We start from the raw sequence: 144,179 nt of genomic DNA, 5'->3' as shown, positions 1-144,179 counted from the left end.
TTTGAACCATATCGTGGTATTGAGGATAGAGTGCATAGTAAATGTCCACGTTGGTTTCATATTGGCGGAAGTGCAAATCTTGTAGAATTCCCGTGACAAAGTCGTCACGGGGAAGGATGAAGGGGTTGGGATGGTTATACGGTTGATAAGGAAATGGGTAGGGAGGCACTTTGATCTTCTCATCTTGGGATTGTTGCTCTTGTTGTTGTTTTTAGGGATTTTGGTGTGGTGGTGCTTGTCTTGGTTGGGTTGGGTTTGGAGGGATGAGGTAGGATGGGATTGGGGACAAAGGTCCTCTTCTCGGGGAAATTCGTGGAAGGCCGGTCATCGGTAGATATATCGGATCACTTCCTTTCGTTAACCACTTGATCCGCTTATCAACCCCATCAAGGGTTATCCAGTGATGATGAATGAGAAGAAGATCTTCATTTATCCTCGTGTTTCCCGAAAGTGGAGCATACTCATTATTCTCATTGAATCTCGGATTGAAATGCTTCGCAAGCCTAGTAATGAGTCCTCCATTCACAATGTGTTTCATTCCGTCATCATCACCATTCCTAAACTTTGTCCATTTCTCGAGTAACACTAGCGGTGCATTGAAGTGGTACGCACTTCTTCCTTGAATATTGAGGTAGGATTCAATAAACACAAGGTCTAATTGGTTCACGATCGCCGGATCTCGGCGAGCAAAGAGGGTGCCCGAGAGAAACCGGTAAGTGACTCTTAAGATCAGATTTTGGATATGAAAAGCCAGACATTCCTTGTTGTGTATGAAGTCCCGGCCGGTCATGGCCCTTCACAAAGGTTCAACACTGTATTTCTTTGGCTTCGATGTTCGGGTAGGCGTAACATCGAGTCCAAGCACATTTGCGAATTCTACAAGGGTCATCATTCTTGGGACATTTTCCAACCTAAACTCTATGCATATTGTTTTGTTCAAGGTTGTAATCTTCAAAAAGCTAAAAAACTCAAGCACAAGAGATCGATAAGTTTGCTCATACATATGGAAAAGGGTGGAGAGACCAAATACTTCAAAGAGAGCTTCCACTTGGTGATAAATCCCAAGTTTCCTCAAGGTATCATGACATAAAAACTTAGTGGGAAGAATGTTCTTACTTAGAAGCCGATGGAAGACTAATCTTTGCACATCATTGACAAATTCCACATTTGAGAAGTCATCAAGCCTTGTAAGATCTATAATCTCTTCATGCTCCCTTCTTAATGTGTTGACATAGGAGGTAGAAGAACTTCCCCTCATCCTTGGTCTCCTCCTATTTCTAAAAGAGGATCTCCTTGGTGCCATTCCTTGATTATTGAGCTGGATTCTTTTGATTTGTGAAGAAATAAAGATGCTCCTTGTTGATTGAGTGTTGCCCTTGGAAACCCTAGAAAATTGGGGCTTTTTGATTTTTAGGGGTTAAAGAGTGATTTGGATATGCTTGGGAGTCATAAGGAGGTGGGTTTTATAATGCAAGTGGAAGGAAGGGTGATGTGTCACTAAATGTGTGGTGGGGTGTAATTTAATTAAGAAAAGACGGGTCAAATCACCACGGGAAGACGGGCGGATACGAGCAGAAGACGCTCGGATTCAGGCTTCTCGGGACGGGCGGATTCTGGGTAAGACGGTCGGATTCTGTCACAGCTAACTTTCCAAAAATATGATGCCACAAAGACGGGCGTCCCGAGTATAAGACGCTCGGATTCTTCAATAGCGGGACGGGCGTCTTCTGCTGAAGACGGGCGGATTCCTTTCCAGGGAAATTTCTTGAAATGCACAGGTAGAAGGACGGGGGTCTTTCTGCAAAACCGGCCGGATTCTTCAAGACGAGCGTCTTCCCTTCTGAGACGCTCGGATTCTCCTTCAGTCCCAAAATCTTCAAATTCTCAGCTTAGCAGGACGGACGAATTCTTCCCAGGACGCCCGGATTCCAGCAAGACGGCCGGATTCCGGGGAACACTCTCGTGTTCAAGCTGTGAATTCTTCCTTTGCCTTCCTTTCCTCTCATAGACGCTTCCCCACACTTGAAAATTGGTTCCTTCCTTTTTTTGAAAATTCGTTAGTGACCCTCCCTCACTTACTCTCATGAAAAGAGCTTATGCTTATTATTAAAATAAATGCAATAAAATAATAAATACAAGTTAGAGGGTTAGTATATTTACAAGTGGTGGTTTAGGGAGGACTCCACCAAACTCTCCCTTTGTTGGTTCTTTCAAAGATGAGAAGGTCCGAGGTAGGTGACCTCGACCTCTCCAATAAACGCTCCTTCATAGTATGGCTTCAATCTTTGACCATTGACTTTGAACTTGCTTCCATCTTCCGCCTTGAGTTCAAAATCTCCATATTTTCCAACTTCGGTTATCACGTAGGGACCCATCCATCTAGAGTTCAACTTTCCCGGAAAAAGTCGGTAGCGGGAATTAAATAGAAGGACTTTGTCCCCTTTGTGCAAGGCCTTTTGTCTAATTCTCTTGTCATGGAGTAATTTCGTTCTTTCTTTGTAAATCTTTGCATTCTCATAGGATTGTAGTCGGAATTCTTCCAACTCTTGAATTTGAATCATCCTTTTTTGCCCACTCAATTTGAGATCAATATTGAGCGCTCGGATTGCCCAAAAAGCTTTGTACTCCAATTCGATTGTCAAATGACATGTTTTTCCATAGACAAGCTTGTAAAGGGAGGCTCCTATGGGAGTCTTATAGGCCGTCCTATAAGCCCAAAGAGCATCATCAAGTTTTGTGCTCCAATCTTTCCGGGTCTTGTTCACAACTTTCTCAAGGATTTGTTTGATCTCTCTATTTGAAACTTCAACTTGACCGCTTGTTTAAGGATGATATCCCAAGCCGGTTCTATGTTGGACACCGTATTTGGTCAAAAGAGATGCAAGTTTCTTCTCATGGAAATGCGTTCCTCCATCACTTATGATTGCTCTAGGAACTCCAAATCTTGGGAAGATTATCTTCTTGAAGAGCTTGGTGACCGTTTTTGCATCATCATTTGGAGTGGCAATTGCCTCCACCCACTTTGAGACGTAGTCTACGGCCACAAGGATGTACTTAATCCCATTGGATGTCACAAAGGGACCTTGGTAATCGATCCCCCAAACATCGAAGATCTCCACCTCTAGAATGCCCCTTTGTGGCATTTCGTTCCTCCAAGAGATATTCCCCGTTCTTTGACAAGCATCGCAATGAATGATAAATTCTCTTGTGTCTTGAAACATTGTAGACCAATAGAAGCCCGATTGAAGAATTTTTGCAACGGTCCTCCTTGCTCCATGGTGCCCACCGTAGGGTGATGAGTGACATCCTTCCAAGATTCCTTGGACTTCCCATTGAGGGATGCATCTCCGGTAGAGCCCATCACTACACTCCTTGTAGAGGTTCGGGTCATCCCAAAAGTACCTCTTCACTTCGAATAGGAATCTCTTCCTTTGGTTGTGATTCAAATTTGGAGGGAGTACTTTTCCAACAATATAATTAGCATAATCGGCAAACCATGGGGTGATGTGCCTTTCGAGTTGTGTTTGAATGGCCATCAAAATATCGTCGGGAAATGAGTCATTGATCGGGGTTTCTCCATTTTCATCATGAAACCGGATCCTTGACAAATGATCCGCCACTACATTCTCGGCTCCTTTCTTGTCTCTTATTTCCAAGTCAAATTCTTGAAGAAGCAAAATCCATCTCAACAATCTTGGTTTTGCCTCCTTCTTTATCAAGAGGTGTCGGAGAGCACGGTGATCCGAAAATACAATCACTTTGGATCCAAGCAAGTAGGAACGGAATTTATCCAAAGCATAGACAATGGCAAGAAGCTCCTTCTCGGTGGTATCATAATTCACTTGGGAGGGGTCAAGAGTCCTGCTTATATAATAGATGGCATGAAGAGCTTTTCCTACCCGTTGGCCAAGAACCGCTCCAATGGCGTAGTTGCTAGCATCACACATAATCTCGAATGGTAGTTCCCAATTTGGAGGTTGGATGATCGGTGCCGAGATTAGTGCTTCCTTGATTCTATTAAAGGCTTCAACACACTCATCAGTGAATTGGAATTGGGCATATTTAAGCAAAAGTTGAGTGAGGGGTTTCGCTATTTTTGAAAAATCCTTTATGAAACGGCGATAAAAACCCGCGTGACCGAGAAAACTTCTCACCCCTCGAACGTTCACGGGAGGTGGGAGTTTCTCTATCACTCAACTTTAGCTTTATCGACCTCGATGCCCTTTTCCGAAATCAAATGACCCAAAACAATTCCTTCATTAACCATGAAGTGACACTTTTCCAAATTTAAAACAAGACTAACATCTTCACATTTTTGCAATACAAGAGAAAGATTATGCAAACATGAGTCAAAGTCCTTTCCATAAACACTAAAATCATCCATAAAAACTTTCATTATGGTCTCTAAGTAATCGGAGAAGACACTCATCATGCATCTTTGGAAAGTGGCGGGGGCATTACATAAACCAAAAGGCATCCTCCTATATGCAAAAGTACCATAGGGGCATGTGAAGGTGGTCTTATGTTGGTCATCCGGGTGTATAGGGATTTGGAAGAATCCCGAATACCCGTCAAGGTAACAAAAGAATTTGTTGGAGGCTAACCTCTCAAGCATTTGGTCAATGAATGGTAGGGGAAATGGTCCTTTCTTGTTGCGGAGTTTAATTTTCGATAGTCAATACACATACGCCAACCGGTGATCATTCTTGTGGGTATTAGTTCATTCTTTTCGTTTGTCACTACCGTGGTACCTCCTTTCTTGGGTACCACTTGGACGGGGCTAACCCACAAAGAGTCCGATATGGGATATATGATTCCCGCATCAAGTAATTTCATAACTTCTCCTTTGACAACTTCTTGCATGTGGGGGTTCAATCTTCTTTGAGGTTTGATGGTAGGTCTATGGTTTTCCTCTAGATGAATTCTATGCATGCAAAAGTTGGGACTTATCCCCTTAAGGTCATCTAGACTATAACCTATAGCCTTCTCATGTTGTTTCAACACATCAAGCAATTTTCCCAATTGGTTCTCATCAAGTCTATCATTAACAATCACGGGTTTTGTCTTTGATTCATCAAGGTAAGCATATTTTAAATTTGGGGGAAGGGGTTTTAAAGTAGGAGTTTGTACCTCACTTTCCTCCTTTGGAGTTTCATTGAGAATTTGCTCCATCTCCATTAGACATTCCATTCTCATAGCATATTCAACTTGTTCTTCATTCTCATCAACCTCATCATATTCAAATTCCATGATGGGTTCCTCTTGCTCTTGAGCTTGTAAAATATCTTCTAGGATGAATTGCTCATCTTCTATGGGTTGACATGCTTCCACAAAGATGTTATGCACTAATACGGATTGTGCATGAGTAAGTTCTTTGTTAGCTAGAGCGGCCTCAAAAAGATCCACCTCCAATTCCTAATATATATTTTTAGCCTCACTTGCTTCCAAGGCTTCCAATGCTTGCATGGGATCTTTGAAGAAAGGTATACTTAAGTGGTCCTCTACAAAACAATCTATAAGGTCCATCTTGCAAAATATCGAACAACTTGAAAACAATTAGAACAAACCTTGAGGAGTTTTAATTCCCCAAGGCAAATAAAGACACAACTAATAACAATATAAGAAAATCTAAATCAAGTTAACACCGTCCCCGGCAACGGCGCCATTTTTGACCGAACTACTAAATCTTTTCGGTAACTTGTCGTTAGGAGCACCTAGACCAAAACACAATTTATAGCTTTACAAACAACTCTACAATTAGTAAAGAGGCAAGTAAAAGTCGGATCCCAAGGGACGGGAATTGAGATGAGATTTCTATTGAAACTAGTGGTGTCTTAGGGGTGTCACAATTTGGGTTGATGTAGAAGGTCACTAAACTAAATAGCAATGAAAGTAAATAAGCAAGATGAATTCAAAGGGTTGTAAACAATTGATAAAAAGCACTAGGGTATCATGGGGTCATAGGGGATTCATGGGAATTGATCAAACAAACATGTTCTCAAATTATAAGCAAGCAATTATTGTTGTGATGGATTGAGTTGGGTTATATCTTACAATCCTAGGAAAGTTTGGGTCCCGGAGCCGAATCGATTAGATTGTACAACACCTACAAGTCAACTTAGTCTTCCCTACTCAACAACATGCATGGTCTAATGAGACTCGAGTTGGTTTATATCTTACAAGTCTCATTGAAAAGATAAGTGATGGGTAAAAAATGCAAGGATTCATAGGCTCGCATTTCATCAAACATAACATGTGCATGAGTTGAGATCAAAACAAGCAAGCAAATAAACCATGAAAGCATATTAATTTAAGCATGAATCATTCCCCATGTTGGTTTCCCCTAATTACCCATTAACCCTAGCTAGGTCACTACTCACTCATTATCATGTTGATCATGCTAGCAAGGTTGTCAATCATACCAACAAAATGAAACATGATGAATAAATGAAAGTAATTAACAATAATTAAAAAGGGATTAAGAGAATTATACCTACTAATGATTCCAATAATAAAACAAAGAATAAAAGAAGTACTTGATGCTTGATTGAGAGGTTGTCAATCTCCCAATAATAACCTAAATAATCTTCAATTACCCAAAATAAAGGATGAACAAAAGAGAGATTAAGGAAATAAAACTTGTATTAAAACTTGATTAATTGTTGATTACAAAACTAAAGAGAGATTTGATTGATATTAACTACTCTAAGAATTGATAAGAAGAACATGCTCTTCTAATTTAGACTAATGGGGTATTTATAGTGGAAATTAGGTGGATGCATTAAGGTTAACTAAGGGCTAAACTAGTAATTACACTTTTGAGATTTGAGCAGGGAGACGCCGGTATTTTTCGAAGGAAGGGCTTCTTTCTTTGAAGCTTGAAGAAATGGATTTGTGCTGGACTGGAATCTGTGCGTCTTAGGCACGGGACGGCCGGATTCAACGGTCTCTGCACGGGCGTCTTTGGGGGAAGACGCACGTCTTCTGGTAGCTACTGCCCGGGCGTCTTTGAAGGAAGACGCACGGATTGTCTTGCTGGGGACGGGCGGATTAAGGACAATCCGCACGGATTGCTCCTCAGTCTTGTTTCTTCTTCTTTTCTTCCCTTTTCTTCATAAAATCCTTGGGGATTTCCTTGGGGATGCAAGGATCTTTCCTCAACATTGCTCATCTACTATAATATGTACAAAGGCCTTCTAATCTTGTCTCTCCTTGATGCTTGGTCATTGAATTCAATCAATTTAGTCTCATTTTGCCATGAAAATGCAAGGTTTGCACTCCTTTCCTACCAAGGACACAAAACCTCAAAGAATATGCAAAACAAAGAACTAAAGACAATAAATGACCCAAATATGCACTAAAAAGCATGGGAACAAGGCCAATTCGGGGACTAAATATGCGCTAATTATGGCCACATCAGTAATAACCAAGAGGACACACATTAGACAGTAGAAAGGTTTCTTAGATTAAATCAACTTTCCTTAGATTAGATTAGGAGTAGATTAGAATAGATTATCCTTTAATCTTTCCACAAAATTACACATTAATCTTTCCTTAATTATTGTTCAATTTTATTATTGAGTAATTCAAGTTTATTATTGGGTAATTAGAAGATTATTTGGGTTTGTTGAGAAATTGACAACCTTCCTTCAATCATCAAGTACTTCTATTATTCTTTGCATTATTATTTTGGAATCTCCATAGGTATAATTCTCTTAATCCTTGTTTTAATTATTGTTAATCTTTCTTACTTGTTCATCATGTTTTGCCTTGTTAATATGATTGACAACCTTGTTATCATGTTAAACTTGATAATGATTGAGTAGTCTCTTAGCTACGATTAATGGGTAATTAGGGGAAACCAACATGGGGATTGATTCATGCTTAATCTAATATGTTTTCATAATTAATTTACTTGCTTGTTGTGATTTCAACCTGTGCACATGTTATGTTTGATGAAATGCTAAGCCTATGAATCCTTGCATTTCTAATCCATCACTTATCTTTTCAATGAGACTTGTAAAACAATAACCAACTCGAGTCTCATTAGACCATGCATATAGTTGAATAGGAAGGTCTAAGTCGACTTGTAGGTGTTGTACAATTTAATCGATTCGGCTCTGGGACCCAAACCTTCTTAGGGATTGGAAGATATACAATAACTCTATCCCATCACAATAATTAGTGCTTGCATAGAGAACATGTTTGTATGATCAACTCCCATGAATCCCCTATGAACCCATGATATCCTAGCACTTTTAGGTATTTGTTTACATCTTTCCTTTTGTTGCTTGTTTATTTCTTTTATTAGATTAGAATCATCAACCCATTACAATTGTGACAACCCCAAGCACAACCATAATTAGATTGAATAATTTGACTACCCCCCGTCCCATGGATTAACCTCGACTTAACCACTAACTAGTTGTTTGTTGAGAATTATAAATGTGTTTGATTAAGAGCCCCGACAATCTCACTCATCAAAAATGTACAAATATACAACAATTAAACAGCCGGCAAACTAGTCCCAACAACCCCTCAGCTCAGCCACTGTTGCCTCAAGGGCGGCGATCTCAGTGTCTCTTGTCTCAAGCTAACTCACGCTCCAAGTCACGCTCCCTCTACACAGAATAAAATGGAGCAACGTTTTACTTCGCTTTCCTTCACAAGGTTGGAAGTGGCAAAGATAAGAAATAAGAAACGGGTACGAAAGGTTCATACCTGCCTCCTAGAGCCACCAGCAAGGACCACGATGGCTATAGCTCGCAGCCGGTTGGCCATTCTCCACAGCTCCACGTGCCTGAACGGCGTCACCTGCATATAGAGAAGGTTCAAGCAAATGCATTCATATGTAATAAAGCATTAAAATACAAAAGACAGCCAAAGCTGGGGGCTTACCCTCCTCACGATGTGTTGCCACTCGTCTAAGCCAGAGTCGGTCACCGCCTCGCCGAAGTCGCGGATCTCCGAGATCGTCGTCATGCCCGTCGAGTCAGTGTACTCCAGCATCTCTGGAAAAGCTGGGGGGCTTATATGGGTAAAAATACCCTCTCTTTCTCATCATGACGTGGCAACTCGCAATTGGATAAAATAAAGGCACACGGATCAATGATAAGGCAGTAGGCTGCTAGACGCAAGGAAGAACAAAGGGGGATGAACCTAGACATTCAAGTGATACAAAGGCCACGTTTGAATTGAGTAACAAACAGCCAGCAGGAACGTTGAAATGGTCAGCAGGAACATTGCAGTGATCAGCAAAAGATTTGACAAAGTCAGCAACCACTTCCTATTTCATAGGGAATGGAGCGTATGGTTGAGCATAAGTAGGGAGCATGTGCGATAATTCAAAGGAGGGCTATAAAAGAGCAACAAACATCAGATTCAAGCCATTCATCATTAAATCCACTCGAAAAAATATCATTCACCACCTGCAACAATTAATATCATTAACACACTTAGAAATTTATACATCGTTCGTATCATCTGTACTTAGTTATTTGGAGATCGCTCCTGTACCTCCTGATCGTTCCAGCTAGGTTCACCCTTGAATACTATTACTACTAATGGATCATTGGTGGGATACCATTCCCCCCGCGGTTTTTCCCACATTTTGGGTTTCCCGCGTCACCATTTTGCTTATGTCGTTTGTCCCTCTTTCTTTTCGTTTGTTTCTCTTTCGTACTAGTTGTTTGCTTTCGTTCTCGCTATGCTCTTACTACCGATCTACTTAAGTCTTTAATATCGTATTTTAATTGGAATAGCCACATTGACTCATAAATTTTTAGTCGGTAAAATCTTACCAAAACAATTTGGCGCCCACCGTGGGGCATTGTGGTTAAATCTTGGTTAAAATACCTGTTTTCGATAACATCTCTATAGTTGGTAATGTCAGGATCCAATCAGAACGTATCAGATCCGATGAGTACATCAGCGTAAACTCCAGTAGTAGGGGCGACGCCAGCAACCTCCGGTGTTGTAACAACGGCGGTCCCTACCACCAGAGTGACTGCAGGCCAGGCTCAGCCCCAAGTATCAGTAAAGCCTCCTTACTCCCCCAAAATCACAGATCTGGGAGCAGGGAAGGCTGGCAAATCACCAGTTATTAATCTTGTTCTAAAGCCTAATAAGGATGGGAGTCTGCAGCGTCCAGGATCACCAGGACACCTGATAAGAGCCCGTCTCCCAAGAGCATCACAACCAGATCCGGTACAGCAGTTCCTCCAAGGGATGACATCCTTGCAGCAGGCGGTGATAGGGTTACAACGGGATAACCAGTCCTTGCAGGAGAAGATAGATGCAGTGTCACCCCTGGGAACGCCCTAGCAGATGGCAAGGTCAACACTCGACCAGGGGAATGCCAGGGAGTACTTAGGGAGGCTAATGCCGCAAAATCTAGTAACCAGGCTCGATATGGATATGCTGCCCCAGGGGTAACCACACCACCCGAACAAGTGTATCCAGCAGGAATGGTGGCCACCCAGAGTACGATCCAACCACCAGGGGTCCCACCACCACCAAGGAAGCCGCAAACGTACCCCATGGTACTCAATCCTGTGGGATTAGGAGCACTGACTCCATATCCCATATCAACAACCAGGAATACGCTAGTGGTACCAGGGAGCAATCCATGGGAACAGACAGCAGGAAACGCATATCCCGGGATGTGCTCTTATATGTCATATACTCCAGACAGTCAGTTCGGGCCTATTATGAACTCAACATCATTGCCTAGAAGCTACATGATACCTACTTACATGCCAGGAGGAACACCAAATCCATATGAGATCTACTTAGTACCCCACAACCAGGGTATGGGGATAGGAAGCCATGTAGAACAACAGTTGCAGGATATCAGGTCCTTACTCAGCAAGGTTCCAGGGTTACCACGTCCCATGGAGGTAGCAACCCCGGAGTGTTATGCGGATTCCCCCCTTCGTGGACAGCATTGCCCTTGTTAGCATGCCAAAGGGGTTCACCACACCAACAATGACGTTGTATGATGGAACAAAGGATCCGCTGGAGCACATTAACCAATACAAATAGAAAATAATGGTGGTTGCAGCAACAGGGCTTGAAAAGATGGCATGTATGTGCAAAGGATTCGATTCCACCTTGTCAGGAGCCGCACTCCAGTGGTTCGTTAACCTTCCCAACAAGTCTATTTCCAGCTTCGCGGGGTTAATGAACGTTTTCAATCAGCAGTTCGCAAGCAGTCGCAAGCCAGAAAAATTATCCAGTGATCTATACCGGATCGTCCAGTGGTTCGAGGAGTCCACCAGGGATTATCTTGCCATATTCAATATGGAAAAAATATCTATCCCTAGGTGCGACCATACAACGGCAGTCAACGCCTTCAGAAGGGGACTGCATCGTGACTCTGATTTGTACAAGGATCTCACCAAGCATCCATGTGCCACCTTTGAGGAAGTCAAACAAATGGCAGAGGCTACTTATCGCCTCGAGGAGGATAAGGATAGAATGGACATGTATGGAACAGAATCGTCCAGCAGAAAAATCACAACGGAGAAAATGAATGAAAGAGCTAAACCCTACAGCAAGAACACAGTGAACAAAGTCTCAGGATAAACAGAGAGCACCGAGGCTCCACCTAAGCTCAGCGAGTATGGGTTCACCACTGGACTTCCTGGGGTAAAGAAGGCAATCAGGGAGCTAGGGCAGAGGGCAAGGTGGCCCAAGAAACCTACTCCCAGGGAGAACGACAGAAGAGATGCCAACAAAAGGTGTGAATACCACAACGATATTGGCCACAATACAGAAGATTGTATAGTACTACGAAAGGAAATGAAGCACCTCTACAGTGTTGGATGCTTGGATCACCTGCTCCCCAAGGGGGCGAAATCTAGAAAGGTCAATACTGCTGACCAGGCCCAACCATCCCCACCCCCACCTTACTCAAAGGTAGTGAACGTCATCACGGGGGGGTCGAAGATATGTGATCTCACTTATTCAGCAGCAAAACGCCATGCAACCGAGACTAAAGGAGATAAACCAGAGTTCTCCCTCAGGGTCAGCAGACAAGATCTACCAGCAATCTCATTCGACGAGGCAGACATACTTGATGAGGCAGAACACCACCATGACGGCTTGATCATTACCCTTTCTATAGGGAATTGCCTTGTTAAAAATATATTGGTAGATACAAGAAGCTCTGTGAATCTGATAATGCTGGACACCTTGAAGAACATGGGATTCAGTGAGAAAGACCTGGTGAAGAAGGCTGTACCCTTAGTAGGTTTCAGCGGAGAAAACAAACAGTCCCTTGGAGAAATAGTGGTACCTACCTTTACAGGGGGTATGAACAAACAGGTACGGTACTTGGTCATTAATGGTCCGTCAACTTATAACGTGATACTTAGCAGGCCTTAGATCCATGAAATGAAAGCGGTACCATCAATGTACCATCAGAGCCTGAAGTTCCTTACAGTCTGCGGGGTACAGGAGATACGGGGAGATCAAAATGAAACTCGGGATTGCTACAAGAACGCTCTAAAACCCACCGCAGCTGGTCCAGCATAGCAATTACAGAAACTGTGCGTCCAGAGGGAGTATAGCGCATCTCCCCAGGAGGAACTCGACAAAGTAATCTGGGACCACAGTTTCCAGCAAGAACAGTGCTGGTGGGAGCTGATTGTGCAGGTAACATCCGTGAGCAGATAATTGAATTTCTACGTACTAACATAAATTGTTTCGCCTGGTCCCATAGCGACATGATTGGCGTAGATCCAAGTGTAATTATACACCGGTTAAACGTAGACCCCAGCTTTCCTCCAGTCCAGCAGAAAAGGCGGAAATGCGCTCCTGAAAGGAACGAGGTGATAAACCAAGTGGTAGACAACCTCCTGGCAGCAGGCAAGATCAGGGAAGTTAACTACGCAGAATGGCTCTTGAATGTTGTGGTTGTACCCAAGAAGAAGAACAAGTGCAGAGTATGTGTCGATTTCACAGATCTTAACAAAGCTTGCCCAAAAGACTCATTCCCTCTGCCGCACATTGATTCCATGGTAGACGCTACAACTGCGCGTGAGCTACTTACCTTCCTTGACTCATGGAGTGGGTACAACCAGATAAAAATAGACCCTAAGGATCAGGAGAAAACAGCCTTCAGATCTGACAGAGGCTTGTACTGCTACAATGTGATGCCCTTTGGCCTCAAGAATGCAGGTTCCACCTATCAGCGCCTGGTGAACAGAATGTTCAAGGAGGAGATAGGGAGAATAATGGAAGTCTACATTGACGATATGGTAGTCAAATCCGAGAAGGCAGAACAACATATGTCCCACCTGGAGAATACCTTCTCGATCCTCAGAAAATACCATATGAAGCTGAACCCCCTGAAATGCACTTTTGGAGTCTCCTCTGGAAAATTCCTGGGGTACTTGGTGACGCAAAGAAGGATAGAGGCCAGCACGGAGCAAATCAAAGCAGTACTTCAGTTAGAATCTCCTCAGAAGCCAAAGGACATACAGAGGCTCACAGGTCGGGTAGCAGCCATAAATCGGTTCATATCAAGGTCCTCAAACAGGTGTCGACTGTTCTATGACACCCTGAGGAAGAGCCAGGAGTTTGAGTGGACGTATGAGCATGAAAAGGCGTTTGAGGAGCTCAAGCAGTACATAAGCACCCCTCCTCTTCTCTCCAAGCCGAGCAGGAGAACCATTTGTGCTTGTATCTATCGATGAGGTGGTATGTAAGCTTTATCTTGTACGTACGAGAGCAAGAAGGTATGCAGAAACCAGTATACTATATAAACAAGTCTCTGTTACCTGCAGAGACCAGGTACACGTCTCTAGAAAAACTCGTTTTAGCACTTGTTACTGCTTCGTACAAATTGCGTCCCTATTTTGAGTCACATACAATTTCAGTCGTGACCAACTACCCCCTCAGAACCATAATGAGGAAACCCGAACTGTCATGGAGAATGGTTAAGTGGTCTGTCCACCTGAGTGGGTACGACCTGAAATTTGAACCCCGAACAGCCATAAAGTCCCAAGCCCTAGCCGACTTTGTGTCATACTTTAGTCCCACCCTTCAAGAACAAGCCGACAGTGAAATCTTGACCCTAAATGAGACTAAAGGGGAGCAGGTATGGGAGTTACATGTTTATGGGGCATCCAATACGAAGGGAGCAGGGGTTGGGCTGGTCCTGAAATCACCTCAGGGGGAATAGATAATACAGGCAGTACGGTGTGAGTTCAAAGCAACGAATAATGAAGCTGAATACGAGGCCCTAATCTTAGGACTCCAATTAGCCTTAGAATTGTTAATCAGCCGCATCAAGGTGTATAGTGACTCCAAACGGATCGTAAACCATGTGAATAACTTAATCAAGGCTAGTGATCCTAAAATGATAGCCTACTTGGAAGTGGCGAAGGAGCTCAAACTCCGCTTTGCCTCCTTCCACATCGAGCAGATACCAAGGGATCAGAATGTTGAAGCGGATGCTCTTGCCACCCTGGGAGCAGCCTTCACTCCAGGGGCAGTGGGTCATATACCATTCATACATGTCATGAAACCTGCCATACACCAGAATGAACAGCAGAACGCTAGTAAGGCTGCAACCAACTAGTGGACATACGAAGCAGAGATACTATGTAGTGCCACACCCCAGGAAGAGATTGATGATTGGCGTAAGCCTTACATTAGTTGGCTACGTGATGAGGTATTACCACCTGACCAGAAAGACACCAGAAGCTTCAAAATGAAATCCTCCAGATTCGTACTCATTGATGGTATCCTATTAAGGAAGTCCTTGGCAGGACCCTATCTGAGGTGCTTAAGCATACAGGAGGCACAGGCAGTAATGTTGATATCCACAGTGGTGATTGTAGAAATCACACAAAGGGTAGGAGCCTGTCCAACAAGACACTGAGGCAGGGCTACTTCTGGCCTACCATGAGTAAGGACGCCATAGATTACGTCAAGAAATGTGAAGAATGCCAAAGGCATGCTCATCTCAGCCACCAGCCAGCAGAACATATGCATCCGATCATCTCGCCTTGGCCTTTTATGAAATGGGGAATGGACATTGTGGGACCATTACCCCGTGCTTCTGGAAACAGGACGTACATGCTGGCAATGACGGACTACTTCTCTAAATGGATAGAGGCAGAAGCTTTTCCTCAGATCCTGGAGAAGCATGTGATATCTTTCATCAAGAGGAACATAGTCAGCAGATATGGCATCCCTTCATAAATCATATGTGACAACGGGTCACAATTTATATCCAACAGAACGGAAGACTATTGCGCCAGGTGGAACATCAAGCTGTTTAAGTCCACTCCTAGGAATCCGCAGTCCAACGGTCAGGCAGAATCCAGCAACAAGATAGTCATGAACAACCTGAAAAGAAGGCTGGAAGAGATAGGAGGCAACTGGGCAGATGAGCTCCCCTTCGTGCTATGGTCTGATAGAACTACTCCCAAAGTGGCAACAGGTCAAACACCATTCAGTCTGGTATATGGGGTTGAGGCAGTTATTCCCTCTGAGGTGCAAGTACAGACGCATCGATATGCCAATGCCACCGAAAAGAGGAACCAGATAGAAATGGCCAGCAGTCTGGATACCATTGATGAACTAATAAGGACCAGCGCCCAAATCAGGATGACAGCCTACAAGCAGACAGCTGCCAGGAGTTACAACAAAAATGTGAGGCTGAGAACGCTGCAGTTAGGGGACCTGGTACTCAGAAAGGTATTCCCACACACCAAGAATCAGAGTGCAGGCAAATTCGCCTACAACTGAGAAGGTCCCTACCGCATAGAAGGCATCGTGGGTAATGGGGCATACAAGTTGGAGACTATGGATGGGGAAGCTGTCCCTCGATCCTGGAACATCATTCACCTTAAAAAGTATTATGTCTGAGGTTCAAGGCGCAGGACCCAGAAGTTCCACCTCTAACAGGTACATCCCAGGACCCTTGAATCCTAGCATTTAGTACTCCGAAAACCTTAGAACATGAACTAACTCGCTAAAAGTGTCTTTGATTAAGCAGCTATCGGTTGAAGGGGAACAACCCAAGAACCCACTTGCTGGAGTCACAGCTCACTCTCTCAAGGTACATACGCAAAGAACTAATCATTTTGTTTCGTACCGCCTGACTGTACCACCTGCATTGGTCTAACAGTAACATCTCTTTTAACAGCAGGAACAACTAAGTCACCAGGCAAGGTCTTTCATTCAGTACGCACGTGCTAAGTCTCCTGAATTCAGCAGGTACTACTAAGGAAATGACAACTTACAACGTATCTTTCAAATCCTTTGAGTCAAAACCCTTTTTCTTATTTTCCCTTGGTGTCAACTTCAGCAGGTGTCACAAGGAGCAAAATGTGGAAGCAGCGTACTTAGTATTTCAAAAAGCCAAAATGAAACTCTATTTTAAGTTGTTGTAAAACCCTGGGGGAACACACTTTGTGCTCCCTAAACTATTTTGGATTTATGAAATTGCTTCCATTTTTAGGTTTATCATTGTTTTTGGATTGAATGTGGATATGGTAAGTTGAATATTAAGGCAATGTCCTAGTAGGCTAACTGATGAACAGGAACTAGAAAATTGTTCCTCCTGCAGGAAGTACCCAATGTGCGCGTGGTCGAAACAGAGGGATTCGAGCATCCTGATGGACAAAAAGCTCCCTGAACCACCATAGACACCTCAACAAGTACGAAGCCGGCACAAAAACAGAAAGAACAAAAAAATTCCTAGCAAAACAACAGAAGGAATAAATCGGGAATTTCATAAACACCCCTCAGCAGGGGGAACTTGAAAAGTAAGTATTTTTGCCCCTCCTACGAGGCAAAAAAACAAAAGAGTACTAAAAGGTGCCCAAAACTACCAGACACCAAGAGTTGGATTATCATGGGCCACCACATAGGGTGCCCAACAAAACATCAAGATAAAAAAAAAATTAAATTTAAATGCCTAAACTAGGCAGTAGCAGCAGAATTCGGGGCGGCATCGGCAGGAACATCTACAGGGGTGTTGGGCTCCACAATAGCCTCTCCCCCATATGGACCTTCCCCTCCCTAGGCAACAAGGACATCCTCCCTGACCTCCTCGACCGACGCGACAGTTGGTTGTTCAGTCCTAGCACTGGTCTCTCCTTCATCACCACCCAGCAAGTCGTTGATAAGGCTGCAGTCCGGCTTGACTGAATATGTAGCATTAAACAGTCGTTCCTCCTCAGCAAGGTCCATGTTGGAGTGTTCACCCACCTCAAACTCCTTGATGCATTTGATCTTTGTTTCCCAGGCGGAAACCAATGTAGAGTCCAAAAGCAGATGCTTCAACAACTCCACCTTCTTGTGAGCCTCTTCCATACGCCCCTCTGCCGCACTCCTCTCAGCATCCAGCTGCTTCTGGGCAGCCGCCTTCTCCTCAGCCAGCTTCTTTTGGGTCGTCACCCTCTCCCTCCTAGCCAGCGCCAGATCTGCCTCCACCTTCCCGAGGTTGATGTTGAGGTTGTTCACCTCCCTCATCAATCTGGCAACCTCCCTGCGCAGGAACAGGCGGTCCTGCAAAACCTGCAAGAAGAACAGTCAGCAGCACGAATAAAATAGACCAATGAAGCATAAAGGGAATTAAAAAAGTACCTGCAGGGCGCGTCCAGGAGCTTCATCTAGTACTATAGGAAAAGGGGTATTTCCCAGGGAATGGACAGCAGCAGGGAGCAGGAGTTGTTCCATGTGAGGCCAGAGAGGCACCCCACTGGAGCCATACCCCTTGGGAAGGCGGATTACAGTGGAAGTATTGGGCAGAGGGGGCTTAGGAGCCACTGCAGCCAGAGGAGCAATCTCAATAAGGTCAGGCGTATTAACCGGCTCCTTTTCAGCAGGGAGCGATGGCCTCTTCCTGGGAGAAGGACCTGAGGAGGCAGAAGCAACTTGCTTCCACTTTCTATCCAGCAGGGAGAGAGAGGAAACAGGAGTATTCCCTAGTACAGGAACACAGGTAAAACATAAACGCAAATGACCATATAGCAAGAACGAAAACCTATAAAAAACAAAGCTTTACCAGACGACATCTGGAACTCGTCAGCTGGGGGTTCTTGCTGACTGGTGGAGGTACCAACTTCCTCTTCTTCTTCCACTTCCACTTCCTCCTCTTCCTTCTCTTCTTCTCTCTCTTCTTCCTCCTCTTTCTCTCCTTCACCAATGTCAAGAGGTTCGGAGGTAGATGCACCAATAGAGGAAGAAAGTACACCAGGGTAAGAACGAGTTGCAACAGGAAGAGCAAATAAACTGCTAATCACGCTGTGATCTCTTGAGGGAACTGGCTGCTTCAAACCTGCAGTAGTACACCAGTAAGAACATTAAGATAAAACAAAAATGACAGACACCCAGAAACTAAAATTACCTTTAGAGGCCCCCCACTTGTCAAATAAGTACTCGGGGATGGGGGTAAGAGAGTCAATCTTAACAAAGATGAAGTTTGTATTCCAGCCTTCATCCCTCACTTTGGGAGGAAGGACCACACCAGGGTTGCTAGTGTCACAGGACCTCAAGGTGATGAGCCCGGCAACAAAGGGCATGAAAGTATAGAGCAGTGCGAGGTCACCCAGACCGATCCCCAGAGCGTACGTGATCCTCAGCAAGGATGTAGAGCGAAACCAGAATGCGCCATGCATGAGGCGCAAGCTGGCAGATCGCCAACCTGTAGTGACACAAGATCCTTTGCACCAAAGAAGAGAAGCAACTCCCAGCATCCATCGAGCAAGAACAGAACCTGGCAGTTCCTTGGGGGTAATTGTATGGGTAAAAATACCCTCTCATTCTCATCATGACGTGGCAACTCGCAATTGGATAAAATAAAGGCACACGGATCAATGACAAGGCAGCAGGCTGCTAGACGCAAGGAAGAACAAAGGGGGATGAACCTAGACATTCAAGTGATACAAAGGCCACGTTTGAATTTAGTGACAAACAGCCAGCAAGAACGTTGAAATGGTCAGCAAGAACATTGCAGTGATCAGCAAAATCTTTGACAAAGTCAGCAACCACTTCCTATTTCGTAGGGAGTGGAGCGTATGGTTGAGCATAAGTAGAGAGCATGTGCGATAATTCAAAGGAGGGCTATAAAAGAGCAACAAACATCAGATTCAAGGCATTCATCATTGACTCCACTCAAAGAAATATCATTCACCACCTACAACAATTAATATCATTAACACACTTAGAAATTTATACATCGTTCGTATCATTTGTACTTAGTCATTTGGAGATTACTGCTATACCTCCTGATCGTTCTAGCTAGGTTCAACCTCGAATACTATTACTATTAGTGGATCATTGGTGGGATACCATTCCCCCCGCGGTTTTTCCCACATTTTGGGTTTCCCGCGTCACCATTTTGCTTGTGTCGTTTGTCCCTCTTTCTTTTCGTTTGTTTCTCTTTCGTACTAGTTGTTTGCTTTCGTTATCGCTATGCTCTTACAACCGATCTACTTAAGTCTTTAATATCGTATTTTAATTGGAATAGCCGCATTAACTCACAAATCCTCAGTCGGTAAAATCTTACCAAAACAGGCCTCGATGCCCTCTACCTCGATCTCCTGCAAAGCTCAAATGATTCGTTATTTTGATGATCATTCATCATTTATCGATTTTATCAAAGACAAATAATAAGTATATGTGCCTACCACGATCAGCTAGTACGCCAACCTCTGACGAACAAACTCCGCGTACTCCTCGCCAGGAATAAGGAGAGCATCCCCACTCGCACGGGCCAGTTTCGTCGTCCTCTCGGCCTCCGAAGGCTCCCTAAACATCGTCCTTGGAGGATCGATGGGAACCATGAAAGCGTCGCGGGAGCTCTGTCGAGCCAAACGCTCGCCCAAGTACCACACAGGCCACATGGGCGTCGTCAACAGAAACCGACTCGAACTCTGAGGACGAATAACCTCAGCCACGAAATCAGGAGCTCCAGTATAGCCCTCCCAAGGCCTAGGCTTCCACTAAAGTAAGAGAATGGGGTTATCCCTACGATCACCTCTAAGCAAAGAAAAAGAAATAAAATGAAATCAAGATACTTACACTGTCTAAGCTGAGGGCGTTCACGCCCCTCCGGCAAATGTCGTAGGAAGACCGCTGACTCTTCCGATGGCACACGATCCAGTCCCTGATGCAAAACTGGGAAAGTAGGAGTACACCCACGCCTGAAGACAAATGATAGTGATTACATCTCATTCTCTACCAAAATTGTTATGGGCAAAATTCACATTTTCATATCGTTACACGTGGCAAGCAACGAGTGGACAATCAAGGCTTGAGAGGATCAATGTCGTGGATAAATCTGGGCCGTGGGATGAGGAAAGCACACATGGGATGTTAAAACAAGCGCAGTCAAAGAGGTTAAGGGTCAACTCACCTACTTCCTATTTTTGGGCGACTGGACCTAGAAGTCAGGAAACAAATTCTAGAGGAGCCTGATTCTGGAAGAGCAAGCTTGATTCTGGAAGAGCCTCATTCCGGAGGATCCTGACTCTAGAGGAGCCTGATTCTAGAGTGACTCGACTCTAGAGGAGCCCGATTCGGAGGAGCCCGATTCTAGAGTGACTCGACTCAGAGGAGCCCGATTCTAGAGGAGCCTGGTTCCAGAGGAGCCTGATTCTAGAGTGACTCGACTCTAGAGAAGCCTAATTCTGGAGGAGCCTGACTCCGGAGGAGCCTGACTCCGGAGGAGCCTGACTCCGGAGGAGCCTGAGCAAACAACACTCTAGAGGAAGCAGCAATATTAGAGGAATAAAGATTAGCAATAAATGGAGGAATTAATGGAAGATTTGGTCAAAGACTGGTAGACATTGAATGGGCCATTAGTTGAGCATTTAGTGGGGCATTTAAGAGGAAAGAGGAAATGGTCAAAGGAGTTAATGGTCAGCTTATTTGACTCCTGAAAATCAGGTAACTGTCCCTGGAAGCTCGGAAACGGACGCGGAGGAGCCTGCATGAGAAACCCTAAAAATAACAACTATAAAAGGAAGAGCAAATTGAGTCAAGGGAGAGATATCATCTCATTCCATAGTGAAGAAAACATCTTAAAAATACAACGACATCTCCATCATCAATATTACTCATCTAAGAATTACACAACAACACTCTTGAATCCAGAAAATACACTCAGGCTCCAGCAGCAGTTCCAGCAGAAACTCCGGCAGAGGCTCCAGCTTAAACTCCGACAGAGGATCCAGCAGGAAGCACTACTACAAATTTAGGCAACTACAACGCCCCTTTAACAACGATTATTCACGAAAATCACAATAGACGTTGTAGAATGTATGGCGCGAATTTTACTAAAATAAATTACAACGGGTATGGTTATAAAAACCGTTGTTATTAGTTTTAACAACGGGTCACACATGCAAAACCGTTGTTAATAATTTGGCGCAAAATTGGCGCAAAGTTAGTGAAAAGTAATCACAACGGTTACTTTTGAAACCCGTTGTTAAAACATATTTGACAACGGGTATTTTTTACAACCGTTGTTAAAACATATTTCACAACGGTTGTTGTTTAATAACCGTTGTCAATACCTTCCATACTGTATAAACCACACAAACAGAAGTCTGCTGCAGCCACAAAACACAACCCTTAATACACAAACACAAACACAGCAGACAAACAAACACAAAACACACACTCTCTTTCTCTCTTTCTCACTTTCTCATCGTCGCTTCTTCTCGCGTCATCCTTTGTTGATTTCATCGTCTATTACGTTCGTATTTATCGGGTAAATCTCGCCGTCCTTTGTTTTCATCGTCATTATTTTCTTTTTCTATTTATTTCTTTTGCATATATGTGTTTTTATCGACCATTATGTTATTTGTTTAAGTATTGTTCGCATAATTAGTTACTAAAACAATGAAGAAGCAAGATGAAGAAGTAAGATAAACATAATTAATATATATATATATATATTTATAAATACATAAATTAAAAAAAAAAATTACATATGTAAAAATGCAATTCTTATATTTTCATGGAGGATCTTATTGTGCTCTATCGTATCCATCCTCTCCTCCTTGGCTATTTGGAGGTTCCGTTCAGCAGTTGCTATATCGTCATATAGCCGCAATCGCTTTCTTTGCTCCGTCAAGCCATCTTCTTTGGCGTGCTTGATGCGGTTCGAGCTTCCACAAGGTAGCTCTGAAACTTTCCTCAATATGGAGGAACCGGCGGATGAAGTTGTTGTTGTTCTCGATCATGGTAAGAGTCTTTAGGATGAAATCATTCATTTTGTTAGAGTTTTTTGAGTTTGATTTGAAAGATTAAGTAGAGTTTGTTTTAACAGTTAGAGTTTGGAGATGAATATATGAGATAATAATGGAAATGTTAGTTGAGATATGCAATGTATTTATACTAAGCAATGTGTGTGGGTTGAGTTAATTGCTTTTTAATTAATAAATATGTTAGGAAGTTGTGCCATAATCATCATCATATATCTCTCAATAATGCTCCTTCAAATCCGTTTACTAACCCTTCTAATTCCATATTATCCGTTCATATGTACAGTGATGTCAGTAATAATGCATGCATCGGAATTCTAACAGGCCGTAATTATGCATGCATCTAGTAATATTTAATTTAATTTTTTTTTAATTTTTTAAGAACAAACAACAACGGTTATTTTATAACACCCCGTTGTCTTTAGTTATAACAACGGTTTTGTATATTAAAACCCGTTGTTATAACTTTCCCCCCAAAATTGTGTCACACTTTCCACAACGGGTTTTTATACATAAAACCGTTGTTAATAGTTTTAACAACGGTTTCCTTAAGTAAGCCAACCGTTGTTAAAACCTTCTACAACGGACGCATTAACAACGTCCGCTTTTTTATATAACAACGGTTTTTGACCGTTGTTATAGCCTGTATCTGTAGTAGTGAAGCATTCCTAAAGAGCCTTATTTCCTAGCCTTTATCTTGTACTTCCATTAACATATCTCCTAAAGAATTATAGTGCATACTTGGTGGGATTCCGACTCCCCCCGCGGTTGTTCCCACACCGGGTTTTCCGCGTCACCAAAAACTCTTTGCGTCGATCTTTCTTTCATTGCCTTTTACTTTAGTTTGCATCGTGAGTCCTTGATTCGCTCGTAGTTATAGACGGTCACTTTGACTCACTAATCTAAACAACTAATCGGTAAATTTTTACCAAAACAATTTGGCGCCCACCGTGGGGCATAGTGATCATTCTCTATAACCTAATTTCGCAAGCGCAATTTTATTCATTGCCATGTCTGGAGCCAGTTCGAATCCGTCCAGCACCCAGGGAGCACCCCCTCAACCTTCTAGTGGAAGGCCTCTTCCAGCATCCACGGGGTCAGTCACTGCGTCACTAGCAGCCAGCCAGATGGTCCCTGTCAGCGTGTCTCCCAAAGCCATGCCACCACCTTTCAAGCCACCGCAGGTACCTAAAGCATCAGCAGCACCCAGTGTGATGGAGTCTAGTAGGGAGAGCGGTCCCAGCAGGAGTGAAGTCCTTACTAGGACCCAGATCCAGGAGGCAGCATCAGGAGGAATTCCCAAGAAATCAGGAGCCTCGCCACCAGATCCAATGCGAGTGGTGCTAGAAGGAATGGATACCCTGCACCGGGCCATTGAAAGCTTGAGAAAGGACAATCAGGATCTCAGAAACCAGATCGCAATGGTGGCTCAGGCTAGGCCAGCATCTGCTCCACTACCTCCACCTTCTGAGGCCCCCGTTTCAGCCACCAATGGAGGAATTTCCCGGCAGATCCCATCAGAGCTGATCACCATATTGGATCTTGAAGGAATACCACCCAGAGGAGCCGTCGAGCCCAGTGGATTAGGATTCCTGTCTTTTGATCGACCACTCGGCTTGCAGCCAACCCCAGGTAGTACTTTATCTAACAGCCTGCCAGGGACTAACTTGCAATCTTTTGCAGGAACCTCCGTCCAGCAGGTGGCAGGATGGAATCCAGGATCCAGCACCGGTATCATGAACCCAGCAAGCGGATATTTCTCTGGAGGAGCCTGGGTCGGAGGAACCTCTTCTCAGCAGGCACCGGAATGGCAACCAGGAACCATCGTCCATGCAACACCCTTGGCAAGTCAGCCAGGCAGTCAATTCCCGGGAGGAGCCTGGCTGGGAGGTACCTCTGTTGGCTCTTTTCCGCCTGTCTCTAACCCTCTTGCAGGAACAGGCAGCTTGCTGGAACAGCAGTACCAGGAATTGAGGGACCTGATGTACAGGATTCCGGGTGTAGCACGACCCCTGGAGAAGGTAACACGAGACAGCTACGCAGACTCCCCTTTCGTGGATGACATAGCCCTTGTCGGTGTCCCAAAAGGATGTGTGCCGCCAGCCATGACACTTTACGACGGAACCACGGATCCTCTTGACCATATCAACCACTACAAGCAAAAGATGATGGTGATCACCGCGACAGGCTCCTTGAAAGAAGCCTGTATGTGTAAAGGGTTTGGATCCACCCTGTCCGGAGCAGCCTTGCAATGGTTCGTCAGCCTGCCCAACAGGAGCATAACCTGCTTCGCCGACTTAGTCAACGCCTTCCACCAGCAGTTTGCCAGCAGCCGCAGACCAGAAAAACAAACCAGCGACCTGTATCGGATAGTGCAGGGACCTGAGGAGGCTACCAGAGATTTTCTGAATAGGTTCAACAGAGAGAAGGTGGCAATCCCTCGGTGCGACACAGCCACAGCCATAGAAGCTTTCCGCCAAGGGCTCCACCAAGGCTCAGACTTGTATAAAGATCTGACCAAGTACCCATGCACTACCTTCGAGGAGGTGCAGACGAAAGCAATTGCAGTTATGAGGCTGGAAGAAGACTCAGGGCCCAGGAGAGCTACCTATGGTGATGACCATACATCTAGGTAGCTGAGGTGGAAGTTAGTGCAGTAGTGGTACGACAGCAGGAAGAAGTTCAACATACATTATACTATGTCAGTAAGTCTCTGGTACCTGCAGAGACCAGGGTACCAGGAGGGGACCTAATCGTCCAAGCTTGAAGAGTCCCTGAAAGTCAAGCACCTGAAACCAGACAGATCCCCGGTTGCGGACCAGAATCTGGGGCCAAACACTCTCATTACCCTGGGGGCAACATCCAAGCCAGGACCAGTATTTCTACAGATCCAATAGACAATCATGCTAGCTGGAAGATCCATCAGACGACTCTGCTTCCAGAATAACATTCAGAGAGAACAATTTCTGGAGGATCAACAAGGAGGTGAGGTATTCAGTGGTTGGTTGTTCGTTATCTTACATTGTGATCCTTGGCAGGGTAGAGATCCGTGGTCTGGGGGCAGTGCATATAGTTGAACCATCAATGAGTTCGAACAGCCTGAGGATCCAGGAGATATGCAGCAACCAGAATGCTGAAACACCAAATTCTCACAGATAAAATGAAATAACTGGAAGGAAAAACTTGCAAACAATAGCTACAAGAATAAGGGCATTCTGCAACCTACTTGGAACATAACTAGTTATTGCTCATCAAGAGAAATGTGATCAGGAGCCAGGCTGTTTTGCATGCCCTCCACAGCAAAGCTGAGCAAGACATGCAGGGGGCAAGAGCCTCCCCAACAATTCGCCAGCATACTGCATATTTTGGTACATAGTCTACCAGATGCAACTCCGCCAGACTGAGGTTTCAGGCTTTATCGCCAGCACCCTCAATTTTTAAGACGACATATGTTGGTACACAGTCTACCAGATACAACTCTACCAGTGAAGCGTGGGCCTATGGTTGAGTACCCACAGATCGGACGAACGAGGCTCCTGTAGTACTCATCACCCACGCAAGCGGGGCCCCTCTGAACAGAGTAGGCAATTGAATCCTAGAGCCTCCAATCAACGAAGGCCGGCAACAAAACAATGAAAAAAGGTGCACGCACGATAAAACAAAAGTACGCCAGAATACGGCAGAATACAAAACAAAAGTAAGCCAGAAACGGCAGAATAAAAAACAAACGATAGAACACTCGCGACATTATAACACATGTCAAACACACGCTCAAACGTGATCATTCTCACGACACATTGATAGACATTGCATTCACAGCATATAAAGGTCATAACGTGTCTAGCCACCGTATAGAGTGGATCATGCATTAGTATATCGTCGCATACACCTATATTGTATCACTGACATTTTTCAGGTACCAGCTGCATAATAATTGCAGGAGCAAGTTCTGCTCGAGGTTCTCACCACCAGAATTACCCCTGACACTCAGAGGCAGAACGGTAAAGTCAGGAGGAGGCTGGTCCCAGCTGGACCCTGTATCCACCAGTTCCATCCGCTGGACCCAACGTCGATCAGCATCCTTCAGTATCTACTAGCTCGACCCAACATCCACAAGCTTTCATGAGCATGACCTAGCGTCCATCAGCATCCACCGGCTGGAATCCATAGGTCGATATCTACGAAGCATCTACTTGCTGCTACTTCCAGAGTAGGAGAACCGTAGAGAGCCTGGAGTAAAAATCTCGAGTAAAAGTCTGGGTACAGAGAAGGGGTTCAGAACTAAGCCCGATGTATCCAGCAGGCAACTATTTGTTCTAAGAAAATGACGACCACATCCAGAACCTGAAAGACTAATTTCCCTCCTCATCTTGAGGCTGAGGAGGAAAATTGGGGGCAATTGTTATGGGCAAAATTCACATTTTCATATCGTTACACGTGGCAAGCAACGAGTGGACAATCAAGGCTTGAGAGGATCAATGTCGTGGATAAATCTGGGCCGTGGGATGAGGAAAGCACACATGGGATGTTAAAACAAGCGCAGTCAAAGAGGTTAAGGGTCAACTCACCTACTTCCTATTTTTGGGCGACTGGACCTAGAAGTCAGGAAACAAATTCTAGAGGAGCCTGATTCTGGAAGAGCAAGCTTGATTCTGGAAGAGCCTCATTCCGGAGGATCCTGACTCTAGAGGAGCCTGATTCTAGAGTGACTCGACTCTAGAGGAGCCTGATTCCAGAGGAGCCTGATTCTAGAGTGACTCGACTCTAGAGGAGCCTGATTCTAGAGGAGCCTGGTTCCAGAGGAGCCTGATTCTAGAGTGACTCGACTCTAGAGAAGCCTAATTCTGGAGGAGCCTGACTCCGGAGGAGCCTGACTCCGGAGGAGCCTGACTCCGGAGGAGCCTGACTCCGGAGGAGCCTGAGCAAACAACACTCTAGAGGAAGCAGCAATATTAGAGGAATAAAGATTAGCAATAAATGGAGGAATTAATGGAAGATTTGGTCAAAGACTGGTAGACATTGAATGGGCCATTAGTTGAGCATTTAGTGGGGCATTTAAGAGGAAAGAGGAAATGGTCAAAGGAGTTAATGGTCAGCTTATTTGACTCCTGAAAATCAGGTAACTGTCCCTGGAAGCTCGGAAACGGACGCGGAGGAGCCTGCATGAGAAACCCTAAAAATAACAACTATAAAAGGGAGAGCAAATTGAGTCAAGGGAGAGATATCATCTCATTCCATAGTGAAGAAAACATCTTAAAAATACAACGACATCTCCATCATCAATATTACTCATCTAAGAATTACACAACAACACTCTTGAATCCAGAAAATACACTCAGGCTCCAGCAGCAGTTCCAGCAGAAACTCCGGCAGAGGCTCCAGCTTAAACTCCGACAGAGGATCCAGCAGGAAGCATTCCTAAAGAGCCTTATTTCCTAGCCTTTATCTTGTACTTCCATTAACATATCTCCTAAAGAATTATAGTGCATACTTGGTGGGATTCCGACTCCCCCCGCGGTTGTTCCCACACCGGGTTTTCCGCGTCACCAAAAACTCTTTGCGTCGATCTTTCTTTCATTGCCTTTTACTTTAGTTTGCATCGTGAGTCCTTGATTCGCTCGTAGTTATAGACGGTCACTTTGACTCACTAATCTAAACAACTAATCGGTAAATTTTTACCAAAACAAAAATCATCTTTCATATTTTCAAAAAATAATAATATAGAAGATTAAAAATGACAAAATGATCTTTCACAGTTGCAAGAAAGGTTCATACCTCCAACAGAAGTCCAGGGCCGACTACGGACGAACCATGGCCCCCATGTAGCGTGTGTGGACCGCAAAGCTAGAAGTAACCCAGTCCCAATGACCTAGGCTACTCAAGTCAGCAAGAAACGGAAGAAGCTTCATCGACAGCCTCTCCCCCTTGTCTCTGAGGTAAATCGAAGACAAAAACCACCACAGCCACAAGCAAGCCCGCTGCTCAGCAGTACAAGGAGGTGGAGGCACCATGCGCCCATCCATCCTCACCGTCGCCGGAACCCTGCCGCCGAAGTAGTCTCTCACGTAGGAACTCAGCACCAAACCAGAAACCTAGGCCGCACTCGTAGCCAGGTTCTATCCGATCTGACTCCTTGTCTCGGCCAAGTCTACTCTTATGGCTGTAACACCCCGGCCCAAACCGGGTCGGGAGCGGTTACTTATGATAGCTCACCAGGCTGTGTACATGGCCCACAAATCAACACGGGTCCTTTACAGCGCATTTTGTCCTCACTCATGCGCATCCCGGAAACCTTCCCAGGAGGTCACCCATCCTAAGACTACTCCCAGTCAAGCACGCTTAACTTTGGAGTTCTTTCGCATGGATGACCATAAAAGAAAGTGCACTTTGTTGATATGAGTAGTACTTTCAATCCCTTTAAGCACTAGTCATTTAAGTCTACTCTTATGGCCGTCGACGGCCACACCACCGACTCCTCTCCACACGGCAGACCCGAGATCATGCCGTAGTCCTCCAAGATGACCCTGATCTCTCCAAAAGGCATATGGAAAGTCGAGGTCGTGTCCCAGAACCGATCAAGAAAGGCTCAAATCAGGCAAAGGTTAGCCCGAATCTTCCTTTCCTTGATCTCTCTCCAAGCCCGCACCAGGTCACCGAAAGCTCTCTGCTCGATGATGGCCTGCTCCTCCTTCGTCAGTCTCCCGAAGGCATCCATCATCGTTGTGTAGACGGAAAAGGACCTTATGTTCCCGGCCTCCTGTGTCAATCCAAAAGAAAGTTTTTCTTAAGCATAGCAAATGACAAGGAATGAATGAACTAAGAAACGATAAGAAGTGAACAAATAAGAAAACGAATAAAGAAATGACAAGTGGAAGGCTCACCATACTCCTTGCCATCCTGTACAACAAGTGGCTCTCCGATGCCCAAATAAGATATCTACCATCCCATTTCTCGGACCACTCAAGCGCTTCTGCGAGCTGGTGGCCGCCTCGTCTTAAGTTGGCCCTCTGTGGGGCCTCTTCCTCCTCCTCCTCCTTTAAGTCCTCCTCCATCACCTGAACGGTAGAAGGCTGAAGCTCAATGTCAGTCTCCATGAACTCTCTCCCCGACGTAGAAGGAATATCCTCTGCAATCAAAGCAAATAAAGCAATATTAGAAATTTTTTTAAGCATTTTCGAGCATTTCAAGCATGAAAAGCGGCGTTTCTGGCCATCTTTGGCCAGGCTTTCCAAAGTCCAACCACTCGTGTGGTAGTATGGGTCAACAATAGCCTAAGTTCGAGCCTAGTTGCGGGTTGAGCCGAACATTCGGTAGCATTTCGCTGCAATGTCAACTATGCAATATAAAAGTGTCCCGGAAGAGCCGTCACAAATAAAAAATACGGCATGATAGCAAGTTTACCCATTACTCAAGGGTTCTAGAACACCAAGTTTCATCAAAAATGGGCTAGTGTAGGGCCATTTTCGAGCAGTTTTACAGTTTAGAAGAGAAACCGTCACATTTCGTCCTCAAATCCTTAATACTCGACGAAAATTCGAAAGGGATATATGGCTGTGTTACTAACATTGCCAATTACTCGTTTCTAATGTCAATTTCATGAGGCAAATCCATTTGAGACAAAAGCCCCAAATTTTCGAAATGTAAGGGAATAAAAACCCTAATTTTTGACCTAAAATCAAGCTCAAATGCGAATTAAAGCAAGTGCAAGACACATACCTTGATTAGTCATGAATTATAGCGAGATTTTATCAAGTTCTTGACGGGATTTTGTTGGGTTTTGATGAGAAAATGAAATATTATGTTTTTGAAATGAAAATGAAACACGACTTAAAGTCGGGTTTTTACCCAGACAGGGACGAGCTTGGAAAAAGATGCAGTACTAGCTGCGCCTCTTCCAAAGGTCGCAGCTCTTGCTGCACCTTTTCCTCAACAGGCTTCCTCAGAATTTGTTGAAATTCGTTATAAGTTCGTTATTTGTAGGCCCAGGCTTTGCTGCGCCTCTTCCTCAACATATGGCTCCGTTTTGGCGTTCACTTCGTCCAGATCAGCATTTTCTTCAACGGACTACAGAAAACCATGACATTTATTTCCTTCAATGCTGCTGATGGTGCATCGTTCTCGATACATTTTATTTCCTTCAACGCTGCTGATGGTGCATCGTTGTCTACATTTTATCTCCTTCAACGCTGCTGATGGTGCATCGTTGTCGATACATTTTATTTCCTTCAACGCTGCTGATGGTGCATCATTGTCGATATTTTATTTCTCTTCAGCGACGCCGATGGCGCGCCGTCGTTGATCCAGCGTATGATTCAACCTCGACAGAGTCATCGAAATGTTCCCCATCGTGAGTTCGTTGCCGCTCATAGCCCACGTATTTCTCGAAGACCGAGTTTTATTGAGAACAGACACAAGCAGATTTCCCAGGTATGATTTCTTTTTATGGCTAGCGAGCTTCCTTACGTAGTCTAATGGACTTTAAACGATCCTCCGCGATAGTCGACAGACTCGAAAATGTTCCCGGCGACAGGTCCTTGGCTCAGACCCCTAGGGGCGCCTCGCTTCGCCATAGTCATCAGGTTGTAATCATCGATTGACCTGATGGCTATACTTTGACTTTCGCCTTGTCCAAGCCTCAATCAAAGTGGGGGTTCTGTAGATACCTCATTTCTGCACCTCCCGCCAACCACCCAGTGATGATTGGGCCGCATGTTTGATACGCGAAATGATTTTATAACAATTCATAAGTTTATCGACAAGTGATAGCTCAAACACCCGAGTCAACCTCATGGTCGTCATCTACGCACCGATACGGTCGTTTTGACAGTAATTAGAGTTCATTTGGAGTCCGGGTTAAAAACCGCTTCATTTTCTAAGAAACCGTTTAAATGCCGAGTCGGAATGTTCCAGAATGTTCTAGAATTCTCTGGATATTTATTCCTAATTTAATTTAGGGTTTTTTGTCGAAAAGTACTTTATATTTAGGGGTATTTGTAAAAATACTACCTTATATTATTATTTTTGTTTTAGACTACCTTTGTTTTCTCATTTTTTGGTCAAAAACTACCTATGCCGAAAGTATGGTACGATTTGGTTGGTTTAGTGACATTAACCTATCTTACATGACTTTGTTAACATCAAACAACAATGATCAACTGCGTCCAAACCACAATTTAACTTCAGATAAGCAAAATTTATGTATTTCACATTTCAATAATAACTACAAACATCTATTAAAGTTAAGTGTAAGTACATCATAACTTCCCAAAATCGGGCCTAAGTAAGATTACAACTTAAAAGAGTCATGTGAGATAGGTTAAAACCGGAAAACAGACCAAATATGTCTAGACTTTTACCGTAGGTAGTTATTGACCAAAAATAAAGAAAACAAAGGTAGTTGAAAACAAAAAAAAATAATATAAGATACTATTTTTACAAATGCCCCAAAATATAAGGTAGTTTTTGACAAAAAAAAAACCCTTTAATTTAATAATTTTAAGGAAATATCTTCCGTATATTGTGTTTCACGGAATAAGGAAGTGTATAACTACCAAAATTTCCTAAAAAATGCGGAAATCTTTCTTGCTGAGGAGGAAATCTCTGGGGAAAAGACGCAACAGGTGTTGCGCCTCTTCCAAGAGTCGCAGTGGCTGTTGCGCCTCTTCCAAGAGTATTTCCGTTAATTGTTTCCGTATCCGTGTCATTCCTAAACTCCTTCGTGTGTTTAGTATAAAAAGAGACCTTCGGTCTCCATATTTGGCACGCGAGTGTCCGCCCTTCTCTTCTCTCTTTGCATTCTAGACCACGCTTTTGCTTTCGACGCCTACGTGCTTGATCAATTGACCATGTAAGCTCAGATCATTCTGAGTCCCAGTCACGTTGCATAGACCAACCAATTTGACCAACTCCACCTTAATCAATCTTTTAAATCCTTTAACAAAGACACTTTCCACGCATATTTGAGTCGAGCAATCACTAAACGATTACTTTAGTCAATCTCGTTTCGTCAAACATGTACGTCTGAGGGTGTAAATCCTATTTTATTTTATTGTACTTTTATTTTGTATCACGAATGTAAGGTTTATATCAAAAGCACGTTCAAAACCGTCTTAAAAACCATCTTTTAAAACCGTATTTACAAAACAACAAAGATCTGACGTCGAGAAGAAACGCAGCAGCAGCTGCGCCTCTTCCTGAGGCTGTCGCTGCTCCTGCTCTTCTTCTTCTTCCTCGATCTTCTGCAATCTTTCCGTTTTTTTCTAATTTCTTTCTTTTGTTCGTTGCAATGTATATATTTCATGTTTTAATTAATCCTTTAAAATTATAACGTTTAATTCCGACTTAAATCCCTTATAAATAATATTTGCGGGTTTTCGTCGTCTAATTCAAACCCGGATTTTAGAGGCTCGATTTGTTCATATCAAGCCTCTGGAATTCCTCTTTCGTATATAATTTTATATGTTTGATTTCAATTTATTGATCCAATTTCGTTTTCAAGTTCAAGCTTATTCCTATTAAATCCGACACGAGTTTGTCATGATTATGTAAACCGCTGTAAATTATCATCTTTAATTCGTTTTATAACGGTTCCAGATGCATGTAATTTGTTAAATCACTTCCACTTGAGTTTTAATATCAATAATCGACCTCAAATTACCAGTGAATATTAACAATCCGCGGTTCTGACTTCACAGCCAGAGTCCAGCTCAAGAATAGACGCGGGAAGTGTTGCGCCTCTTCCAGAAGACACAGCAGATGTTGCACCTCTTCCAGAGGACGCAGCAGATGCTGCGCATATTCTGAGTTGGCTTATGTCCCTGAAATATTTCTCGCTTTGACGTAGCTCCTAATTACGTAGTAAATTGATTATTAATCGTATTATCACTCCTAATCAGGCGTAATTTTCATACTTTTATTTCTTTCTTTCCTTTTTCTTCTTCAAATTTCGTTTTGAGCATGCTTTTGACGTAGATTAAATAAGCTTTGTAATCATTGTGATTTTTTAAATTTTAATTATTGTATTTCATTATTCATTATTATTTATGTATGATTTATATGGCATTCACATGTAATTAATCTAACTTCCTACTTAGACCCAATTAATTTCTAAATTGTTTGTTCACCGACATAGTCTAATCTCACATGCTAGGTTTGATCTATGTTTGTTGCTTTGCATGCATTACATCGACGACATATCAAATATGAATAACTTCCCTAATCATTAGTAGAGGCCGCTATCGAGGCGGGCGGGATTAGGTGTTCGAATTAAAGAGCTTCCTAATACGTACCCTCACCGCTTACTCCAGTTATCTCTGGACATCCGTCTCCATTGGCATCTTCGAGAGTCATTCTAGACATAGAATACTAAGGGTAACGAGTTCTTAGTGTTCATGTCATTACTTTGTGTCTTGACATGGCACGAGGTAATCGAACGGTTTCCAATTTTTCCACAATAAATTGGTGGCGACTCCACAAATGCAGGCTTATTCAACCTTTCACCGGTTTCAATGCCTCACCAATCGGTAACGGCCCATGACGTGCTTTGGCAAGCCAAGGTTCCGTGGGAGAACTGTCGCCGCCTCAAAACCAACGCGCGGGTGGCCCATGTCCATAGAAACCTGTAGCTATAGCATAACAACGGGTACCAAAAACCGTTACTGATGTTAATTTAGTAACGGTTTTCGAAACACCGTTTTCTTAAACTGGTAACGGTTATCTAACAACCGTTGATAAGGGTGATTCTATAACGAGTTTTTGGAAACCGTTAAAACGATTTTTATAACGGTTTGGTAAAAAACCGTTCACATTATAATAACAACGGTTTTCGAGGGAAACCGTTTTTCTTATTAGCGCAGTCTAGGTTTCCGCCAATATTTTGAAAACGGTAATCTAAGTGTCGCTATTATATGCATTAAACTGTTGTGATACGCTCGTTATTGATGGCCAAATTTGGCGTAGTGCTACAACTACTGCTCTTGATTTTAGGGGTGGTCAAACCTAAGGGCTGACCCGATCCGCTCAGACCCAACCTGCCCCTCGAGTCGTTCTTTTCCTGGCCCGTGACCGGGGCAGCCCGACTCATAAAAAACTAAGGTCGGGCCCGGGTCGAGCAACTTTTACCCAGCTTGCCCTCCACTCGCCCTCAAGCCGAACACCCCCGCCCCCCTCAACCCGCCGCTTGACTCTACCCCCGGTCGGTTTCGGATCCGGCCCGTCTCACTCCTACCTGGGGCTGTGTCCGGGTTCAGCTAGCTACCCAGGCCTGGCCCGCCCCGAGTCAGCCCGGGTGCATGTTTGGTCAGCCCTATTTGGTTTATACTTTTATGGACTTGAGAAGGGACAATATTTATTTTTTGGTTAAGAGATGCTAATTTGGATTTTGCGAAGACATTCCATTAACAGCTTAACATGGAAGCATTAGTAGCAAGTGAGACCCATATATTCTGCCGAGATGTTAGAAGCTCATAACTCATGATGAAGGATCCGAAGTCGCGTTTACTATTAATACATACTCCCTCCTATTCTAAATAACTGTCCCATTTGCCATTTTCGTCTATTCACATAACTGTCCCATTTACCATATTTGGACATGATTTTTTACTTTCCTACCCTTAGCTCTTTTCTTTATTTACTACCCCAACCACCCATAACCCATCATATTCAATACTTTTCATTATTTAACTCATATATTCTTACCCCTATACAATAATTTTCATTATTTTAACTATATTCCTTAATTTTCGTGCCATTGTCCAAATGGGACACTTATTCAGAATAGGAGGGAGTAGTACGTACTACTTGTCCGGAGTTAATAAACAATAACGATGCACCGGCAAACTTATTCAACATCTTGAGATTTTTTTTTGGCGAATATCTTGAGAAATTAAATTAATGGGGCAGCTTGGCAATCTCATATAATTTAGAAGCAATAAGTCTTGCTTTAAACGGTTTGAATAAGACGATCAAATGTCACCATTTTTTAATAGAATGTAATAATTTTATGACAAAATGTTATACTGTAACTAAAATTGTCACTTTTTACCCTGTAAATGATGGTAACATTTTATGAGAGAATAGTAACATTTTATAGTAAAACGGCTATATTTAGCCTGTCTTATTTTAGATGGGTTTTTAGAAGTGTCGGAAACTGTTGGGTTTTGGGATAATTTAGGTGAGAAAGTGGAGAGAAATATGCTTGTTTAACCGTAACCCTTGCTACCACATACTCTACTTCAGCCATAGATTGAGGCACAACACCTTGTTTCTTAGACATCCATGAGAACATCCCGGAACCAAGTGTGAAAACATAGCCAGAAGTGCTTTTCATGTCGTATTAGGATAGTAGGCCCATTAGGGTTTAGTAGTGACGGCTACGTCTGTCTCTAGGGTTTTAGTAGTGCTTAGGGTTTCTTGTAAGGTATTATAAATACCGATCATTCTAATGATATCAATAACACAACAACCATTTATCAATACAATTGCTTATGCAATTCTCTTCATCCTATAATCTTATCATGGTATCAGAGCCTCTTTCCTAAGAGGACTCTTAAGATCGTTTCCGCTATCTTTCCGGTGGGCGAAAATTCATGGCGCCCACCGGTGGGATTTTTCAATCAAAAACAAAAATTCCAATATTCTTTTCCAAATATTGAAAGATAAAAAAAAAAAAAAAAAAAAATAGAGTAGCAAGTTGTGCGTGAGAAAGCATGGACCAAGTTAGATCTTATGGATGTTTTTTGACGAGAAGTTTGACAATAATTGAGTCTCTCGTAAATGCTCATTCTTTTTCTTTGACATTTTAGTTAATGATCTTTAAATTCGTACAAGGTGGTACCTAAATTGATTTATGTGGAGTTCGAAAAGCTTAACGTTCTCCAGATCTTAAAATTAACGGATAATTTTCCGTTTTATTGATATTTGTCAGGTTCGATTAGAGTTCCTGCAAATTAACTCATACTTTCGACAAGTCCGAAAAAATTAACGTTCTTGTTCGAGAAATTTTCTAGCGAGTCTTATACTTGTTTATCTTACCAACCAACCTTGCGGAGATGAAGTGAATTAATGAAGATTGAAGAAGACGAAGTTTGAAGATTTCATTTTTTTTTATGTTCCTTTTCCTTGTATTTCTCCAATCGTAAAGTTCGTACTATGTACCGCCTTTACGATTGCGGGAGGGTATTAAGATAGTAGGCCCATTAGGGTTTAGTAGTGACGGCTACGTCTGTCTCTAGGGTTTTAGTAGTGCTTAGGATTTCTTGTAAGGTATTATAAATACCGATCATTCTAATGATATCAATAACACAACAACCATTTATCAATACAATTGCTTATGCAATTCTCTTCATCTTATAATCTTATCATGTCGTCAACTGAACCAGCCCAATCACTATTAGAATAGGGTATCAATTTTGGGTCAAACATAACTCCATTTGAAGTTCCCCTTAGATATCTCAGGACTCTTTTTGCAGAATGGTTCTTGTGTTAGAGGAGTAATCCAACTAAAAAGTCAGATTATCTTAAAAAAGAAGAGTAATTGAGAAGTAATTAGCTTAACAATTATGTTAAGCAAAGAACACAAATAATTGACAAATAATTAACCATATAAGAATGACAATACTGTGAGAATGTAAGAGCTAAACGTGTAAGTGATGGAGCGAGATCCAAAGTCCCAGATTGGATCTTTCGTAGTTTGGCACATATATATATATATATATATATATATATATATATATATATATATATATATATATATATACTCCCTCCTATTCTAGATAAACCTCCTATTATTCATGGGAGGTAATTAGAATTAAGGAGAGGATTAAAATAAGGTAAAGTATTGTAGTGGGGTTTGGTAATTGGAGAGAGGGAAGGTATTGTGGGGTAATATTGTAGGTGAGGTGATTAAAATAAGTATTGTTGTGGGGTAAGTTGATTAAAATAAGTATTGTTGTGGGGTGAGGTGGGGTATTGTTGTGGGGTAAGGTGATTAAAATAAGTATAAAACTTTACTAAATAAGGAAATAGGGAAGGTATTGTGAATAGATGAAAAAGGAAAGAGGGAAGTTTATGTAGAATAGGAGGGAGTATATATATATATATAAAGAGGTAAGGAAGCCATAGAGAGAAGAATGTAACACGAAGCGTGAGTGACTGAGAAAATGTAGTTTTACGAAATTACGGCTTTGACTCTCAAGGGAAGTCACCCGATCAGAAACTTGTGCATGGTGAGTCCCAAAGGTTACGTTCGATTCGAGGAACGTGATGTCCATTCCGCAACTGCTAACTTGGCTGCTGAAGCTGCTCATCCAGATCCTAGAAAGGGAATACATATTCGTTGTTTGTACAATAACAAGTTTCTTGTCAGGTATTTGCTCTTCCTTATTATCCTTATTCATTTATCAGTTAGTTAAATAACACTCCTTTATTTGACTTTGCCTTCTCACCAAAATTGTCAAATAACCCGGTCATTTGTTGTCTTTTTTCCCTTATTGGGTGTCTTAGTCAATTGTTGTGCTTTCTATTTTAAGAATGAACTTGATGAAAAATTTGACCATTCACAATCAATTTGTTCCACTTGTCATATTTAGTAATTGACCCCTTTCTCTTTCCTTGGTCTGTGTGCCAAAACCAAAGGACAACAATTGACCGGGATGGAGGGAGTACTTAATTGGAGACTATGACAACCGTGTTTTTTGTCACCAGTGTTTTTTTTTTTTTAATTTAAGATCCGCCGCTTGTTGGTGATGCTCTAAAATTTTCTAGAACCAGTTAGTGTAACACAATTCATTTGAAATCAATGAAACAGAGATGGATCAACGGAGTTGATAACAGCATCCAGCAAAGAGAAAGTGGAAGACCAGATGAAAGAAATTTGCACCTTGTTCAGATACACGGTGACCGGCAACAACACAATGAAGCTCATACACGTTCAAACAGGAAGAACAGTGTCGATTGAGGGACCAGAGGAGCCACTAATTGGGTACTATCTGTGTGTGAAGCCGAGTGGTAGCGAAGCCATACTCGAAGTTGAAGCTCTGACAATCGATGTGAATAGGATCATAAAGCTTCCTAAATACGTGGTGTTCAAGGGAGACAACGGCAAGTATTTGCGTTCATCCGAAACCCAATTCCAAGTTGAGGTTTTGGGGCAGGACCGCCACGACAAAGAGGCATGGTTTGAGACATTCCCGACAAGCAACGGGGATGTTCGGCTGAAATCTGTGCGGGCGGGTAAGTTTTTAAGGCGACGAGCTGGAGATAATGGGATTGTGGCAGACACAGATGATCCCACCTCGTACGACTCTGATACCGTGTTTGAGATAGCAAAGTTGAGTAGTGGCAGCGTGGCCCTCAGGAATAGAGGAAATGACCGGTACTTCCAGCGAATGCCGGACCTCAAAGATTGCCTGTCAGCCAATGCAGACAGTGGGATTAAGCTTGCGGAAATGCTTGTGGAGGAGCCGGTAACAGATCGAAAAGTTGAAATTCAGTACCGGCTCCAGGACGCTAGGATATACGACACCAAACCCGTAACTTGGACTTCAGCAGAAGTACGCAACCCTACTAAGGAAGAAAATTACTTCACCTTGGAGACTAAGTACACGGAATCCTTTACTTGGTCATGGCACGTTTCTGGTTCGATAACCACCAATGTCAGCGTCAAACTCTCGGCTGGCATACCTTTCATTACCAAAGCCGAATCAACAGTCGAGGTAGGTGCCACCGTGGAGAGCGGTTACGAGGAGACCAGGAATAATACTAAAGAGCACATGGCTAGTATCACAGTGAAGATACCGGCAGGTGAAAAACGAGCAGCACGGATGCTGTCAATGCAGGCCAAATGTGATGTTCCTTATACGTCGGTCCAGATAGATACCCTCGCTAATAACACACAGGTTGTGACTCGTCTTCAAGACGGTGTTTTTCATGGTCTCAATGGTTACCAATTTGTTCTTGAAGTTTTTGATCCTGAAGGGGATCCTGCTGTCGCCATCGTCACCAAACCATGGAGGCCTATTACATTGCCTCCCATTGTACAAGGTATGTATTTCACTTCGCTTAAGTATTACTCTGTACTCCGTTCTAAGCCTACTATCAATACTTCTTTAGTACCCCTTTTATTTAGAATCCGGACTATTATTTTAATATACTCCGTAATAAAGGAATAAATTGGCGAATCTGCATATAAAAGCATAACACTAACACATTAGGCTCATAAACTCTTATTCTTTCGGGTAATCTGTACACTAATAATAGTAGATGTTCATTTATAAGTAAATAAATTATACGGAGTAGATGTTTAAGGTCCGAACCATACTCGTTGCCTGTCGCTTATGCTCCGTTCTAGATATCTGTCAGTTGTAGCTTATACTCCGTACTAGTTATACAGAGTATGTACTACTAGTATTGTGTACTTATTTGTTTTCATCACCTAATCTCTTCTACTCATTGCCAGCATAAGTACAAGGTTCAAGCTAAAGCGTAACACAAGATGCTACATTCAGCCACCTCATATTTTTACAATGTGTAGTAATCTTTATAGCAGAAATGTATCTCCAAGAAATAAGGGAAAACATTTTTTTATTGTTCTTTATGAATTGTTTTTCGAATTGTTTTAACTTTCCACTCTTAAGGATTGGTATTTACACCTTATGCCTTCCCATATTTTAACTGTTTCTTTAGCTGAATAATGTTAAATTAACGGGAGTATTCTTTTTGTTACTCCTATATGATATTCTCATCGAATCATCGTTTATGATTGCGTATTGCAACGGCAAGTTAACACAGGACTATCTCATAGTTGAATATGAAGGGATTACAGAAACATTGTAAAATAACACAAACTATTTATATAAATTAGCCTAATAAATACGGAGTATAAAAGATTACGATAAATCACCAATATTATGAAAATGATTTGAAACAATGGGTAACTATATAAATTAGTCTAATAAATTCGGAGTATAAAAGATTACGGCAAATCACCAATATTATGAAAATGACTTGAAACGATGGGTTACCCTCGACATTCAGAGGCTACTCAAATAGGAGTACATAAAAAGTGCTCTTAAAATTTAAGCAAAGTACTCTTATACCTGTTTGAACAGTGTGAACATAAGAAGGATTAGTGGTAAGGTCAATGTATTAACCAAAGCTAGTTAGTAGCCGGATAACTAACTATATATATAGTTCACAATTGTAACAAATACTCACTTGATTAATGCACAATTATTTCATTACAACTAATTATGTCTCTCTCAAATAACTAATACTCTCTCTCTATAACAGAATTCTGTTACACTAAGCTTCTTTACATCACCATTAATGGAGATTATATGTTCTTCACATGGTATCCGTCGCTTGAGGTTCATGATCCTGTGATATTCTTCTTCTATTACGCTTCCGCTCATAGATTCTCTGGATCCTTCCTCCATTTTTGGCGTGATCTTTCTTGCTTCTACTTCAATTGTTTACGTTTTTCTTTTTTCATTGAATCATTTAGATATCGTTCTCTCTGTTTCTTGCAACAATGCCTGATGATATAAGTGTTACGTCTGTTCCTGATGCTATTGAGATTTTAGATGATCCCTTGTATATCTCTAATTCAGATCAGCCTACACTAAAGTTAGTAGATACAAAGTTTAATGGTACTCACTTTCTGCAGTGGAAACATGAGATTTATCAGGCTTTAGTTGCTAAAAACAAAGAAGGATTCATAGATAGATCTTTCAGAGTTCTTGATAAGAAGGATAAAAAGTATAATCGTTGGATTCGTTGTGATCTATTGGTTAAGAAATGGATTACAATCTCTATGGAGTCACATTCTCACAGATTGCAGAAACTGTGCAGTATGCGTCTAGTGCGAAGGAACTGTGAGGAGAGATGCTTGAAAGATATGGTCAGACTAATGGTTTAGAAATTTATGAATCCAAAAAGGATTTAGGTCAAATCTCTCAGGATAATTCTGCACTAATTGAGTATTACAATAAGCTTAAAGAAGCCTGGGAGAATCTTGATGCACTTGACCCCATACCTTACTGCATATGTGGAGCAATGGAGCTTGCACTTGTCAAATGCTTAAAAGAGTCTTAGATAGGGAGACTAACTCTAAGCTCATTCAATTCTTGATGGGCCTAAACAATGCTTTTGAGGCAGTTAGGACAATTGTGTTATCCATGGAACCTTTTCCTGCATTGTCCAAAGCTTTAGGTTTGTTACAAAAGATAGAGAGGCAGAGGAAGATATCTGAGTCCACAGCTGTACATCCTGAGTCTAGTGCTTATGCTTCTGCTAAGTCTTCTGATGTACAATAGACTAATTGGAAGAGGCAGAAGCTTGACACCAATGCTGTTAAGCCACAGAAATTTTGTACTCATTGTCAAAAAGGAGGTCATAATCTAGATGAATGCTTTAATTTCAAAACTTGTGATCGATCACTAAATCACTGCTTAATTTCTAGTTTTCCTCCCATCCCCAACTATTTTACTTTATTGAAAGCGTAGGGGACCAACTATAATGGCCCATATATGGAATTTATCTAAGAATAAGAGGATAATAGTTGATTGGAATAGATATTGGCAGCCAATGGAGGCCGGAGGGTGAACGATCTCAGCTAGCTCATTTCATTGGTACAATGGCTCGGAACCCTGCCTTATGCTCTTCTAACTTTGTTAATTTTTAGAAGAAGGTTAAACAAATAATTTCTAATGTCAATAAGGAACTTGCTACTTAGTCTTCCCCTTCATAAAATGTCTAGTACCATGATCAGCATACATTAGTCACATTAGTGCTTAAGCTTTAAAACGGGGTGGATAAAATAGAGGAATATTGAAAGAGAACATTGTTAATTGTGCGCATAGTATTTAATATAAAGTGTACTATAATTACATCATATTAGTTGTTGCGTCTTAATTTGGTCACTATGCACATGGCATCTCACTGCCCTGTGAACAAGGCTTTGTTGTGTAATTTTGAGCACATCCATGTCATCTTCTTCTAAGCAATAAACATAAAGTAATTGAGGGATGTCTAAATGAACAAGGTTGTTTAGTGTAAATCTTTTGTAGGCGAGGATCACTAATATCTGTTAATTATACAGAAAAAATCGTAGTTCAAGGCGGTGTTGGAGTATGTGTCCTCAACAATAGTGCGATCACATGTTTAAATCTCATATTAAGAATACGTAAGGGATGATTCATTTATATAGTCAACTGATCAACATTAATCAGTAATGATCAGCTAACTAGAGTTAGACGTTACTGTCGTTTAACGGTGGTGATCAGTTGATCCCTTAAGGTCACACCTAAAGGACAATTCCCTTAATAGACAAATTGATTAATTGTATGACGATACAACTTAATCAATTCCTTAAAATTTAACAATTCAATTGTGAGAGAGAATATTTATATCTTATTGTAATTGGATTAAATAAGATTTATTTTAGTAATTGAAATACTTTATTACTAAAATTGATTATTGTTTGTGAAACAATTGAGATAAGAATGAATGGTTAATTATAATTACAATATGTTGTGAATTATAATTATATGACCCATTTTATTTATGTGATCAAGTATCACTAGTCAATTTGTTATATGTAATTTAATTAATGTATGTAATGATATTTATTTGATAAGTATGCATTAAATTATTTAAAAACATGTAACATACTACATGTGACATATTGTGTGACAAATGACAAATTGACAAAATAAAATGGTAGTCCATTTTATGTAAGTGGACCGAAATGGAAGGAGTTGTGGTGGATTGTGGTTGATTTATTTTATGAGATAAAATAGATGTAATCATACCTACTCTACATATTTTTACACAACCTACATTTTGATAAGAGTAAAAGGAAAAGCAAGATGCCCTCCTTGGCCTCTAGCTACCTGGCCACACTCCTCTTTTAAGAGGAGTTTTTGTTCTTATTTTACTCTATTATCATTCACTTGCATGCATTATTCATTCATGCTTCATTTTCTCTCATTTCTCTCAAAATCTCTCTAAACTTGTTTTAGAAATAAGAAATTGTTCATCATAAATTATAAATCACAATATAAGATTACTAGTGTAGTAATAAGTATATTATTAGAATTATTTTAAGGGTACTACTATATTAATCTAGTTAATTAATATACTAGTTTAAGGGATTAGTCTTGGGTGCAATCAAAGGAGGATCTCTACATTGGGATTTTGGAGGATCATCCAACACATTATAGCTCAAGAACAAATAAGGAAAGTGACCTTATTTGTACCCTTATTTTCGAGCCACTCAACAATGTAAGGGACATTGTTTTTCCTTATTAATCTCTTATTTTGTTATGCATGCACTAGATCTAAAGAACACATATTAAGAAGTTAATTAGTTCACTATTAGAAGAGTCTAATAATAGGTATATGAACCTGAAAATTGGTATCATAGCATAGGATGTTGCATGCATAATCGGTTATTGTTTTTCCGCGTTAAAATGTTAACATATAAAACTAATAATTTGTGATTTATTAGATAAATCACGAAATATTGATGCATGTTATATATTATGGTCTTAAAATGTTTTTATGTCATTTTTATGATTTATGGTATTTTATTGCTCATTTTAATGATTTTTAGTGATTTTAATTACATTTTTATGAGTAAAATGAACTTTTAGTCACTAAAAATAGTTAAACTTCACTAATAGCCGTGAGTTTTTAGTATGACCTCACATGAATATTTTATGTATTGTATGTAAAATTTCGTATTAATGTGATTAATATTTCATGATTTATGATTTTTATGTGATAAAAATGGTATAAATGGAGGTTAAATGACTAAAAATGGTTAGACTTAGTTTCTGATCTTGAAATTTTTATATGACCTCACATGCATATTTTACTTATTGTATGTAAAATTTCATATTAATGAGATTAATATTGCATGATTTATGATTTTTATGAGATAAAAATGGATTAAAAGGAGGTAAAATGGTTAAATATAGTTAAATTTCGAAATGGGACATGATATTTTAGTATGTTGTCACATTCATGATTTACACACTGTATGTAAATTTTGAGATAAAATGGTTTCATTTAGCATGATTTATGAATTTTTAGTGTAAACAAATGACATAAATAGTGACTATTTTAGCATAAATAGCTAAAACGAATTACATGGCATGAGAAAATTATTTTAAGTTTCATAAATATCCCACTTATTATATCTAAAGTTTTAAAATTTATTGGATTATTGTTTGTATACTTTAGATGTTTTATTTGATAAAACCGATAAATTACAACTATATTTTTCTCGAAATTAATTCGATATTTTTAACCATAATTTTTGACATTATGAGTGTCATGGAATTATTTCAAAATGTTCAAAAATTTAAAATTCAAATTTTGAAATTATTTTAATTTAATTTGGATTTATTTCATAAATGTTATGATTTTATGGTCAAATATGAGCATAAAATTAAATCAAGTTGAATTATTGTCAAAAATTGAGTGATGACTAATTTTTGAGTCCTAAGAGTGTTAGGATGATTAACTTGAGCTTAAATTTGATTTGTGATTTTAATAAGTTATTATCACGCATTTCCATAAAATCAGGTTATATGATCGATATAAGTTAAATAGGGCGATTTGGCACATAATTTAGCATGATAGACACATATTATAATGCTGCATATTTCAATTGTTGAATGTCTTTTTATTTATATAATTTTGAATTATGTAATTTTATCTTAGTATGGCCTTGGTTTTAATCGATATTACCCGTAATGAAAGGGAATATTGATTCGGTTGTAATTTAATGTGATCTCGCATCACTTTTATTTTTACTAGTTTTTCATATTACAAATGTATAATAGGAATAGCATTGTATTTTTATTATTATTTGTAATCATGGAGTTTCTTCAAGCCGGTGCCATTCGGAAAGGCGTTCCGACAAAGACGGTGTTCTTGAGGCGCGTGCCACTTGAAGATTCAAGGGACCAAAGGAGTTGGTTTCCGAATATGTAATAGATTATTTGATTTTCTATTTTAGGAAGGTCATACTAGGAATTTATTATTATTGTTTTGCATTTATTTTAATATGTTACATGCATTGCCAAATCGCCATAACAACACATGCATTTCATATCGAGTCATCGACCGTGTCAATTATAATTACCGAAGTTCACCGCTTTAGTTCACTTAAAACGTGATAGATAATAAATTGACAAGACCTCTCACTAAATAATAATTGAGAATTAGCCTTACCAAATATTAGAAACCATGAGTCCCAATTTCATAAGGAAGTAGGCTCGGCTCACCGGGGTGCTAAACTTGTTACGTTGGGTAAGTGGGTAATAAAATGTTATTACATCGAAATTTGGATTGAGATCAACGGAAATATTCGTGACCGTAGTCGCATGTGTTCCGAGCTAAAGATAAATATTAAAGTAATTTTTATCGACCGAGAGTTCTAGAAGTAGTATCGATTAAAGAGTTAATTCACCGAGTTATATTGATAAGGGATGAATCGGCTCACCGTGCCCGAATTGATATGAATTTGGATCTCGGGATCATTTATAATAGTTGGGTAGAGGTCACTATATAAATGCTTAAAATTTGTTTAAAATGTTTACAAGTATTATTAAAACGATAGATGTTAATTATTTCCTTCATTTCCGTTTTTGTAGTTATTTATACGCAGTGGATTCATCTAATACTCTTACACCAATCACCATTAATTCATGGCTCCAATCATTCGATGCAAAGTGCTCCGAGTATGACAATGATATGATTAGAGAATTACGCTTTGGCATTGGTCAGGATGGAAATCTTTGCTACTTTACCACTTCCACATCTCCCACTCCCACATTAATGCCCACCACTTTGGTAAGAAAATCTTGCGAAGAAATTCTCACTAATCCCAAGGCATCCTTGTTTGTAGAAACAAGGAGAAATATTAAATTCAGTGGGAGTTCAAGCAAGAATGTTCTTGCAACTGAAAGGAGTAATGGTATTATTAAAGGAAAGGCAAAGATGGGTAAGAAACCCAAACCTGATAATGAATTAGAAATGGATAGTGAGACTACCACAACCAAAACCAAAAAGGGTGTCCAATCTTACGAAGAATGTCATTATTGTAATGTCATGGGCCATTGGAAACGAAATTGCCCCAAGTATTTGGGAGATATCAAAGATGGACTTGTCATTCCAGTTAGGGTTAAGGAGTGTGGAAGCACTTAGCAAGGGCAACATGGATCTCCAATTCGCAAATGGAACTAGAGTAGCCGCCATTTCAAAGGGAACCCTTGTGATTGCCTTAGCTAAGTGATTTTAATTGCATCTACATAATGGTGATTATGTACCTACTTTGTCTAAAATATTATTTCCATTTCTATGTTAGACATGGAAGAATTTTCTTTCGCCATCAAAAACAATCGTTGTATTTTGTTTGAAAATTGACATGGCTGGGAGCCAAGTCACTTCTCTTAATGATATTCATATTTTAGACACTTCCAACTCAACGTAAGATATCTATGACATACAAACCAAAAGACTCATAACTAATGATCCAAATGATTTGTACATTTGGCTTTTTCGATTAGGTCACATAAATGAGAAACGCATTAAAGGCTAGTGTCGACTAGATTTAATGGACCATTTAATTTACAATCATATGGTATATGTGAATCTTGTCTCCTTCGCAAAATGATTCGTACTCCCTTTAGTGGTAAGGGGACACGAGCAAGTGATTTGTTTAGACTAATACTTGCCGATGTATGTGTTCCAATGAGCATCACCGCAAGGGGAATTTATGACTACTTCGTCACTTTACCGATGATTCAAGTAGATATTGGTATGTTTACTTAATCAAATATAAAGTGAAGCATTTGAGAAATTTAAAGAATTTCTAAATGACGAAAAGAACCAATTGAACAAAGTAATAAAGCATTGTGATCCGATCGTAGTGGCAAAGATCTATTGTAATGAATTTGATATGGATTATGACCTTGTGTCACTACCCATAAGATCAAACTAATATGCGTCGGTTTGAGTTATCGAACTCAATTTTGGGAATTTTCAATCCAAAACGGACACCTTATTAAAAACGAATGCTCCACCAGGAGATACCTAAAATAGAGAGTCTATTTAACAAATGACATGGATCAGACTCGCATATGACATGAATCAAGCTGCCATGATAGAGCTGGTCTTTTATGTGCTAACACGTCAGTCTAGACAAACTTTCAATTACTTCACCATATATGTTTGTAACTCACAAAGCTATCTCTTAAGAAGATAGATGTATTTCTAAGAGATAGAGTGGGAGTAGATTAGATCGTCAGTCACAAACATGACTTATAGTTATTGTGTTACTTTTTGAAAATAATGGAACTATAATCTATAATGATAGAGTGGGAGTATAGCACACATGTCTTATTGTTAATATATTGCTTTTCGAAAGTAATGGTATTATGACCTTGTCCCTAATCGACCTTGTTGCATACGAGCCATAGCATTACAATCCAAAAATTGCTACTCAAGAGTAGATTTACGTTAAGGCGATGGTCTCTTTAAAAGTAAATAGAGCTTTAGAGTACCTAAGTACATATATTGACATGAAGATGTTAATCAAGATAAATTATGTTAGGAATTGCCGCATTTCATTTTAATGAAGAATGGCAAATGATATTAAAAATTCGCTTTTCTAAAATGGGAATTTAGAGAAGGATGTGTTTGGAACACAAAACCTTAGATAAAGATCTAAGAATCCTAACGTATTATGCGTAGCTTTCTTAAGTGATCCTAGAATGGTCTTAAGCAAGCATCAAAGGATTATATTTTTCGTTCATGTGATAATTGAGAATGGTTTCATTCACATGATTGAAGAATCATAATTATACATGAAGTTAAGTGGGAACAAGAATTATTTTTCCATGTCTTATATGTTGATAACATATTACTTATTAAGAATAATGTACCAATGCTCTCTTCTGTGAAAGAGTGATTGGGAGACTAGGAAAAGGTGCGATGTATTCTAGAATTCTGAATCTATGTGAGAGAATATTGGCATAGAGTTGAGAGTCTTATGATGATAAGATCTTTCATATCTGTTTATCATCAACAAGGTTGAGTAGATTATTCATGTTGATGAAAGTGGAATTGCTATGATGGAGTCATAGTCATTCACTGAACCTATTAAGTTGTCGATCACATGAAATCGTTTGCTAATGTTTTCGCCATTAGAACGATCATGTATGCCAACAGACGCATATGCCATGATGTAGCATATGCTTAGAGCATAATAAGTCAATAACAAGTTAATTTCAATGATGGGCTTGTGAAAGCCTTAAAGAACATCTTTGAGATTCTTGAGAAGAATTAAGGATTCGTTCATTTGTTTGGATGATAAACTACGTTGTGTGTTGAAGGGTTGCACAAACTTTAGTTTCCAAACCAATTAGGATTTGTTGAAATCCTATGCTGATTTTATTGACTTAAGAGTAAGAGACTAGAAAAGTGTTTTAGTTTCGTACTTTGCAAATTTTACAAAAGGAATCTAAGTAAATTGTGATTAAATGGTCAACGTAGGGAATAAGAGTAGATTCCTCTACCAAAGACTTTATCACAAGTTATGTGATAACAGTGGGAGCATCTTTCAAGTTAAAGAGCCCAAGTCTGGTAAGAAGACTTGACATATACTTAGATAAATTCATGTTATTAGAAATAACATTGAAAAGAAGGAAATAGCAATTAATAAAGTTGGAATATATGGATATATAGTATATCCACTTGCCAAGCTTTTATTGCATTTCAACTAGTGTAAAAGGTACACTAAAGATTATAAGATATGAAGTGGTAATAGTGTATTGACTATTCATATATGATAATCGCATTATCGTTTGAGTTTCTTTAAACTCACCCTTTACTTTGTTATATCCAAATGGGTTGTAGAGACAAATTGAACCCTATTAAAGTGAACTGGATTGACATAGTATTCGCCCCTAGTTACTTAGAAGAGGTGACGTCTCGAAGTGACTAGAGTGTGATGCGATTGATGGCAAGTTCAAGTGCCATAGAGTCATATGGGATGACTAGTCGATCACATAGGCAAACTGTATGGGACACTCTGTCGGGCAGTGACCGCTTATAGAGTTCTGGTAATTCATAAAGCCTGGTCGTGGCAAGAGCTGCTATAGTATTCTTATGAGTCAATTCTTTTGACTAGAGACTATTCGCCCAAGTTGTCACAAACTTCTGATTGACTTTGATTTATGCTCTACGACTGTCCTAACTGAGGTTAAATGAGTATATTTTGGGTTATGATAAAATGTGGCTAAACAAAGGGAATAGTGCGATAGAAATTGTCCACCCCCTTGTCAGGGTTATTTGAAATCTCGAGGCCACTCGAGGAGTAGTGAACTGGAAATGCGTGGCCACGCTCGAAAAGTATCTATGGTAGATAATTCCGGTCAGACACTTACACTCCAAGATCGAGGAAACCACTCAAGATATGATCAAATGCAAGTACGACCTGCGAGACACCTTGCATTAAGTGGGAGATTGTAATAGGACAAGAGAATTGGTGACGCACACTTGTCTCTGACAAGTGGGAGATTGTTGGAGTATGTGTCCTCAACAATAGTGCGATCACATGTTTAAATCTCATATTAAGAATACGTAAGGGATGATTCATTTATATAGTCAATTGATCAACATTAATTAGTAATGATCAGCTAACTAGAGTTAGACGTTACTGACGTTTAACAGTGGTGATCAGTTGATCTCTTAAGGTCACACTAATGTGACTCATATTTGCGCACATTTAGTCCCCTAATTGAACCTATTTTGCATACTATTATATCATTTCATGACCATTTTATCCGTCAATTCCTTCCTATTTCGTTTTTCTATTGCATTGTGTATGTTTTATAGGAAAGGAGATAATAAGGCGGAAATTCTCGTCTCTCGTGCATATTTGGAAGATTTTTGATGATATTAGATGAACTAGTATGAAGAGGAAGGCAAGAATGATGACCAAGGATGTAGGAATAAAGAGTATATAGAAAGATCATAGGCTTAAGAGCAAGGATGGCGAGAAAGAAGTCATTCTAAGAAGAAATTGCTCGGAACTAAACCAAGGGTTACCCCTTTGGCTCTGAAAGTATGCTAGATGAAACGGCATCAAAAAATCAAGTGATCTAGGCTTTTGAATCACTCCAATAGGAGTTCGGATGAGAAATGACGTCCGTTTTACAATCTGAGCTCAAACAGAGAAGCTGTCCTCCAATCCGCTCGTCCCGAGACTCAAGACGCTCGTCCCCTGAGACAAGACGCTCGTCCCCCCCTCCAGGACGCTCAAATTGAAGCCTTGTGATCCGAGCGTCCCGAGCACAAGACGTTCGTCTTGAGGCCTTGTGATCCGATCGTCCCGAGACCAATCCGCTCGGATTCCTTTCCAGTGCCAACCGTCCATACTCCCTAGGCGCTCGGAACGCGCATAATTTCTGGAGACCACCAAAACGGAGACTAGCATCTCTTTTCGAGAGGAGTACTTCCTCAACTTTTCACTTAGCATTGTTAATTACTAAACTACCCATGCTTAACCTAATGATGAACTACTATATATACCCATTTGTAATAATCAAGAGAACCATGCTCTCTTAACCAAGCTTTCTTAGTAGGAAGTTCTCTTAGATTAGATTAGGAGTAGATTAGAATAGATTATCCTTTAATCTTTCCACAAAATTACACATTAATCTTTCCTTAATTATTGTCCAAGTTTATTATTCAAGTTTATTATTGGATAATTGAAGATTATTGAGTTATTATTGGAGAATTGACAACTCTTCATCAATTAATCAAGTTTTCTTCTATTATTCTTTGCTTTATTATTTGGATCATCTTAAGTTGGTACAATTCCTTTACTCTTTACTCTTTATTGTTTATTTCCTTAAACTCTTATCATGCTTATACTTGTTGTAATGATTGACACCATTAATGACATGTTCCCCATGATAATGAGTGAGTAGTTACTAAACTAGGATTAGTAGGTAATTAGGGAAAATAAATATGAGACTAATCATGCTTAATCTAATACTCCCTCCAATTTTCTTATATCTTCCCTCTTTCCTTTTTCACACAAGTTTGATTATCTTCCCTCTTTCCTTTTTTGGTAAGTTTCATTTATTTTTTATTAATTTCTCTCTCCTAAAAAATCAACAACTCTCATTACTTTATCTATTCTTTATTCATCATTCATTCTTTATTATTTTCTCTCACCTATAAATTTCACAACTTACAATAATTTATTCTACTTTATTCCTTCTTTCTTCCCCTTTCTTAATTTTTGTGCCCAAAAGAAAGGGGAAGATATAAGAAACTTGGAGGGAGTATGTTTTCACAATTAAATTGCTTGCTTGTTGTGATGTCAACCTATGCATATGTTACGTTTGATGAAATGCTAAGCCTATGAATCCTTGCATTTTTACCGTCTCTTATCTACTCAACTTGACTTGTAAGATAAAAACCAACTCGAGTCTTGTTAGACCATGCATAGAAGTGATTAGGAGGAAAGTAAGTCGACTTGTAGGTATTGTACAATCTAATCGATTCGGCTCCGGGACCCAACTCTTTCTAAGAACCGTAAGATATAAACCAACTCGATTCCTCTACAACATTAATTGCTTGAAACTTTGCAAACATGTTTGTATGATCAATACCATGAATCCCCTATGACCCCATGATATCCTAGTACTCTTTAATACTTGTTTACACCTTTATTTACTTTATTACTTTCATTAGTTTAGAACACAACTACAAACCCAAATCAATAGTGACACTGACACAAATTAAGATAGATAGACTTAGAACCCAAAGCACACCGTCCCATGGATCGACCTCGACTTAACTACTAACTAGTTGTTTGTTGAGATTATAAATGTGTTTGATTGGGAGACCCGACGACATCACCCATATAAATGGCGTCATTGCCGGGGACGGTGTTATGTGATTAAGTTCTTACTTGTTTGTCTATTTTTGTTGTGCTTTAACCTTGAGGAACTTGTTCCTCAAGGTTCGTTCTTACCGTTTTTGTGTAGTTTTCTTGGTTGTAGTTGTTTCCTTGTCTTAGCTATGATGTCCCAAGACTTGACACATGGAGTTTGTGGTGGATCTTTTGAGTATGACTATGGGTATGGGGAGTTTGAGGAGCAAGTCAACACAAACCTACCTTACTATTCATATAATGAAAATCCTAACTACTACCCCAAATTTTCCCACCAAAATCACCACATCCAATATCCACTTCATAATGAATTTCAATTGCCACAATACAACCACTCTCACACCCACCCACAACATGAATATGATCCAAACTTTGACATTCAAAATGTGGTTCTCCAAATGATGGGAGACCAAGAAAACTTCTTCAAACAAGTGCTAGAGGAAGCCAAAATAGAAACAATGTTCTCTAAAGCATTGTTACCTATGGTGAGGAGTTGGCAATTCGAATTGCCCAAATGGAGGCAACCCAAGAAACCACCCAACCAACCACTCCCCACCAATCCTTGAGCATTGACCATGAATGTGAGTTTGAAGGAGTAACCTTTGATGTGGAAGATGAGAAGTGGGAAGAGCCAATCTCCTTGAGCTCTTGTGAGTATGAAAGTGTTGTGTTTGATGAGTAAGATTTGAGGTTGAGTAGGCCAAATACTCTTAACCTATGTGAGTATGAGGGTGTGTCTTTCGATGTGAATATTAAGAAGGTGTTGGAGAAAGAGTTAATGAGGAGAAGTAAAGCCCTTATTTATGATTCATATGGAGAAAGCGATGATGATGCATCTATGGAAGGAGATGATGAAGGAAAGATGGACTCAAATGATGAATGGAGTTATGGGATTAGCTTTCTTGAGGAACCCATCCTTGAGAAGTTTGAAGATTGCTTCGATGAAAAGGAGGAATGCCTTCATGAGAACCTTTTCGCACCCACTATGGAGCCCATGATAGTTGTAGATGACATTATGGACCTTCTCACGAAAGTCAAATCGTCATACAAGAATTACTTAGTGGGGAAGCTCAAATACAAGGCTAAGAAGGAGTATACATGTGGAAATTTGGCATCCACTATCCCAACTCCTAAGACATCCCATCATCAATGCCATGAAAGTTCGCCTTCTATCCTTGGAGAATTGACTAGTCCAAGCATTTGCGTCATCAACTTTGGAAGAAATAGGAGCAACCGGAAAATCCCCCATGACAAGAATCTCAAGTTTGCTAGTTTCATGAGCCGGGAAGGCCATCATCACAAAGCAAAAGAGAAGGGGAAGGAAATCAAAGGGAGATCCCTTATGGATTTGCCATTTGAATGAGTTTGGTGGAGTCCTCCCTCAAACCACTATTTGTAAGATACTCTTTCCTTTGACTTTGCATTACATTTACACTTGCATTTAATTATATACATATACATTTAGCTTGCATTTGTATTATATTTCATTTTGCATTTACATTAGCTAGTTCATATAGTATATCAGCATTGTAATATATCTCACATGATTCATGTAGATAGTTGCATATAGACTAGAATTCATGTATAGTCACTAATGACCAATCCTATTCTTTTGTACACTAGAAATAGCGTTTAAATCGGTTTGGAGAGGTTTGATCATAGGTGACCATAGTTTAATAGAAATCATGCATCATATAGCATAGTTTATATTGCATTCATTTGTTATATATGTCATTTCGAATTGCATTTAGTTAGAGCATGCATTCATTCATATCATATCATTTCATTTGTACTTTATTTAAAAAAAATCAAAAATCCATAAACATGTATTTCCTTTTTATTCCTACTCCTACATGTACATTGAGGACAATGTCCAAAATAAAGTGGGGGATTGGAATTTATATTCCAAAAATGCATAAAAATTGAAAAATTTCGAAAAATCACAAAAATATGTCTTTTAATTTCATAAAAACAAAACCCATAAAAATTTTGAAAAATTGAAAAATCCAAAAACATGTTCATTTCCTTTATAGTGTAGTCTTGTATATATTGTTTGTATATATTGTTTTTGTTCATTCTTTTTCACATTGATCGACTACGCCACACCCGAGACATGAGGATCATGAAGACCGCATGGTATGATCTTTCCAATCTCCTTTTTTCTCTTTATGTTAATGACTATGTGGCTTTATTTTGATTGATGCGGTATAAACAATGTGAAATTAGGATTGCATTTAGTTTATTTGGCATACTAGTTGGTAGAAGCATATGAGTTAGGTTGTATATATGTTAGCTGCATCTTAGCATATAGTTGCATTTAGGAAAAATTTTGTGAAAACATCTATTTGGGAAACTTGACAAGTGTATATAGGCCCTTGTAGATACTTTTTCTTCTTAAGACTTTGCTTGTTAGAATACTTGTAAAACACCCTAGGATGTGTCATGCTAGTATCCTTTGACCCATCGATTAAGGCATAGTCAAGAGTATCTTGTGGTGTGATAACTCCTTGGCTACCGTTTATTCCAAGGCGACCCTTAAAACCATGCAACCACCATCCATGTTCTACCACAATTTTGTCATCAAAAAGGGAATGGGCACAAAAATTGTTCACAATTTGAGAAATGAAGTGAAAAGTCAAAAAGTTTGCAAATTGCATCAAAAGAAAAGAGGAGCAAAAATAGACTCATATGCTTCAAATATAAGTACCCTCACTACAAATGGGGTAGCTTTGAAAATGTTCAAAAGAAAATGTAAAAAGTTGAAAGTTGTCAAGTATTGAAATGCCAAACATCAAAAGAAATGGCAAAAAGAAAGTGTTCTCAAATGTCAAATGCCAGAAATTGGGGGGAATAACAACAACAAAAGCAAACTCCCAAATGAAACTCAAATTCTATTGATCCCTTTTCCATCATATCCACTTTTGTGCATGGTAGAGAGGGGACGATCATTCTTCTTGTCTATGCAAGAAGGGGAATTCCGCGATCCTCCAGTGTTTCTACCACCATAGGGAGCCTACTCTTGACGAAAACATTTAACGATTGAGGATAAAGGTACCCTAGCTTGACACAACTTGGAGGTGATTTATTGTTATCTTTATAGGCTTAGTAGTTTGAATAAATTGTATCTATGATGGAGTGTGTACCCTTGAATTGCTTTCTCTTTAGATAATTTCCGCCACTTAGATGAGGAAAGTGGCTATTCTTTTGTAGATGCATCCATTACTTGATTTTGTGTGCTTTAATGCTTGGATGTATCGCCATTTTGGCAAGCCCCACCTTGCCTTGCAAGAAGGCATCCTACCTCATGGTTGTCTTGTTGTGAGTTGAAGGGGCGGAGTGAGACCCGCTAATTGTCTCATACCGGTTATATTATTAGGATAGTTTAAATAAAGGTCTAGTTTTAGTCACCTCTTTACTCGGGACGAGTAAAGGTTCAGTTTGGGGATATTTGATGTGACTCATATTTTCACACATTTTGTCCCCTAATTGAACCTATTTTGCATACTATTATAGCATTTCATGACCATTTTATCCGTCAATTCCTTCCTATTTCGTTTTCCTATTGCATTGTGTATGTTTTATAGGAAAGGAGATAATAAGGCGGAAATTCCCGTCTCTCGTGCATATTTTGAAGCTTTTTGATGATATTGGATGGACTAGTATGAAGAGGAAGACAAGAATGATGACCAAGGATGTAGGAATAAAGAGTATATAGAAAGATCATAGGCTTAAGAGCAAGGATGACGAGAAGAAAGTCATTGCAAGAAGAAATTGCTCGGAACCAAACCAAGGGTTGCTCCTTTGGCTCTGAAAGTATTCTAGATGAAACGGTGTCGAAAAATCAAGTGATCTAGGCTTTTGAATCACTCCAATAGGAGTCAGGATGAGAAAATGACGTCCGTTTTACAATCCGAGCTCAAACAGAGAAGCTGTCCGCCAATCCGCTCGCCCCGAGACTCAAGACGCTCGTCCCCTGAGACAAGACGCTCATCCCCCCCTCCAGGATGCTCAACTTGAAGCCTTGTGATCCGAGCGTGCCGAGCACAAGACGCTCGTCTTGAAGCCTTGTGATCCGAGCGTCCCGAGACCAATCCGCTTAGATTCCTTTCCAGTGCCAACCGTCCCTACTGCCTAGACGCTCGGGACGCGCATATTTTCTGGAGACCACAAAAACGGAGACTAGCATCTCTTTTCAAGAGGAGTACTTCCTCAACTTTTCACTTAGCATTGTTAATTACTAATCTACCCTTGCTTAACCTAATGATGAACTACTATATATACCCCATTTGTAATAATCAAGAGAACCATGCTCACTTAACCAAGCTCTCTTAGTAGGAAGTTCTCTTAGATTAGATTAGGAGTAGATTAGAATAGATTATCCTTTAATCTTTCCACAAAATTACACATTAATCTTTCCTTAATTATTGTTCAAGTTTATTAAACATTTTATTATTGAGTAATTGAAGATTATTGGGTTATTATTGGAGAATTGACAACTCTTCATCAATCAATCAAGTTTTCTTCTATTATTCTTTGCTTTATTATTTGGATCGTCTTAAGTTGGTACAATTCCTTTACTCTTTACTCTTTATTGTTTATTTCCTTAAACTCTTATCATGCTTATACTTGTTGTAATGATTGACACCATTAATGACATGTTCCCCATGATAATGAGTGAGTAGTTACTAAACTAGGATTAGTGGGTAATTAGGGGAAACAAATATGGGACTAATTATGCTTAATCTAATATGTTTTCACAATTAATTTGCTTGCTTGTTGTGATGTCAACCTATGCATATGTTATGTTTGATGAAATGCTAAGCCTATGAATCCTTGCATTTTTACCATCTCTTATCTACTCAACTTGACTTGTAAGATATAAACCAACTCGAGTCTTGTTAGACCATGCATAGAAGTGATTAGGAGGAAAGTAAGTCGACTTGTAGGTGTTGTACAATCTAATCGATTCGGCTCCGGGACCCAACTCTTCCTAAGGACCGTAAGATATAAACCAACTCGGTTCCTCTACAACATTAATTGCTTGCAACTTTGTAAACATGTTTGTATGATCAATACCATGAATCCCCTATGACCCCATGATATCCTAGTACTCTTTAATACTTGTTTACACCTTTATTTACTTTGTTGCTTTCATTAGTTTAGAACACAACTACAAACCCAAATCAATTGTGACACTGGCACAAATTAAGATAGATAGACTTAGAACTCAAAGCACACCGTCCCATGGATCGACCTCAAATTAACCACTAACTAGTTGTTGTTGAGAATTATAAATGTGTTTGATTGGGAGACCCGACGACATCACCCATCACACACCTAAAGGACAATTCCCTTAATAGACAAATTGATTAATTGTATGACGATACAAGTTAATCAATTCCTTAAAATTGAACAATTCAATTGTGAGAGAGAATATTTATATCTTATTGTAATTGGATTAAATAAGATTTATTTTAGTAATTGAAATACTTTATTACGAAAATTGATTATTGTTTGTGAAACAATTGAGATAAGAATGAATGGTTAATTATAATTACAATATGTTTTGACTTTTAATTATATGACCCATCTTATTTATGTGATCAAGTATCACTAGTCAATTTGTTATATGTAATTTAATTAATGTATATAATGATATTTATTTGATAAGTATGCATTAAATTAATTAATAACATGTAACATACTACATGTGACATATTGTGTGACAAATGATAAATTGACAAAATAAAATGGTAGTCCATTTTATGTAAGTGGACCGAAATGGAGGGAGTTGTGGTGGATTGTGGTTGATTTATTTTATGAGATAAAATAGATGTAATCATAACTACTCTACCTATTCTTACACAATCTACATTTTGATAAGAGTAAAAGGAAAAGCAAGATGACCTCCTTGTCCTCTAGCTACCCGGCCACACTCCTCTTTTAAGAGGAGTTTTGGTTCTTATTTTACTCTATTATCATTCACTTGCATTCATTATTCATTCATGCTTCATTTTCTCTCATTTCTCTCAAAATCTCTCTAAACTTGTTTTAGAAATAAGAAATTGTTCATCATAAATTCTAAATCACAATATAAGATTACTAGTGTAGTAATAAGTATATTATTATAATTATTTTAAGGGTACTACTATATTAATCTAGTTAATTAATATACTAGTTTAAGGGATTAGTCTTGGGTGCAATCAAAGGAGGATCTCTACATTGGGATTTTGGAGGATCATCCAACACATTATAGCTCAAGAACAAATAAGGAAGGTGACCTTATTTGTGCCCTTATTTTCGAGCCACTCAACAATGTAAGGGACATTGTTTTTCCTTATTAATCTCTTATTTTGTTATGCATGCACTAGATTTAAAGAACACAAATTAACAAGTTAATTAGTTCACTATTAGAAGAGTCTAATAATAGGTATATGAACCTGACAGGCGGAGCTTATCTGTTAATTATATTGTTGTTGTGGTTGTTGTTGTTGTTGTTGTTGTTGTTGTTGTTGTTGTTGTTGTTGTTGTTGGTTCAAATAACTTATAGTTATCTTGTAATTTGTTGGCATTTATCTTGGCATTTACCAGCATATCCATTAAATGCCACTATGACTTTTAGCGACACTGCATAAGGCGGCATTTAATCAAATGTTGCTATTACTTTACGCGGCATTTACATATGCCACTAGAGTTCAAATTAAACGCCACTAAAGATGTACTCTGTAGTAGTGTGATCACTGTGAAAAGACAGGTCATGTGATTACTAACTGTTTCATTAGAACAAGGCTCAGAACAATACATATTCCAGGGGCAGAGGCAGGCACACTAATAGCAGGAAAAGGTCTAATGTCTATCACATAAGGACAAACATGTTGATACTTTGCCTGTTGTAGATAATTCACTTGAGGTTTCAGGTCCTGGATCAGTTGCTCCCACTCCTAAGACTCAGGTGCCAGGCATGGATCAAGCTATAATGGATGGCATAGTCCAGAATGTTATGCAGCAAGTGTTCAAGGCATATTCAGACCATGCTTCTGCAGCTGCTTCTTCTTTTGTTAACTTTTCAGGTATAGACTTGTATTCACAAGCCTTCACTGTAGCACAAACTTATGTCGGATATCATGGATAGTTGACACAGGAGCTTCTGACCATATGACCTCTAATGAGGGTATTATGTACAATATAAGGCTCTTGTAGAAGCCACTTATGATAGGTCTACCAGATGGTACTATTAAGGTGGTGCATAAAATGGGTGATATCAGTCTTACTCCCACTATTCATTTGAAGAATGTTTTAGTAGTACCAGATTTTAAGAAAAATCTATTATTGGTTAGCAAGTCGATACAGTTTACTCCTATGATTGACCTATTTACTTCCTACTATTGTACATTCCAGGACCTTTCCAGTAAGGTGCCTTTGGGATTAGCTGAAACGAAAGGAGGATTGTACTAGTTTACCCCTCTGGTGAAGAATAAAGAGCAGGATGGACAACTGCCAGCATCTGTTATGCAGAATGTTTCAAACATTAGGGAATTAGCAATAGACAAACCCCAAATGAGGTTTGTCTAATACCGCATCACTCAACACACAAACCTCTCTAACAACAAACCTCAATACAACAATAGACAAACCTCTTAAATATAGATAAACCTCATAAAAGTATTCTACATGGGGTCCACTATCACTCACAACCAAAAACACAAACTTGTATACAAAATTGTAACCATTCTCGTCTATGAACCTCAACCCCCATTCCCAACAATAGAGAGGTTTGTCAACAAACCTCTAAAAAGTACACAAACCTTTATTGACAAACCTCTATTGTTGATCCCCTTAGAGAATTTCCTTTTTCAGCATCTGATGTTTGTAATAAAGAATGTAATGTGGAATTGTTACATTCCAGGCTAGGCCATAGTTCTTTTGACAAATTGAGGCATGTAATGAATTTTTATGAGAATAAGAAGTTCAATTGTGAGACTTGTGCTTTGTCTAAATTGCATATTTTACCCTTCTAAAGGAGCAATTCTTATGCCAAGTCATTATTTGAGTTAGTTCATTTGGACTTATGGGGACCCTCTAGGACACCTTCCATTTTAGGTGCAAAGTATTTTTTGACCATCTTGGATGATCATTCAAGGTCACTTGGGTTTATTTGTTCCAGAATAAGTACCAAGTACCATATTTACAGAAAACTTTCCTCATTTATGTTGCGACTCTATTTGGTACAAAGGTTAAAACCTTCAGAAATGATCCTGGGACAGAATTCTTCCAGAAGACTTGTCTTCATCTTTTCCAGCAGAGAGGAAACCTCCATCAAATGAGCATTGTAGGAAGACCACAATAGAATGGTCGTGTGGAAAGGAAGCACATGCATTTGATTGAAACAGCAAGAACATTAAGGTTACATGCTAACTTACCTATTAAGTTCTGGGGAGATAGTGTTCTTACCGCCACTAATCTCATTAACAAGAAGCCCACTCTTATCTTAGGGTGGAAAACTCCCTTTGAAGTGTTATCTGGTAAGCAACCAGATTATGAAGACTTTTTGAGTGCCTTTGATATGCACCAGTGCCTAATACTCCTTCAGGAAAAGACAAGTTTTCAGTTAAAGGGGGGAAGTGTGACTTCATTGGCTATCCTTATGGTCAAAAGGGATACAAGTTATATGACTTAGACTCACATGTTGTATTTGCAGCCAGCGATGTCTTATTTCAGGAATCTATATTTCCTTTTAAACAAAATTCCCTCCACAATGGTAACTCAGAAGATGATACTTTAGTAGATATCTTTCATAGAGATTATGAGGAGCCTTTATTGGTTTCTGAACACCATAAAGATGATTCTGCAGTCAATGATCCACATGTTCAACATGGGAATCACAATGTTACTCCAGATGCCAATGCTTTAAGGTCCACTACACCTGTTGATCAAACAATTACAACTGATACAGCTGTTGTCCCTAACACAATAGAGAATTCAAATCCCTCTATCAGAAGAACTGTCACCAGAAGTAGTCAAAATCAGCAACTAGCTGGTATTAGACAATCTACAAAACCTGGGCAATTATCTTCTAGATTGCAGGATTTTCAATTACCTAATATACCAGGGAGTAAGGACATACACAAGTCTAATGCTGTCTATAGCTATGTTTGAACATCTAGTGGATTTTTCTGCTGAATATATTAGATCCCTAGCCAATGTTATTGCAGAAGTTGAGCCAGCTACCTATGCTCAGGCTCAGACTGATAAGAGGTGGATAGATGCTACGGCTAAGGAGGTACAGGCTCTAGAGGATAATCATACATGGGAGTTAACCAACTTACCTGCAAGGCATAAACCTATTGGGTCCAGATGGGTATGCAAGATAAAAGCATAGAGCAGATGGAACAGTTGAGATGTTTAGATCTAGATTGATTGCCAAGGGCTATACTCAGGTTAAATATAAAGACTATACTCATATTTTTTTATCCTGTTGCTAAATTTGCCACAGTGAGAATCTTACTTGCAGTAGCAGCAGCTAAGGATTGGCCACTGTTTTAGTTAGACATAAATAATGCCTTTTTACATGGCTTTATAGATGAGGAGGTGTATATGTTACCACCTGAACGTTATGAAAAGGCTAAACCGGGACAAGTTTGTAAGTTGAAAAGGTCTTTATATGGACTAAAACCAGCATCTAGGCAATGGAATATTGAATTGACCAGATTCTTACAGAAACAAGACTTTATTCAGTCAAAAAAAGATTACTCCCTCTTTACAAGGTTCAATCCAGTCACAAAAAAGTTTACAGTTATAACACCCCTGCACACTAAGATGCCTTACCAAGTACCATCTCAGTGTATGAAGGTATCACCATCTCAGTTGCCCGAGGTAGTAGATCAAACCAGCAATGAAAGAACGTTTATTAAGTAAACTTTAAGTCTTTACAACGGTGAACAAGAGACGGGATATAACAAGTCTAGCTATCAATACTACTAAGCTTGAGCGTCAAGGACTTCTACTTTTGGTAGCGTGGTGACTCGAACCCCTTCCAAGCCCGTAAGGACATGACTAAGTGCGCGGGATCAGGATGTACCATCCACATGGACCCTCTCACCCTCCAAGCATACGACCCATCCTCCAAAGTCCTAAGCCATCTATTGGTAGACCAATACTTGGCATTCATAATAGGTACGGTCTCAAACAACCCATCCCTCGATGGTGGTGGAGCCTCAAAGTCAGTCAGTCGCTGGGTTAAACGAGTCACTATGGCCCCACATGAAATGTGGCAGTTCGGAGACCGCGCCATAAGCTCTAAACTGGAGCACACAACCCTGGGAGCACTATAGTAGAAAGGCTTCCCCCGATGGAGGTTAAAATAAGACATCAACAACATGACCTCATGAGAGTTCAGCTTACTCACATAGTCTCTCGCGTACAGAAGGTAGGTTATCATCCTAAGAAACATCCGGAGAGATACATGCTGTACATCATTAATCAGCATGGCACTAGCACTAGGAGCAGGTCGGCTAGTCAAGTAAGGTAGGTAAGGAGGTGCCCCACTGTTCTTTGCTACATCACTAAGGTATCCCTCCTCCTCCGCCTCTAGGCCCATAGATGGCCGGCAAACTCATCAAGGTTCAACTCATGATCCTCATTCATGAGGCGAAAAGAAACAGTTTTTCCTCTCACATCATACACGAAGGAGCTTAAGAACTCCAAGGTCGGGGGGTAGGACTTCTTTCGTAGGTGGTAAAGGCCTTCCATGCCCAAGATCTCAAAGATATGCACTATATCCGCCTTAACCCCCAGAGTCTCCAAGATGTCAGGGTTCACACACCGGGTAGGTTTCATGGTCCGACTCATCAAAGCTACAAAGGCATTACGTTGTTTGAAATCACAAAAGATTACCAATGGATATTCTTCCATCGGAGGAACGACGGGTTCATGGCTAGATTGACCCGTCTCCAATTGAACATTGGCACGAGCCCGCTTCTTGGCTGGGGCTTTTGCTTTCGGCATGCTGCAAAAAGATAAATTTTTAAAAAGGATATTTCTAAAAAATTTTGCCATAGCGCGGCCTGTTTTTCAATTCATACACTTTTAAGACGAAGTTTTAAAGCGGATTTTTCTTGCAAAACACAAAGCATACTATCAAAGAGGAGCATTTTTATCGCCAAATAATCCTTTAAAGGGTATCCTACAACAATCTAAAGAACCAAAATCCAATTTAGGGCAAAACCCTGGAAAAGTTTTATAACATGGAAGAAGCGAATTTTAATCATGAAATCGTTTTTGTGAAAGCTGCTTATGAACAATTAAACCCAAAATATCAAAAGAGAAACACCATATTCAGATTGTACAAGCTAGGGATTCGAAATTTGAGCAAGTTCTACCATATATTGATAACAAATTGAAGAAATTGATTAAAGACTTTACCTTGATTGAAGGTTTGAGCAAATAAGAGTGAAAATCCCCAAGCAATTACCAACACAATCACCCAAGAGTTTTGAAAGAGAAGGAGTTTGAAGTTTTATTGAGTGGAAGAATGAGATGGGAGGCGGAAATGAGAAGAAAGAAGAAGTTATCGAGTATCGGGTTTACTCGGCCGAGTATGGCCTACTCGGTCGAGTATTTGGCCTACTCGGTCTAGTATCCACAGATCAGTAGCACGTCTAATCTGACATTCCGGGTACTCGGTCAAGTGCCTTCCTACTCAGTCGAGTGCGACCTACTCAGTTGAGTATAGACATTACTCGGCCGAGTTCAACAGAACAGAAACGGAGTTTTAGATTTTTCAAAAGTCTCCTGCAAAACAAATAACGACGTTCGGAGTCCCATACAATGGAGCTCGTCATCGTTAGACCCTAATTCTATCACATCAAAGCGCCCACACTCATATCCGTCAGTAAATCATTTACGAGTAATACATATTTCCTACACAAAACCGTAGTAAGCAATTCACATCACGACTAAAGCACCCAACCAACTTAAATACACCACAGACAAGACCGAGCTACGAACTTACATCAATACACCTCATTATGCATCCTTACACACATACCGCACTTCATTATTCTTATGTAAATCACGTACCACACCAATCATACACGAAGCCTATCATGTTTAAATGTGAGATTTTCTGGTCACACATATTACCACACTAGTTACTAAAAACAAGTGCATACGACACACACACACACTTAACACAAAACATTCCTATCATCTACCCTTCCACGTGGCTGGCTTAAGCATGATTGGGGCCAGGGTTTTGGGATGAGGGCGCCTTCTCACCCAAAACCGACTAAAGGGGCTCCCAACATACACACACCAGGTTCATTTTAATTTGACACCATATGTTCATTTGATTCATTGGTTCAGGTTCCAAAATCATCGGCTCTGATACCACTTTGTAACACCCCCGCACACCAAGTGTTGGAATATGTGTCCTCCGGCAATAATGCGATCACAAATGTTGATCATGATGATCACATGTTTAAGTCTCATTTTAAAGAATACAATTGGGAAGTAATATTTTACTGTCAACTGGTCCACACATATCGGTAATGATTGGCTGACTAGAGTTTGACATTACTGTCGTGCGACGGTGGTGATCAGTTGATCCCCTAGGTCATACCTAAAGGGCACCACTCTTAATTGATCAATTAATTGATCGTATAACGTAACGAGTCAATTAAATTATTTAAAATTGACGGACGATTTTGGAAGTAATATTTACGTGTCTCATTGAAATTGATTAAATGAGATACGGTCTAAGTAATCGAATTGTTTCATTACTCAGATGAAATTATTGTTTAAGGAAACAATTGAAATTGAATGAATTATCATAAATACAAGTTATTATGATTTATAAATTGGTAAAATATTTTGGTACAGGTAATTATGAATTGCTAAGTCGATTTTTGTATATGACGTATTTTTATTAATACGTTGATTTTTAATATGTTAAAAATACATAACAATTTTATGTGACATGTGACATGTGACAAATTGACAAAAATAAAATGGATTCCATTTTATCCATATGTACCGAAATTAAGGGAGGATTTAGGATAATATTATGTTTATTATGTGAGTGGTAAGCATAATGATTACCCTAATTGACTAGCCATGCAAACCTAGTGATCATTGTGAAGAACAACTAGTGCATGCATTGGCTCCCTCTTCTCCCCTCTTCCACCCGGTTTTTGAGAAGAAAAACCACTTTGGTTTTTCTTCTTATTTCACCCATTATACACTACAAATGGAATTAGTGTATAATTTATTCATTCATCTAAAATTTGGTTTTTAGAAAGATAAAAACTCTTCCTTCTCTTCCTTCTCTCTAACCAAAATAATAGAGAGTTCCATAATATTTTTGGGTCAATTTTTCCACTAAATTAATATTATTCTAGTATACATAATATTAATTTGATTAAGAGTTTGCTTTGGGTATTATACTTTGGGAGGGATCCTATACTTGGATCCTAGTTCATCCATTGAGGAAAGCACAAGAACAAGAGAGAAGGAGATCTCTCTTGTGCCCAAATAAACCGAAATACCAATGTAAGATAGAGATTTCTTCCTTAAATTGATTATAATTTGCATGCATAAGATCATCAATTAATTTTATAATTAAATTAACATAAAACATATATGAATATGTTGAGTATATAGATTTACTTTTCCTTCAATCGGTATCAGAGAGCCATGGTTGTTTGCATGCAAATCGGTTAAAAGTTTTTCCGAGTTATACGATTAACATATAAAACTTGTTTAATTTGTGTTATTATGATATATCATGAAAATAATTATGCATGTTAAAGTTTCTGGTCCTAAAATGTTTTTAGGATATTTTGGTTAATTTATGGATTTTTATTGTTCATATTATATAATAATGGCATTAAAATATGATTTTATGAATAAAATGTCATTTTCGGACTAAAATTATCTAAACTTCGAATTTTTCAGTGATTTTTGGATATGTTATCAAATATATTATTTTGAGATGACCTGTAAATTTTCATAATTTTTGGACTTCTTATGCTCAAAAAATGGATTTTTCATTATTAAAATCGGATTTAGATGAAAAAAAATAGGTTAATATGAGATAAATTTCGAATCTGGTCATAGAAATTTAGTATGTTGTCACATAAAATTTTAAAAGATGTGTGTAAAATAATAGACTATATTGAAGTCTTTATGCATGATTTATGATTTTTTGAAGAAAAATAGCATAAATAGTGACTTAATTAGTGAAATATTAATAAAACATACTCCATGATTAAGGAAAAACGTCACATGTTGCATTTTATTATATTTTTCAGATCTAAAATTGAAAAGTTGATGAATATAATTTTTCTCATGTTTTTATGATTATTTTTTGTTAAAACCGATAAACCGAAACATTGTTTTTCCGGATAAATTTCGAAATTTTTAACCTAAGTTTTTTGAACATTATAAGTGTCATGGTATTTTTCCAGAATGTTCATGAGTTTAACTTTCAAATTTTGTATTTATTTGAAATTTTTGTGATTTATTTGAAGTTTATAGCATTTTATTGTAATTTTAAGTCCATTAATGAACAAATTTTAGAAATATGAGTTAATTATGGTCAAATAATTAGTGAAGACTAAATTTTGAGTCCTAAGAGGTTAGGGTAATTAACTTATGCATAAATATGAATTTATGTAATTTTTGTGATTATAAAATGTTGAATCACGCAAATCCGTAAAAACCGTGTAATATACGATATTGGCTACTTAAAGGCGATTTAGCATAAAATTGGGCATGTTCATACATATTATAATGCTGCATTTTAATTATGATTGTCATAATTTTTATTTTATGTAATTTTGAATTATGTAATTTTACTTAGTATGGCCTTAGTTTTTAATTGGTATTACCCGAAATGTATGGGATTATCGATTCGGTTGTAATTTATTGTGATCTCGTATCACCGTTTTGTAATTTAATAGATTTATTTTATTTTAGTTACAAATGTATAATAGGAAATTATGTAATTTGTTATGTAATTTTATTTATTTCGGAGTTCCCAAAGACGGATTTCTTCAAGATGGCGATACATAGAGACGGTGTTACCTCGAGATGTGTGCCACAACCGAAGTTCAAGGGACCAATGGAGTTGGTTTCCGAATATGTAATAGTTAAATAGTTTTTCTATTTTAGGAAGGCCATACTAGGATTTATTTTTATGCTTTGCATTTTATTTATATGTCGCATGCATCGCTAAATCGCCATAACTAAAACATGCATCATCTTTCATCGAGTTTATCGACCGTGTCAATTAAAATTATCGTAGTTCACCGCATTAGTTCACTTAAAATGTGATAGATAATGAATTGATATGACCTCTCGCTAAAATAATTAATTGAGACTTAGCCTTACCAAGTAGTAGAAACCATGAAAACCTATTTCGCGAGGGAGTGCACTCGGCCCTACCGGGGTACAAACCTTGTTACGTAGGGGAAGTGGGTGATGAATGTTTATCCACCGAGTTCATGTTAATGAGGGTTTCATCGGCCATACCGTGCCCAAGTTGATGTGGATTTGGATCATGGACACATTTATTCGAAATTTGGATTGAGCTCAACGGAAGTATTCGTGACCGTAGTCGCATGTGTTACGGGCTATAGATAATTACTAGAGTAATTTTATCGACCAAGAGTTCTAAAAGTAGAATCGATTAAACGTTAATCCACCGAGTTATATTGATAAAGGATGAATCGGCCCTACCGTGCCTAAGTCGATATGAATTTGGGTCTTGGAATCATTTATCTAAGTTGGGTAGAGGTCACTAGATAAATGCAATAAAACTTGTTTAAATTAGTTTTCACGAGTATTATTATTAAAACGACATTTGTTTTACTCCTTCTATTTTGTTTTGTAGACCACTTCATTTTCTCATAACAAATGGCTACACCAAACCCAAACGCCACGCCTCTTGCTAATTCGTCATGGCTCCGATCCTTTATGGATCGATGTAAACTTGAAAAGAATGGGTCAAATTTCTCCGATTGGGATGCCCAACTCAAATTAGCCGCCCAAGGTGACGACAAGCTTCGTTACCTCACCGAGGCCTCTCCACCCGAACCTACTACTAGGTCGACCGCCGCCACTAGGGAAGCATATGAGGCTTACCATAAAGAGTCCGCCGCAATGAAAAATGTGTTGATCTTTGCGATGGAGGCGGATCTCCAAAGGAGAGCCTTTAAAATGGGCACCGCTAATGAGATTTACTCCAAGCTTGTGACAATGTTTTCATAAACTCCGCGGATCGTCCAATATGAGGCGGCCGCGGCATTCTTTGATCTCGACTTCAAAGAGGGCCAAAAGGTTAGCCCTCATGTGCTCAAACTTATGGAGCTAGTCGAGACCTTGAAAATTCAAAAGGTTGAAATCCCCAAAGAACTCATTGTAGATAGGATTCTACACTCCTTGTCCAAAGTCAAAGCGTATGTTCAATTTCGCGTGAATTTTAACATGCAAGACAAGGATGTGTCTCTTGAAGAATTGCACAAGTTACTTGTGCAAGCCGAAAGGGACATGGGGTTAAATGTGAACCAACCTAAGGATGTGCTTAATATTAGCACCAAAAGCAAGAGGAAGTTCAAGAAGAATGGGAGGAAGGGTAAGAAACAAGCTCCCACTTTCACCAAAGCTAAGACTTATGAAGCTAGCACTTCAAAAATCAAGAAGGGTCCTCTTGATAAATGCCATTATTGTAATGGTGTTGGACATTGGAAAAGAAATTGTTCCAAATACCTTGGTGATATTAAGGCTGGAAAGTTTACTCCAGTAGGTAAATGACTATTCTTTCTTTTATGTTTCTAATTCAACTATGGTATTGTGATACAAAGTTGTGATAATGTATCTCCCTTTTTATTGTAAATAGGGCCTCCACCAAGCAAAGACAAGGGAAAAGAAAAGCAAGCTTGAGAAACCATCAAGAAGCTAGAAATAGCTTTCATGGAGCTTCGCTTTTTATTGTCTTATTTTAATTATGTTTTGGATTTTAGAACCTTTAAGTTTCCGTGTTCGACATGGAAAGGTATTTTGGATAATTGGTTGTATTTTGGATAATGATGGTTTGGTTTGCAACCCAAGTCACCCGTTTTATCATTTTATCCTTGTTCTAAAATTCGTATTTACATGCTTGCTCTTAGAAACATATGATTATTCACTTAAAGTGATCTAATAGACAACTATAATGATGGGATTCATTATACGTCCACATGCTTAAGGCTTGTGTATGATCATTTATAAAGTAATATTGAGTCTATGAACTCTCTTAAAGGAATGTCAATCACCAAGTACACTTCAAAATCTAAAACTATTAGTCAACCTATGAGATAGTTCTCCTTATACTTCAAAATCATTATTTGTGTCTCATATGCTATCTTTGAATCTCTAGTGTATTTATTCTAAAGATAGAGTGTGAGAAAAATGAAGACACAACACACACCAAGATAAATTTGTGTACTTGTGTAAATGAGATCTACGCAAGAGAGAATGATTTGAATGAAGGTATATCTATTTATATAGTATACCCAATAGATGAGATCTATGGTCTCAAATAGTTCTATATGACTAAAGAGACCAAGTGAAGTAATCATAAGAGTATGTTCTCAAGATAACTACACGAGGAGACCAAAAGAAAGTTTTGAAACAAGAATGACTAATGTAAAGTCTTAATTGACTAGTTTATGATAAATTAAGACCAATAGTTTCAACTTTACTTAAGAGCCTAAATGAATCAAAGTAACATCCTAGTAAAAAACGAGATTTTTGACTAGAGGTTGCAAGGATTGATATACCGATATCCTCATATTGCTAAGTTAAAGTCATTACTTAACCACATTATGAAAATGAATTGGTTAAACCTCCTTCTGAAAGGGATATTTTGAAGGACGTATATTAGATATTATTTATATTTAATAAATGACATTGTCACGCATCATTATGACATGAATGTGTTAGAGATCAAAAATCTCTTATCCATAAAGTTAAAAATGAGACCACTTCAAAATAGGTATTTTGAAAGGATATGATGGGAACATATATGGTTTTATCTCAAACAAAAGCAATATAATGTCTCAATTGAGTAGTCAATTGCGAATCAAGTGGGAGTTAGAAATTATCATGTGAAGACATGGAATCTAGTGGGAGTAATCATCTTATATAAGTTTATAACTCATCTCTCATTGAAGAATGACGAGCTAATACCTTCCTTCACAGAGGAAGATTTGAGTTTTCAATTCTGGATGAAAATAGACCATGATGAATCCAACTACATCATGAGATGTTGGATAAGTATTGTAAGATACACATCGAATCAACGAGATACGTAGGTTATTCATTTAAATGAAAATGGAATTGCCATTAGCAGTCATGGTCGTTACTTGAACCTAAATATAGTTGATAACATGATTAAAAGTTACTAATGTTTCTGCCATTAGAATAATCATGCACATGTCCAATTATGAATCATATACATAAGAGCATGATGAATCATTGGTAAGCCATAGTAGAAACGTCATGAATTCTCGAGAAGAATTCGATGAGCGATTTCGGTGTTTGAGAATAATACTGTTATGTGTCAAGAGGTTGCACATATTATAGAAAATCCGAACACACGTAAAGATTTATGAAAATCCTAAACTTTTCAAGCCAAAAGGAGAAATAGGAAGTTTGGAAAGATACTTAGTTGAATAAGAAGTTGCTCAAAACTAATCTTTCCTAATATGCTAGGACTTGTGAGAAGTGCTAGGCTAATCATCTTGACAAATTGTTGCAAGACTCTACAAAACATATACCTAGTGCATTGTGTGTGGATGGAGTACTTGATCAGTACAAGTTATATCATTCACCACAAATTCGTTCGTTATGTGATAATCGATAAGGAGGTTCTTTCAAGATAAAGAACCGAAACCAAGGTCGGGAACCTTGATGTGTACTTGGTAAGGTTTATGCTATGAGTGATAACATGAATGTAAAGGATAATGCGATTAAGAAGTTTGAACACATGGACACGTAACATGTTAAACTTCTATTGCAATCAACAAGTGTTTACACAATTACGATATGCATCACAAGGGTGTAATATGGTATTGACTACCCGAGTGTGATGTCGACATTTGTCGTTTGAGTTTTTATTAACTCACCTTATACCTTGTTACATCCAACGGGTTGTAGAGACAATTGAACCCCATTTAAGTGAACACGGATTAGCATTGTATTTGCCCATAGTTACTTACATGAGGTGACGTCTCGAAGTGACTAGAGTGTGATGTGATTGATGGCAAGTTCAAGTGCCATAAAGTCATATGAGAATGACTAGTCGATCACATAGGCGGACTGTTAGGAACATTTTGTCGGGCCTTATGACCGCTTATAGAGTTCTGGCAAATTTATATAGCCTGGTCGTGGCGAGAGCTGCTATAGTATTCAAATGAGTCGATTCTTTTGACTAAAGACTATTCGCTTAAGATGGCACAGTTTCAGATTAACTTTGATTTATGTTACTACGACCTTCGTAAATGGGGTCAAATGGGCATATTTTGGGTTATGATGGATGTGGCTAGTTGAAGGGAATGAGTGCGATAGGAATTGTCTACCCCTAGTCAGGGTTATAACAATATCTCAGGGCCACTCGAGGAGTAATGAACTGGAAATGCGTGGCCACGCTCGGAATGTATCCATGGTGGATAAATCCGGTCAATCAGTTATTCTCCAGATCGAGGAAACCACTCTCGATATGATCACTTGCAAGTACGACCTGAAAGACACCTTGCATTGAGTGGGAGATAGTAATAGGACAAGAGAATTGGTGACGCACACTTGTCGAGGACAAGTGGGAGATTGTTGGAATATGTGTCCTCCGACAATAATGCGATCACAACTGTTGATCATGATGATCACATGTTTAAGTCTCATTTTAAAGAATACAATTGGGAAGTAATATTTTACTGTCAACTGGTCCACACATATCGGTAATGATTGGCTGACTAGAGTTTGAGTTTGACATTCTTGTCGTGTGCGACGGTGGTGATCAGTTGATCCCCTAGGTCATACCTAAAGGGCAACACTCTTAATTGATCAATTAATTGATCGTATAACGTTACGAGTCAATTAAATTATTTAAAATTGACGGACGATTTTGGAAGTAATATTTACGTGTCTCATTAAAATTGATTAAATGAGATATGGTCTAAGTAATCGAATTGTTTCATTACTCAGATGAAATTATTGTTTAAGGAAACAATTGAAATTGAATGAATTATCATAAATACAAGTTATTATGATTTATAAATTGGTAAAATATTTTGGTACAGGTAATTATGAATTGCTAAGTTGATTTTTGTATATGACGTATTTTTATTAATACGTTGATTTTTAATATGTTAAAAATACATAACAATTTTATGTGACATGTGACATGTGACAAATTGCCAAAAATAAAATGGATTCCATTTTATCCATATGTACCGAAATTAAGGGAGGATTTAGGATAATATTATGTTTATTATGTGAGTGGTAAGCATAATGATTACCCTAATTGACTAGCCATGCAAACCTAGTGATCATTGTGAAGAACAACTAGTGCATGCATTGGCTCCCTCTTCTCCCCTCTTCCACCCGGTTTTTGAGAAGAAAAACCACTTTGGTTTTTCTTCTTATTTCACCCATTATACACTACAAATGGAATTAGTGTATAATTTATTCATTCATCTAAAATTTGGTTTTTAGAAAGATAAAAACTCTTCCTTCTCTTCCTTCTCTCTAACCGAAATAATAGAGAGTTCCATAATATTTTTGGGTCAATTTTTCCACTAAATTAATATTATTCTAGTATACATAATATTAATTTGATTAAGAGTTTGCTTTGGGTATTATACTTTGGGAGGGATCCTATACTTGGATTCTAGTTCATCCATTTAGGAAAGCACAAGAACAAGAGAGAAGGAGATCTCTCTTGTGCCCAAATAAACCGAAATACCAATGTAAGATAGAGATTTCTTCCTTAAATTGTTTATAGTTTGCATGCATAAGATCATCAAATAATTTGATGATTAAATTAACATAAAACATATATGAATATGTTGATTATATAGATTTACTTTTCCTTCACCAAGATGCCTTACCAAGGACCATCCCAGTGTATGAAGGTGTCACCATCTCGGTTGCTCGAGGGAGTAGATCAAAACAGCAATGAAAGAACATTTATTAAGTAAACTTTAAGTCTTTACAACGGTGAACAAGAGACGGGATATAACAAGGCTAGCTATCAATACTACTAAGCTTGAGCGTCAAGGATTTCTACTTCGGTAGCGTGGTTACTCGAACCCCTTCCAAGCCCGTAAGCACATGACTAACTGAACCTGACAAGACAACTGCTCACCATCCCTGAATGGATCACTACAGTTTTATAAAGCAACAACAACGGGGTCAGTTACTACATAACAAAATAAGACAAGTACGAAAGATAAACACTGATCATCAGCCAACTCCAACTCCCAATCACAAAAAACAGCGGTGGGGGACCAAAGCCACACCCACCATGGTCCCGCTCATCAACGAGCAATAATCCATGTCCGTTAATGTGCACATCCACTTCCGTGACGGGTTCCACGGAGGGAGAACTAGGGTGTGAAGCCACTCTCGCAAGTGACTCCACCACAATCATCATAATACTGAAACCAATATCACACCATCTCCAACACCAACACCATCACCATCACCAACACTGACACCATCGATGATCACAATATCAATCACACAACAATTACCACATAAGCCTTAATTCAATTAAACAGTAAAACTGAGTTGGAAACCCTACCTTATCGTCAAGCCATGAAAATGCATTCAACAAACAGCCAAGAAAGACTCTGAGATGCATCCTAGTGATGTGAACTGACGACGACAGCGACGATATCCTTTCTAGCATCCTCATATGTAACTCAATCCCCTTCCATGGACAATGTCCAGGCTAGATGAGAGTGTAGGGGTAGGGTGGGTGATAGGTGAGAGAGAGAGATATATTAGGGTTAGAGAGAAATGGAACCGTCGGAAATGAAATAGAATTCACGAACTCAAGTTTTATAATTACGTGTCCGAGCGGCTATACTCGGTCAAGTACTCTCATACTCGGCCGAGTAAGCCCTCCTCGGTCGAGTGTTACCACCACTCGGCCGAGTAGTCCATACTAGATCTAATAATAACTACATAAGTCTCTTATCCTCCCGCTTATCCCCCTTCTAAGGCCGACCGTGGTCAAGAGGTCGGTCAAAGGGTCCTTAAACAGGGCGGGTATTACAACAGTAGCCTTGGTGTATGTTGATGATGTGCTCCTCACTGGGGAGTCTATAAAAGAAATTATAGACTTAAAGGGAAAGTTAAATGATGCTTTTACAATAAAGGATCTAGGATCTATAAGGTACTTCCTTGGTTTGGAAATAGCCAGGAATGACACGGGACTGCTTATCATTCAGAGGAAATTTACATTAGACATTCTAAAAGATATGCATATGGAAGATTATTTGCCAGCAGAGTTCCCAATGCCCAGGGGTTTGAAGCTCTATGTTGATTCAGGAGAAATTCTAGAGAATCCTGAACAATATAGAAGATTGGTAGGCAGATTATTATATCTCAACATGACAAGACCTGACATTATCTATTCCACACAGCATCTCAGTCAATTTCTGCAGCAGCCTCGAGTACCACACATGAAGGCAGCAACTCATGTTGTGAGGTATTTAAAGAATATAGTCAATACTGGTCTATTTTACCCAGCAGGAACCTCTCTGAACATCAATGCCTATAGTGATTCTGACTGGGCTCAGTGTGCTTTCTCTGGGAAGTCCCTCAGTGGTTATTTCATTTTTCTAGGAGAATCTCTAATTTCCTGGAAAACAAAAAAGCAGAAGACGGTTAGTAAGAGTTCAGCAGAAGCAGAATATCGTTGTATGTCTTTCACAACATCAGAAATGGTATGGGTTAGCAATCTCTTATCAGACTTGCAGATTCAGATATCCAAACTCATACCCTTATACTGTGATAATACAGCAGCTAAGCATATTGCACATAATCCAGTGTTTCATGAAAGGATAAAACACTTCGACATAGACTGTCATTATCTGAGGGACGCAGGAAGGTTTCTTAGATACGCAACACCTCAGATCAGGGATGCAATTAGCTGACATTATGGCTAGAGCCTTAGGGGCTCAACAACACAATTTTCTTACTGCCAAGCTTGGACTCAGGCATAACAAGATGAGTCAAGCTTGAGGAGGGTATGTGAACATAAGAAGGATTAGTGGTAAGGTCAATGTATTGACCAAAGGTAGTTAGTAGTCGGATAACTAACTATATATATACTTCACAATTGTAACAGAATACTCACTTGATTAATACACAATTATTTCATTACAACTAATTCTTTTTGTCTCTAATAACTAATACTCTCTCTCTCTCTCTCTCTCTCTCTCTCTCTCTCTCTCTCTAATAGAATTCTATTACACTAAGCTTCGTTACATCACCATTAATGGAGATTATATGTTCTTCACAAATAGTGTAACAATCTGAATAATTTCGATGAGGTTAAGAGACCACGTTTATCACCCGAGGGGATTTCAGATCACATTAGCGAGGTTAAGGAAGTATCAACGATTGAAGGCACCTTTTTGGATCAGCCTAGTGAGGTCAATTCTATCCCCATGCCATGTCAAAGCCAGTTTGTTTTCTCAGCTTTCTCAACCGTGAAGATGCATTCAAAGCATAGTATGTAGCCGATTCGGGGAGAATAATTTTAGTCGGCCCATGCTCGCGAGTTCAAGCTAACTTAAAGGGTAAGTCGATGTTGATGGTTAGAGGTTCATTCGTTTTTTTGTAGTTTACTGGAGATCTAGAGATGGTCGCGCGTTCTAAGACAAAAGAGGCGTGCTCACTCCAATCAATCAATACATATATATAAAGTAGAAACTTTTCAAGCGATATTAGAGAGTCCAACTTTTTTAGAAATCCTAATAAGTATAGATCTAGCTTTTTTCTCTTAATAATTTATAAGAAAATTATCCTGTAGATCTAATAATTTACGAGAAAATAATACTAATAGAAGTAAATCTAATAACTTATGAGAAAAATAATACTAATAGCAGTGGATCTAACAATTTATCGATTATTCTTTACTAAAATAATAATAGAAAAATAACTTCATAAGGAATAGAAATATTTATAAAGAAAAAAAATCATATAATAAATGTATAGAAGTGTTAAAATTATATATTTTATAAACATACCATTAATCTTTGTGAGAAAAAAAATAGATCCTAATTTCTTACAAATATAAAATATTGTCAAGAATCTAAATTGTTCGATTTTAACTACTTAGTGAAACTCGTGTAGTAACAAAGATAATTTTATTTAAAAACTTTTTTGAATATTTAAAAGATTTACAAGAGATTCGAGTTGTTAATTATAACCAAACCCATAGTAACATGTCATAATAGGAAAAAGAAGTAAAGAGTAACATTTACTTAGCAATTGGCAGAGAAAAACTTCTACAATGACAATATTAGAAATAAACAACTTCAACGATGACATGAAAGTTTTAACTACGACTTTCTATAACGTATCAAATGTGTATGATTGGATTACCAATAATATTCACATAAGATTAAAAAAAATTTGAGCTGCCATCTACAAATATTAAATAATAAGTGCCATACCGATTTTGTCAAATGAGCCAAAAAAATAAATACAAATGAACAAAGTCAAGAATTACGATTTTATGCGGGACTAATAATCTAAGAACCATCTAACTATGAATTTATCAATGTACGATAAATATATAGAAAATTTGTGAGAACTATATATAATCTATTATTATATCACCGAATTTTTTCTTCAAACTGGTTTCAAATTTGTATCAAATCTATAATAGATGTTAAAAATGTATTGAACTGCCAAATATAAAAAATTATGCGGTTACATCGATTTTTACTTTCTGAATTCCAACTCATCTATTTGTTTTTAAGCATTTAATTATTTACCGCGGTTTGCGTATGGCTGGTTATTAGACTTATTACTTTGTCATGTACTGATTGTATATTTAAAAGTGCAATAGTTTTTACAGTACCTTTTCATAGTTTTTTTTTGGGAAAATTTCCATTTTGGTCTTGAGGTTTGAATTAATTCCACTTGATTGCCCTGAGGTTTGCACAATTACACTTTGGTGTCCCGAGGTTTGAACTATTTCCCACTTTGATAACCTAAGTTTTGAATAAAATTTTATTTTGGTGACCTAAAACATTTAATAGTCTACATTTTATCTTAATTACATTTTCAGTAAAATAAAGTGCAAAATTGAATATTAAACTGCATACAAAATAGTATAATCAAAATAATATTGCAAAAAAAAAAATGTCTTTATGTTCAAAATATTTTTTTAGTACTTCCTCCATTCATCTTTTATCTTCTCATTTCAATAAAATACTCCCCACATGTATTAGAGAAATGGGAAGATAAAAAATGAACGGAGGAGTATAAAATACTAAGAATGTTATGTATAGGTCACTAAAGTGGGAAGTAGTCAAAACCTCGATGCACCAAAGTAGAATTATGCAAACCTCGGGGCACTAAAATGAAATTAGGCTAAACCTCAGGGCAACAAAGTGGAAATAGTCCCTTTTTTGTTAATGGTTAACTATGAGGTATACCATATGAGTTTAGTTGAATATAAAGTACTCCTTAGGGCTTGATTGGGATGGGAGTAATTATTAAGGGAGTATTGGGAACCAAAATAAGAAAAAATGGAAGGAGATTGGTGGTTAGTGGTGGATGTGGAGTGTGGAAATAGGAGGTGAGGGAGGAATTATTACCTCCACAAGGAGGTAATGCATTACCTTGGGGGGGGGGGGGGCGGGGGTAGCAATTGCTCCCTTAATGGAGGGATTTTACACTATATTTCCTCATTTCTAGCCATTTCTACCTCCAACCCTCATCCATTCCCTCCACTTTTTAGTTCATTTTAGCTCTATTACTCCCTTAATAATCACTCTCATTCCAAGCAAGCCCTTAGTGTAATAAATTAGGTCAAACTCATATATATTGGTTAAGAAGTGAAGCGATTGTACATATATATTTAGTAATTTGAAGTCATTTTCTTAAAATTGAAACTCTTTTCTGAAAATTTGTTCATTTTGTTATTATAAATAAAGAGTAGAATAAAAAAAATTAAGATAATGAGACTTAATTTTTTTAATATATAACATTTCAAATAAACAAAAATGAGTTATAATTTTAATATAATTAATCTAAAACTAATCGATTAAGAGTAGTATATATCCTAATATTCTACTCCATCCAATTCACACAAAACTCCTGATTTGTTTTTTGGAGGTCAAACTTTGAAAAGTTTGACCGTTAATTCACTCAAAAATATATCTCACAACTAAAAAATTAGATTTTGTATTATATATTTCACATGAAGTTCATAGGGAACAATCAGTCTTAATGGTACATAGTCAAAAACATTTTTTTATTGTTTAGAGATCTAACAAAAATCCTTCAAACAAGTTACATATATAATTGAGATACATGTTGTTTTGCGTATCACCATTCAATATTTACCCTGTCGTATGCTTACAAAATAGAATATTGGTAGATGTTGTAAGTTAATCTAATTTTTGAATCTTATAAAACCAGTCTTAGTTATCACGTTTATGGAATTAAACCACATTTTTGGGAATGACGTTTTAAATTAACTAAAATCGATGGTGCATACGACAATAAAAATAGGTAATTACATAATACAAATGTGTCTTCGGATGTTATACAAATGATATAATTAATATCAAAAAAAGGTAGCTTTTATGTTAAAGGTACCGATGATCCATTAACAATCAACTAAATCAACCCAAAAATTTTATGTGTTTCGATTTTCAACATAGTTAGACTTTTTTTATCAACTTAGTTGACTTCTACTACCAAACCATGATAATGTAAACTAATATTTGAATTCTTAGAACATTCAACATGCATATTGTTAAAGATGGGCCTAATGCATTCTATGTAATAGAATCACATATATTTTTGTACCGTTGTTTAGAGACTATTAATTTTATTGGAACTCGGTATATATGGATTTGATTTTACGAGAAGTATATAAAGAGCAAAACACTCTCTTAATGTAGATAAGTTAAACTAATTAAGCTATAGCAGATCCAACATTTTCTCTAAGCACACTAAATATAGATAATTATGATACATGTTGCTTTAGGTAACACCATTTAGTTTTACGTAGTTGTTATAGGTTAAAATAATTTGCAAAAATCATAAGGGTCTGTCTCAATCATTTGGTGAGCTGCACTATGTTTATGGAGATAACTATTGCTTTAATTAAAACCAGTGAAACCTGTAACAATAATGGAAAAATTAATTACATACTCTTACTATGTTACTTGATGTTTCACAACTGAAATGATAACTACTAAGGCCCTATTTGGTAAATAGCGGATTAATATTAGCAGAAGCAGATTTAGAAAGCAGATTTGACTAGCATAATGATTTAGCGGGTTTGACTAGCAGATTTATTTAGCATAATTGTTTTAGAGGTGTTTGGTAATTGACAGTTTTAGATTAGCAAATTGTTTAGATTCTTTGTAAAATCTCAAATAAGGAAGGTTAATATTTTTTAAATATATATTTATTAAATATATAAAAGGAAGGTTAATATTTTTTAAGGGGGTAAATAAGACAATATTTTTTCTTTCTAATCCGCTAACCTAATATGCTAGTAGGAGCAGCATATTGCAAAATAGCATATTGGACCCCAATATGCTATTTCAATATGTCATTAACCAAACGCTCTAAATAGCATATTTGTAAGTCAAACATGCTAAACCTCTTCAATATGCTGAAATTTGGTCAATATGCCATTTACCAAACAGGGCCTAAATGACAAAACTTTTATGCTAAAAGCACTAATAGTTCATTGATGATTAACTACACTAACCACGAACTTTTATGTATCAATGATTTAAACATAATTGATCTTCTTTTATTAACTATATATAGAATATATTTATACAAACGGTCCTAATAAGAGCCTCGTGCATCGCACGGGCTTTTCAACTAGTTTGAGTACTATAATTCTATAACAATCCCGTGATTAAAAAGTGTCGTCTTTGTGTTCTTGTTGAGTTTGTTTGTAAAATTAGTTATGTTAGTTGTTTATTTACTAGTTTAGGGGGTTCTACTGTTCAGTATGTGTATTGTAACTAGTATTGGTGCCCAACTCTGCCCGGGCTACTACTATTTAGCATTAAAATTTATTTTAATTAAATAAAACTACTTTAAAGTTGCATAACTCATACACTTATCATTAATATATTTTTCATGACATATCTTAAAATTACGATGAAATAAATTATGAGACAAATTCACTACTCCCGTTATTAATATTTTACTTCAATCGTTTGGTTAGCTAAATGTTCATATATATTTTCTTCTCTTGTTAGTATTGTTACTTTTATTACATTCGTTATTACTACTGTTACTTTCACTACTCCCACTGTAAATATCGCTACTTTCACTACAGCCGCATTAATATTGATAATTTCAATACTCTCGTTGTTACTTCTATTACTTTCACTACTCCCGCTCGCTGCTAATATTGTTACTTTGACTATTCAAGTGAGTGATTACTATCATATTACTATATTTAGTGTTACTACAATTTTTTTCACTACTAACAGAATTATTTTTACTATGTAGGCATACAATTTTAAGAGGCTTTATATATATATATATATATATATATATATATATATATATATATATATATATATATATATATATATATATATATATATATATATATATTACATATATGCATGCATAAAATCAAATCGGAATGATTATGGAATATTATATTTTTGGAAATCTAACTTGATTTATTTACCTTTTAATAGTTTCCAAAATATAACATACTTATACTGTAGTTGTGTATGTTAAATAACTAACATCTTTATACTAATCAATACCTTAAGTGGGCATGTTTATTTTAAGAAAAATCTCCATATTCTTATCTTTTCTAAATTTATACTTATGCCAAAACTATCAAATATTTACATTGAATTCTCTTGGTCAAGTCCATCACACGGTATTATGATTAAAAACTATATAGTATAATTAATTTGTATAAATTTATTTAATTACATTAAAATCTTTTGGTTTCTAGATTAATATAGAGTATTGATGGGTTAGTATGGAATTAAATATTATGCATTTTCATTTTTTTTTTTAAATGAAAGTTCATGTTGTCAAAAAAAAACAACATTGAAAAATGAAATATGGCATTTGTTTCCATGTATGTTCCGACTTCCGAAGTACAATTTCGTAGGACCGTCTTGCTCTGGTACTAAACGTGTTATAAAATCGAATCTGAGGGAATACAGACAAAAGCACCAGTGGTCTAGTGGGAGAATAGTACCCTGCCACGGTACAGACCCGGGTTCGATTCCCGGCTGGTGCATTCATTGATTTTTTATTTGTTTTGACAACAACACTCGATTGCTTGGTACAAATGTACAATTGTATAAAGTGGAATAATTTATCTTAAATCTCCAAATATAATTTTTTTGTTTTCTTTATCCAAGTAATTAGAGTTATGAAAGGTTCCCTCCTATTCTAAATAAACTTTTAGAAAGAAGATGATGAAGAGGATAATAAAACAAATCCACATTTAATATTCATAAACTTAATTAATTGATATACAAAATAAAATAAAAAACTAAATTAAACTACTTAGAGCGATTTTTAGGGGGGCATTCTCTTCCATGAGAATGATCCTCTCCTCCTTTGCTATTTGGAGGTCTCGTAAATCAGATGCAATATCTGCATACAGCTGCTCCAACTCCGGCACCCAGCCACGAAGGGTGGCCTCCTTGACTTTTATAATTCATTTTTCGTCTATTTACAATAATTTCTCTATTTCTATTTTTGGTAGGTATTTGTGTGGTTCAAGTTTAATTGTATGGTGCAGTGGTGTGTTTGTGTGGTCCAAATTTAATAAGTCATATGAGAAATATAAATATAATAATGTCATGTGGAAAATATTACTCCCTTCTATTCGAAATAATCTTTCATATTCAACATTGGCACAAAATTGAAGGATTTAATTAAAATAGGGAGTTGTTAAATCCCGCACATGATTTTACTAAATCTCGCACTAATTTCCCGTCTTTCCCGACTTTACCCCTCTCATTTCCACCACACTAACCCTAAACTAATTTAGAATAGAGAGAAAGGAAAACACCACTGTGTGACGGCTAAAAGTAGGGACATGGACCAACGGCAACGACGCGGGCCCACTGCCCACCAGCGATAACGTGGGCGCACAGAACACAGGCGACAACTCGACCGTAGACCACTAGTTCGACGCGGTAACGACTATAGTTGGGCCCACATACCTTAAGCAGCTGTTCGACCATTGGTTCGATGCGCTGACGACTATAGCGTGGGCTCAAGGATATGATACGACGGTGACGAGTGTAGTTGGGCCCAAAGATCACGGCGATAACTCGGCCGTAGACTACCGGTTCGACACGCAGTTGCTGAAAATGGGGGAGGGAAGTTGGGTAAATGCGCGGCCATGCGGGGAATGGGGAGGGTGATGCAGTCAATGACTTGATGGTCGATGGCGCCGGGATGGAATGGGGTTGAGGTGAGGGGCGGTCAGGGTGGTGGTTGGTGAGGGAGGGGGGTCGGGGGAAGATGCTGTTAGTTTTAGGTGTTTTATTAGTTTTTTAATTTTTTTTTTTTTGTTAGAGGAAGGGTAGGAAAGGACTAAATTGACAAATTGTGTAGGATATAGTAAAAGCTTGTGTAGGATTTAGCAATTACGTTAAAATAAGCATAAAGTATTGTTGTGGAGTAATGCGATTAGAGAGAGGGAGTACTCTACACACAATAAAAAAAAATTTTGACAAGGTTACACACAATACATATCCATCAAAATATGAGTCTTTTCCCAAACTAACATTTATCTCAAAATATTCACCAAAATAACCATTGTAAAATTATATTTTCCAAAATAACCATTCTTATATGCTTTGACCAAACTAAACCACATAGTTAATTAAGGAGAAATGATAAATACAATCCAATGAGTTGTATTTAAGCATCTAATGCCTTTCTAAATTTAGTATTAATTTAGAAATTAAGGAATAAATTACACATAAATCAATACAATTAATGCATGTATTAAGTATTTATTTCCTTTTATAGTTCCTTAAATACAACCCATTGGGTTGTATTTATCATTTTCCTTAAAGGGATCTCATTGGGTTGTATTTATCATTTTCCTTTTATAGCTCCGCCACAAGCATTTCATAGGTTTTGTCTACCATATATGGTTAGCAATTTTCAAACTAAATTTAAATATGTGCACTTGAAAATAGCTATACATCTAGCTGCTTTGGAAAATCAAGTATGCAAGTTTAATAAGTTTATGAAGGCCATTGGATCCATTAATCAGAAAGCCAACGAGTGGTGGGAATTAGAGCTGATCAAAAGCGGGCTTGGGCTAGACATGGGTTGGGCCCAGTTGCTAAAAAAGTGTCCGGCAGGTCTTATTTTTTAGCCCGAGCCCGGTAAGCGGGTCAGTTTCCACTGTCCGTACCTGCCCACTTCAAAGAGCGGGCCGACCCGCGGGCGTGATTTAAATCAAATACAAAAATTAGTGTTTCGATTAAAACACGAGTTTTTTATTGCTACATCCCACTAAAACTTACTAATTGTCTTTAAAAACTTACCCTTAAGAAAGTATAGGAATTTTCAAAAGATAAGTTTACTAGATTTTGGAACAAACACAAGTTTGACAATATTCTACTACAAACATCAAAAGTTCGTTTTTGCCTTAGTATTTCCTCGGCATTGTTAGCGGTTACGTACACTCCTGTGTAAATACTTGAAAGGTACTATCTTTATACGACAATCCCGTTATCATGTTTATTCTCGGAGAATGTTTATACGACAAGTGTAAATACCGACAATCTCCCATTTATACGTAAGGAATAAGTATTCATTTGCGCTACCTAATTGGTTTAGAGTGTACAAATTGTAAATGAAATGAGAAGAGAACGTCGGAGGATTGAGGGTTTGAGGATTTTTATGTGGTTACTTTTAATAGCGGGCCGCCCATCGACAATTTTGTTTAGTCCAAGCCAGTCCATTTATTCTAGCGAGCCTAGTTTTCTTGTCCATTACCCGTTTAATTTTTGATTTTTCTTATCCAAGCTTGCTATTTTAGCGGGCCGGACGGTCTGGGTCAAATGGGCCGACCCGCACTTGATCAGCTCTAGTGAGAATGTACCACTCGAGAGTTGGGCTCTTTGTCATAATGGGGGTAAGCGATATGGGATTACTACTACAAATTCGTCAGAGTCTTTCAATAATGTTTTAAAAGGTGCTCGAAGTTTGCCTATTACGGCGCTTGTCCAACTAACTTTTTATCGATTGAATAAGTATTTTGATGAAAAACGGAGATCTTGTGAAAGAATGCGGAGGTGGATATCGGAACATTGGTTTTGAACCACTCTTAAAACAATGGTATAAACTTTCATCTTTAGAAAGTATAGTAAAATAAAGAATAGATAGAAGGTTTTTGTGAGAATTTTCTGTGTGTTTTCATTCATCGTATGATCTCCTATATATACAAATAAGTTATGCTATGAATAAGGAATGGCAGCTAACCAATTCCTGGAAATAAGGCCTAAAACAAGATAGTTATGATATGCTAAATATTTACGAGATATGCTAAATATTATGCTAATATTTACAACTGGCATAATATCCAAGATATTATGCTAACACCCCCCCCCCCCCCCTATCAAGTTGGAGCATGGGGGTTAGCAATGCCCAACTTGCCCAACGATCGGTGAAACTGAGAATGCCCGAGAGCTTTGGTGAGAATATCCGTGAGCTGGGTTTTAGTAGTGACATAGGACGGTGCGATGGTCTTCCGGATAATCTCATCACGCACAAAATGACAGTCAATTTCGATATGTTTCGTGCGTTCATGAAATACGGGATTGTTAGAAATATGAATAGCCGCCTGATTATCACAGTGAAGCGTTACAGCGGAAGGATGATCAAAACCCAAACTTCGAAGCAAGCCTTTTAACCAAAGAATTTCACAAGTTGCGGAAGCCATGGCACGATACTCAGATTCGGCAGAGGAACGAGAGACAGTGGCTTGCTTCTTTGTTTTCCAAGAAATCGGAGAACCGCCAAGAAAGACGAAATATGCGGACACAGAACGACGAGTAATGGGACAACTATCATAATCAGCATCACAATAGGCTTCGAGAATCATAGGCGTGTCAGCCCGTAACAAAATGCCCTGCCCCGGATTTCCTTTGAGATACCGAACCACACGGATAACTGCGTCCCAATGTGTTTGAGACGAAGCTTGCATAAATTGGGAAAGAATATGAACATCATAGGTAATCTCGGGACGAGTAAGAGTGAGATAAATAAGCTTGCCAACTAAGCGATGATACTTCGTTGGTTCAGAAAATAATGGTTCCACTTGTAAAGCAAGCTCATGTTTCTCTTCCATGGGGACGGGAGCGGGCTTGGAGCCAAGAAGGCCTGTTTCCGTCAATAAATCAAGGGTATATTTACATTGGCACAAAAAAATACCGCTGGAATTACGAGCCACCTTAAGACCCAAAAAATATTTCAGTTTTCTCAAGTCCTTCATACGAAAACATTGGCTTAAATAACTTTTAAAATGTTGAATAGCAACACCATTATTCCCAGCAATAACCAAGTCGTCAACATAAACCAGAATATTAATAACAATATCATCCTTGCGATAAACAAACAAAGAATGATCACAAGGACTATGCGAAAAACCATAATCACATAAAGTGGTGGCAAGTTTAGCATACCAACATCGCGGTGATTGTCAAAGGCCATAGAGAGACTTATGAAGATGGCACACTTTTCCTTGCAAACCATGACCGAACCCAAGTGGGAGTCCCATGTACACTTCCTCCTCCAAATCACCGTGAAGAAAGGCGTTCTGAACGTCCATCTGATGTAATTCCCAATTATTTATGGCTGCAATCGTAAGAAATGTGCGAACCGTTACCATTTTTACTGTTGGGGCAAAAGTTTCGGCAAAATCAATGCCTTCTCGTTGATGATTTCCAAACACGACAAGTCGTGCTTTATATCGCTCAATTGTCCCATCCGACTTTCGCTTTATTTTATAAACCCACATACATCCAATGGCGGTTTTATGCGACGGCAAATCCACAATGGACCAAGTATTATTAGCTTCTAATGCAGCAATTTCCTCCTCCATGGCTTGTTTCCATTTCGGATCACGAATAGCTTCTTTAAAGGAAGTAGGTTCTGTGCCATTAGAAATAGCTGCAATAAAAGTTTGATGGGAAATCGAAAAATTCTTACAAGAAATATAATTAGCAATGGGATACGGAGTACCTGTGACGTGCTTGGCAGTGGGTGATGGGCTTGACGACGGGTTTGACGGAACCATAGTTGTGTTAATGTTTTTATTCAGCTTATCCCAGCTTATAAAATCTTTATGACGGGAATTTACAAATTTCGCCCTTTTCCCTTTACCCATTTCGTCTCTGTCATTAGCACCAGAGGTATCCGCGACGGAGTTATCATCAGTATCCGTGGAAACATTACCATCACCATCTAAATTAGAAGGAATGATATTAGTGTCAACAAATTGATCTGGCTGTTCACTTGAAGACGAACCCGACTGTTTAGTTGAAGATGAGCCAGTGGCTGAGGAATGATCGTGTTCAGTCGCCAATGTGTCAGGCTCCCCCCCTGCTGCGGACCCTGCTGTTGATTTGGTGCAGCCTCATCCTCAACCCGTGGGCAACCAATCCCTTCCCCCGTGTTAGTAGAAGAAACAACACCAGGCCCCCCTTCGGCAGCAAACGATGGGCCACCATCCGGCTCTACAGAGGGATCATCGAGACCAAGGTCCGGGTTAAACTCAGGGGACGCAAAGGGAAATTGATTTTCTATAAAGTGAACATCTCGGGATTGAAAATAATCACCCGTCTCAAGATCATATAGATGCCAACCCTTTTTACCAAAGGGATACCCGAGAAAAATACAACGGCGACTTCGGGAATCAAATTTATCACGAGCATAAATATTTTTAGCATAACATAAACAACCGAAAACACGAATTAAATTCATGTCAGGGAGTTTGCCAAATAACAATTCATAGGGAGTCTTATGATGCAAAATTCGAGAAGGAGTTCGATTGATCAAATGAGCGGCTGTTAAAACACATTCTCCCCAAAAATCAATTGGCAAAGAACTTTGAAAACGTAGGGCACGAGCAACATTCAAAATATGCCTATGTTTTCTTTCGACCCGGGCATTTTGTTGGAGTGTTTTAACCATGGAAGTTTGAAAAATAATATCATGCTCTCGAAAATAAGGAATAAGCCCCCGAAACTCCGTCCCATTATCACTCCGGACAATTTTCACATGACCATTAAATTGACGGGCAATTAACGAAAAAAAATTACGCATAAGGGTAGGTACTTCGTCTTTGGTTTTCATTAGATAAACCCAAACACAGCGCGAGAAATCATCCACAATAGAAAGAAAAACCGGGAATCACAAGCACGATTAGGATGATACGGTCCCCAAACGTCACAATGAATTAAATCAAACAAACAATCAGCCTTATTATCACTCAACGGAAAAGGAGTACGAGTTTGTTTGGCTCGAAAACAAATATCACAATGCGAAAAATCAGAATGCAAACTTAAAGAAGGAATGTGCTTCATGACCCGAGATGAAGGATGTCCCAATCGTTGATGCCAAAACTCATCTGTGTCTTGCCCGGAAACAACATTAACACGAGTAGGTTCCGTCATGGTCAGTAGAAAAGCCCATTCAAAAGATCACCCACTCCAATCGTCGTCAAGGCATGGTCCTGTATCAAACAATTAGACTTAGTAAATTGCACACTTAAGTCTTGCGTGGACAATAGCTGAGAAACAGAGAGGAGGTTGCACGTAAAAGACGGAACCAATAACACATTATAAAGAAATAATTTGTCATTTAGCTGAATGGTTCCAGCTTGCGTGGCTGAAACACTCGCACCAGTTGGTAAGCCAATAGTTATAGGAGCGATATTGACACGGGATGTAAACAAATTTTCATCATAACAAACATGTGTAGAAGCACCCGTATCAATTATCCAAGTGGAAGAGGGCTTACCAGTCAAACGAACCATATTAGTAACAACTGTGGGTTCACCGAAAATTGCATTTGCTTTGGCACTAGAGGTTGAAGAAGACGACTCCCCTGTTTTGGGAACATGTCGAGGATGACCTACTGGAAATTCGTGTTTCTTCCAGCAGCGACTAACGGTGTGACCGTCCTTATTGCAGTGCGTGCACTTGAATCGAGGACGATAAGCACCCTCGGTTTTAGCCTGCTGTCCCTTGCCGCCACCAGTCACCGCACACGCCGTAGAGGAAACAGAGTCCGCACGAGCCTGGGCAATGGCACGAACATCTTCCTCTTGAGCAAGCCGAGAATATACAACATGTATATCCGGTAAAGGGGGAGATCTGAGTATGCTTGAACGGACAGTGGCATATACCGGATCAAGACCCATAAGAAAACCACGTACTTGCTCTACCTCCCTGCGTTTACGAATAATTCCTTGCAAATCGCAACTTGAGCAACATTCACAATTGGGCAGAACATCATACTCATTGATGTCATCCCATAACAATTTAACTCTACCAAAATAATCCATCAAGGACTCACCGAGCTTTTGCTTGCAATCGGTAAGATCGCCTTGAAGTTGATAAATTTTGATGTCATTGGCCACATAGAAACGCTTGCGAATATCCTCCCAAAGATCAAAAGCGGTTTCACGGTATGAAATTGACGAACGAACACTAGATTCTATGGTATTAAAAATCCACGCTATAATCGTGTAATTGACAGACACCCAATCCTCACATTCTTTTGGATTGGAAGGCTTGTCTTGAGAGTGCCATCAATGAATCCAAGCTTTCGCTTGGCCCCCAACGCGACGCGAAAACCCTTTGCCCATTCCGCATAAGTTTTCAGTCCGGTGAGTTGAACATGAGTTATGCGTGCCCCCGTACCATCCTGGTTCGAGAGAGCATAGACGGGGTTGACAGTGTGATCATTACTACTCCTTTCACTACCAATTGACTTATCGTCAACCATTGTGAAAGATCAACAAAAGAGAAAAAAAAATCGCAAGAACAACCTTGCTCACGATACTATATAGTAAAATAAAGAATAGATAGAAGGTTTTTGTGAGAATTTTCTGTGGGTTTTCATTCATCGTATGATCTCCTATATATACAAATATGTTATGCTATGAATAAGGAATGGCAGCTAACCAATTTCTGGAAATAAGGCCTAAAACAAGATAGTTACGATATGCTAAATATTTACGAGATATACGAGATATGCTAAATATTATGCTAATATTTACAACTGCCATAATATCCAAGATATTATGCTAACAGAAAGTGTTTATACGCCGAGATTTTGTCCTATACCGGATAACCGTTATTGGGATTTATATCATGGCAATGAACTAGTTCCAAACCCCAATATGAAAAGAGTGAAAGCCGGCAGAACTCAATGTACTAGTCTAAAGACGAGATGGATATCAAAGATAAGGGCATGGCTAATAGATGGTCAACTTGCAAAGAAGCGGCGCATAACACTAGAACAGCAGAACTTGTAAAGTTGCGAAAAAGAGAAAAGCAGAAATCTTGCAAAATGAAGGTAGTCGGTTATGGACGATCTTCAGTTTAGCTGTGTACACATTAATTACAAGGAAGATTTTTTTTTTCATCTAATAAAAGCTGGTTATTTGTTTCCTCAACTAAACAATATTTTTTCATTGTATATTTCATGGAAATTACGCAATAATTTTGATTATTTTTGTAAGACTAAAGCTTCAAAATACTTATTTATAATTGATTCAAGTTGGCTATTGATTTTCAAGTATTTTTAAGTATGTGTATATTACTTAAATAGACTTCGCTATATGCTTGTAAATACCTATACTACAAGGACAAAAATTAAAAGATCGTCTCTGATGCCTAGGTGTTCATCATAATGAGTTTAGAGATAATAATCTCTCATGGATTAATGGTTGAATCACGTCAATCCTACCATAGTTTTCTTGACAAGTAATTTGGAACTCGGTTTAGCATATTATTAAATCAAACGAACTGAACCAAATCATTATTTAAGAAATGCTTTAAACCAGCCATTGTTATTATAATGTTCATATTTTTATTTTTGGTAAATTTATTAAGGACATTGTCATTGTAAAAAAAATGACGATTTGACTATTTTGGCGAATAGTTTGAGATAAATGGCTATTTTGACAAAAACTCTTCAAACTATATTGTCATCATATTCATTGATTTTAAAGTTTTAATCACTAGATTCGCCCTCGCAGGCTAAAACGAATAATATACTCCCTTTGTCCCGGTCATTTGTTGTCATTTTTTATATTTGGGTGTCTCAATAATTGTTGTACTTTCTATTTCAAGAATAAACTTGATGAGTAATTTAATCATTCACACCCAATTTCTTTCACTTGTCATTTAGGCCCTGTTCTTTTGGACTGAAATTGTCTGAACTGAACTGAACTGAACTAAACTGAACTTAATGGAGCCGAACTGAACTGAACTTAATGGAGCTGAACTGAACTGAACTGATAATAAAAAGTTTATATTATTAATATTAATAATAATAATAATAATAATAATAATAATAATAATAATAATAATAAATATTATAATAAAAATAATACCAATAATAATAATAAATATTATTATAATATTATTCATTAATAATAATAATATATTAATATAATCTAATAATAATAATCTAATAAGATATATAAAAAATAAAATCTTAATATAATAATAAATATTGTAATAATAATAATATATTAGTAATATAAATGATAACATTATTAATAATAATATAATATATTAATAATAATAACTAAAATAAAAATAATAATAATAATAATAGGTCTAATATAATAACTTATTAACATAATAATATTAAATATAATAATAATAAATATGTTATGAATAATATTAATAATAATAAATATATTAATAAAATAATATATATATAATAATAATAATAATAATAATAATAAATGTATTAAATATAAATATAAATATAATAATATAAAAAATACGAATTAATTATTAATAAATATAATAGTAATATAATAAATATAATAAATATAATAATAATAACAATAGTAAATACATTAATATAAAAATAATAATGATATTAATAAGAATAATAATAGTAATGCTGAAATAAACTAATATGAATCGAATCGAATGAACGATCAATCAACTTAATTGAATTTGAATCGAATCGAATGGGGTGAATCGAAGTGAATCGATCAGATCGCACTTATTAATCGAAATTAAGCCCAAAAAGTTAATGCGCTTAGTCTTTGAACAATTGACCGGGAAGGGAGTAAAAAAAGAAAAATGCCGACATTTAGAATACAATTTGTGTTTACCACCTGGAAATCGATACCATCCTGAATTCCTGATCGATTACCTCAATCAAAGTGAAAAGCCATTACAGTGAATCAAACAATGTCAGAAGACAAGAAGCAGATCTTCATCTTATCTGGCCAGAGCAACATGGCAGGAAGAGGAGGAGTGATATACGACTCACACCACCACAAAAAACACTGGGACGGCGTCGTTCCACCTGAATGCCACCCTCACCCTTCCATCCTCCGCCTCAACGCGCATCTCCACTGGGAGCAGGCGCGTGATCCCCTACACGCCGACATTGACCACAAGAAGACCTGCGGGGTGGGACCCGGCATGGCTTTCGCCAATACAGTCCTAGAGCGCGTGGGTGGGACTATGGGGCTTGTGCCGTGTGCTGTGGGTGGGACCGCGATCAAGGAGTGGGCGCGTGGGGAACACCTCTATGAGAGTATGATCAAGAGGGTGAAATTTGCTGTTGAAGGCGGTGTCGGGGAGGTGAAGGCGTTGTTGTGGTATCAAGGGGAGAGTGACTGTCAGGAGTGTGATGTGGAAGTGTATAAGGAGAAAATGGAGAAGCTTATTTATGATGTTAGGGAGGATCTTTCTTTGCCTTTGCTTCCTTTTATTCAGGTACTCTATTATTTTAGATGCTAGATTAGTTGTATACACAATTTCTTATTTAAGACGGATACCTCCGTCTTAAGCAAGACTTACTGGCATACTGGGTTGAATATTGTTTGTTGTTGTGGAGGATGTCAATTTAGCCTGAAAAAGAATGTTTAAAAGAATGGTATCGCGGCATTGATTCAATGCAATGGGTTGTAGAGATGTTGAATGGATTACTGTGGGAATTGGAATGTTTTCTTCATTTGCTCTCAATGTAGCTCTTGGAAATTGAGTGTTTGGTCACGTATAGGAGATTATCGGTCAGTCTTATCGTGAAAATGATTTTGGATGGATTAGTGTGTCAAGTGAAATGTGTTGTTCATTGTTTATAAATAATGTATCGCTTGGAAAGTGAGTTATTGGCTATGCGTAGGTAATGGTCGCTTAGCCTTTCTGTGATAATTTTGATGTTGTGGCCTATGGGGTATGAAATGGAAACTGCGATACACAAATTCTGATGAGATGGGACTCGTCATGGGCTTATCAGGAGATCAGCCCTATATAGAGCAGTTTTAGGATATTTTGACCTGGTAAATAGGATGAGGTTCCTAAGTTCAATGAACCATGTACTCATGTTGAGCATAGTACATGAATCTTAAGACTAGGAGTTACAGTATGGAAATATTGTGATCGAGTGAGAATGAGATATGTTGTAGGATTAGGAAATATGATGTTTACTTTCTTTTCTGTATGCGATATTATGTTCTTAGTATATTACAGACAACCAAGCTAATCAATGAGCTCAAAGTTCAGTGATATTGCTGTCTTAAACACTCGGGTACTATACACTGCTTTGTTTAGTTTTAAGGGCACTTGGTTGTTTGTAGAATGTATAAAGAATGTATCCATGAGTCTTAAGATACCGTTTGAAGCTTTGTACCTCTAGCTGCTGCCTTAGGATTCATCTGTGTCATTTTCTGATCTCTCCTGCTAGATAGTGCTGTTGAATTTTCTCAATTGTGGATTCATGTAATGCTTGGGTTAGGTCATTACGGGGGTGTATCATTTATGGGTTGTTTTTCGATCAATGTTGTTGCTAATTGCTATTAAGGTATTTCAAATTGGGCTATTTTGGGAAAGTTCAACTTTAGGTTACTCGTTTTGGTTCAGGTTGAGCAAACCTTGTCATGTCCGTGTTAAGGATAAAATAATACTGTCCAACCAACTTGTTGAAACATTCCGTCCAACCGACGTATTGAAACCTTGCACTTGTTTATTCATTGAAAGTTTGAAACCTTGCACCTGTTCATCACTAGTTAACTGTGTTTCATGTACCACAAACAAGTATCTTGCTGCTTTTGTAAACTATGCAATCCTTCACATCAATCTGTACCATTTCTCAATTTATTTGCTTCGGTTGTCTTTTACTGTCATTTGACCTAAGAAGTACGGAGTAACTTTTTTTAATCCTAGAAGACTAGTAATACAACTGTTGTTTAAAGTAATTGTTAGTTTGCTTTTCGCATGAAATGTTTCTAAACCAGTTCACAGAATTCTTAGTTATCGACTTATCGTAAGCAAATGAACCCAAATTATAAGCCTGAAACTTATGCGATTGCAATTGCAATTGCTTTGATCCATTCAGGTGGCACTCGCATCTGGGGACAAAAAATACATAGAAAAGATCAGAGAAGCACAACTATCGATCAAGCTCCCCAACGTGGTCTGCGTGGACGCCAAAGGATTGACACTTAATCATGATAATCTTCATCTTTGTACCGAGGCTCAAGTCCAGCTAGGCAAGACATTGGCTGATGCCTACCTCTGCAATTTTTGTTCTTCATTGGAGTCCCAATAGCAACTAATCTATTCCCCAACTGAAAAGGCTAGTCAAACTCAAACCACCACTTCTTGGTTCTTAGTGTTTCTGGTTTTCCTTTTCTTCTCATTTGGGGCGTATTATACCTTTTCACTTGCTATTTCCCATCATTGAAGAACTCAATTGGAACACCCCCGGGATTAACTATGTTTTCTTCATTATGAAAAGGGTTGATGACTATCGAAGAGGTCTTAGCTTAAAGGCTTAGAAAAAAGTCATCTGGAAAATAGGTTATTAGGTTGTATGTTTGAATCGCCCTCGCCTTTGTATTGTACTAATGTTTTTGTGCCTTCTCCTGTGGAGTTCCAAAAGAAAGAGTTGATGACTAATAATGTGTGGAGTTTTACAAGATCTGTTGTACATTTGAAACTACTCTATATATATTCCTCCCTTTGGTTCATCTCGGGGTTGACCGTAACAATATTCCCTTGCCAAGGCCCAATCTACATTTGCTGTTAACTTTGTTGCATTGTCTTAGAGTCGAATTTTGTGATATGGAAAACGGTTATTCATATAGGCAAGGGTAACTGTTCGAGAAGATTACGATATTCTGATATATCGTAATCAGAATAATATCTGGATTATGCAATAAGTTATTATGTTAACATTATTAGAAGATATTATGATTATGTTTAGATATATTAGAGTGCTATATATACGGAGCTATTGTAATGGTTGGAGGCACGAACTATCAATAACAATTATGAATTCCGTTCTTACATCTATTTATTATGGTATCAGAGCCTCACGCTCTTGAGGCCTAAACACACGATCTTTTGCCGCCTGCCGGTGGGCATATGATATACAACGCCCACCGGCGGGATTTCGCTACCGATTTCAATTTACTCGTACTTTGATCTTTATTTAAAAAAAAAACATTTATTCGTATAATTGTTTGCAAAAAAAAAAAAAAAAAAAAAAAAACGAATCCAAGGATTTAGATCCAAGGAAACGACACTAATCTTTCACGCCACTAAATGGTGTGATATGTGATGTCAATTTGATAGTAGCATTGGAGTAATCAATGGTGGTTTTGATTTACTTCTTTGACATTCAGCATTTAAACGGATGATTTTCCGTTAAATCGAAATTTGTCAGATTCGAAAACTTTGACATTTCTGACACGAAATTTTAGCGAACTCGACAAACGAAAAAAAAAAGATCGACTTTCTCGTTTCGTTGAATTTTTACGAGTCCGAAAAATGACAACGTTCCCGTCTAATGTTTTTTTTTTAACAAGCTCGAAATGCTTGGCGTTCCTGTGATCTTCAATGCAATCAACGATCTCTTCCGAAACATCGAACAACAGCAACTATGGTGACCATCACGATGACTATGGCGACTATGGTTGTTTGCTCTTTTGCACGATCGTTCTCCGACCTTATATCGCGCGATCGGCCATGATCCGGCGACTTGAAACTACGACGACAATGATGATGCACCGATTTTTCCTCCCAATTTTCACGCCACTTGATGGTGTGATGTCAATTTGATCATAGCATTGAAGTAATCAATGGTTGTTTTGATTTATTTCTTTGTCGTTCAGTATTTTAGACGAATGATTTTCCCGTTCCCGTTTGACGAATTCATCAGGTTCAAAAAATTGCGACGTTCCTGATTACGAATTTTCAACGAGTTCGAAAAGTTTGGATTTAATTTCGACGGGTACGAAAAGCTACGACGTTTCCGTACACCGAAGATCGGAGATTGAAGATTAAAGGTTGAAGAATTGGATTTTTCTTCTTTCCTTATTTGGCAAACCCATGGAAATTTTGACAAATTACCATGGGTTTGAGGGGGAGGTTCGAGAAGATTATGATATTATGATATATAGTAATTAGAATAATATCCGGATTATGCAATAAGTTATTATGTTAACATTATTAGAAGATATTATTATTATGTTTAGATATATTAGAGTGCTATAAATACGGAGCTATTGTAAATTTGTAATGGTTGGAGGCACGAACCATCAATAACAATTATGAATTCCGCTCTTACATCTATTTATCAGTAACAGGGCAGTTGTCATATTATACATTAAAGCGTTGGTCTTTTATGAGAAACGCACATTCTTACTTAAAACGGGTCAAATATATAGATGAGACAAGAAAAAGAACGCCACACCTGCTGTTGAAGATGCGCTTTTAGGAATCCACTTACACGCGGTTACTTTTGGTTTTGTTGCCTCAGGAGCTGGTGGTTTAGTGCGAGGTACCCATCAACAGACCACCTTTTGTTGTGTAATTGTAATCATTAAAATTTTGAGTAATTAAGTTGGAAGAATTACAAAGAAATTGATTTGGAGTTATAGGAGAATTATTAGACCATCCCCAAGCAGAAGGTCGCCTTAATCGGGTCACCAAAAATTTTCCTCTTAATCGCACCTTACTAATCTTGACCCACTTTCACCCTCCCAAGCAGAAGGTCACGACCTGGGTCACCAACCCAATCATTTTTCCACTTTCCAACATTTCCAATCATTTACCACATTCACTACCCCACCAAAACCTCTCTCTTACTTTTAGAGAATTATTACTAACAAATTATAAATAAATTATTTTTTTATATTTAATTTTGTTAGTATCTTAATATTAAAAAATGATCCGGATAATAAATAAAAAATTAATTTTAAATCAGTATTAAATATTAAAAAACGTAAAAAAATAATTACTTTGATAGACGGTTATATCCAGCAGAACAGTCAAAGTTTAAATACATCGACATATAATCTTGCAATCATCAATTACTTCAAAAAATTTATTTTATTATGATCTATACGAATATATCGTCTTACATTATAAAACCGTCTTATACAAAAAAAAAAAAAAAAAAAAAAAAAAAAAAAAACACAAAATACAAATGTATCGTCTTTATCCCTTTCCCAACCACTCATTTCATCACTTACCTCATTCTTCAGTTCTTTCTCCCTTTCCCAACCTACATCATTCATCATAAATCAACTTTATCACTTACCACAAATATATCATTTCATCACTTACCACAATTATATAGTCTTTATCCTTTCCCAACCTACATCATTCATTTGGAATTATTTTCGATTTTGGATTTCTTTCGATTTGAGATTATTTTCGATTTTCAATTTATATAAACCTATTTTCGACTTTTGATTTACAAATTAACCTTAATCGCCTTGATTTATTTTGATTTACAAATAAAGATCATTTTTTTCGATTTGGGATTAATTATTTCGATCATTTTCGGCAGATTTAGGGTTTATTTTCTGTGTTATTGATGAAGGCGATTTCTGCAAATGAAGGTGATTATTTTCGCCAGATTAATGAAGCTTGATCATTTTTTTATGAAGGTTGATCGATTTGGGTTTATTTTCACCAGATCTAGAAAAAAAAAGTTGCTCAAATTATGTCAAAACTAAGTTCATTTTGTAGCTAATTAAAAAATAAAATCATTTTGGGTATGCTCAGATTTTATTTTTTTGTGTTTTACTATATAATTGTTGTTTTACATCTTTATTATTTTCTTATTTTTTTGGGAGATATGGAGATGTACGTACAGCAGCAGCAGGCCAACATCAAAGCTTTCAAGTGTTTTGATGGTTGTCCTTTTTTGTTTCCGGCCAATGAGAAGGTGCCACCTACCGGGTCACCAACATTCACCCCCTTCTCAACTCAAGGTCACCTGGTGACCTTCACTTACTCAAGGTCACCAAAATCAACCCCTTAATCCTAGTTTAAGAGGTCATTAAGGTGACCCAACAAGGTCACGACCCAGTCGGTGACCTTGCTTGGGGATGGTCTTATATCTTGAAATTTAGGCTGGGTTCGTGACCTTTTAGCGGCCTCTCGACCCGTAAAACAACGCCTTGGAACGTGACACGCATCTCATTGGAAAGAAAAGTGTACGTGTGATTGTTTGTAACATACTCGTAGTGAGCAAACACGACAAGCTGTAGTAACGGAGTCACGTGGTGAGCATGCCGTTATTAATCTAGGGCAGTGCTTTTAAAAAGGCGAATCGCTGGAGGATCCGATACTGCAAGTCGCCAAGTCAAATTCGCAGAGCTCAGTGTGGCAGCCTGTCTTGGAATTTAATGCTTTAAATAATTCAATTTTGATGGCCTTTCTTTCACCAACTTTGTATCTCTAAATCTAATGCCCAATCACTCTCTATTTTGTTTGGTACACGTTACAACTTAGTGAATTCATATAGAGTGCTTCCTTTATTTGACCGTTGTATGAAACGACAAATAAAAAGTGATTAAATAGAAATTATTTTATACTCCCTCTATTAATGATAACACTTATCAAATACAGCTATATCACATCAATGATAACATACTATAAATTGGCTGTTTTTTTACAATAATATCCTTACAACATGTTTTTGGTACAAATAATATAAAAGTGCAAAGACACACAATATTTTTGTTATGTACGTAACCACAATCCAACCTTTAACAATACTACAATTTCAATCCTCCAACACTTAGCTACTAGCTAAGATTTTTAACTATGCTTAACTCGGGATATTAAGCATACACTCTCTTACTTTCCAACAATGACTAATGACCCTTATTTATATAAGGTCCTAAATCCTAACTTACCTTGTAACATTAAGAGGCCTTTAACATACAAAATACTAACTCCTAATATTTACTAATAATAACATATAACATATAAATAGTAAATACTAGTTTAGATCTCGCGCAATGAATGCGTGGTATTTATAGACTTACTTATATAGACCATGTGCAATATATGCATGGTATTTATAGAGTTTTACTTTTTAGTGTACTATATATAAAATTTAAATTGACAATTCTTATTTTACATGTTTCTCCTTAATGTATTTTGATTAGAGAAATAAATAAAAATTTAAATTGTAAGAAGTAATAAAATGAGTATTTTTTTGAATTTTTTTTGTTTTTTTACCGAGAAATTTAAATATTTACTAATAACATATTTTTTAGCTGCAAATTTTTATCATAAAAAGTCAATGAATTTTAACAAATATTTATTAATACTGATGGGGCATATTCTGCACCGCTGACCAAGTCAACATATTGAGCAAGGTCAAAGATACCCACAGCAAGTCAACGACTTAGACCGCCTAGCCGATCGCCCATCTACTGTCACTGGTCTCGGCATGGCAACTGCCACGTAGGGACACATACCCGCGTACTCATATCCAAGACCTCGGCGGTGAGTCAACAGGCCCGCGGCCGCCATAGGTCGCTCGCCGAGGGTAGATCGGTCTTTCCACCGCTAGCCACTTGGCCACTTGCCACACGTGACAAAAGGTGAAAGCCATAAATACTCCTCAACCTTCATTGAGGAAAGGATCCACAACTTAACCTAAGAAACACTATTCATCTCAGTATTATCTTCCTTATCTCTCTACAATATACATTCACCAAGTAACAACTTATCCCTTAAGTTTCTCGACTTGAGCGTCGGAGTGAGTACGCTTGGCACAAAGCCAAGCCCTCAGTTCGTTCATTGTTGCAGGAGAGGCCGAGAGGAACAATTAAGGAAAGAAGGATTCAACTCAAGACATTATTCTACAAGCCACGGGTGGTAACGATACTTGCTCTGGAATTACACCCGGAACAATTGGCGCCGTCTGTGGGGAAATCGCTACTAGAAGCTAGTCACATTCATTCCCTAACAAAAAAAAAACAACAAAAACCCACCCAAAAAGCTAAGAAGATGTCGAAACAACAAGACGCAGTCGTGACCGACGAAACCGCATTCTACCAAGATGATACCTTCAACAATTCTCGGAGTCGTGCGGCCCTCCACCGTGAGTAATCCAACCGGAGTTCGGGATGCCAATAATACAGACACGCACGCCGCCCAACCAGGTCACCATCATGGGACATGTGGTTGACGTAGCAAAACCGAAAATGCTCCGGACCTAATTAGTAATACGCCCTGCTCACACCGTCACGCCGACAAGAGCGGCGGAAACCGGCCCAGAGACCGGGGCCCAAAACGTGACTCGAGAAATTTGAACGGAGCACTAGGAGAAGCAGACCCGGTCAAGTCGCAGGGGAGCCCAAAGTGGGCGTGGTAGACCTAAGTCCTTCCCGCACTCATGGGAGGACAGCGTCCCCCGCAAAGCACGAACGAGGCTTACCCCAAAGGAGCCGAGAGGAGTCCGACTCGGCGAGTTGGAGGAGAAGTCCGAGTCGAAGAAGGAGTCCTTCCCGCTACGAGGGGAGGAGCCGGATTAGGAATGCGAGGAGCCGATCGCCGCGTGTCGTTCGACACGTGGTCGACGACCCCTCGGCGCCTACGTCCTAGAAGTCCGGTGCCAACCAAGCTCAAGTTACCACCTCTATCATACAAAGGAGATAGTGATCCACCACCACGCCGAGGCTTTCGAGTCTTACATGTCGGTATGGGAGCAGCCCGATGAGGTCTGGTGCCGAGTTTTCCCAACGACTCTGCACGGGATGGCTCAAAATTGGTACAAGGGGCTTCCCGACGGCTCGGTATACTATTACGCCGACCTAAGGGACGCCTTTCTAGCCCAGTACTCTTGCAATAAGAGGAGGGCCGTGGAGACGTCGGACCTCCTAACTATCAAACAGGAGGGGGGCGAGTCTCTACGAAGCTATGTGAAGAGGTTCGACGGAAAGGTCCAGCAGATTCGAGAAATTAATCCCGAATTGGCGGCTTTCGCGCTGATGAAAGGCCTCCCAAGGGGAGACTTAAAAAATGAGCTCATCAAGTGCGGAGGCCTGGGCTTGGACGCCGCCAGGAAGATGGCTGACCAAGCCATCAAGGTAGAGGACTATCACAAGACCTGGGTAGGCCCCAGCGAGGCCGAGCACTCAGAAAAGAAGAGCCGCCGGGAGGACAACCCGGATGAAAGACGCCGTGACAACAACGGGTCACGGTCCGATGAAAGACGCCGTGAGAATAATAGGTCACGGTCGGACAAATCTGCCATGAAACAGGACTCGACGGGCGCCGGGTGGAGTTCAGGAACGTACCACCAGAGGCGGTATAGTGATAAAACCCCTCTCATCGTATCAGCCGCCGAGGTCTTCGCCCTGAGCAAAAACGAGGGCCAGAAGTGGGAGAGACCCCCCAAGCCAAAAAGTGACGGTGACACGAGCCAGTACTGTGAGTACCACGGTCACACCGGCCATCTAACCAACATCACGGCATCCGAAGAATGCCATTGAAGAGCGATCCGGAAGGGGAGCCTCGGCAAGTACGTTGCCAAAGGCCAAAAGGCGACGCCGACGGTTCGGGTAAGAAATCCGTCTTCGAACGGATAGGAGTGATCCATGTTGTCATCGGGGCAACGAGAACGGAGGGTCGCTCATGGGCACAAACGGCACTGAATGAGCTATATCGGGCCATCAACTTTGTGCCCAACACGGCGATCCTCGCTTCCAACATCCCCGATATAACCATTGGAAGGAAGGACTACGAAGGAGTCATCGCTCCTCACAACGACCCACTTGTAGTCAATTTGGACATATCCAACCACCTGGTCAAGAGGTGCCGATTGACACAGCGCGTACACGAACATCATGTTCGGGAGTGCTTCCTCGGCCTCGGCCGAAAGTCAAGGACTTGAGCCCCCGCACCAACCCACTATACGGACTTCTCGGGGGGCCGGCCTGGTACCACTGGGATCAATCGGACTCCGGTGACGTTCGGCGAAAAGAATGCGGCTAAGAATGTCCTAGCTGAGTTCGTGGTCATCGACGGGTCGTCCGCCTACAACGTTCTCATAGGCCGAGTCACCCTGAGCGAGGCTGACGCAGTGATGTCCATCCGGGCCCTAACACTGATGTATGTCTCGGACCGGGGGGAAGCGCATAAGCTCGTCTCCAAAGACGAGAATGACGAGGTGGTCAACGTCCGGATAGGCGCCGAGAGGATGCAACATGCAATCCCTCAAAGTAGCAAAGAAATCAGAGAAAGGGAAAAGCCTATCCTTACAACAGGAGGGCGACCTCATGGATGTAGCTAGCGGCTGACCGGGAAGGGGTGCCTTCGATAAACCGTTAGGACACTGGTAATCTCAGGAAAACTCTGTGTAGCGGCGGAGGTGTCCAAAACAGCTGTGGGTGTGGGTTAATATCCGTATACTACCCTTTAATTGTAGAATTATAACGCAAAATTTACATGTGATTATAGTCATAAAACGAAAATTACAATGAAACGATAAAGATTAGAAATAACCTTCGGTCCTAGTGCAATAAGGCAATGAGAGATCAAATTAGACCTCCTCCTAAACGATGCACCCAAGATAGTCCGAGATATGCCCTTGTGCTAGATCAATTCCTCTAATTGCCTTTGCAATATTGAGAGGATAGTTTTTGTGAGTTGTGTTGGATGTGAGATCCGAGTTTCGAGAGGCACAATTCCCAAAACCCTAGAATTTTTACCAATGAATGATTAGGTTAGAAGGGAGGAGAAACCCTCCCTTTTGTTCCTTCTTCACTTAAGCAAAACCGAAGCCCACAAGGGGAAGTGGGCTTCCACTTCCTCTTGGTTTTAACTCGTGGTCCGGTTCGTTAAATTCTAAATGTATATGACGCGGTCTGATTATAAACTGTTATCGGTTATCGGAAATTAAGGCATCAACTAATAATACGGGTTAGCTGAATTATTAATACGTGTCCGACAAAACAGTATTGTATAATTATATTCAATATACATTTGATTAAATATAAAACGCTTATATTCAATGTTACGAATTAACTGGTTAATTCGCCTTTAGCCCATAATATTTAATCCGTATTAAATATAATATCTCAACATCACATTTTGACTAAATATTAGTCAAAATAACTCGAATTAATGGTTAGTCAAAATTGGCATCTACATGATTTGTATTTTCATCTTGTCACGTCTCTCAAACGTATCCTATAGGTGTGACTTTTAGGGACCAGTTGATCACCGCCATCTGTATGACAATAACGTCAAACTTATCTAGCAAGCCAATCGTTATTGATAAACGTGGATCAACTGATAATAATACCAAAAGTATGCCCTTTGATCCTTTTAGAGATTTATAAGTCCTTGCACTAACTGTTAAGGACACCAACCCCAACAAGCTCCCACTTGTCCGTACAAGTGTATGTGCAATGACGTTATCCGCACTAACTGGAGGACACAAGCTCCAACAAACTCCCACTTGTCCGTACAAGTGTATGTGCGATAACCGATTCTCATATTCATTTAAAATTTCTCCCACTCAATGTAAAACAATTTGCAGATCTGGATCCGCAAAGGTCGTATTTTACAATCGATCTGTATCTAGAGTGGTTTCCCCGACTAGAGAGTAACTTAAGTGATAAAACGAATCCGTATCCGAGCATGGCCATGCATTTCGATTCTGACTCCTCGAGTGGCCCGAGAAATATCGAGTACCGATAAAGGCTGAATATTTCCTTCAACTCGAACTCCTTCCGATCTAAGCACGGTATGAAATGACCAGAAAAAAATCTACTTGGCCCCCTGTTACGGATGACCGTGAGAAAGAAACCAAAGTCACCCAAAATGCCTTAGTCTCAAGAGACAGTCGATAGTCAAAAGAATCGACTCTTAGGATCACCATAGAAGTCCTATCCACGACCGGGCAACGAATGTTATAAAACATTTAGGACTCCACGTCGATGTCACAATTGTGTCCTACGAAATATCCGTATAAATCGCCTCTGTGATTGGTCAGTCAACCGGTTGACTTATGGCTCGTTGAACCCACCATCAACCAACGTCACAAAATAATTGCCGAGTTATCAGCTCATGTGGGCAATTAAGGGGTGAAAAATATAATGTTTGTTCAGTTCACTTTGTGGTGTTCAAAAATTGTCGTACAATTCCACATGAAAAACAAAATATATAAATAATATCAACACGATGATGTTGTATAGAGTACAAAAGCGAATGAATCTAATCCATAAAAGAGTACTACAACTTAGGAACACGTTTAATTCCCATGGAATTAACGTGCCCTTCATGCTTATCTTGTCGTAATGCTTTAGTGAGAGGATCTGCTATGTTATCATCTGTAGCAATCTTTTCTATCACTACTTCCTTTTGCTCCACGTAATCACGGATTAGATGAGCTTTCCGTTGTACATGTCTAGACTTGTTGCTAGACTTTGGCTCCTTAGCCTGGAAGATGGCACCACTATTGTCGCAATAGATGGTGATCGGGTCATTCGAACTAGGCACTACAGATAGTCCATGTAAGAATTGACGCATCCATATCGCTTCCTTTGTAGCTTCAGACGCGGCATATTACTCGGACTCAGTCGTAGAATCAGAATGTGATTTGCTTGGAACTCTTCCGGTGACTGCAGCGCCATTAAGAGTAAAAACGAATCCAGACTGAGATTTCGAGTCATCTCGATCCGTTTGGAAGCTAGCATCTGCGTAACCGGTTGCGCATAGCTTTTGAGAGCCTCCATAAGTCAATGCCCAATCTTTTGTCCTCCGGAGGTACTTAAGAATGTTCTTGACAGCCAGCCAATGAGGTTCACCTGGATGCTGTTGGAATCGACTTGTCATACTCAATGCATATGCCACGTCCGGACGTGTGCATATCATGGCATACATGATAGATCCTATTGCCGAAGCATAAGGAATCCGTGCCATGCGCTCTTTCTCTTCCGGTGTCTCTGGTGCCTGAGACTTGCTCAAATACACCCCTGGAGACATAGGAAGGAACCCTTCTTGGAGTTAGTCATCTTTGAATCTCTCTAGGACTTTGTCTATGTAAGACTCGATCGAGAGATAACATCCGTCGTGATCTATCTCGATAGATACGGATGCCTAGAATTCTTTGTGCCTCACCCAGATCTTTCATCTGGAATTGGTTTTTCAACCATACTTTCACCGAAGATAAGAGAGGTATGTCGTTCCCAATCAGGAGTATGTCGTCAACATACAATATTAAGAAGACAATCTTGCTCCCACTCGACTTGATATATAGACATGGTTCCTCGACCGATCGAGTAAATCCATTTTCTTTTATCACTTGGTCGAAGCGATGATTCCAACTCCTTGATGCTTGCTTAAGTCCATAAATGGAACGCTTAAGCTTGCACACTTTCTTAGGATGCACTGGATCGATGAAACCTTCGGGTTGTACCATGTACAACTCTTCCTCCAAAAAGCCGTTTAAGAAGGCGGTTTTCACGTCCATTTGCCAAATTTCATAGTCATGAAAAGCGGCAATCGCTAAGATAATCCGAATGGAACGCAACATAACTACGGGTGCAAAAATCTCATCGTAGTGCAAACCTGGCACTTGGGTGAAACCTTTAGCAACTAGTCGTGCTTTGTAGATATCTTGGTGACCTTCCACAGAATGCTTTATCTTGTAAAGCCATTTGCATTGAAGGGGACGAACCTTAGCAGGTAAGTCAACAAGATCCCACACGTTGTTCTCATACATAGAGTCCATCTAGGATTGCATGGCCTCAAGCCATAGCTTTGAGTCAGAACTGGTCATGGCACCTTTATAGGTTGCGGGTTCACTACTCGTTAAGAGTAGAATGTCATCTATGTCATGTTCCTCGACCAGACCGATGTATCTGTCCGGAGGAATAGAGACTCTTCCCGACCTCCTAGGTTCCTCAGGAATGTTAACCGCAGCCGGGATTGAAGGAATAGGTTCCTCCAATAGTTGCTCGGTATTTGGTTCTGGAATCTCCGACAGGTCGAAGGTTCTATCACTCTTTGCATTCTCGAGAAATTCCTTCTCTAAGAATGTCGCACTAGCCGCAACAAAAACACGTTGTTCGGTTGGCGAATAGAAGTAATGACCAAGTGTTCCTTTAGGATAACCTATAAAGAATGTCTTGACTGATCGCGGGCCGAGCTTATCCTCGTGTCTCCACTTGACATAAGCTTCGCAGCCCCAAACCCGTATAAAGGACAAGTTAGGGACCGTTCCCTTCCATAGTTCATATGGAGTCTTGTCATGAGCTTTAGACGGACTTCGGTTAAGTATTAGAGCGGTGAAAAGAGCATAACCCCATAATGAATCGGTAAAACCGTGTGACTCATCATGGATCGAACCATATCAAGTAGTGTTCGATTTCTCCGTTCGGACACACCATTCAATTGAGGTGTTCCGGTGGAGTTAAGCGTAGGGCAATCCCACGAGTCCTTTAGGTGTTGATCAAACTCGTGAGAAAGATACTCGCCACCACGATCTGAACGTAGTGTTTTAATCTTTCTACCCAATAGGTTCTGTACCCTATTCTGGTATTCTTTGAATTTCTCAAAGGATTCACTTTTGTGCTTCATTAAGTAGACATAGCCATATCTACTTAAATCGTCCGTGAAAGTGATGAAATACCTATAGCCTTCTCGTGCGGTGATTGACATAGGGCCACATACATCCGTGTGTATGAGTCCTAATAGGTCGCCAGCCGCGCATTCCAACACCTTTGAAGGAAATCCGAGTCATTTTACCGATGAGACATGATTCACACGTGCCAAATGATTGAAAATCAAAGGCCGAGATAGCTCCATTTTTGATGAGCTGTTTTACGTGTTTCTCATTAATGTGTCCCATACGGCAATGCCATAGATATGTTTGATCTTTGTCACCAACCTTTAACTTTTTATTCATTACGTGTAATATTTCCGTGGTCTGATCTAAAACATAAATTCCGTTCATGGAGACTGCCTTGCCATAAATCATATCGTGTAAAGAGAAAATGCAAGCATTATTTTCTATTACAAATGAAAAACCAAGTTTGTCAAGTGCGTAAACCGAAATAATGTTTTTCGAAAGATGGGTACATAATAGCAATCATATAATGATAACTCAAATCCGCTAGGAAGCTGGATCACATATGTTCCCCTCGAGACGGCAGCCAATCTTGCTCCATTCCCGACACGCAGGTCAACCTCACCCTTTACGAGAGGCTTGAGATTTCGGAGGCCCTGCACATGATTACACAGATGAGAACCACAACCAGTATCAAGTACCCAAGTTCCGTAACTTGCGTGGTTAATCTCAATCATATGAATAAAAGTAGAAGGAGAAGACATACCAACAGGTTTAACGCGACCTGCTTTTATGTCCTCATGATAAACAGGACATGTACGCCTCCAATGCCCAGTCTTGTGGCAATGATGGCATTCCATGTTTTCGGTCTTGCGCTTTGTCGCGCCTGATGAGTTGCTCGGCTCACCAGGCCCACTCTTACCTGAACCCGACTTCTTGAACTTCGGTTTACCTACTGCTAGGTTTGCCGGAGCTTTGCCCTTACCTTTCCCTTTGTTGGACACAACGAGAACATCCTGTTTCAAGCTCCCACTGAACTTCATGTCCTTCTCGGTCTGTACGAGAAGGGAGTGCAGTTCATGTGGGGTTTTCTTCAAATCATTCATATAGTAATTCGCTCTAAATTGCGAAAAACCATCGTGGAGTGAATGAAGCATGCGGTCGATAACAATGTTCTCGCTGATGTTACAATTAAAGGTCTCCAGCTTCTCGACATTCTCAATCATGCGAGAATGTGTGGCTAAACTGGTTGGCCTTTTCGGAGTCTCGCATCAAAGAAGCGAGTGGTATGCTCATAGGTCACGATTCTCGGTGCTTTCGAGAATTCCTTAGTGAGCGTGGTGAAAATCTTGTTTGCACCATGGGCTATGAAGCGTTTCTGCAAATTGGATTCCATTGCAAAAATGAGTACGTTTTTAATCGCACCCGCTTCCATACAGAAATCATTAAACTTGGTGATTTCAGCAGCTCTAGCCGTGGGACCTGGGTTTGCCGGGAGGGGCTCTAATAGATATTTGAGCTTCCCATCAGCAGCGGCAGCATTCCGTAATGCCGCCTCCCAGTCTCCGAAGTTGGATCCATCATTCTTCAGTCGAGTAGACTGATTCATCTGATTCATGAAGATCCGAAGCCAGGACTCACGGTCCAATGTGGCACTTGACATTGGGTTATCAGTAGAACCAGCCATTTGTTATTTAGCAGTTTTAAAGTTCGTGATCTACACTGAAAAAGAAAGAAAAACAAAACGAAATAAGCAACTCATCGAGGTGATTTAAGTCTATTTAAAATTAATTTTAACATGTAGACTCAATGCACTTGCATAATTGATCTCCCTCAAGAATGATACAAGTGATCCCAAGACTCAATTTCTGTAAATTGATAAGCCAACTGTTTAGCTAATTCTTCCGGAAGAACTCTTGGTCGATAGATTTCCGTAAATCCTATCTATAGTCCACCATAGTCACAGGATCGTATGAGTGACCATAGTGTTGAGATAAAATAGGTCAATCAGTTCCAACTTACCCGACGTAGAAGGGGTCATAGTATGCCTACCGACGAAGAAGGGACTCATTGGAGTTTGACCTATAAAGACCGTTCTCAATTTTTGTTTATACGAGGAAGATCCCATCAACTTAATTATAATTCATTTTAAGTGAACGAATAACTAGCGTCTGCGTGAATGATTCAATTTAGGTGATGGCTTAAAATCGTGTGACATGAGAATGTCAATGAAAACTAACTCGTGACCTCTATATGTGTCAGTTTTCATGCAATAATTAGGTGGTTTGGTTTTTTAGGCGGAATATGATGCATATTATCGTTACGAAAAATAAATAAATGAATGCGATACGTAAAAATAAAAATTCCTAGTGTGGCCTGTCCTAGTAAAATAAAACATAAAACAACTTTGGAATCCACCGTTGGACCCGAGAAGCTTGTCTTGATGTTCCATCTTGATCCAAGTAGCGGGAGTGAGCATCCGGTCTCCAACTTTAGTCTTCTCAAAAATTACAATTTAAAATTTACAAATATAAACCTATTTACATTCTAAATAAAAACTGTAATTAAAAGAAATAAAAATGGAGATGCGAGATCTCAAAATACAACCAAGACCGTGTTCCATCATTTCGGTAACACGTTCTACTAAGGCCACACTAAGTTACAACCGTTTGCAAAATTAAATAAATACGTAATAAAAGGCATTCAAAACATTCAGAATTAACAATAACGAAAATGCATCAACTAAATTAAATTTATTCGTGACATAATTCCGTAATTATGTTAAATTTTTATCCAAACCACCAAAGATGATTAAAATTACATGACAAAACCGCTTTACTCAAGTTAATTTTAATCCGAGATAATCCGTTACAATAAATCGTTTTAAAGTAACTTTATTTTACGTGGGTGAACCGTTTCACTAATCAAGCGAGAGCATAAAAACACTTTATGCAATAAAAGGGCCGAAAAAAAACAGAAAATTTTTTTTTTTCTTCTTCTGTACTGCTGTACGTGAACAGTACCAGTGGCCAAAAATTTTTTTTTTTTTTTTTTTTAAATGCTGTTGAAAAAAACGGGAGCATTAAAAATCTAAAAAAAAAATTACACGGCCCAATTTCGTGAGCAACTAAAGATCAAAACAAAACGGTTTGATGAAACACAATTGTAATTTTAATCTAATCCGTATAGAAATCAAAATACAATTGACATGTTCTTCACATCTTGTTGTAATTATCGTTTAAAACAACAATTCGCAAAGAACAACACGAAAACAAGAGATCGAACGATCTAACAAAATTGTGTGGCACGCAAATTAATGCAAAAAAAACAGAAAACAGGCCGTGTTCAAGAAGGCCACACGGTTTTCTAAAAAAAATTAGCCACACGAAATTTTATGCAATCATTTTGATCGATCTTTAACATATAGCGATGAATATCGATTACATAGACAATATGCAAAGATCAAAAAGTAAACAATCATCACCGTGTAAACTAGACACGGATCCCAACACAAAAAAACGCAGCAAAATTTTTTTTTTTTAAAAAAAATGCCGAGACAAAAATAGGCAGCCGTGACCAATTTTTTGAACAAAAATTCATCGTTTCAACAATCGTTTGATGAAAAACACATATAAAAATTTACGTGGCCTCGCTCTGATACCACTTGTGGGTTAATATCCGTATACTACCCTTTAATTGTAGGATTATAACGCAAAATTTACATGTGATTATAGTCATAAAACGAAAATTACAATGAAACGATAAAGATTAGAAATAACCTTCGGTCCTAGTGCAATAAGGCAATGAGAGATCAAATTAGACCTCCTCCTAAACGATGCACCCAAGATAGTCCGAGATATGCCCTTGTGCTAGATCAATTCCTCTAATTGCCTTTGCAATATTGAGAGGATAGTTTTTGTGAGTTGTGTTGGATGTGAGATCCGAGTTTCGAGAGGCACAATTCCCAAAACCCTAGAATTTTTACCAATGAATGATTAGGTTAGAAGGGAGGAGAAACCCTCCCTTTTGTTCCTTCTTCACTCGGCAAAACCGAAGCCCACAAGGGGAAGTGGGCTTCCACTTCCTCTTGGTTTTAACTCGCGGTCCGGTTCGTTAAATTCTAAATGTATATGACGCGGTCTGATTATAAACTGTTATCGGTTATCGGAAATTAAGGCATCAACTAATAATACGGGTTAGCTGAATTATTAATACGTGTCCGACAAAACAGTATTGTATAATTATATTCAATATACATTTGATTAAATATAAAACGCTTATATTCAATGTTACGAATTAACTGGTTAATTCGCCTTTAGCCCATAATATTTAATCCGTATTAAATATAATATCTCAACATCACATTTTGACTAAATATTAGTCAAAATAACTCAGACTAACTGGTTAGTCAAAATTGGCATCTACATGATTGTATTTTCATACTGTCACGTCTCTCAAACGTATCCTATAGGTGTGACTTTTAGGGACCAGTTGATCACCGCCATCTGTATGACAATAACGTCAAACTCATCTAGCAAGCCAATCGTTATTGATAAACGTGGATCAACTGATAATAATACCAAAAGTATGCCCTTTGATCCTTTTAGAGATTTATAAGTCCTTGCACTAACTGTTAAGGACACCAACCCCAACAGTGGGCACCCCGACGCATGTTTTTATCTAATGAAAAATCGTCCAAGTCTTCCATCAAAACGTTCATTTTCCCCATAGTCACTAGGAAGCAGCAGACGCCGGCTCGCACTGTCATACCGACAAGAGCGGCAGTCTCTATCAGTAAGCAGACGTCGGCTCACACTGTCATACCGACAAGAGCGGCAGTCTCCATCAAGAAGTAGGCGCCGTCGCAGTCACCCCAAGTAGTAGACGCCACGGCATTCACCCCAAGAGGTTTGACGCCGTCGCAGTCACTCCAAGTGGTAGACGTCACGACAGTCTCCATCAAGAAGTAGGCGCCGTCGCAGTCACCCCAAGTAGTAGACGCCACGGCAGTCACCCCAAGAGGTTTGACGCCGTCGCAGTCACTCCAAGTGGTAGACGCCACGGCAGTCTCCATCAAGAAGTAGGCGCCGTCGCAGTCACCCCAAGTAGTAGACGCCACGGCAGTCACCCCACGAGGTTTGACGCCGTCGCAGTCACTCCAAGTGGTAGACGCCACGACAGTCTCCATCAAGAAGTAGGCGCCGTCGCAGTCACCCCAAGTAGTAGACGCCACGGCAGTCACCCCAAGAGGTTTGACGCCGTCGCAATCACTCCAAGTGGTAGACGCCACGACAGTCTCCTCCAAGAAGTAGGCGCCGTCGCAGTCACCCCAAGTAGTAGACGCCACGGCAGTCACCCCAAGAGGTTTGACGTCGTCGCAGTCACTCCAAGTGGTAGACGCCACGACAGTCTCCTTTAAGAAGTAGGCGCCGTCGCAGTCACCCCAAATGGTAGACGCCACGGCAGTCAATAACAAGGAGCACTCGCCGGCTGACACCGTCACACCGGCAAGAATGGCAATCACCCTCAAGAAACAAATACCTCGACGGTCACGACCAGCGCAGTTGATACTCGCAAAGCGATCAAAACGCCTTAGAAGCGTTGCACAGTTGAGGAACGCACTCTAGACTGCCTCGGCCAAGCCAAGGCGGAAACAAAGGAGACGCCCAATTAATAACATGAGAAAAACTCAGACAAGGACGAGAAAAGACCTCGGCCGAGCCAGAGACAAAGTAAAAACGTTAAGTACAGATTGAGACGCTCAACTATTAGCACAAGAAAAAGGAATGAGGTAAAGACCTCGGCCAAGCCGGAGGCAGAAGAAACGAGCTCTTATTAAATATGTTCAACAAATTACAAGAAATACAAACGACGGCCGTCCCCATAAGGGTCAGCCAAAGGACAACCTGCCAAAGTTGTACAAAATACAAAGACGGAAAGGCAAAAGGGTACAGACATCATCTCCCTATCTGTTGCTGCTCGCCATCAGCAGCGGTAGCAGCGTCTCCTTCGATGGGCAACCCAGCGGTTTTCTGGCGACCTCGCCCCGGCGGCCTCGGCCTTTGCCTCGGCGGCCTCGCTTCCCTCATTCTCTTGGCCTCCTCATTGGCCGTCTTTGCCTTCTCGGCAAGGGCTGCTTTGCCTCCTCGGCCGCCTCTTTCTCTATCTTCACCCTCACCGCCTCCTTGGCTCTCTCCTCCACGGCATTCTCCTTAGCTTCGAGCTTGTCGTCAAACAGCTCGTTAAATGCCCCACGGAAGGAACCTTCAAGAGGGAAGAGTTCCCCAATCGCTTCCCCTGGCGGCGTCTTCGGCCCGATCCGGGAATTCGGCGCACATGTTAGGGAGCATGTCGGTTTGGAGCATCTCAATGTCGTCCTCCGTTTGCCTGATGATGGCCTCCTTACTCCGAATCACCTTCCCCTGGATCTGAAACCGTTCCCTGAATTCATTCCTCTGCTGGAAATAAAGGTCGGCGTGCCTCTGAACAAGGTCACACTTCGCCGCAGACTTTTCAACTTCGGCCGCGCAGCGGCCTCGGCCTTGGCTCTCTCGCAAGGACCTCCTTTCAGCGTCCTCCCGAGCTTTCTCTCGCCCAAGAGCGCTTTCTCGGCCTCCCCCTAAGCCTCTCGCTCATTGAGAAGATCCAGCTTCGCCTTCGCGGCCACCTTCTTAGTGGCATTAAGCTCTAAAGCGGATTGAGCCACGGCCTTCTCCTGCTCCATGATACGAGCACCGGTCAGCTCGTTCCACCTCGCCAGTCTCTTGATCAACCTCTCGCTTTCCGCTAAAAGGCGGGAGGGGAAGCCTTCGGGATGAAGAGCCGGTGGCGACGTTTCGATCACCGACTGCGGTCGGGAAAGGGAAACCTTCGGGATGAAGAGTCGATGGCGACGTTATGATCACCGACTGCGCGGGGTTCTCCTCCACTTGCTTTGCTCAACAAGAGCGGCGGTCGGCAATGGACGATCTAAAAAAAAAAAAAAAAAGAGCATCGTATCAACATACATAAGCATGCCGAAGAGCTGTCATCGCGGCGCTGATGAACCAAGCTAAATACGAGCCACCGGATAGATCAATACCGTGCTTGGCTTTCTTGGCCGAAGGGCGCATTTCCTCCTCGCCAGCGAAGCAACGGCGGCGAGAAAAGGCATGTCTCGCTTTCTTTTACGGACAAGGGGCGACCCCTCCTCCTCATCGGAGTCATCCCCATTGGAGATATAAACGATCTCCACCGTCTCCTTCTGAACAGGGGGGATGGTAGGCGGAGCCGACGTCGACGCCATCACCGCCGAAGGCTTCGTTTTTCGCGTATGACGCGGCATGTTACTAACAACCTTCGCCTGGGCCTCCACCACATTCTGCACCGCTGACCAAGTCAACATATTGAGCAAGGTCAAAGATACCCACAGCAAGTCAACGACTTAGACCGCCTAGCCGATCTTTGCCCCCATCTACTGTCACTGGTCTCGGCATGGCAACCTGCCAGCCGGGACACATACCCGCGTACTCATATCCAAGACCCCTCGGCGGTGAGTCAACAGGGCCCGCCGGCCTGCCATAGGTCGCTCGGCCGAGGGGTAGATCAGTCTTTCCACCTGCTAGCCACTTGGCCACTTGGCCACAAAAGGTGAAAGCCTATAAATACTCCTCAACCTTCATTGAGGAAAGGATCCACAACTTAACCTAAGAAACACTATTCATCTGGTATTATCTTCCTTATCTCTCTACAATATACATTCAGCCAAGTAACAACTTATCCCTTAAGTTTACTGACTTGAGCGTCGGAGTGAGTACGCTTGGCACAAAGCCAAGCCCTCAGTTCGTTCATTGTTGCAGGAGAGGCCGAGAGGAACAATTAAGGAAAGAAGGATTCAACTCAAGACATTATTCTACAAGCCACGGGTGGTAACGATACTTGCTCTGGAATTACACCCGGAACAAATACCATATTTTTTAGCCACAACTTCTTATCATAAAAAGTCAATAAATTTTTATCAATAAATTCTTTAAAAAAAAGAATTTCCTTATCCTAAAAAGATCGGACATAAATTTGTGCAAAATGTGAAATATTAGATGTTATAAATATTTAAATACAAAAGATTATATCTATTTATAATTTATCATGTTCACACCTATAGTATATGATAAGAATATCAAACACTATTTTAAGACATACTTGTATGTTTTAGGCGGGAAAAATTGGAGTTTCGCCTATTCAATTAGTAAATAGGGGATTAGTAACATAAAAATAGGGTCCACACATTTTCACGGTAAGATTAGACCAATACACGGGGATTATAGAGAGCATACCAAGGATGCCCTTTTACGTACACTGCAAAGTTCTCCAATTGGGGCCCACATGAGAGCTAGCAGGGATATGTGTGTACAATCTCCGTGTTTCCATACATTACTCCCGTTAATTTATGGGAGCCCTAAAAATAACTCTAAACAATTTAAGACTTTACATGTTACTAGTTCATCAATAATGTTGGGGTTACAATTCCCAACATAACCCATTAATCCCATCTTTGCCCCTGCTTTTACCATTTTTTTTCTTAAAACTCCCATTTTTTACATGTTCTCATTGGTCTGCTATGAAGAGAGTATTAAAAAGTGATCATTATTAAAAATCGTTCTCTTAGTAAAAATTTAAATGTTCATTTTTGTAAATAAAATGGTTACTTTTATTTTAAAATAGTTACATTTTATTTTGTGTGATAGCACCATAAGATGATCTTTAGTACTCTATATTGTTGTATTTATTTAACTTAACTAATTATTTTGAGAACATGGAATATGATTGTGAATCTAATTTTAGTTAGGTGTAGGGTTGCACCTTACCTCTTAAATACGATGTTAATGTACTCTATTTGATAAAGACGTTTGACCAAAGTAAAATTTCATTAAAAAAATACCAAACTAAAAAGTTAACTATTTTAAACGACCAAATCTAGTAATTGACTTTATATAAAATTTACGAAAGGAGTATTGAGATCAATATTTGAATTCTCCCCATTTCCTTTTATTTTATGTCGACTATTTAGATCTTCTAACCAATTTAATCATCTTAATTTTATCCCAAAATAATTGTGAAGTTAGAGAAAAAATACAAGTAAATAAATAAACACAAATACTTTTTCTCTTTTTTTTTTTTTTTTTGTTTGAGATGAATGTGTCCTTAAACCTTAGGGCATCAACCATAGAAGTTTGTCAACAAAGGTTTGTGTACTTTTTAGAGGTTTGTTGACAAACCTTTCTATTGTTGGGAATGAGGGTTGAGGTTCATATATGAGAATAATTACAATTTTGTATACAGATTTGTGTTTTTGGTTGTTAATGATAGTGAATCACATGTAGTATACTTTTAAAAGGTTTGTCTATATTTAAGAGGTTTGTCTATTGTTGTATTGAGGTTTGTTGTTAGAGAGGTTTGTGTGTTGACTGATGTGGCATTAGATAAACCTCATTTGGGGTTTGTCTATTGCTAATGCCCTTAGGACGGGACAAATATATTATATATACCAAATCAAATATAAAGTTGCCTAAAAAATACCAAATTTTTATCTTTATTAGTACCATATAACCCATTTTAAAACTTAAAATAAATACTCCATTTTAAACAAGACTTACTCATAAATAAATACTCGTATCCTCATGTGAAACAAAATTAGACGAAAATAGGGAGAAAAGAACGAAAGATGATCCAAATTGAGAAGAAAGCTCTAGGATTGAAATTGATATTTACCATTCACCAACCCCAAATAAGGGGTAAATGCCGTAAATCCACCAACCCCAAATATCTGAATTCCATCATTACTCGTAAATACCACGCTGCACGCTCCACTTACACCGTTCGTGTAACTCACTCTCCTCCTACACTCTCTCCCACTCTCTCGCAAAACCCCATTTCGTTATTAAAAAAAAAAAACACTAAACCCTGCTTTCCTTTCCTTTCTCTTCGACGGCGCATTTCCTCTCTCCTTATATATTCCCTCCCTCCTTTTCCTCTCCACCACCCTCTTTCCCCATTTATTTACTCTCCCCTACATTTCTCCATTATTATTCTCTTCTCCATCAAAAATGGCTGCTGCTGCTGCGACAACAACAGCATCAACCTCCTTAATCTCAACCCCATCATCCATCAAAAACAAACTCCAACCCTTGAACCCAATCTCCCAACTCTCCCTCTCCTCCAAACCAACACCCTCCTCAATCTCCCTCAAATCCACCATCCCCCACCTCCACCGCCACCTCACCCACACCTTCCGCCGCCGTCTAACCATCTCCGCCACCGCATCCTCCACCGCCAAACCCACCGTCCTCGTCGCTGAAAAACTCGGCGATGCGGGTATTGACCTTTTGAAAAAGTTCGCTAATGTCGATTGCTCGTACAATCTTACCCCTGAAGAGTTGTGCACCAAGATCTCGCTTTGCGATGCGTTGATTGTTAGGTCTGGGACGAAGGTTACTAGGGAGGTGTTTGAGTCATCTGCTGGGAGATTGAAGGTTGTTGGACGTGCTGGTGTTGGGATTGATAATGTCGATCTTTCCGCCGCCACGGAACATGGTTGTTTGGTTGTTAATGCGCCTACTGCTAATACTGTTGCCGCTGCTGAGCATGGGATTGCGCTTTTGACTGCTATGGCTAGGAATGTTGCTCAGGCTGATGCTTCTGTTAAGAAAGGTGATCCTTTGAGTAATTCAATTGTGTTTTTCTTGATTTTAATGGCGTTGTTGAATGATTTTGGTTTGGTTTCATAGATCTGTTTAGTATGACTATAATGGTAGAATTCTTCTCTTGGTTTTGTTAGTGTTTGGTTTAGATCTGGTGTCACCAATGCTGCTTACGTTTTTCGAAATATATTTTGTCGATTTCCGTGAATAATGCTGATAGATTGCCTGATCTGGTCTCTGGTGTACATCCAACCCTCATTACCCGCAATTTGACAAACTGAGATCATTTTGTTATTGTTATTGTTCTTGTTGTTGGAATTTTTGAAAAGATTTGATATATATAAGGGGATGATTTCAACGTCAAACGTGCAAAAATTAGATTACAAGGGTGCGTGTTTCGTATAATGGTTTATGCTCGTTTCATTCATGATGTGCAAGATGTCCATTTAAATGCACTGATAAAATGATTTTTGTTTGTGCCAATTTAGGGGAATGGAAGAGGAACAAATATGTGGGTGTATCCCTTGTGGGAAAGACTCTTGCGGTCATGGGGTTCGGAAAGGTTGGATCTGAGGTTGCTAGGCGTGCTAAGGGGCTTGGGATGCATGTGATTTCGCATGATCCTTATGCACCAGCAGACCGGGCAAGGGCTATTGGGGTTGAGCTTGTTTCCTTTGACGATGCTATTTCAAAGGCCGACTTCATCTCTCTTCACATGCCTCTCACCTCTACTACATCAAAGGTCTTAAATGATGATACTTTTGCTAAGATGAAGAAGGGAGTTAGAATTATTAATGTTGCTCGTGGTGGAGTTATTGATGAAGATGCTCTTGTGAGAGCTCTTGATGCAGGAATTGTTGCACAGGTAGATTTTGCATTATTGGTCATAAACTTATATGTGACGGACTTACCTGTGCTGTGAGATGAGATCATTTATCATCCATAGAGCTAATTGACGAATGCATAATACTTTGCATGATATTGTCTCATTGGATTAAATTTGGATTGGAACAACCATAATGCTTTTCTATTGTTTTTAATGGAGCACTGAGCACTGAGCAATGCAATTTTATTTGTTTCAGGCCGCACTTGATGTCTTTACCCAAGAGCCCCCAGCAAAGGACAGTAAGCTGATAATGCACGAGAATGTGACTGCAACTCCACATCTTGGTGCTAGTACTATGGAAGCACAGGTAGGGTAACTGAACTCAATTGCTCTGAAATTTTGCAATGTCTATTTTGTTCTGCTATTAGTTTTTACTAGCAATTATATTCATATACAGGAAGGAGTAGCCATTGAGGTTGCTGAGGCAGTGATAGGAGCTTTGAATGGAGAGCTTGCGTCGACTGCTGTCAATGCACCTATGGTCCCTGCTGAGGTTGGTTCACCACCTTATGCAATTGGTCTTTAGCTGATATTTGTCCTGTTCTATGTTACAACTTAGAATATTGGTCTTCTTCATTTTCATTTATCCTTCATTGGCTTTTCCTTTTACAATGACGACAATAACAAGAAGTCAACAACAAAACCTTGAGAGTATTAGACCATCTTGTCCAGATACTCAACGAGTCTTTACACTAAAATAATAATATTTTTGTTTTATTCCTTTGAACTCTCCAAAACTATCTAAAATATTAGTATGTGACTTCCATTTTTTTCACTCACAAATCACTTTTCGAAAAATCTATACCCAAGATTCAACTTTAGAATTGACAAGAATCCCTCCACTCTAACGCACATCTTGAGTCAAACTTTTGTAAGTCTGATCCTCACATGTTTTTAAGACATAACGAGCTTAGTACCTTTTGTTTTAATCCCAAAATTATTGTACAACATTATTCAGCACTGTCCCTATAAAAAACCATTATTCATCTCTGGAATTCTCATTTTCAGTATCTGCAATTTTCTCGTCAGCTTATGAGACGAATAGTTTACACTTTACATGTCAAATTTTTTCGTCAGGTCCTTGCTGAGCTAAAACCTTATGTGGAGCTTTCGGAGAAACTCGGGAGATTAGCGATCCAACTAGTAACTGGCGGGAGTGGTGTTAAATCTGTCAAAGTTGGGTATTCAACCTCAAGAGCACCTGACGATCTTGACACAAGGGTCCTACGAGCTATGATCACAAAAGGTCTTATTGAGCCTATCTCAAGCACCTTTGTGAACCTGGTAAATGCTGATTTCACTGCTAAGCAAAGGGGCATTCGTATCACAGAAGAACGGGTTCTCCTAGATGGGTCACCTGAAAGCCCACTTGAGTCTATCCAAGTCCAGATAGCCAATGTGGAATCCAAATTTGCCAGTGCTATTTCAGAGACCGGGGAGATTAGGCTCCAAGGGAGGGTCAAGGACGGAGTTCCTCATTTGACCAAGGTTGGCTCTTTTGAGGTGGATGTTAGCTTAGAGGGTAGCATTATCCTTTGTCGCCAGGTGGATCAACCTGGAATGATCGGTAGGGTTGGAAGTGTGTTGGGAGAAGAGAATGTGAATGTGAGTTTCATGAGTGTTGGCAGGTTAGCTCCGAGAACCCATGCTTTGATGGCAATTGGAGTGGATGACCAACCTAGCCCCGTTGTATTGAAGAAGATCGGGGACATCCCGGCCATTGAGGAGTTTGTGTTTCTTAAGTTATGAAATGCGGAGCAGCATTTTTATGCATGTTGAATTCTAGATTTTAGCAGCCATGGTCTAGAACACAGTTTTGAGAGAGGAATCTACGAATTCCGGCTATGAGTTTGTATTTTTAAGGGTATGAATTATGGAGTTTTAATTGGGTTGGTAGTTTTAAGTGTACTTTGTTGAATCTGAGTTTGTGACCAAGCTTTGTAAACTTGTAGTAACTCAATTACACAAGTAATAATCTTAACAGAGTATTGTTGGGACTTTCAACGGCTGTGAAATTGTTCTCAATGTTTGATGGTTCGATTGTGAGATTATCTTCTTTTCTTGAGAAACATATTTTATCTCTACTCCGTATATGGATCTTAGGTTCAACTTATTCATTTCGACTTCCTAAACTTTATGTTGGGAAAATTGGACAAATTTAACAAGTTCATAGTAGACGCATCCTTCAATATGTCGTGTTTTTGCCCAACAAACACACAAAAGGTTAAAAAAAAATACATTGGAACACGTCGTGTAGAGTGGGCAATGGCACATGTCACTTCTGATCCTTATTTTACAAAAATACTAGATTTAATGCCCGTGCAATGCACGGGTCTATTTGTATTGTTCAATCTTGTATGATGTAGTGATTAAAAAAATGTTTGTATAACCAAAACTATGTGTTACTTCGGTCGTGTGCTGTTCTTGTACTTATGATTGGATTAGTAATGTCCTTGTCAACTAATTGCAAATTTATATCTTAGTGACTAAGGACAACGATACTTTTTTTTTTTTGGTACAAAAGGCACAACGATACTTCTTTATTTAATTAAAATAGTATTGTCTCCGCTCTAATTATTTGATTAGAAATCACATATTTTTTAGAATTTTTACGTGATTCAAATCCATAATCAATAAGATTGATCGGCCCTAATTACGGATGGTTAGGAAGTTATTTTCACGTATGCATATCATAAAGATTAGAAATTTATGTATAATGTATGGAATCTAATAATAATAAGAATCTTGTACATAGATGGGTAGAAATCACATATACTTTAAATGGACGAACATCCAACATTAAAGTTGAACATCAAAAAGACAAAAATAGGGAGAGTAACAATGAGGGAAGGGGGCGAATGTTTAGATCAATGCATAATTGCATATAGTGAATGGGACGCTGATGGAGATAGCTTTTAATAATATCGGAATATTAATACACAAAATTTAATATTGAGATCCAATTTGTACTCCGTATTCTCTAAATTGGTTTATAAATATAATTGGAACGAATACTCTAATTTGAGTATTATTATAAAAAAATGATTATTTGCTGATTTAAATTTTGGAGTTTGATCTCGCAATTAGGCAAAGTATGTAGGTTTAAGAATCACTTTCGCACATTACAATTACACCTGTACCAAATGCTCCGTTGATTAGAACTTAGAAAGATACATCTTAAGTCGTACATTGATAGTCTCATTCCTAACTTTTTGTTATTAAATGTTCTCCATCAAATGCAATAGGGATAAAGTTTCATGCCTTGTTCATATGTTAGATTTGAGTAGAATCGCCCTCAAGAAGATATTTTAATAGGAGTATGAGTTTTCAGAAAAATGGTCTCTATAATATCCCTCGAAACCCCGACATCTCGATAAAAAAAAAGTTCATTAGATAAATTTTATTCGGAACAATCCGTTTTGCACCTAATTTTCAATCTTAACGGTCTCTTTCTTAGTTAACTTAGTGTTCTACTATTATGTTTATATAAGTTGCTTTCCCCGCACTTGACAAAACTAAAGTATGTGCATAAATGTGGAATGATCCATGATCACGAGAGCAATTGATATTTAATTTGTTTGGCCAACTGAACTAACTCATATTAAAGCTGAACTAAGAAGATGCGAATTGATTTGTTCATCGATTGACATATATTCAACGATTATCAATGGAATTGTAAAGACAAATGATGATGATGATGTACTACGACTTGTTAATACGAATAGAGAGTATAACTATTAACTTGATGATATACAAAAATTATAGTCATATTCTATGTCGAATACAATGATAATACAAAAACATTGTATGCATGAATCACACCAACTATAAACAAAAAAAGAGAACAATTAAGGGGAATGTTTATACTTCCAAAACATAATTTATATAGCAAAAGAGATAATTTCAGATCTTTGTCAGTTCACTGCTCATACATACCGATCCTTTCCCTACAAAAAAGTTTATACGTACCAAGCAATCCAATCACGTTGCTCCTTTTTAAAATTTAAAATCAACTACAAAGTAAAACTCGACCAATATAACCTCACTACCTCATATACCTAAAACAAAAGTAAACAATTTAATTTTAACTCCAATAGTCTACAAACGTGGGACTCAAATTTAATTTTGCTATGGGTTTGCAGATTTTGCATGCTCAATTTTTTCTTAATCTAATCGTTCTCCTTTTACCAAAAAAAAAGCCCCATGTTCTTTTGTTATATATCTTTATCTATTATCTACTCCCTCCATTTTTCTCTTTCTTCTCATTTTATTAAAATACTCCTCAAATATATTAGAGAAATGGGAAGAAATAAAACAGAAAAATGGAGGGAGTATTATTTATTATTACCGAAATGAAATAAATCATTCGAGTTTTTCACAAGGCTACATCGATAGGTCGATATATAAATGATACGAAGCAGTACACATTAAGTTTCTCATAAATATAAGTATCACATAAATAAAGCCTCACATTATACATTCATAACATTTAAAAACTACAAACCAATATCGTTCTTTTAAAAGATATACAGTTTTAAAACATCCGTTTTGTATCTCTGATTTTTAAAATTTAAAAGCTACTCATATTTTTACTTATTCTAACTAAATTAAAGTCACAACTATAAAGTTGCATCATATAATTATTTATATACATAATATTTATATAGGGCATGAAACTAATAAGAGATCTATGAATAATTCTATTTTTAGCTAGGCACTAACAACAACAATAATCTGTAATTACGACCGATAATGAACTAATAAAGAATAGAAACACCCTCTCAAGAGCAAAATCTTGTGAAGCATTCTTGACCTAAGTCTCTGCCTAATAGACTTCAAACCTGTCACCCTCGTGGCTTACCTGGTATACATGGTTTGAAGGCTATCAAGTACACCCGAGGGTTTACCCAGTGCACACCGAAGATAGCGGTTGCGGATTCCCTCGTCACCAAAAAAAAAAAAAAAAAAAATTAGAAAAACACTCAATATCAACACTGAAATCTCTCTTCTTAATATGTGAGATTCTTCTTTGTCCATTAAAAGGCTACACTCTATTCTTCCATTCAATGTTTCTAATTTGTTTCATCACGTAATAAAAGATTGTTATTGACTTAAAAGTAGCAGCAATATCATTTTTTTTGTTAATATTACGGTAAGAGACACATACGTAGATAGATTCAAAAATATCAATGCATACATAAACCTTGAATACCTTAAGAATCTCAGTTCGTTCATTGTATCTCTATATTTGATCAACATACTTTAACACAAATTCACTCAACCTTTGCATACAATATCTGCAAGAAATTAATTAAAGTTAATAATCATATTAAATTAGTACAATAGAAACAAATAGATTAAAGAAATTTTACTACAAAAATGTAAAGAAAGCAATCCTAAGCAATACCATACACAATCAACTACAAAAGTAACAAAAATAATAAACTAAAAAATAGAATAGAATAAACATGTATGACAACAAAAAAAAGAAAATAAATTTTCTTTTATAGAGAAGTGAGGTGAACAATTTCACCTCAAATACTATCAGCAAAACAATTGATCACGTTGAAGAGTTGGAATACTATTGCAATTCATATGCTCATAAGTATATCGCCAAATTCATACGAAGTATATTAGTGTCTGTCCTCTATTATTTGCCAATATTTAATTAGCTTAATATAATTATCGGTAAGTGAATTTATTAATAAAAATTAAAATAGCGTTTTGAAAAAGTTGGATTCTTTATAATCGCTTGAAAAAAGCTTCCTTTAATAATATAGATAGATAGATATTTTGTCCAACCTCGTAGGCACTAATAAAAAGGCCATTTTAAGAGTATTAAAGAACACATGCATAAGCATAATGAAACTATGAAACTAATCAAGTCTTGATTCTTCCAACTCAATCTGAGACAGTCGAAAAATGCAATCCAATATTTGAATTCACTATATTCCGGCTTGTATATTCTTGTGTTTAGTGGCGAATTTAGGATTTATGGAATGGGGGTGTTTAGTAAAAGTTATAGCATAAAAAACACCGAAACTCAAATTAGGCCCGTCCCTAACATTTCGGGGGCCTTATGCAATATTTAAAAAATAGCCATTTAAACAATAAGTTATATTAATATATAATTTTTAATTAATACTTGATAAATGCTAAAACAATAATCTGATAATGGAGAGCGGTAGCAAGGCTCACCGAAGTACTTATTTTTAAATATGATTACGGTTCTTTAAAATATCACTATATTATTATTGTCATGGTGGTTGGATGAAGGTAAATATGATTACGGTTCTTTAAAATATCACTATATTATTATGGTCATGGTGGTTAGATGAAGGTAAATTGCAAATAAGTTGATGCAAGTTCGATCCTTCCTAACAACAGTACAACACCCTCAATTGATTTTTAATATGCAAATTTAAAAATAAAAGTAAAAAATGCAATTGTTGGGACTCGAACTCAGGTTGTCTAGAAGATGGGTGATTGTTCTACCACTACACCAATTAATCAGAATCTAATCACACAATTATAGATATGTCTTTTATTTCTAGGATTAATGGGGGTAAGGGTTCACCCCCATCACTCCCTATAAATCCGCCTCTGCTTGTGTTTCAACTCACTTCACATACTCAAAGTTGAAATGATAAGATTCGATGAGATCCACCCTAATTGCACATATTCATAGTGCCTAGTGAGGTTGAATAAAACTTATTTTAGCAAAATGAGAATCAAAAGAGACACATACATAGTTGGTTCCTCTCTCTCTCTCTAGAATTCCCGTCTTTCCAAAAAAACCCAAAAAAACCCTAATTTTCTCTTGAGCCGCTGCCTCCCCTAATTACACACTACCCCTCGTTTTCCCCTACCCTTCGTCGGCGTTAGGCTCTTTCCATGGCCTAACTCCGGCGATGTTCATGCCTTTCCTCGCTTTCAACCCGTTAGCAGTGATCTCCTCTTCTCTGACGGTTTTTGATTTTGTCTCGGTGGTCCGCTGGATGCGACGGCTTGCCTTCCCGGTGATCTGTTGACGACCTTTCGTCCGTTCCCCTGTCCTGTCGTCGAAGCTTGGCATGCAACCCCTCCGCTCATTCCCCCGGTTCGATCTGTTTGGCCTCGTTTGTGTCGGTCTTGCTGTTGGTTCGATCGGCTTTCGGCTGGCTAAGATTAGGTCTCCCTCTGTCGGTCCCGTCACTCCGTCTCCTTGTCCTGTCACTGCCGTTCCCGTTTCCATTCCAGAGGTGATCCCCCCATTTCCCCCACTTCTGGGATGACTTGCTTTTTTTATTTGTCCGTCTGCGTCGATGAGCATAGCTCATCTGCTTGAATTTCTGTTGCTTTTTGTGGTCGCGTCTTGGGTCAGATTTGGTGATCCCCCCATTCCCCCACCTATCGATCCTAAGTCCTCTACCACCTATGTCGGTTTAGTTCTGTTTTGGGCTTGTTGCTTGTGTGGCGGTGGTCCTGGGAGGAGTCGTCTGGTGAATCGGGTCTCGTTTGTGTGTCTGTCTGGTTTTTTTTATGGTGAGTTGTCCTCTCGGTGGGGTTGGTGCATGCATGCGGACGGTCCTGGGGGGGGGGGGGGGAGGGGGGGGAGGGGTTCGTTTGATTTCGGGTGTCTTGGCGCCTCTTTAGGATCTGGTTTTTGATGAGCTGGTTGTGCCTTTGTGGTTTGGTTGGTGTGGTCGTCTTTTTTTGGTGTCGGAGTGAGATCAAGGTTACTTGGGTATCTCTTTGGTTGGATTTAGGCGTGATGGGTATGGTGGAGTCGGGTTTTGGGTAGTGTCGTTGGTTGGGCCGGATGCGGTGGTTTCCGTTTCTAGCTGATGATGCTTTCTTCTTGTTGTTGGTTGTCTTCTTTGTTTATTTTAAAAATAAATTCCCTTTGGTTATGGGTTTCATGTCCCTTAATCTTTAAGGTGAATCGTAGGGTCGTGTTTTCTGTTCTTATGGGGGTTATGATAAGCTGTCGTTTTTCGTCCGTTCTTCTTCGCATGGTGGATTCTTTGAAGTGTTGGTCCTGATACGTGCATTTTATATAGTCTTTTTAGGCCTTTTATGCACGTATTTCTTTGCTATTCTCGTAGTTTTATGCTACGAAATGCCCCGAATATTCTACTTTGGTTTGTTTTGCTTTATTTGCAGGAATGGACCCGGAAGTGGTAGATTCGAGCCTTTTAGCGTCCGTTCAGCATGCATTTGGAGGAAGAGTGAATTTGGAGCTGAAAATATTGCTGTTGCGAGATGCGTGAAGCCATTTCGGGAGCTAAATAACCAAGTCAAAGCTAAAACTAACGACACAAGTAGCTGTTGAAGTCAGATAACACTCGATCGAGAGCTTTTCTGGTCGATCGAGTGCTTTTGGACGGAAGAAGACCTCGATCGAGTACAGTTTATGCTCGATCGAAAATGTTCTTTTTAAGGTTTGCTCGATCGAGTGGTTATTTCACTCGATCGAGAGGTTTGGGCTTAATTCTGCTCGATCGAGTTGTTTCAAAAGGCTCGATCGAGTAACTTTATATTGGGCTCGAGCTTTTTCGCTTTAATTCGTTATTAGGTCAAATAAAATCCTATTTCTTATAAATAGGAACAAACGGACGATAGATACATTACTTTTCTCTCTTCTACTGTTGAATGCTTCCTTTCTCTACTTTTCCGGATTTTAATTAGTAAACTTCTCTTCTCTTTATTCTCTCTTTAATTTACGATGTTATTTCCTTCTTCTTCTTCTTCTTCTGCCTTTATTTTATTTACTATGTCTAGCTAATTACCCTGCTAGGATTTAGGGGAGTCGATGAATCGTTGTTAATTGCTAATTAGGTTACAGATCTCTCGTTGTTGTTGTGTCTATGTTGTTAATCACTGCTTAAATTATATCTAGCTAATTTAATCGATGCACTTAGCCTTTTTAACCTTGGTAAGCCTTGACCTAGAAGGTTGGAAGGGGTGAGACCCGCAGTGAACAATAGGATGCTTTAGTGAGGGCGGAAGCTAAGCTAATAGTATTTTAGGGCGAGTTGAGACCAGAAAGAGATATTCGTTGCCTCTTAGACCGACACAATTAACTGATCTGTGACCTTAGCTGCAATTAAATGACATTCATTGATGACCCGACAATCCTAGTTTTCTCTCTTTCTTGTTAATCCCTCTTGTCCTTAATTCTCTTGTTTTAATCTCCCTTAGTTTAGTTTATACAACTCAAACCCCCCAACTATGACCTTAGACAGACTGAGTTGACAAGTAGATAGTGACCGCCTCCCTGTGGAGATCGACCCTACTTACCGCTGACTTCTGTTAGTAGTATCTAGGTATTTATTTTTGGTACTGAAACGACAGTATCAAATTTTGGCGTTGTTGCCGGGGAGGCAACTACTTATTTGCTTGTTTATTTTTGTCTGTTTTTAGCCTCAAGGGATTTATCCCTTGAGGGCGTTCTCATCTTTTTCTTTAGTGCTGTTTTGATAGGTCCTACAGGTCCTACCTAGACAGTTCTAGGTAAAAGATCATCAAAGGGAAGGCTTGCGTACCTTTGACCTCCCACCTATGTTCCATTCTATGGCACAGCAGGTGGTTTACTGTGGGAGATGTGGTGCTGCTGGTAGAGTTGGCATAAAGGGCCGCGGGCCGGTGGGCGGCACGGCCAGGCACGGCGCACGGCACGGCACGGCCCGGCCCAACGAGAAAATTGAGGAAGCACGAGCACGGCACGACTGGGCTTGAGACGGGCTCCGGCGCGATTTTTTTCAAAAATTCGTGCCTAGGCACGGCACGGCCCAGGCACGGTGGAGCCCGGCACGCACCAGGCACGACGGGCTTGGCACGGCCCGGCACGAAGAGTGGCCCGTTGATTATTATTTATTAAACAAAAAGTACATTAATATTTAATAAAATATATATTTAAAATATTAATCATCATTTATTAAACAAAAAGTACATTCATATTTAATAAAATATATATTTAAACCATTAATCATCATTTATTAAACAAAAAGTATTAAAAATATATCAATTATATAACGTTTTTTTTAAATAAAAAAATATTAAGGCACATGGGCCGGCCCACGGACAAGGCACGAAAAGCCCATGGGCCAGGCACGGCCCGAGCAAGAAAATGGTCGTGCCTTGAGCGGGCCGCGGCGTAGGTTTGGATCAGTGGGCCTGGCACGGCACGGCCCGAGGAGCCCAATATCCGTGCCTGGGCCGGGCCAATTTTGGGGGAAGGCACGACGGGCCGGCCCAGCACGACCCATTGCCTACTCTAGCTGCTGGGCACAATGCAGCTGTTTGCTTAGCGGGAAATGACAAGGTTTATGCGTTCAAGCAGCGTAGACCAGCTAGTCATTCCTATGTAGTTGTGTCGCCACATCTACCTTATCAACGAGGGTATCAAAAGCCTCCGTTTGTCTGGCCACCGCCGCAACAAGCTCCTCCTCCTGATAAGTAGAAAGAAGAGATTGCTGAACTGAAATCTTTGGTGAAGGCGCTCGCGCTCCAATTACAGGAGCATGATAGCCTTAATTACGCTCAAATTAATGAGCTCGAGTCTGAAATAGCTCAGTTAGCTGCTGAGATGAACTTTAGGCACGCTGAGAGTGGTCTTTCCCATGAAGAACCCGAGTTGACTATTGGTATTGATGATCCATATGACTCGGAGTACAAAAGTCAATCTGAAAACGAAGCTTCATGCGAAGATTTTTGCGTTGTACATCAACTTGTACTCGATCGAAATGATTATAGCGGTCGATCGAGTGAAATACCAGAGGAAATGTTCTATCGAACAGATTATACCACTCGATCGAACAACTGTTTTGAGGAAGTTCTCGAGCGAGCTGTTTCATTTACTTGATCGAGTAAAATTCAGGAGGGAAGCTCTCGATCGAGTACTATTTTTACTCGATCGACTAGTTTGGCCATAGAGAGCAATGCAACGTCATCTTGGTTCATCTTAGATGATAATTTTGACAATGACAATGGTTACGGTGAATCTCCCCTTTTCAAAGCCGAGCTGGATGCGCTTGAGGCTGCGATTTACGGGACGGAACCCACAGAGGAGGGTAACGAGAAGACAGCTGAGTCGGTGATTGCTCCTAGCACGGAAGAGGTAATATATTCTTTTGTCAATGATTCCGACTGTGAGAGCAACCCACCTGAGGTAGTTAGCGATAATTTCATTGTTGTTAGTATTAATAGCACGCTATCTCATATGACTCCTATTTTTTCTTCTTCCGATGCTCTACCTCCTCCCAGTTGGACAAGTAATTTAACAGTTTTCACCATACTTGTCATCGTAAATTTGTTAATCTGAAACGGTACCCAAGATTATTACTAATTGCTCCTGAGCTCCTATATTTTGTGGATAAATTTAGGAGTTGTCATAGAAAATTTGTTAGACTTAAACGATTGAACATACTATTTTCCTATGTTGCTGTTATACTGTGGTGCTACCTACAGTTTTGTGTAGCACATGCGCAACTATTTGATCGGTTGCTACGCGCTTTGAGCTGTTTTGACCAGGCTAAATTAGAGAGGCTCGAAGAAAAGAAGGTCGAGCTGGGACCTGTCTGAAACTAGCGCTACCCGGGAGGCAACCCGAAGTTTTATTTTTAGTGGTTTTTTTCAAACATTATTAGTTGTGTGTAATAAATGGTTTTCATACCATAGACTGGATCGGCTAAGTTTGTTTTGTTAGTTTTGCAGGCTGTTTTATTGCGTCTTTGCAGGAGTCTATTGAGGATGGCTCGATCGAGTGCTTTTTGTACTCGATCGAACCATTTTGCTGCTGTTTCTACTCAATCGAGTATATATTCTTCTCAATCGAGTGCTTGCAAAGGAAGAACCTTCGATCGAGAGCCCTTCTTCCTCGATCGAGCTGTTTTAGATGCCCACGTCACTCGATCGAGTAATCTACTCTCTCGATCGAGTGCTTTTGCTTGGATTAGCTTCATGTGACGATGTTTTGCAGCTATTAGCGACCTCCCACGTTGATGGCTGGTTTGGGGAGGTCCATATTCGCGTATTTTTGTGAGTTTTCCGCATCCCCACTCTCTCCTTTTTAGTTTGCATTTCCTTTCCCTATTTCCGGGTACAATGAGGACATTGTACGGTTTGGTTTGGGGAGGTTATGCATCCATATCTATGTCTGCATGTTGTTTTTATTGCATTTTTGTTATCACGTTTAATTTCCGTTTTCATTGTTGTTTATTTTCATAAAATTCAAAAATCTCATAAAAATAGAAAAAATTCTATAAAATCAAAAAAAATCACGTTTACTTTTGCATATAGGTTGAGTCGGAATGGTGGATTTCAATGATGATATTGCATTGCAATTGTCTTTTTGCTTAAGCCTTGCATAAATTAATATCTTTTAGCTTTGTCTTTTGCATAATCTACGAGTTAATGTTAAAATTTAGTTGAACGAATAGACTTGACCTGAAAATTTTGCCAAACTACTTATAATTTCTGAGGATTTAGAGCCTTATAACTGGTGACATTCATGACCGGTTTCATGTAGGTTTGTGATTAGTTACTCCTTGCATAACATGTATCAATAATTTGCATATATATGAAATTCAATTGCTTTTTGCCTGCATACATTCGGGTTAGTGGTTGGTGTCACATGCAGGGAGGCGCTTACAATATCCCTTTCTCTCATTTTTACCCATTTAACTCCACATTAGCCAAATTTGCCTTTTTACCCTTAACTACATCCCAAATTTAGCCTGCCTTGTCAAGCTAGTTTAGTGTATGTTTTTGCGGTGTATATTTTATTTAACCAAGTTTGGTTTATATTGCATCGTTCTAGAGTTGGTAGAAAAGGAAGGAGGATGAAATTGAAAAAAAAAAAAAATTGAAAAATGAAAGAAGAACATAAAACAGAAAAAAAAAATTGAAAAAAAATGGAAAAATGTTTGTTGACGGTTTCACTCCTATGCTTTATTTATATCTATTGAGGAGTATGTTCAGTTTGGTTTGGTGAGTTTTGATGCCAAATGAAGGGCACATGTGCTTAATTCTATAATTGCGTAAGAATCGGATGTTGTTATTTGATTCTATTTAGGTATTAGCTTGGCCGCCTATACCTCCACATTCCCAAAAATGTTTTGCCTTTCCTTACCCATTGCCTCACTTTACCATACTTTTGTAAGCCCTCGGCTGTGACATACCTTGCTTGGTTGGAATGTATGTGTGGTGATTGGAATTGTCTATCATACGAGTTGCATGCATGTTTATGTGGGCCGTAGTTTAGGTGAGCAACTATATTTCTTATTCTTTCTCTCTTACATTCATATGTTCACCCTTTGCTTCATGAGAGAAGAGTGACCCGTGAGAGTCCAATTTTAAAGTTCTTGCAAGTTCGACGGTTTAGCTTTATTATAGATATCTTACAACTCGTTTGCATTTGACTGTTTTGCTACTAGTGTTAGTTTGCTTGCATTAAATCGGTTTAAGTGGGAATTTGTAGCTAGCTCTGAGTTTTCATATCCGTTCCATTAGTTTGAATTTAGTTTACTCGAGGACGAGTAAAGGTTTGGTTTGGGGAGATTTGATACGTGCATTTTATATAGTCTTTTTAGGCCTCTTTATGCACGTATTTCTTTGCTATTCTCGTAGTTTTATGCTACGAAATGCCCCGAATATTCTACTTTGATTTATTTTAATTTATTTGCAAGAATGAACCCGGAAGTGGTAGATTCGAGCCTTTTATCGCTCGTTTAGCATGCATTTGGAGGAAGAGTGAATTTGGAGCGGAAAATATTGCTGTTGCGGGATGCGTGAAGCCATTTCGGGAGCTAAATAACCAAGTCAAAGCTAAAACTAATGAAACAAGTAGCTGCTGAAGTCAGATAACACTCGATCGAGAGCTTTTCTGGTCGATCGAGTGCTTTTGGATGGAAGAAGACCTCGATCGAGTACAATTTATGCTCGATCGAAAATGTTCTTTTTAAGGTTTGCTCGATCGAGTGGTTATTTCACTCGATCGAGAGGTTTGGGCTTAATTCTGCTCGATCGAGTTGTTTCAAAAGGCTCGATCGAGTAACTTTCTATTGGGCTCAGGCTTTTTCGCTTTAATTCGTTATTAGGTCAAATAAAATCCTATTTCTTATAAATAGGAACGAAAGGACGATAGATACATTACTTTTATCTCTTCTACTGTTGAATGCTTCCTTTCTCTACTTTTCCGGATTTTAATTAGTAAACTTCTCTTCTCTTTATTCTCTCTTTAATTTACGATGTTATTTCCTTCTTCTTCTTCTGCCTTTATTTTATTTACTATGTCTAGCTAATTACCCTGCTAGGATTTAGGGGAGTCGTGAATCGTTGTTAATTGCTAATTAGGTTACATATCTCTCGTTGTTGTTTTGTCTATGTTGTTAATCACTGCTTAAATTGTATCTAGCTAATTGAATCGATGCACTTAGCCTTTTTAACCTTGGTAAGACTTGACCTAGACCGGAAGGTTGGAAGGGGTGAGACCCGCAGTGAACAATAGGATGCTTTAGTGAGGGCGGAAGCTAAGCTAATAGTATTTTAGGACGAATTGAGACCGGAAGGAGATATTCGTTGCCCCTTAGACCGACACAATTGACTGATCTGTGACATTAGTTGCAATTAACTGACATTCATTGATGACCCGACAATCCTAGTTTTCTCTCTTTCTTGTTAATCCCTCTTATCCTTAATTCTCTTGTTTTAATCTCCCTTAGTTTAGTTTATACAACTCAAACCCCCAACTGTGACCTTAGACAGACCGAGTTGACAAGTAGATAGTGACCGCCTCCCTGTGGAGATCGACCCTACTTACCGCTGACTTCTGTTAGTAGTATCTAGGTATTTATTTTTGGTACTGAAATGACGGTATCAGGTCCTTTGGTCAAAAGAGTCGATTTCTAAGGCGTAGGAGTTTTAGCTCCATTGATGGCAGACTTTGTCGCCTTGCTCATCTCCTTTTCTTTCTTCGCTCTTTTCGTAAGAGCGGAAGTACACCTTGTCATTGCCTCTCTGCGGCTCGTTGGCATCGATATCTTCTAGTTGTCAAGTGTGCGAATGAAGTTGCTTCGGTTGTTCGTGGCCTATCCTCCACCCTTTTCCATCCTATCATCGAGGAGTTTGCTTATCGTCATGTTGTAGTTTCAGATTTAAATTTTCATTATGTTTGTCTTAGGTATGGCTTTGTTGTGCCAGACTTAGTTGTAGGTTATCTGGTGCTACCTAGTCGAGTAGCTTACGTTGTTACTTGTAGAACATTTTAAGTTGTTCTCCTGTCGTTGTCAAAAAAAAAAAAAGACACGTACACACTGCATACATGACGTGTTTGAATGTTGTATTTTCATCAACCTCTTGTGTGTTTATTAGGTAAAACCATATGACATATCGAAAAATGCACCCCAAAATTTGAATTCACTATAATCCGATTTGTATTTTTTTTTTATTAGGTAATAAAACTAGATTGATCATCTAAGGTAGGACCAATCTATCTCATCCTTTCGAATGATAGAGGTAAGTTGAAGTCACTGGCTTTCAAACCACCTCGAAAGAGTTGGACATGAATGTCCAATAGAAGCCATAAAGTCGGCAACTTTGTTGGCTTCACAAAAGCAATGTTTAATTATCACTTCATCAAAGAATTGAAGATCTAATTTTACTTCCTTGATAATACTAGAAATTTCCCAATGAATTTGCCAAGTACTACGAATTGAGTTGATAACACATAAATTATCACCTTCTACCATTAACTTCGAGATTCCTAAGTATTTAGCTGCTAAAATGCCTTCTTTTAAAGCGAGAGTTTCGGCAACAAGAATACTATTAAATCCGCACTTTTTCGCTCCTAGAAAAATGACTTTACCACTATGATCTCTTATAGTATATCCTAGAGCAGCTTTATTACCATCTATTTTTGATCCGTCAGAATTTAGCTTTAGAAACCCATTTTTTGGTTTCTCCCACCAAATTTCTTCCTTACTAGTAGTATTTCTAATTGACACGTCTTTATCAGGATTGTTAAGATCCTTATGTCTAGTCTCATTCCACATCTTGATGTTATTATTACATAAAAGGATAATTTTGCTAATATTAAAATGAACATCATTAAAAATAATGTCATTTTTATGGAACAATGCATTCCACCAAATAAATACAATATTAATGAAATCGGCTTTTGGAATTAAAATTTTAAGATGATTAAGTTTCTTTATAAAGCTCTGACTCGCAATATTATCGTATACTGCCAAAAAATTGTTAAAGCTAATGATATTCATGTCTTGTATATTCTTGTGTTAAACACGCTTTACGCACTCAAAGGTGTAATTATCCGATGCAATGTGAATATGTGATCCACCCTAGTCCGTAAACGCATATATACATAACTGTCTCATCTTATCTATATAAAACAAAAACATTTCAAGTATTCTCCTTAAACCATGTCATTATTACATACATGTTTTTATTTTTATTTTTTTTTTAAGTAAATGTGGGACCCACGGGAAAAAAATCTGGATTTAATTGCTCAAAACCTCCATGTTTTAGTTTTATACGTAAATATTTACGTTTATGTTTCTACATGTAAATATTAGTGAAGAATAACGAATAATGAATAATCTAAAATGTAAAAAATTCGGCCCAAAATTTTACTATTAACTTACACCAACTGTTAAAAATTCAGTCCAAGTTTTTACTACAATAATAAATTACAATAACAATTAAAATAAAGTACGAAAAAATACATCAACTGATAACAATCAATATTGTTACAAAAATAGTAAGTACCAAATTTAAGTATAAATTAAACGTAAATGGACTAAGAAATTAAAGAACAATATACTAGAATTTCCTTTTTAAAAAATAAAAAAATAAGCTATTATCTAATAAATATATTCAGTAGGATATAATTTTTTTATATGACATGCATATTGATTTATATACATTGCATTTAATATACTCTATATCATGTTTTAATACTGAATTTTTGCAGTGTTTTAACCTATTATAATTATAAAAGAAATAGAGTATAAAATATTCATGTATTTTGGTTAATATTTATTAATTGTTAATTATTTACAACAATGTTCTTAAAAATATAACCGTGCAATTTTGCACGGGTTAAAACTAGTACTCGATTAAAATGACCTCATTGATAAATTTACGGAATTACTCTTTCAAATACTTCAATTATTCATCTAAATTAGTATATATCACACAAGCAATATCGATATTGTTAATTAAATTACACAGTTTTGTTATCGATTGAATTAATTTAATATGTTTGTTCATTAGGGTTGTACAACATATTAGGCTTGATTTTCAATTAAAGGGTGTTAATGGGGAGATGATGGTGGTGGAATAAACCAATTAACAGCCTTAAACAAACAATCAACATGTTTTTTTGGCAACAGTAAATAAAGGATGCAATTATATAATGTTAGGGCAAAGTACACCCTTATTACACTCGTAATTAAACATCACTAAGGTACAAATATTAAACACTAGCAAAAGACAAAGTTGGGTAGTGACATCAAGTTGGTGGAGTACGAAATAGTGGGCGCGAGCCTCCTTATCCATGTCTTGCAAGCGGCTAACATCTCTTGAAATCCTCCGATGCATGCGAGTTGCGGAGTGATGAGGGCGTGGTGTACTTACGCCACAAAAGCGTAGAAAAGAAAGATGGATAACAAACAACAACGGCCTGTTTCCGATGGAGCGTGAACTCCTACACCAAGACAAACGAACTCTACAATCACACGAACGTCGGATCAATAAACCCAGCATGCACACAAACCACATCAAAAGACTCCCCACGACCAATCTTCTGTCCATAATTGCTTTAAGGCACCGTCTATTGACGAATCCAACTCGAACCAGACTCAAATCTTCCATTAAGGATTTAGGAAGGGCAGTAATCCTGCAAGAGTACTGTAATACTACGGTTTTATGAGCCTCTGGGTACTCTATCGAGTGGGTCTTACTCCGTCGAGTAAGGGTGTTTTGGTTTTTAAAATAGTGTTCTGTCTGTAGGGTACTCGATCGAGTAGGGGGCACTCGATCGAGTACGTTAGTTACTCGATCGAGTGGCTCGGTTTACGGGTAATGTTTTGTCGGGTTTTGTTAATAATGCGAATAGGTATATATAACTTTCCGTCATCATCATTAACACTTTTATTAAACCTAATCACTTCAAAAGAGATTTTAAACTATGTTCTTCGCATCTTTCGCATTATTGACAAATCTCGGAGCTAGAGAGGTCGGAATTCATCATCCTTTAATTCTTGTGATCCTTGCGTCGAGGGTAAGATCTATATACCGATTTTATAGTATTTTATTAAGTTTGTTTAAACCCTAATTTGGGGGTTTAGGGGTTTTGTTAGTTTTTATGATTGTTAGTAATTATGTGATCATATGTTAGGAGGAGGATTTGTAGAGGAGGCTTTTTGATAACAGCTGTTGAGATCGTCTGATTGTAATGCATTCCAGGTAGGGTTTCCCTACTCAGTATTAGTCACATGATGTGTTGGTTGTGATTTGTGATTGTTGAGTTTTACTGTACGAGTGTTGTGACATTTGTTGGGTTTGAATGCTGATTAGTAGTTGTGATTGATTGTATCCGTCTGTGTTCTTCGGGGTGCGTCCCTGGCTGAGTGAAGTCACTTGCGGAAGTGGCTTCACGCCCATGATTCGCCTTATGTGGAACCCGCCACAGAAGGGATGTGCACATTAATGGATTTGGGTTTATCGCTCGACGGAGATGAGCGGGGCTTAGGTGGGAACGGCTGCGGTCCCCCACTGGCGGCGAGAAGTAACCTATTGCGATAGGTGCTCTGGCAGGGCTACACACTTTATTTTATAGTCAGTATTGTCGAGTTGGTGATGGAGTTCGGGGTATATCTGTGACGATTGAGCTGTGTTGTGTGTTGTTTTATTGAGTTATGTAAATTGTGTGATTAGTACTGACCCCGTTTAATTGTTTTAAAAACTGTGGTGATCCATTCGGGGATGGTGAGCAGTTGTTGAGCAGGTATGAGTCGAGATACATGGGATAGCTGGGATATATCACCATCAGATGATAGAGTCTTCCGCTGTAGTTTTGATAGTTTTTAGACAGTTGTTTTGAGATTATGTAAGCCGTATTTTGGCCGTTGGTTTTGGATTGTATTTACTCACTTAAACTTTATACTATTTAAATGTTGTTTCTTTATTGTCTTTTGATTATCATTGCCTCGGGAAACCGAGATGGTGACAGCTTTATACCTGAGTGGTCCTGGTAAGGCACTTGGAGTTTGGGGGTGTCACAAAGTGGTATCAGAGCGACGATCCTGAAACCTGTAACTAATGAACATAGGGAGTCAAATAAAATGAACCCGGGGTAAAGGTTGTAGGAGCTAATGAAAAGGCTTGGGAGACATCCTAAAGTCGTGAACTCGCCCTACAATTTTGAACCGGTCACATGGGGGGTATATATCAGAGTCGTATGTGTTGTCTTTTGGTTTGTATGAGTATGTAACGATATACATTGAGAATCATTGAATGTTGGAAGTAGAGAATTGAAATTGTGGTTGCAAAATCGGTGAATTATGTTTATATGTTGATTTGAATAAAGAAGCATGATGGTTGTTTATAATGTAGCACCTGATAACATGAAGTAGATTATTTTGTTGATTATATGAGAAATTGCGTAAATTTGCATGCGTAGTTGTAATTATAATGTTGAGATAATAATGAATGCATAGTACGTTGGGATATGTGAGATAACATGCGGGTAGTATTCACGAGTCTGCATGACTCGATCGAGTGGGGGGCACTCGATCGATTGGGTGAGCTACTCGATCGAGTGGGTCTGACTCGATCGAGTGGGTATTTGACGTTTTTATGATCATAAACGTGTTTTTGGGTACTCGATCGAGTAGGGGGCACTCGATCGAGTAGCTTGTCAGCTCGATCGAGTAGGTTAGAGATCAGAAGGTCTGTTTTGGATCTGGAGTCGGGGTACTCGATCGAGTACGTGGGGGCACTCGATCGAGTAGCCTCCACTCGATCGAGTAGGTTTGGGCACTCGATCGAGTGGGTTCTGTGCAGGTTGTTTTCGTGTTTTGAGTTATAGTATGTATGTTTATATCTACTCTTTTCTTATATATAGTTTCAAGATGCCGCCAAAGAAAACCACCTTGTATGCGAGAGCTGAGAGCATGAACGTTGACGACATAGTTAAGATGTTGGAGCATCAAGATGCTCTTACGGAGGCCCTTAAGAGAGTGGGGAAAGATAAGGAGGTTGATCACTCAAAGATCAGTCTTTACATAGCGAGATTTAACCCAAAAGAGTATAAGGGGACCGGGGAGCCAATTCTTGTTGACAATTGGCATCGTGAGATGGAGAACATTCTGGATCTGGTACATTGTCCTGATGAAATGAAAGTAGAACAAGCTGCGTTCTACTTGAGGGAAGCGGCTGGTGAGTGGTGGGATAAGGTGAAGGTGGGTGCTAGGGAGATGTATGTGAAGCAGGGTCTGCCTGCTATTGTTGGGAAATGTGTCCTCGACAATAGTGCGATCACATGATTTAATATCATAATTAAATCTTATATTAAGAATGCGTAAGGGATGATTCTTTATATAGTCGACTGATCGTCATTTATCGGTAATGATTGGCTAACTAGAGTTTGACATTACTGTCGTGTGACGGTGATGGTAAGTTGATCCCTTTAGGTCACACCTATAGGATGAGGCCCAAATAGATATTTAATTAATTGTATGCGATACAGATTAGTTAATTCCTTAATTATGGGAGTGCAATTTTATGTCTTATTATAATATGATTAAATAAGATTTAATTTAGTAATTAAGTGTTAAATTACTAAATTAGTTGAGGTATTATATAAGTTTAGAGGTAGAGGTAATTAGTTATTTAAAGTTACAAGAAGTTGTAATTTTAACTAACTAGTAATTATGAGACCCATTATATGTTGATATAATGGTAGTATACTAATCAAAAAGTGGAGTGTATATTATATTATTAATTGTAATATTTAAGTGTTAAATGATTACATTAATAATTAATTATGTAAGATAGTTAAACATATGACTTATAAGCATTTGTGGAACAAATGACAAAAGGCAAAAAAGGACCAAAATGGGTCTATATTTTCGGCCAAATGAAGAGAACAAAAGATGCTCTTTTGTCTTTTGTTTGTGTTGATTAAAGTGTGATTGTGACACATCACACAAGCTTTATTCATACTACATCTTACATATATGTTCCCTACACTCTACCTACACTAAACAAATGAGTAAAAACAAATGGAAAAGATTCTTCCCCATGCTAAAGGCCACCGGTTTTTGGCTCTTCAAATAGAGCATTAGTTGCTCATTTTTCCATGTTATTCTTTGCTTGTTTTTCTCTCTAATTTTCCCTCACATGCAATTGCTAAAAACTCTCACAAATACTAATACACTCAATCTATTACTAGAGGTAGTAATACTAGAAATATTAGTATTATTAAGGTTACATTTCTACTACATATCTAGTTAATATTAGTAGGAATTTTTGGGATTAATCTTGGGTGCAACTTTTTGGAGTGTCTTCTATACTTGGAGTCTTTGGGGGATCATCCAACACATTAAGCTCAAGAACAAGTGAAGGAAGGTGACCTTACTTGTGCCCAATATTTCGAACCAAGCAACAATGTAAGGGACATTGTTTTTCTTATAAATCTTTCATTTTGTTATGCATGCACTAGATCTAAAGAACATATAATTAACAAGTTAATTAGTTCACTATTATAGGAGTCTAATAATAGGTATATGAACCTAACAACTATACCTTGGGAAGAGTTCCTGAGGGCTATGAGGAGAGAGTTTGTACCTGAGCATGTGAGGAGTAAGCTGGGGGAGGAGTTTGATGGGTTCAGGATGACATCTGATATGTCGGTAGCTGAGTATTACCGGCAGTTCAATGATAAGTCTAGGTATGCTGAGGACATGGGGTTGAGTGATGAGAACTTAGCGTTGAGGTTTGAGAAGGGGTTGACCCCCAGGATTATGGAAAAGTTACCCGTGGGAATCCTTACTGATGTTAAGGAAGCTTATGAGAGAGCTGGGAGAGCTGAGAGGTTGGTGGAGATGGCCCGGGAGAGGGGAGGTGAGAAAAGAAAGGTTGATAGGGAGGGTGGTGGCCAATCTAATTACAAGAAAGGCAACCACAATCAGGCTAGAGCGTTTTCTTCTGGCTCGGAGTTCAGTGATGGGGCTTCCTTTTGGCGTGGTCGTAGAAGCGGTAGTGGTATTTGGGGGATGACCTACTTTGGTTGTGGCGGTATAGGCCACAAGAGACATGAGTGCACGAGTGTACCGGGAGCTTTTCAGAGATCGGCTCAGGGGAGCTATTCTCAGGGTCTGGCGCAGAGTTATGCGAGCAACAGGCCAGCTGGATCATGGAACAACCGGTGAGGTCAGAGCAACCAGGGTGGAGGTAACCGCAATGGCGGTAATTCTTATCAGAAACCAGTTACGAACAACAACAACAATCAGGGGTTGGGTGCTAAGCCGACTACTTCAGCCAGTACTGTCCAGGGAGGTGGACAGAAGAGCAGTGGAAAGCTATATATGATGGAAAAGAAAGCAGCTGAGGACGACGCACATGTTATCACTGGTACCTTTCTTGTTAACGATATTCATACCTTTGTTTTGTTTGATTCAGGGGCGTCTCAGTCGTTTGTATCTTTGAGTCATGTTAAATGGTTGGGTCTGAGGTATACGAGTCTGTAAGTGAGCAAGCTTTTATACCTTCGGGTGAGTCTGTATCATGTGGGAGGTTGTATAGGGATGTATCTATAATAGTTGGGCAAGTTGATCTACCTGTAGACTTGCTAGAGTTTCCTTTAGACGGTTTTGAGATGATAGTCGGGATGGATTGGTTAGGAAAGTACAAAGCTAAGATAGACTGTCATCAAAAGAAAGTGTCTTTAAGAGGTCCTAAGGGCGTTAGTGTGTCTTATCGTGGGTTTGTGGTCAAACCCAAAGTTAAGTTGATTGCAGCTGTGACCTTAAAGTCTTATCTGAGGAAGGGGTGCCCGTTGATCTTGTGCCATGTGAGAGATGACCGGATAGAGAGTCCGACAGTTGATCAGATACCAGTGGTGGGTGAGTTTTCAGATGTCTTTCCATAGGAGATTCCGGGGTTGCCGCCGAAGAATGAGATAAATTTCACGGTTGAGCTGAAACCGGGGACGGAGCCGATCTCTAAGGCACCGTACCGGATGGGTCATAAGGAGTTGGAGGAGCTCAGGAAACAGTTAGATGATCTGATAGAGAAGGGATACATTAGACCTAGTGTATCACCGTGGAGAGCACCAGTTCTTTTCGTGAAGAAGAAAGATGGGAGCTTGAGGTTGTGTATAGATTACAGGGAGCTGAACCGAGTGACGGTGAAGAACAAGTATCCTTTGCTAAGGATAGATGACCTGTTTGATCAGTTGAGTGGCGCATCAGTCTTTTCCAAGATTGATTTGAGGTCGGGATACCATCAGGTGAAGATTAGAGAGGTGGACATACCAAAGACAGCTTTCACGTCGAGGTATGGCCATTATGAGTATGTGGTGATGCCTTTTGGGTTATCTAATGCACCGGCTGTGTTTATGGATTTGATGAACAGAGTTTTCAGTCAATTTCTGGACAAGTTTGTGGTGGTTTTTATCGATGACATCTTAGTCTATTCCAAGACTAAGGAGGAACATGAGGAGCATCTGAGGATTGTGTTGAAGACCTTGAGGGAGCACGAGTTATATGCTAAGTTGTCCAAGTGTGAGTTCTGGTTAGAGAAAGTTGCTTTTCTGGGGTATGTGATCTCTAAGGACGGGGTAGCTGTAGATCCGGCAAAGATTGAGGTAGTGACCAAGTGGGAAGCACCAAAGAATGTTGCTGAGATCAGGAGTTTCTTGGGTTTAGTTGGATATTACAGACGGTTCGTGAAGGATTTCTCCAAGATTGCTAGACCTATGACAGCGCTGATGAGGAAAGAGAACAGGTTTCGTTGGGATGAGAGTTGTGATACGGCGTTCCAAACATTAAAGGAGCGTTTGACCACAGCTTCTATCTTAGCATTGCCTGAAGGGAGTGAGAACTTTGAGGTTTATACATATGCCTCAAAGAATGGGTTGAGATGTGTGTTGATGCAAAACGGTAAAGTGATTGCCTATGCTTCTAGGCAATTGAAGCCTTATGAGGAGAATTATCCTACACACGATCTAGAGTTGGGTGCAGTGGTGTTTGCTCTCAAGATTTGGAGACATTACCTTTATGGGGCGACCTTTAAGGTATTTTCGGATCAAAAGAGTCTCAAGTACATCTTCACTCAAAAGGAGTTGAACATGAGATAGAGGAGGTGGATGGAGCTGATTGGCGATTATGACATGGATATTATCTACCATGAAGGGAAATCCAATGTTGTTACTGATGCTTTGAGCAGGAAGAGTGTACATTCTTTATGTACAGCTTTATCTTTGATGAGGTTGAGAGACTAGGTGGGGAAGTTTGGGATACATATGATGCAGAGAGGGGATGCCATGAGAGATGACAGTGCAGTCTGATCTTTATGATGATATTCGAGGTAAACAGGCTTTAGATCCTAAGATGGTGGAGTGGAGAGCTAGAGTAGAGAAAGGGACAGTGTCTAGATTCTCTATTCATTCAGATGGTAGTTTGAGGTTTGATGGGAGGTGGTGTGTCCCTAATGATGAGGAGCTGAAAAAGACAATCATGACAGAGGCACATTGTACGCCATATTCAGTGCATCTAGGTGGTGACAAGCTATACAAGGATTTAAAGAACACATTCTGGTGGCCTGGGATGAAGAAAGAGACAGCTGAGTTTGTGGCCCGTTGTTTGACATGCCAAAGAGTTAAAGAGGAACAACGACGACCACAAGGTAAGATTCAGTCTTTAGAGGTACATGAATGGATGTAGGAATCCATTTCTATGGATTTTATCGTGGGTTTGCCAAAGAGTCAACAGGGTAACAACATGATATGGGTAATAGTGGATCGACTGACCAAGTCAGCTCATTTTGTGCCAATGAAAGATACATGGACCAAGGCACAATTAGCTTTGGCTTATCGGAAGCATGTGTTGAGATTGCATGGAGTGCCTAAGGACATAGTATCTGACATAGATGCGAGATTTATCTAAAGGTTTTGGAAAGAGTTGCAGGAATCTTTGGGAACGACTTTGAAGATGAGTACAATATTTCATCCTGTGACAGACGGTCAGACTGAGAGAACAATCAAGACTCTTGAGGATATGTTACGAGCGTGTGTGATGGATTTTGGTGGTAGCTAGGAGCAGAGATTTGATTTGATTGAGTTTTCTTACAACAACAGTTATCACACAAGTATTGGCATGACACCGTTTGAGGCTTTATATGGGAGGAGATGTCGGAGTCCGATTTGTTGGGACGACAGTGGTGAGGCAGTGGTTGTAGGACCAGAGATGGTACAGGAGATGGTTGAGCAGATTAAGATGATTAGGGAAAGGATGAGAGCGGCTCAGGATAGGCAAAAGAGTTATGCAGATCTTCATCGCAGGGATATAGAGTTTCAGGTTGGGGACAATGTTCTTCTGAAAGTGTCTCCTATGCGTGGGGTTATGCGATTTGGGAAGAAAGGCAAGTTGAGTCAGAAGTTCATAAGGCCTTATGAGATCTTAGACCGGGTTGGAGAGGTTGCTTATCATTTGGCTTTACCAGCTGCGGAAGTATGTGAGTGACCCATCACATGTGTTTCATATATCTCAGCTGCGGAAGTATGTGAGTGACCCATCACATGTGTTAGAGGCAGATAGCATAGAGCTAGATGAGTCCTTGTCTTATCTTGAGGTGCCTAAGCAGATTCTTGACCGGAAGGTTAGGAAGACTAGGAGTGGTGAGACAGTTTTGCTTAAGATCCTTTGGTCTAATCATGAGGTAGAGGAAGCTACATGGGAGGCAGAGGAGGCCATGAGAGAGCGTTACCCTTTCCTTTTTGATCAGGTATGTATGGTTACGGGGAC

General features: G+C 39.0%; 5 protein-coding genes and 1 non-coding gene across 7 annotated transcripts; all 6 read left to right on the top strand.

Moving 5' to 3' along the window:
• Positions 1-11,802: 11,802 nt before the first annotated feature.
• On the top strand, positions 11,803-12,387 carry LOC141613365 (uncharacterized). The gene has a single exon (XM_074432098.1). It carries the CDS (start codon positions 11,803-11,805, stop codon positions 12,385-12,387), a length of 585 nt encoding a protein of 194 aa, XP_074288199.1.
• Positions 12,388-13,912: 1,525 nt separating this feature from the next.
• On the top strand, positions 13,913-14,587 carry LOC141613364 (uncharacterized). The gene is made up of 2 exons (XM_074432097.1): positions 13,913-14,104; positions 14,198-14,587. The coding sequence occupies exons 1-2, from the start codon at positions 13,913-13,915 to the stop codon at positions 14,585-14,587; spliced, it is 582 nt and encodes a 193-aa protein (XP_074288198.1).
• Positions 14,588-37,062: 22,475 nt separating this feature from the next.
• LOC141614838 (uncharacterized) lies at positions 37,063-39,884 on the top strand. 2 transcript variants are annotated; one of them, XM_074433561.1, is made up of 3 exons: positions 37,063-37,599; positions 38,041-39,275; positions 39,691-39,884. In XM_074433561.1, the coding sequence occupies exons 1-3, from the start codon at positions 37,457-37,459 to the stop codon at positions 39,693-39,695; spliced, it is 1,383 nt and encodes a 460-aa protein (XP_074289662.1). In that variant the 5' UTR covers positions 37,063-37,456; the 3' UTR covers positions 39,696-39,884. The 2 variants fall into 2 exon arrangements, with proteins under 2 accessions (XP_074289662.1, XP_074289661.1); XM_074433560.1 differs by lacking the exon at positions 39,691-39,884 and having other exon boundaries at positions 38,041-39,684.
• A 41,796-nt stretch (positions 39,885-81,680) lies between these two features.
• Positions 81,681-81,751, top strand: TRNAG-GCC (transfer RNA glycine (anticodon GCC)). Its single transcript has one exon. It is a non-coding gene; the product is annotated as a tRNA-Gly (tRNA).
• A 10,070-nt stretch (positions 81,752-91,821) lies between these two features.
• Positions 91,822-94,726, top strand: LOC141611615 (putative carbohydrate esterase At4g34215). The gene is made up of 2 exons (XM_074430192.1): positions 91,822-92,471; positions 94,093-94,726. The coding sequence occupies exons 1-2, from the start codon at positions 91,938-91,940 to the stop codon at positions 94,303-94,305; spliced, it is 747 nt and encodes a 248-aa protein (XP_074286293.1). The 5' UTR covers positions 91,822-91,937; the 3' UTR covers positions 94,306-94,726.
• A 21,768-nt stretch (positions 94,727-116,494) lies between these two features.
• On the top strand, positions 116,495-120,153 carry LOC141611614 (D-3-phosphoglycerate dehydrogenase 1, chloroplastic). Its single transcript, XM_074430191.1, has 5 exons — positions 116,495-117,273; positions 117,752-118,128; positions 118,346-118,456; positions 118,547-118,642; positions 119,227-120,153. The coding sequence occupies exons 1-5, from the start codon at positions 116,670-116,672 to the stop codon at positions 119,896-119,898; spliced, it is 1,860 nt and encodes a 619-aa protein (XP_074286292.1). The 5' UTR covers positions 116,495-116,669; the 3' UTR covers positions 119,899-120,153.
• Positions 120,154-144,179: the final 24,026 nt, after the last annotated feature.

The sequence above is a fragment of the Silene latifolia genome, chromosome 11 (genome assembly GCF_048544455.1).
Source record: "Silene latifolia isolate original U9 population chromosome 11, ASM4854445v1, whole genome shotgun sequence".
NCBI lineage: Eukaryota > Viridiplantae > Streptophyta > Magnoliopsida > Caryophyllales > Caryophyllaceae > Silene > Silene latifolia.
The sequence above is the reverse complement of the archived record's forward strand: the minus strand, read 5'-3'. Positions and strand labels throughout refer to the sequence as shown.

Coding starts and splice junctions, on each gene's coding strand:
- LOC141613365 (XM_074432098.1), top strand. CDS start 11,803: ATGAAGCACCTCTACAGTGTTGGATGCTTGGATCACCTGCTCCCCAAG.
- LOC141613364 (XM_074432097.1), top strand. CDS start 13,913: ATGAGGAAACCCGAACTGTCATGGAGAATGGTTAAGTGGTCTGTCCAC. Junction 14,105..14,197: donor ATGAGACTAAAGGGGAGCAG/GTATGGGAGTTA, acceptor TAGATAATACAG/GCAGTACGGTGTGAGTTCAA.
- LOC141614838 (XM_074433560.1), top strand. CDS start 37,457: ATGGTGAGTCCCAAAGGTTACGTTCGATTCGAGGAACGTGATGTCCAT. Junction 37,600..38,040: donor AATAACAAGTTTCTTGTCAG/GTATTTGCTCTT, acceptor TCAATGAAACAG/AGATGGATCAACGGAGTTGA.
- LOC141611615 (XM_074430192.1), top strand. CDS start 91,938: ATGTCAGAAGACAAGAAGCAGATCTTCATCTTATCTGGCCAGAGCAAC. Junction 92,472..94,092: donor CTTTGCTTCCTTTTATTCAG/GTACTCTATTAT, acceptor TGATCCATTCAG/GTGGCACTCGCATCTGGGGA.
- LOC141611614 (XM_074430191.1), top strand. CDS start 116,670: ATGGCTGCTGCTGCTGCGACAACAACAGCATCAACCTCCTTAATCTCA. Junction 117,274..117,751: donor TGATGCTTCTGTTAAGAAAG/GTGATCCTTTGA, acceptor GTGCCAATTTAG/GGGAATGGAAGAGGAACAAA. Junction 118,129..118,345: donor ATGCAGGAATTGTTGCACAG/GTAGATTTTGCA, acceptor TATTTGTTTCAG/GCCGCACTTGATGTCTTTAC.